This window comes from Xyrauchen texanus, chromosome 1 (assembly GCF_025860055.1).
Source record: "Xyrauchen texanus isolate HMW12.3.18 chromosome 1, RBS_HiC_50CHRs, whole genome shotgun sequence".
In the NCBI taxonomy this organism is placed as follows: domain Eukaryota; kingdom Metazoa; phylum Chordata; class Actinopteri; order Cypriniformes; family Catostomidae; genus Xyrauchen; species Xyrauchen texanus.
The window spans coordinates 35,974,645-36,118,823 of NC_068276.1; the positions used below are offsets into that span (position 1 = coordinate 35,974,645).

The window sequence follows — 144,179 nt, forward strand, 5'->3', positions numbered from 1 at the left end:
GCAGTGTCTTTGTCTAAGTTGCCATCATTGTCCATGAGGACAGTTACATATCTTGAGAAACATAACAGCCATCTGCCAATCACATTTCAACAGCTATTAGACAAGATTAACAAAGGATGGTCAGAACAAAACACAGTTGACATATTTGACTCTTGGCTTGAGAGATTTTTGTAAAATTTGGCTTATAACTCTTGAATGCTTTGGCCAAAAATCACAAACCTGGTCTCTTTAGATTCAGTGTGACATACAGAGTCAGTGCAAAATTTTTGGCATCGACCATTTTGAATTTTATCGTAAAATGCTGTATTTTATGAACACATTGGCATATCCTCACGAAACTTTGTATTTGTTTTTAGCACCATGCCAAAAAAGTGCCTGAGAAGTTTTGGTCCGGCGCCACAGTTTCAAAAAAGTAAATTACATAACTTTGTGAGATTTTTTCTTTTGATGGTGTTGGTCTGTTTTCACGAGACTGGTCTTGCTATGTTTGTGAGGACTTGCTAAGTGCAATGATACCATATTTGCAATGGTTTGCCTTGTGGCCTGTTGCCATTTTGCTTCTAGGCCGTTTATCCAATCGGAACGAAACCACCACCAGTAAAATAGCTCTAAGTGAGTTCTTGAGAAAATAAGAACATGGCAAAATTTTAATTGTAAGTGCCAAAAACAGGCCGACGAATAAAAAATAGCCTCCGATTTTACGTAAATGGATATAACTCATAAACGTTTGACACTTATATAAGGGCTCAATCACAGAAAAAGTTGGGGAGCTTAGCCACTTGGTGGCAATATAACAGGAAATAATGAAAGTGGTTCTAACTATGGAGCCATTGGTCTAAAGTATATATAAATCTGCAAACTGCAGTTGATTCTGAGAGATGCTGCCCATCCAGTCTTGCAAAGTTTTAGAGAATATGCCAGGAAAACTAGCCAAACCCAAGTTGGCTATACAATAGCAGACACTTGTAGCTGGAATCATAACAAAAGGCAGTCCAACAAATTCTCATTTAAATGACAAATCTAAATTACCTATTTTGAAAGAAAATTGAACTTTTTAAATGTGCGTTATGAAGCGCTGAGTCATAACAAATTAATAACAAAATCCATTAAACTCCATTTTGACAAATAATCATTACAAGAAAAAGGTTTGATCTCCTTCCTTTATTTTGCAGTACAATCTCTGAACGATCAGGTCAATTAAGTGAGAATAAATATAAAGCCACATGAATCAATAGGGAGTGTCTCCGTTTTACTAGGTGTAAATCATACACATCTTCCAAAATGAAAATAAATTAAATAATAAAGGAGATGTCTTTGTAATGAACAGTGCAATATATGGCGTGCTATTACACACTACCAGAAGAGTGCTAGTGAGAGCAGAATTCCCACCACAGAGTGACTAGCCACTGACACTGAGGCTGCATTACACAGGTCAGAGGTGCAGCAATTGAAAATGATATTGGAAATACCACGGAATTTTATGCCAATTTTCACAAGATCACAATCTGTGTACTTAATGCATTGCTTGCGTTTGACACCTGAAAGAGAAAAAGTTAATAGGAGTAAGTGAAAAGGTGTAATCTTGCAATTTTGTTAAATTCTTTTACAAAATACAGTTACAAAACAACATTTATGCTGTGTATGTAAGAAAGTTAAATTCACCTCCGGAGCCAGTGAGTGACAAGCAGGTATCTTCAGAGTCGCAAACCCTAGTTTTATCACAGGCTCCTGAGGCTTCACATGTGTAACACTGAAGTGCAGCGCCTAGAGCGAAAAAGAGAGAGGAGGATGGATTCACATACAGAATTCAATAAATACAGTACATACATAGAAAACAGAAGATAAAATGTCTTACTCTGCCACTTAATTTTCCTGATTCACTTTCATACAATCACCAAGAAAGCCTAAACATTAATATTGCCACTCAAAATGTACATTAATAGACTCTGATATTAGTCAGAGAAAAGAGAATGCTGCATCTCCCACACATCACATACTGCATCAGCCCTGCTCAATGAGTAGAGTGCACTTAGGACAAAACATTACTAAAAATAAGAGTAAGACATGTAAGTTTAACAGTTATAATGTTATAAATATAACATTAAATACATACCAAGCCCCAGAAGAGCCAGACCAAACACCAACACAACAAAAGTTTTCATGATGTATTTCATTCACTGAGAGAGAGAGAGAGAGAGAGAGAGAGAGAGAGAGAGAGAGAGAGACAAAGAGATTCACTAATAATGTGCTTGAAAGCAGGTTCATTTATTTTTCACATGAAACTGGTGAGCTCCTGTGTAACACGTGTTCAGAATACTCCAAACCTCCCATGTTAGTTAGTTTTTATTTTTGCCCTTTTAGTTACACGCAGCATTTCTAGTCTCAAATTTTAGCTTCTTCAAGAGTCTTCTTTTCCATAACATTGCATCTGGTAATATAGAGTTAGTTAATGCTTTAAAATGTATCTGTACCTAATGTTCAACTTAATTTGTGCAATCTGGCAACCATGCATGCGAGTGTGCGCCCTCTCTCCTTGAAAAAAAATGTCTACGGTTACACACGTAACCTCGGCTCCCTGACATGAGGGAATGAGACATTGCGGTGAAACGCTTTGGGGAATTCCTTCTCTGACAACCTAGTTGAAGCCCTTGTATCATAACGGCAATCTTATGACTGGCAATGGTGTTTGAGCCCCACACCTTTAGGCTTGCATTTGCCCTATATAAGCAGGCCCTCAATCACCATTTCTTCAGAATTTTCTGATTGAAGGACAACCTAACCCAAGGACCCGAGACCTGACCCGGGTTCAGATCCATGTTTTATACAGTCAGCCAGGTCCGGGTTGGGTCCCATTCTATTGCTGCGGGTCCCGGGTCTGTTTAATACCAGAGTCGATCCAAGAATTTCTGGCCGTGATCAGACAGTGCTGATGATGATGGCATTTCTCGGTTCTGCATGGGTACAGGTCCAAGCTTTCAAATAACAAATGGTCCGATCGGGTAGAACATTTCCGGGTCTCTTCTCGAAAATCTTTTGACTCATGCAGACCTCTTCTTTGAAGTAGAAGTGCGGCCAAGTTTTACAATGTCTCATTCTCTCCATTTTAGGGAACCGAGGTTACATGCGTAACCAGAGACGTTCCATATCGATTCAGTTCACTCAACATCGAGGTAAAACGCTTTGTGGAACCATTACGCCATACTACAAGACACCAAACCCTGAGAGATACACCAGGGTATAAACACTTGTAAAATAATATTTATATGAGGTCAGGGGCCTGCCAGGCGGTGACTTATTACAGTCATATTTCAAGTGTATAGAATAATTAATAACCCCACATGGTGACAACCAGAAGAGAAGTTAATCTTATACTGGGGATATATATGCGTCATATAATACACACAGTATACATCGTATCAATTTATCATACCCCCTGAGGTATAAACACCAGAAAATAACAGGAAGTCACAGGCCTACAGGATAGTGACTTATTAAAGACATATCTTCAAATGTATGAATTCATGAATAACCCAAAATGGTGAAAACCAGATGGAAGTTATTCTCAGCCTGGGAATCTACACCAATCAGCCACAACATTAAAACCACCTGCCTAATATTGTGTAGGTTCCCCTCATGCAGCCAAAACAGCTCTGATCCATCGAGGCTGGACACCACAAGACCTCTGAAGGTGTCCTTTGTTATCTGTCACCAAGACATTAGCCAAGTCAACACCATGAACTCTTTGTTATGTTCCTTAAAACTTTCCTGAACAATTTTTGCAGTGCGGCAGGGCAAATTATCCTTCTGAAAAGGTAATACCGTTGCCATAAAGAAGTCCACATGGCCTACAACAATCTTTAGGTAGGTTTTCCCATAGTTCAGCCTGCTGCTATCTCTTCCCCAGGAAAACGACACACATGCACCCAGCCGTCCATATGATCTAAAAGAAAACATGATTCATCAGACCAGGCCACCTTCTTCCAATGCTCCATGGTCCAGTTCTGATGCTCTGATGCCCATTATAGGTGCTTTCAGCGGTGGACAGGGGTCAGCGGCAACGCAGCGCATAAGCAGCAAGCTGCGATGCACTATGATCTGACACCTTTCTATCATGGCCAGCATTAAGTTTTTCAGAAATTTATGCTACAGTAGCTCCTCTTGGGATCAGACCAGAAGGGCTCCCCACACGAATCAATGAGCCTCGGGCGCCCATGACCATCTCGCCAGTTCACTGGATTTCCTTCATTGGACTTGGGCCACTTCTGGTAGGTACTTACCACTGCATACTGGGAACACCCCACAAGACCTGCCGTTTTGGAGATGCTCTGACCCAGTTGTCTAGCCATCACTATTAAGCCCTTGTCAAAGTCACTCAGATCCTTACGCTTTCATATACAGCAACATTCTGTGTAATGTCACAGTCCCAAAAAACTCCAGCAGGGAAAGGGAGAGAAATTAGAATGTTTCTGTATTTCATGAAGGCATCATGAACACTTCTCTCTTTTTTGAAAGAATCTTTGTGTATCATCCCGGCAAACTCTGGAGGGGAATGAGAAGCGTGTGAATGTGTGTTCTATTTTTTCATTTATGAACACAACACACAGAAACACATTTGTGTATCATCCCAGCAACATACGGTGGGGAATGAGCAGTTTATGAATGTGTGTGTGTCTCAATATTTGCGACTAGCTAATTTCTGATTTTTATAAAACACAGTTCATGTGAACACACACAGAAACAGCCTGCATAAAGCCTCCTGGCGAACACCAGCGGGGAGAGGAAGTGACCAGCGTGTAAATGCAACAAGCACTTTCTCTATTGTTTGAGAAGATTGTTTATTTGAAAATCACCACACAGAAACAACACACATGTAATCTCCCTGTGAACTCCGGCGAGGACGGGAAGTGCATGTAAATGCGTGCTTGTTGAGAATGTGCAGTGCCAGCCAGGGGTGGAGCTGGGAGTTTTTCAAAGGGGTATCCAGGCAGGGGCAAGCGATCAGTCTGTGGTGGCACAGAAATGTTCGAGCAGCATTTTTATATTGTCGGACTCTGGGTGGGGGGGGGGGTTGAGTGGAGGTGCAGCGACCTTGGTGTGCGCACATGTTAAGTTTGTACATTTGTACAGAGATGATTTCACCTCTAAAGAACTAAATTAAGCAAAAAAAAAAAATGACTAATTATGACTAACTTAATTACTAAACAGCAATTGCGAGTGGGGTTGCCAATGGGGTGGCCTGGGTCCATGGTGGCCAGCCACTGGTGCGAGCAGATACAACCACTGCTTTGTCTATTTTGTGAGAAAATCATCACACAGGAACAACACACATGCAATCTCCCAGCGAACTCTTGCGAGGAGGGGAAGTGAACAGCATGTAAACTCAACACAAAGGAACACACCTGTCTCCCATCCCGTCTTACCCGTCTCGACAGCGAGCGCATTTTTATTATAATTTTGTAAATTTTTTGTGTTAAAACCAAACACACAGAAACACATTTGTAGGCTATATCTTCCCGGCATACCTGGCGAGGATGAGCAGTATATGAATGTGGCATCTCGAAGCGAGCCCATTTATTTTTCTTGTGAGAAAAAAAATCTATATTTGACAGCACAGAAACTATTTGATGGCTCGGCTGTTTTTGGCGGAGCCGGAGAAGCGGGGCGGAGTTCTCCGCCAGGCACTGATCTGAAATAGAGCGATGAGTCAACAACATACTGAGTCACCGGTGACATTTTGGGACCCGAAGAGCAATCTTGAGGCATCCACTAAATTCCATCCACTTGAGTCGATGGCTAGTTTTGAACAGCAGTCCTCTGACTCTAAGGCCAATAGGCTACTTAATGAGGCGACACACAAGCCGGATCTCCGGGAAGAATGGCGCTGCCCTTTGAGACGCAGTCTATTCACGGTATCCAGGAGAAATATTTCCGGCACGACTGGAGGGGATCACTGTAAATTGAGCTCCTCAACCACCAGCGAGGGGACTCGAATCAGTTGTGATGGGTCGTTCGCGAACGTATCGGCTCTAAGACACGGCTCTTGTAGGTGAACGTTGGGAGCCGGCTCGCAAGAGCCGAATCTATTTATACAAATATTTTTGTTAAAATTAAGATATGAACAATCAAAAGATATAAATGAATAAAATGTACTTATGCAAAGAATCAAAGAAAAAAAATATAATATAGGCCTAAACGCTCAAGCGCACACACATTCGTTCTTACTGTCTGCTCAGACTAACAGCCTCACCTGTTGTTCCTGTCAATCAGACACGCAGTGTCAACCAATGAACCGAAGATGCGCGAGGGAGGGCGGAGCCAACTCACTCACAGACACAGACACAGTCACACAGCAGCCGGTGAGAGGAAGGTCAGCTATGAAAAGAACACCTGGAAAATGGAAAATGAGTCAGAAGCCGTGCACAGTAGCATTTGGATGCATTTTAATAATGTAGACGATGTTAGAACACAGCGTAGAATTTGCCAAAACAAAATCTAATAAAAAGATGGTTCTACGCACAACCTACACTGGCATATGCGAACTGTGCACCCTAATACTTTAATTAGAAGTGTTTTAACACGAAACATAGTCAAACTATCGCAAACTGGTTGACTTGAAAAAAAAAAAAAATACAAAACATATTTTTTTAAAGAGCCGTTTGGGAGCCAAAAGAGCTGGCTCTTTTTGGTGAGCTGAGCCGAAAATGCTCATCACTGAATAAGCTCTTATCTGTGGCATGCGCACGCTCCCCACCCTCACTGGGGGAGGGAGTGCGACATGGACCATTCTCATTATCAACATCAGACCCGCCGAATTCGACAACATCATGCTCATTCATAGAGGGCCGGAGGTCGTCACGTGCGTACTGCTAAGATGCTGCGGGGAAGATTGAGGGGCTTGCGCCTGCGCGAGATCCTCCTTGGGTTCTTCCATCTCTACCACCGTGCTTCCTCGTGTGGTCCCTATATATAGGGGAATTATATATAGCCTATATATAGCCTATAAACGCGATACCAGCGACAAGCCGGAGAAACTCTTTGCAGGAACACTAGAGGGGTCGGGTGAATCTTTCGCTGCAGGCGCTAAGAGACCTGATACATCTGCAGGGAATCCCGTCTGCTTGAATTTGTCCGTCGATGGCAAAGAGAGGGCTGTTCAGAAGAGATGATTGTCGTAGACGAGACGATGTCGGTCTTGATGGTAGAAAATTCTGAAGAAATTGTGATTGAGCGCCCGCTTATATAGGGCAAATGTGCGCATAAAGGGGCAGGGCTCAAACACCATTGCCAATCATAAGATTATACAAAGGCTTCAAGGTTGTGGGATAAGGAATACCTCGACGCGTTTCACCGCGATATTCTGCTCAACAAAATGTGTGAGCCCTTTATACACTGTATACACAAATTGTGCGTCATGCATTAGAATGAGTGCACTATCGTCTATCTTCAATGTTCTTGCATCTTTTAAGCCCAGAAATGTGATTTTGCAAATCAGTAGGCTATGTACTAATTTGAATGCTGTAATTTTCAGCGACACTAAGCAATAAACGATTGTACATTAAAAATATTTTCTTTACTTGATTTAGTATTTTAACATTCCACCTTTAAAAAAATATGTGTAGGCCTAATATGCTACGTCTCCACTTTATACAGAGCACCCCACTATTTTCAGAACAGCATCCTTTTGATCTGGAACGTGCCTGCGACCAGCGCAGCTCCCTAGAAAACACAGCAACATTAATAGTGGGAGATCATATGTGGGTCATTCCTATCATTCTGTGCCATTTGAGTACAAATGACATAATGTGGTATATTTTGTGTAAAAATTTACAAATGCTTGTTTCAAAATGCTCGTTTTACATAGTGAATCCCCCTCTATCATAGAACACAATAATATGTACCCAGGATTAATTAATAAAAAATAATTACTCTGATTTTAGTGCACTTAAGCTAAACTGCCATGTCCCCAAGTAAGCTTGCATAACTTCAGACACAAATATAAGTAATAAAAATCAAACAAATTCCAAATTTTTACAATATTGTTGTATATTTTACAACAAAAAAATGACTCTCAGGAAGTAGAATACTTTTTGGCGGTAAACTATCTACAAGAAGTAGTTGCTGGACACGCCCATATCCGGTCGCCAACGGTCGTTTATTGGCATGATTGTGGCATGATATTACTTTATTGGCATGATTGTGGCATGATATTACTTTATTGGCATGATTGTGTTTACATACAATATTGCCAAAGCATTAATACACAAAACAGATAATGACAAGACAAATAATAATAAAAATATTGTAACAAATAACAATAAAAACTATAATAACATTATACACTATACAATATAAAATAAAATAAGCATTTAACACAACATTATGAACATAAGAGAATAAGAGTACTGTGAATGAAGTACATTAAGGCAGTAATTGGTTTCGGAGGGTGTGCAGCTCAAAAATGAATTTAGCTGCAACTGATGCATGATTGTACTCCACCAGTAACACCAGCATCTGATCGGTTTCTGCTGAAAGTGTCTCTGTCTTGACCTCACCAGTGTCACAGTGAGCACAGACTCGTTCATGTTTGTCTGTGTCTCTGTTTTTCTATGGCCAGACTGTGATCACTGAGCCTGTATGTGGTGAGGATCCGTCTCTCACATACAGCCCCCCAATGGGGGCCCAGTTTGGAAAATGTTGTCCCCTATCCATAAATCCTGATGGCGGCCCTGGGTCCAGGTTTGCTGTAGTCCTTGTGCAGTAGCTGACAGCAACACCAGATCATCTGCATTGAGAAGAAATTTAACTTCAGAATGATTTAGAGTCAGACCGGGTGTTGCAGATTGTTCCAGTAGCACTGCTAACCCATTAATGTAAATGTTGAACAGAGTTGGACTCAAACTGCAGCCCTGTCTTACTCCTCGCCCTTGAGTGAAGTATTCTGTTCTTTTATTGCCAATTTTAACTGCGCACCTGTTGTCACAATACATAGATTTGATAATTACCCCCAATGCCGGATTGTAGAATTTTATAATATAGACCATCATGCCAAATAGAATCGAATGTTTTTTTTAAATCAACAAAGCATGCATAAATTTTGCCTTTGCTTTTTTGATGAACGTGCTGGTTGACTATCGTGTGTAGTGTGTGAATGTGGTGCGATGGTTTGGTAGGAATCCAATCTAACTCTTACTCAAGACATTGTGCTTTGTAAGGAAGGCCTGTATCCAGGCGTTCAGGATACAGCAGAAAGTCTTCCCTATAGATTGCTGCTCACACAAATGCCTCGGTAGTTATTGGGGCCAAATTGGTCTCCACTGTTATATAATGGGTGTATTAAACCCATAATCCAGGTGTCCAGTTTGCAGAACCAGATTGAAGAGTTTTAACAAGGCCTCCTGCATTACTGCAGGGCTGTGCTTCAGCATTTCTGTTCTAATGTTGTCTAAACCACATCCGTCCTGCAGTGACAGAAAAACGGAGGAAAGGCCTAACCGCCAGCCATTGGCGACATGCAGCGACAAAGTAGCTGGCAGTGTGAACGCTTTTTCACTTACATCATTTGTTAACGTTCCTGTGTCTCAGTGCATGCACGCGCAATCTGCAGCTCGCAACAGTTATGTCACATGATCTGAGCTAGAAGGTAACTGCCCGGTTACATAACATTTCGTAAGAGCCACATTAAACGTTTACAAACTGTTTACTGTGTTTATTTGGAGTCCCACAGAAACCATATAGGCCTGCTATACATACCACTAACCTAACCTTACACCTAATATAAACCTAAACCAAATTTATTAGCAGTGAATGAGATTCTCGCGTGACTACTGTTGACGGACGGTTACCTTAGGCTTGTTCGAGATGCCAAACGCCTCGCCTAGAAAGTAGACGAGAGTAGACGATTGCAGTCAGGGGAAGGAGTGAAATAAGTGCTGTCAAGTAGGACAGTTCTCACTTCTCATACTGGATGAGACACAAGATCACAAATATATATCCCGAGATTCACGTTTCATGCGCTGTTGCTGATAAAGTGGATATAATTTAATTTAGTTAAATTTTTAGTTTAATAAAGAGTTATTTTATATAGTTCAGAAATATTATAAATATCACACATCCCATTCCTAGATCGCATTGTCAGAGTGTTGGGAATATTCAAATATAATTTATACACATAAAACATGATATTAGAGATAAAATAAATAAATAAAAATCATACATTTTAGAAGAAAAAGAAACATCACGGTTGTTTAAGCCAATGATCATTAAGCTGTGTGTCAGCAAATAATTTCCCATCGTGCACAGCTCGGGAAAAAAACTGCGGCCGACTCGCTCTCAAACGGGAGTATTTTTGAAACTGAATTGAAACTAGTAATTGTGTATTTTGTGATGAGATTGAAACTACTGATCATTTATTTTTTCCATTGTGCGTGTAGAGTGGCTTTGCAAAGGTTTCTCTTCTTGAAGTCTTCTCACATAAGGACTTTGTCTTTGGACTTGTTATGAACAGCAACACAGACGATTTTCTGGTTAATAACATCCTTATTTTTGGGAAATTTTATGTACACAAATCTAAATATTTGAAGGTGAAACCCAGGTTTTCTGTAATTCACAATGCGTTTCTTTGTTATAAAGGCCCTTAAAATGATGAAAAGAAAAAATGCACAACAACTATTTGAATTAATAGAAGAATATGATTTAAAAAACAAACCCAGCTTTTTGGTTGTATTTTATTTATTTATTTTAGTTGATCTTTTCATGCAATGTTTTTTGCACCTGATTTCGTTGTTATATTGCAATGCTATACGATTGTTGCCATGCTGTTCATGATATTGTTCAATAAAAATAAAATAAAAAAAGATTTTCTCATACATTGCTGTCTCGTTTGGAAGGATGCATCCTCCAGAGGTCGCGTTTGTCTCTTTTTTTTTTTTTTTTTTTTTATGTATAAAAGGTTAACACTTGTATAAATGCAAGTGCATATACATAAAATGCATTGACAAAAGATGCAAAATAAGAAAAAGAAAGACAACAAAAAAAAAAAAAAAACGCGACAGCCTCGATGACGTGCGGCCGACAAATGTAACCTCCGGAGGATGCATCCTTCCAAACGAGACACAGCCCATGACATCACAGCAAGTCGGACAGATTTCTAACCGGCATGCACCTGTCGGTGATCTGTTCTGCGCAGAATTTGCTCGTCTCGAACGAGCATCTTGTCGAATGGTTTCAACTATTTAAATGGGGAACACCTTTACTAATATGCCAGAAAATAACAATGGCCTGCAAAAAATAATAAAGAATTATAACTGGAAATTACCACTGCTTGGGTTCAGATGGTGTCAGCTTTTAAAGAATGAAAGCACAACTTCCTTCTTGTTATAAACTGTCTTTTGTTTTTTGTTTTGTACAGGAAAAATATAGCTTCTGGGACTGGGATTATTATTTTTTTTATTTTCTTTTTGTGGTTTTAAATGACGTTGTGTGATATATTACAAGGCACATCCATGAGTTTATTGATAATTTACTCAGCTGACTATTCAGATTTTAAGTAGTAATAATTCCAGACATAGGCTGCTGTGGCATTTGTAACAATTGATTTTTTGCACTTTCCATGCAATACTACATATTTAGGATTGGGGGTAATAAAGGCCTTTGAAAACCTCATGTCTGTTAACAGCTAATCTTCAATAACTCATAATCCTTAAAACAAAATCATAATCAAAATCAACAACAGGAATAATAATCATTGAAATAACAGAATTCTCAAAATAAATGAGCATGAAACAGCACATTCCTTTTATTGATCACAATGGTTCAGTAACTTTTGCTGGTTATAGTGGTAACAAGAAGCTGATCAGTACACTGGAAAGACTGCCGTGTCTACATACTGCATTGCACGCAATGTTGTTTGCGATATTTACGTTTTAAAAAAGACAATCATAAACATGGCAGAGGAATAGCAGGTATAAAGGTCATTTTGAAATGTTCAGTGGTATGACACATCAACCCTTTAAACAACTAAACTCCAGAATTCTCAAAACCAAAATGAGCCCATGCAGTTTTTCCAATGTTCTGTGTAACACCAAGGATTAGCCTTGGGGAAAAAAATCAATATACATATTGAAAGCATTATTGTAACACAATTACAATCAGACAGTTTCCCCTTCCAGTGTTGTGCAAAAAATAATACAAATGTTTATAAGCCTTTTTAAGATTTTACATGTCAGTTGAGATTTAAGCTCTGAATGCTTCTTTGACCATTTACTCAAGTGAGAGAATATCTGCATTCTCAATAAATCACACCAGCATTATAAGGAACAAAGTAGAAGCACTTTGTTTGTGAGCTTTTAGAGAAATTAGAGCACACACTACCAGAAGAGTGCTAGTGAGAGCAGTATTCCCATCACAGAGTGACTGGCCACTGACACGGAGGCTGCATTACACAGGTCAGAGGTGCAGCAGGTGAACTTGAACTTGGAAAGTTTGGGAAATTTCTGGCTGACTGTGTTGAAATCACAATCTGAGTATTTTATACACTGCCTGTATGTGTTCCCACCTAAAAGAGAAGGTTGGAAGAGAGACTTGTTTGGGATGGGTCAATTAAACAATTTTTCATATAACAGAAAGCCACTTTTTTAAGTGTGAGTGAGCTGGGGCACCTCTCTCATAGACTGACACGCAGGCATCATCATAGTAGCAGTCTCGAATTTTAGAGCATGTGGCCGTGTAGTCATTACAACTGTAACATTTAATGGCAGAGCCTAGAGAGAGACAGAGACACAGAAAGAGAAATGTTCACCAGAACAATAATGCAAAGAGGGTCAAAAACAAAACTCCCGCACACAAAAAAGGGTCAGCGGCAATTAATAGAAATGAATACATACCAAGCCTCAGCAGAGCCAGACCAAACACCACACACACTCCAACAGAAGCTTTCATAATGACCTTAGTTTACCAGTCTAATCCTGACCAAGAGAGAGAGGAAACTTAGAGAGAGTACAACTGGTATTTGTCTGAAAATCACTGCCATGGTTCATCCAGAAAATGTCACGAGATGAACTTGGTCACAAACCCTCAAATTCAGAATGCATTAGATCATATGGAAGGCTATTGCCCCGACGTGATGCAGATTTATGGAGTTGGTGTCTCAGCCTCTTTATTTTAGGAAACTGCACAATTTTTATCACATTGCCATATATTGAAACAGATAATATGCAGCTGTTTATGATTAAGTGCTGATTGACAAATGTTTTTTTTTTTTCAAAGTAAATTTTTTACATGGAAGGTAAAAGGGGTTTAATGTTAAAGCCAATTTTTTACAGGTCTACATGTATTATATTACATTATGTTACATTTTTATATTATTAATTTAAATAATTTTCCTAAAATGTCAGCTGTGGGGTAAAGTGTGCCAGTTGCTCAGTTAATAGTGATAATAAGTTGTGCATCCAAAGGCAGAAAATAGTTGGTTGGTCTCATTGAAAAACAAATTTCTTCGAAGGTTCTAAGAGATCACTGGCAAAAAGAGGGAAGCAGCAACAGAACTATGTATTAAATAAGCCTCACCCTCCACACCCTCAAAATGTCTGGGCAACTGCTAGGGAGCAACATTTTATATTTCCCTCCATTGATGGTTTGAGTGTGAAATAATCTTTGTTCAGTCCAATAAAGGATTTTATTACTTCTAAAAAATAAAAAATACAAATAAATAATAATCTAATAATAATATTTGTATTATTATTATTATTATTATTATTATTAATAATAATAATATAATTATTAATTTCAGAAATTACGTCACAGCACATCTTGAAGCAACTTTGTAGCTTGGCCCAAAATCTGTAATTGCTGAAGTAAAACAATATAAGGAAAACTAACATACAGCAATCCCATATATATATATATATATATATATATATATATATATATATATATATATATATATATATATATATATATATATATATAAAGACATGTTTGCTGTTATTGAAATAAAATTATGGTATGAAAAGGAAATGTTTTCAGTTTATGTAAGAAACATTTTTATATATGAACAAAAGCACTTTTGTCTCTGCTTTGAATACGGATTTATTCCATACAACTTTGCTTGGTGCCATCACCACCCTCTCCAACAAAGAGTAACACAGCAAAGTTGATGGTGATTTTAAATGAGCTGCTCAACTGACACACACAAGTCTTGGGCAGTGATCATTTTAAAAAGCTAACAATCAATTCCACTGTTATTGACCCGAAAAAAAGAGTTTTGGCACACTGTATGGGGCAAGTTGTCAATACTGAACATGGTGATTACTATTAAATTTAACAAGCTCTTAACAAATCTGTATTTATGTATAATATTTTTAGTGAAATTATAAGAGTAAATACCAACACAACACAAAACTATTCAGGAATTAACATACAATATATATAGATATATAAATTAATATTAAAAAATAATTTGGATAAAATTCACTAAACAATTCCTTATTTCGGTTCAGCTTTCTAGGTTCAGTCTAAGTTTTGAGTAGGAGTTTGAGAAGATAAACTGCTGCTAAAGAAAACAAACATTCATGCAATTGGTCTTTTGACTCACTTGCTCCTGTTACAACTTGCCCCAATTTCCCCTTTATTAAACTATCAATTTAAATTAATTGTCCTTTTAGTGTTACATGTTTTTTTCATGTATTAATAAATATTTTCTGTAATAATTTGTATGGCATTATTTTCCTGTTATTCTTCTGTAGTCTTACCCTGATGTGAAGAAGGAAACCAACCGCATGGGCATCCACACCAGTCTGATAAACTGAAGAGCTCATTCAGGCCTCTCGCTCTCTCCTAAACACGCCCCCAATTCTCTTCAATAAATCTTTTGTGACCCTTTGATTGTGTTTCAAATAATTCAACAAAACGAAAATCCTATTTTTGTATTATTTCGTATGTGTTAATCTTATTATATGAAACTGAATAGAATCTCTTTCCCAATGTTTTTGCTTTGAGGATTCATACAAATGTGATTAATAATACATATCCCGATCACTGTGCCTACATGACTTTATGAGATTTAATGATTGATGGAAGTGAACTACTTAGATATCAGCAGACACTTTTCATTTACAGTAATTCACTGTAAAAATTATCTGCTTGAAATTGTCCCATTCAATATTATAATGGTAATAGCGCAAAATTGAGATTCCTATAACTCTCTAATTCCAATGTAATTTTCCTTTTGAGAATGAATGTGCAAACTTCTGTGCACAGGTGAGATTGTTTTCTAATTACATCTAGGTCATACATTGACAGCCGTGGGCTTAGTGCATGGGTCATTACTGGACATGGGGTCAGAAAAGAGTCCAGTCATGTGAACAAATGAAAACTGTGAGGTCGTCAATAAGGAAAAGAGTGAAAAGACCATTTACATGATCAAAATTACAGAGCCATTAAAGATATGCTGCTGGGAAAGAAAACTGAAATCTCTACCACTCTAATAAACAAGTATGAGAAGAAAGCAAAATAGCACATTTGGAGTTATTTCTTAGATGGACGTATGCCTTCTGCAGGGCTGTTAGTTTAGGCCAAAATGGGTTTTTAATTTTTTAATCATTACATTTGGATCCCTGTCATTCTTGAATGTGTGGCAACATCCATGGCCTGATGGATGTAGTTCTGATGTGGTCACTCAAGGGAATCAAGGAAAACGAACTATTTGTTTTGCGTATTTAATAAATAATTATAACTTACAGAAATTATGTATTGTTTCTTTTAGTATTGTTCAGAGGCTTTTTACTGCCCAGCACCTGTCAAATTGTCAACATTTATTTGACTTTTGTAACTATATTGACTAGAACTTTCATCTTGTCATATGGGATATTTGCAAATTTTTCATCAATGCACACAAACAGCTGATTGTTTTTATAAAAATGAAAATTAAAGAGAAGCGGATCAAGAGGAGATGTGGGCCAAAAACAAAGGCATTACAAAGAAACATCAGTCACACTACAAAAAGTCCTCTTCAACGTGTTTCTGTGACAACTGACACTATAAGGGTGGGTTAGGTTTGGGTCAGAATAATACAAATGACTCTTTGTTTTGTGTTGTGAGAACAATAAGTGTTTCAAATAGATGCATTTCAGAGAATTAGACATTAGCATTGTAGCTGCCTGTCAAAAATATTTTTGCATTATAAGCGTCACTTTGTATGTAGATAGTAGAAAACATCCTGCACTCAAAGGGAAAGTAAACAAAACGTGCAAAAATGAAATATGGTATTGATGATATACCATTACCTTTCTATTTACTTCAAATAAGAAACTCACATATACTAAATAAAAAACAGGAGTAATTAACCAAAAAGTATTTGATAGGGCTAAATATATTACAACACGTACTCAAAAACCCCCACTGCACTGCTTTATTTTACAAAGATGCTTACAATATAATTGCAGTCATTAACATAAAAATAAAACATGCCTTTAGGTGAGATTAGCTCACATTGACATTATTAGGAAGGGTAAATGGGGACAGAGCAAAAAAGAAGAGAAACTGTTTGAGATTTTCTCACGAGTACTTCTATTTTGAAGGATTGAGCCCATTACAACAAGGACATTTAGTCCTAATCCTTTACCTTTTACACCACCCCATTTGATTTTAAAGAAAAAAAGCAAGAAAATGAATGATAATGCCATAAACTTAAATTATCTAGCTATTTGCACCAGTCTGCATCAGCAGCCAGCAGAGACAACTACAGCAAGTAACTGATAAAAGTTTCATGATTGCTTAGGCAGATTAGTTGTAGCTGATGCTGATGGCTGGTTTAGCTCCATGTGCTTTTTACTCATCTTTGAATTTTTTGTACAGCTACCCCTGAAACCCTCTGTACAGACAACACAAGCACAAACAAATATACATAAACACATACGTGCTTCACAATACCTGAGGCCTTGTGGAGTATGCAATCTAAAATATCAATATTAATTTCTATATCATATATATATATATATATATATATATATATATATATATATATATATATATCGTATATACACACACACAGTGAGTATTCCCAATTCAGCAAGTGTGTGCGCTTGTTTCTAAAGGAAAATGGCATAACAGGAGCGTCATACTCTCTCTTCGTGCTCATGAGGGTTACTGTAATCGTGTGTTCTTCAGTAGGTGGTAGATTATTGTGTAACCCCGGCAAGTAAAACTGACGTCACATACTTTCATTCATTCGATAAACTATTTGGCTTCCACTCAATAACAAAACACACTTGCAGACTCAAACACACATACAATGATCTCACACATTCACAGGCACGCACGCACGCGACGCACACACACACACACACACACACACACACACACACACACACACACACACACACACACACACACGCCCCCTCACGAACTGGAGAGAAAGCTCAAGAGGTGACAAGCACAAAGGCACTCTACAATAAACAATGGATGCCTACAAGCTCTGTTTGTCCTCTTGCTCTCCTGTTTGTGTGAGTGTGTCTGTGTTTTAGTATCTGTTGGTGGGTGTACAAAAGTGTATCAGATGTGCCGAGGGCAGCGTCCTCCTTGGTCAGCCATGTTCATGCCATGCATTTCTCCATCCTCATAGTCATCGGTGTCTGATGAATTCTCATCATTATAAGGAGCAGACACCTCACTGACTGAGCCCTAAATAAGGGAGAAATATAGAATGAGGTATTTCAAATTAATGCAGACTACTGCCGACTTGTCTAAATGTACACACATTATCATACTGGATATAAAATCTCCCTGTGCTGTCAAAGCAGTTTTTTGGATAGAACAGAAATGCATTAATAATAGTGACTTACCGACCGCACCATAGATTCACGAAATGGTGGGCACACCATGTGGAATCGTGGGATTGAAACGTCAAACACTTCCTTTTTGTTCTTGAGCCGGTGGAATGTGTAGTGGCCTTCCATGTACTCGGAGGTGGTGGAAAACGTGGTGCAGCTGGCATATTCGTGAACTTTACCAGGTGTCATCACTGGAAACTCACCTGCACATATATGATACACAAAAAGCCCAGCATGAATGAATGCAGGACATTCTTAACAAATGTTACTAATACAAAATAATATTAGTAACAGTAATGAACATTATGTTAGAATTTACTCATCCAGGGCTTGACATTAACACCTGCCAACCAGCCAAATGCGGGTAGATATCAGCAGTGGTGTGTAACTCCAGCACCCTTACCCACTTTGGCAGGTGGCCGCAGCCAAAGCAAATTTAATTGTATTCATGTAGCGTTCAGAGCCTTATAAGCACTTAATATGCCTCTCATATTTTACATGCGTATCTGTGAATCTGTGAATGAATTGTGAATCGGGCTTCACTCGGAGATCACAAAATGTATGTGACCCATTTGAATGCAACAGAAAACATTTTAGTATAAAGCTCTATATGGAGGAATTTGAACCTCTCAAACTGCTAAACAGCCTTGACATAATAAACAGCACTAACAAGGTAAAGAGACAACAGCGTCCCATGCATAAATATTGAATACAAGATTTTTTCATCATCCAAACTAAAATGTTTTAAATAAAGTAACACTAACTGGTAACTGGTATAAATGCATAATAAAGCAATTAGGAAGAATCTATAAGAGTTCATTTTTATTAATAATAGTTCTTGTCAGTTAATAAATAACTGTCATCATTCACTCGCCTTTATCTTGAGCCCAACCCATAGGTCTTTCTTTCTTCCATGAATAGAATTTTTTGGAAAAAGGTGCAATGAAAATTAATAGTGACGGAGTTTAATCTCTGGCTAAACATCTCCGTTTGAACTCCATGGAATTACTAACTGTTAAAGTTGTAGTTAAAGGTTTCTAAATGAGTTTAGGCTATTAGTTTTTTAATGACAAATGTTATATATATTTTTTTATGTATTTATTTTAGAAAGACTATCTACATGAGCCTAACCACAATGAAGTGGAGCCATCCATGGTCTGACCTGTGGTTATGGCCTTATTATTACAAATGCCACAGTTTAAAAATGTTAGAACAATGGTAAACTTTCATGAAGGCAAGTACAATTTAGGGTTAAAGGGATTAAAATCTGGACTTCCATGGACAAATGGACAAAAAGTTTTCCTCCTGAGGCCTGTACCATGAAGCCGGTTTCGGTGGCTGGCCGGGTACATTTTTGTTTAGTTTGCCTCAACCCAAGGTTTTAGGTACCAAGAAAGTTGGTGCGCTTTTAGCAGTGCTCATCACTATGGCAATTTACGCTACACGGCTAACCTGCGCCATAGCATCAGGTAACCGATGCATAATTAATCAGCTGAGAATAAAATTACATCTCTGATTCAATCATGTCACTCCACCATGCCTATTAAAATGCACTTCGCAAATAAAATCTTAGAAATCCACAAAATCGACTCTTCATTATAAATTATTTATTTGAGAATCTAAATGTTGATCAGCAGATAGTGTGTTGTATTTTATTTAAAATTGAACTGCTTTTAATTTACCCTCTTTAGCAAAAAATTAAAATGTTCTGTATTCTGTTAATAAATACCCTGTAAATAATAAAAACAATAGTGAATTTGGAAGCTCATACTTTTTTGCTAGGCTTGAAAAGTTGTTCATTCCTTTATCAGTGAACATTTGGTGATCTTTTCAGACCTCTATCTGTCCAAAACTTGAATGTATTATCTAATCTATTTGGCATGAAATCAGGATCTTTAGGGTTATTTCTTGTAAATGAACTATATCTTTCTTAATTGAACTATTTTCTTTTTTTTCCTAACCAAATTCTAAAAGTACTGTTAATACAAATATAATCTATTGATTTAAATTTGTTAGTTGTTTGGGTAGGAACAGGGATATACAAATAGGTTCCCCCAATTGATAAATTACCATCTTCCTCCATTTCACTGGGCAGCTTTAAAATAATTAATTATATTTGGGAATTCTAGTCCTCAAAGCCTTTTTGACAACTTAAGAAGTTTAAGAATAATTTTGTGTTTCCTATTATCCCATGTATATTTAAAAAGTAGTTTATTCCATTTTCTGAAAAGAAAATAAACTTGTAGAATATAGAGAGCATTTATCTTTATAGTCTCTATTTGTTTTGTTCTCAATAGAAGCCTATATGTATTTGTAATAGTTTTGAATGATATATAAAGTTTTCAATTCAAATAAATATCAAAGCTTTTATATTTTACACAAATTTAAGCTTTTAAAATGAATAAGTGTAACAGACAGTGAATAAGCCTGTGTGTTCTTGCTGTGGGCCTATATGAATTCACGTGCGCATTGATATACCAGCTGTTATATATATATATAATATATATATATATATATATATATATATATATATATATATATATATATATATATATATATATACACACACACACACACATACATACACACACACAGATAGATAGATAGATAGATAGATAGATAGATTAAAAATTAGTTTGCAGCAGTCTTCTTTTCAGCTTTTCAGCAGCTTTTTCTTCTTGTTGTGTAAATATCATTAATTGCTTTATAATTTTACAGTTATCCTTGTAATGTGTAAATCATGTGTTTCAAGTCTTCATGATTTCATGCGGAACTCTTAAACAGTATAAATGCATTTTTCTTATATTTTTAAAACAATGTCTTGTGCACAGTTTAAATTAATTTAAATTCTTATTTTATCATCATAATATATAACGTAATCATTAGCTTTCAGCAGAGAGGTAAATCTCGCCGAGTCTCTCGCGAGAAGTGAATCGCGTTCTCTCACACGATTGGTTGTGCGCAGCAAACAGCAATCTTTCATGTGCATGAGCATTTAATTTAATCTTAAAGTCAGGATCGAAGCCTGAGTTGACAAAGAAAGATGATGAGCAGCATCATGGTACCAATTAAGCATGACTGGATTGGTTTGAATTTGTCAACCTGAAACCAATCCTGAAACCCTGAGTTTGTTCATCAACCTTCATGGTACAGGCCTCTGTTCTATCCTACTCCTAGATATTCTTAGAGATACTTTAAATCATCAGGCGTGTCCTGCTGAACTCATTCTTGTTAATAATATGTCCAAACAATTAAAATGTCCAAATAAATGCATGCAGTTTGTCTCCCGTTACTTTTATCACTTTCTGTGGGATGGGGGATTTTGGCTAGTGAAAATTCAGAGTGGCTAGTGACTTTGGAATACCACTAGCCAAAACATTAATGCCAAGCCCTGTCCTCATGTATTTCCAAACCCATATCTTGTACAGAACCCAAAAAGAGATTTTTTAATCTGGTAATTTTTTTAAAAAGCACCCAAAAGTATCATAAAAGTAGTTAATGTAACTTGTGCATCATATTTCAAGTCTTCAGATGGCATGCAATAGGTTTTAGAAAAAAACCAACATTTAAGAAGCTCATTCAAAGTGGCACCTGTGAGAACTTGCATTGTTTTTAATGCTAAACAAAAGATTTTTTCCTGAAAAATTACTTAATTTTGGTCTGTTTCTCACCAAAACCTATTATATGCCTTCTGATGATGCAGAAGTTGGACAGAATATTTTTATTATACTTTATGGTCCTTTTTAATCTTTAAAGTGAGTCACAATCAAATGCCACTGAAAAAAAATGGACCAGGATAATTATGAAAACAGCTCATATTCCACGTAGGTAAGAAAGTCAAATGGGGGTGAGTAAATTATGAATTTTAAAGTTTGGGTGAACAATTAATTTACAAAATAAAAAGGAGTTTCATGTTTTTCCATGCTTTGACATTGTCATGGAAATATAAAAATATATACATTATGTATAAGTATATCTATATCTACATCTACAGTATCTCACAAAAGTGAGTACACCCCTCACATTATTGTAAATATTTGATTATATCTTTTAATGTGACAACACTGTTATAAAAGCCGCTGTTATGTCATTTCTTCAGTGTAAATTTGCTGTCCCCTGCCAATAACACACTGCCATTAATGTCTAAACCGCTGGCAACAAAAGTACAACCCTAAGTGAAAATGTCCAAATTGGACCCAATTAGCCATTTCCCCTCCCTGGTGTCATGTGACTCATTAGTGTTACAAGGTCTCAGGTGTGAATGGGGAGCAGGTGTGTTAAATTTGGTGTCATCGCTCTCACACTCCCGCATACTGGTCACTGGAAGATCAACATGGCACCTCATGGCAAAGAACTCTCTGAGGATCTGAAGAAAATAATTGTTGATCTACATAAAGATGGCCTAAGCTAGAAGAAGATTGCCAAGACCCTGACACTGAGCTGCAGCATGGTGGCCAAGACCATACAGCGGTTTAACAGGACAGGTTCCACTCAGAACAGGCCTCGCCATGGTCGACCAAAGAAGTTGAGTGCACATGCTCAGCGTCATATCCAGAGGTTGTCTTTGGGAAATAGACGTAAGAGTGCTGCCAGCATTGCTGCAAAGGGGTGGGGGGGTCAGCCTGTCAGTATTCAGACCATACGCCGCACACTGCATCAAGCATGGTGGTGGGAGTGTCATGGTCTGGGGCTGCATGAGTGCTGCCGGCACTGGGGAGCTACAGTTCATTGAGGGAACCATGAATGCCAACATGTACTGTGGCATACTGAAGCAGAGCATGATCCCCTCCCTTCGGAGACTGGACCACAGGGCAGTATTCCAGCATGATAACGACCCCAAACACACCTCCAAGACAACCACTGCCTTGCTAAAGAAGCTGAGGGTGAAGGTGATAGACTGGCCAAGCATGTCTCCAGACCTAAACCCTATTGAGCATCTGTGGGGCATCCTCAAACGGAAGGTGGAGGAGCACAAGGTCTCTAACATCCACCAGCTCTGTGATGTTGTCATGGAAGAGGACTCCAGTGGCAACCTGTGAAGCTCTGGTGAACTCCATGCCCAAGAGGGTTAAAGCAGTGCTGGGAAATAATGGTGGCCACACAAAATATTGACACTTTGGGCCCAATTTGGACATTTTCACTTAGGGGTGTACTCCCTTTTGTTGCCAGCGGTTTAGACATTAATGGCAGTGTGTTGAGTTATTTTGAGGGGACAGCAAATTGACACTGTTGTAAGCAAGATGTACACTCACTATTTTACATTGTACCAAAGTGTAATTTCTTCAGTGTTGTCACATGGAAAGGTATAATCAAATATTTACAAAAATGTGAGGGGTGTACTCACTTTTGTGAGATACTGTGTGTGTATATATATATATATATATATATATATATATATATATATATATATATATATATATATATGCACACAGTTGAAGTCATACATTTTCATACACTTAGGTTGAAGACATCAAGGTTGAAGATTTCAAATTAGCAAAGTATAGTTTTGGCAAGTCATTTAGGATATCTACTTTGTGCATGACACAAGCACATTTTCCAACAATTGTTTACAGACAGACTGCTTCCCTTTTAATTGACTATATCAGAATTACATCGGGTCAGATGTTTATATACACCAAGTTAACTGTGCATTTAAGCAGCTTGGAAAATTCCAGACAATTATGTCAAGCCTTTAGACAATTAGCCACATAGCTTCTGATAGGAGGTGTACTGAACTGGAGGTGTACCTGTTGAAACATTTTAAGGCCTACCTCTTTGCTTGACATGGGAAAATCAAAAGAAATCAGCCAAGCCCTTGTGTACCTCCACAAGTCTTGTTCATCCTTGGGAGCAATTTCTAAATGCACATAGGCATCACATTAATTTGTACCAACAATAGTATGTAAGTATAAACACCATGGGACCATGCAGCCATCATACCGCTCAGGAAGAAGATGCATTCTGTCTCCTAGAGATGAAAGTAGTTTGGTGCGAAAAGTGCAAATAAATCCCAGAACAACAGCAAAGGACCTTGTGAAGATGCTGGAGGAAACTGGTAGACAAGTATCTATATTCACAGTAAAACAAGTCTTATATCGAAATAACCTGAAAGGCTGCTCAGCATGGAAGAAGCCACTGCTCCAAAACCACCATAAAAAAAAGCCAGACTACAGTTTGCAAGTGCATATGGGGACAAAGATCTTACATTTTGGAGAAATTTCCTCTGGTCTGATAAAACAAAATTTTACTTCTTGGCCATAATGACCACCGTTTATGTTTGGAGGAAAAAGGGTGAGGCTTGCAAGCCGAAGAACACCATCCCAACCATGATGCATGGTAGTGGCAGCATCATGTTGTGGGGGTGTTTGCTGCAGGAGGAACTGGTGCACAACACAAAATAGATGTCATCATGAGGAAGGAAATTAAAGCTTGGTCGCAAATGGGTCTTCCAAATAGACAGTGACACCAAAGTCCAGTTATTGGAGTGGCCCTGACCTCAATCTGATAGAAAATTTGTGGGCAGAAATTAAAAAGCATGTGCGAGCAACGAGGCCTACAAACCTGACTCAGTCACACCAGTTCTGTATGTAGGAATGAGCCAAAATTCCAGAAACTTATTGTGAGAAGCTTGTGGAAGGCTACCCAAATAGTTTGACCCAAGTTAAACATTTTAAAGGCAACGCTACCAAATACTAACAAAGTGTATGTAAACTACTGACCCACTGGGAATGTGATGAAAGAAATAAAAGCTGAAATAAATTATTCTCTCTACTATTATTCTGACATTTCACATTCTTAAAATAAAGTAGTGATCCTAACTGACCTATGACAGGAAAATGTTTTCTACGATTAAATGTCAGAAATTTTGAAAATCTGAGTTTAAATGTATTTGGCTAAGGTGTATGTAAACTTCTGACTTAAACTGTGTATATATATACAGTGGATCCGGAAAGTATTCACAGGGCTTCACTTTTTCCAAATTTTGTTATGTTACAGCCTTATTCCAAAATGGATTAAATTCGTTATTTTCCTCAAACTATACCCCATAATGACAAGGTGAAAGAAGTTTGTTTGAAATCTTTGCAAATGTATAAAAATAAAAAAAAGATTTTTTTTTTTTTTGCATAAGTATTCACAGTCTTTGCTCAATACTTTGTTGAAGCACCTTTGGCACCAATTACAGCCTCAAGTATTTTTATGTATGATGCACCTATTTTTGGGCAGTTTCTCCCATTCTACTTGGCAGGACCACTCAAGCTCCATCAGGTTGGATGGGGAGCATCCATTTTCAGATCTCTCCAGAGATGTACAATCGGGTTCAAGTCTGGGCTCTGGCTGGGACACTCAAGGACATTCACAGAGTTGTCCTGTAGCTGCTCCTTTGTTATCATGGCTGTGTGCTTGGGGTCATTGTCCTGTTGGAAGATGAACCTTCACCCCAGTCTGAGGTCCAGAGTGCTCTGGAGCAGGTTTTCATCAAGGATGTCTCTGTACATTGCTGCATTCATCTTTCTCTCGATCCTGACTAGTTTCCCAATTCCTGCCGCTGAAAAACATCCCCAAAGCATGATGCTGCCACCACCATGCTTCACTGTAGTGATGGTATTGGCCAGGTGATGAGCGGTGCCTGTTTTCCTCCAGACATGATGCTTGCCATTCAGGCCAATGAGTTCAATCTTTGTTTCTCATGGTCTGAAAGTCCTTCAGGTGCCTTTTGGCAAACTCCAGGTGGGCTGTCATGTGCCTTTTACAGAGGATTGGCTTCCGTCTGGCCCCTCTACCATACAGGCCTGATTGATGGAGTGCTGCAGAGATGGTTGTTCTTCTGGAAGGTTCTCCTCTCTCCACAGAGAAACGCTGGAGCTCTGTCAGAGTGACCATCGGGTTCTTGGTCATCTCCCTGTCTCAGGCCCTTCTACCCAGATCGCTCAGTTTGGCCGGGCGGCCAGCTCTAGGAAGAGTCCTGGTGGTTCCAAACTTCTTCCATTTATGGATGATGGAGGCCACTGTGCTCACTTGGACCTTCAATGCTGCAGACATTTTTCTGTACCCTTACCCAGATCTCTGCCTCGATACAATCCAGTCTCGGAGGTCTACAGACAATTCCTTGGACTTCATGGCTTGGTTTGTGCTCTGACATGCACTTTTAACTGTGGGAACTTATATAGACAGGTGTGTGCCTTTCCAAATCATGTCCAATCAACTGAATTTAAGTTGTAGAAACATCTCAAGGATGATCAGTGGAAACAGGATGCACCCGAGCTCAATTTTGAGTGTCATGGCAAAGGCTGAGAATACTTATGAACATGTGATTTTTTTTAACAAACTTCTTTCACCTTGTCATTATGGGGTATTGTTTGTAGAATTTTGAGGAAAATAATGAATTTAATAAATTTTGGAATAAGGCTGTAACATAACAAAATTTGGAAAAAGTGAAGCGCTGTGAATACTTTCCGGATGCACTGTATGTATGTACACACACAACAAGCAGCCACAACCACTCTGTACAATTGTGGTGAGAAGAATATCAGGTTGGTGCTGTTTTGGCAGCAAAAGGGTGACCTACACAATATTAGGCAGGTGGTTTTAATATTGTGGCTGATCGGAGTATATATGTATGTATTCTGTATGCATATATAAATACATATATGGCCAGAAAAACTCTGTCAGACTGTAGAGTGTCGTCATTTTGAAAATGTTCTAGATTTGTTAGTTTATTTACTGTAAATTAACAGGGATGGGTCTTACCCACAACGCCTGGGCCACGGACCTCCTCCACATTTCCATTTGCATTTGTGATCTTCCAGTACCGACTGTCTAGCTGGCATGCATTCTCTGGCAGGGCCGACTTTGCCATCTCAATCCTGATGCACAAGGCACAGGTCAGATGTAGTGAGTTAATCTCATTGTGTTAGGGATGTCCAAATTCCAATTCCAGAAATGGGTCCGATACTGTGCTCATCACTTGTTCTCGTAAAAATGCTCCAATATCAAAAACCAATACCATCTGACAAACGAATGTCATTGCATGAACAAATTAAAACCTCTATGTCCTAATGTGATTATTAAACCCCAAAGGCTGTGATTTAATAAAGTAAATATGAAGTCTTTGTGTGCTGCGCACTTCTATGTCAATGTGTGAAGTCACCTGCTTATACGCTGAAAAAACTACATGAGGAGCATCACACATGCTCTTGCATGTAGTAGATGACACAAAGCAGAACATTCACCTTGAAGCGTGCAGCAAATACAGACTACATATGTAATTAAATTGCAGCCTTATCAGTGAAAAGAATTTGTTAAAAAAAGTAAATAATTGAGAGAAAAAACATTTATTTCATAGGGCCCAACATGTTAACATGCAGTGATGCTTTGGTTCATGAATACACTTGCCCCTGAGTTACAGTTGCTGAAACCAATAAAGACTGCAGGTCAGGGGCCTGTACCATGAAGCCGGTTTCGGTGGCTAGAAAGTTAAGTATCAGTTTAGTTTGCGTCAACCCTGGGTTTTAGATACCATAAAGGTGGGCCTGGTGTTCATCATAGTAACTTACGCTACATGGCAAACCAGCTCTGTGGCAGGTTTTATTCTGGGTAACAGATCGCTAACGGATGCTGAACAAATCAGTAGTGATTAAAGTGATATTTCTGACAATGAAGCCACTCACCCGTGTCTCTTAAAGCGCACTTTACAGAAATAAATCTAAGAAATCCACAAAATCAACTCTTTATAATAAATTATTTAATTGAGATTCATCAGTCTTTAATTTAAATACACCATAATTGTTTTTCATTTACCTACTTAACATAAAAATTAAATATCTATGAAAATATAAACATAAATATAATGTTAGGCTTTCTATAAAAGAGCTAGTACAATGGATTAATAAAATGATTGCCAATAATTATCGAATAAAACTTTTTTTTTTTCTCCCCAATTGGAATACCCAATTCTCAGGAGGTCCTCCGCCACCCATATTGAGGTAAATCACTTTGCCACCATGAGGACTTAGAGGGCATTGAGAATTGGATATTCCAATTGGGAGAGAAAAGGGGAGAGGAAAAAATTAATAAATAAAAAAAGTTAATCGATAATTATTGGCAATCACTGAATCTCAGTTGCCTCCGTGTCTGAGAGTCAATCCATGCATTTTATCACGCTTGTGGAGCGTGTTACCACAGAGACAAAGCGCGTGTGGAGGCCCATGCTATTCTTTGCGGCATCCACACACAAATCACCACGCACCCCACCGAGAGCGAGAACCACACATTATATCGACACGAGGAGGTTACACCATGTGACTCTACCCTCCCTAGCAACAGAGCCAATTTGGTTGCTTAGGAGACCTGGCTGGAGTCACTCAGCACATCATGGATTCAAACTGTTGAGCTGTTTAAATATACTTAAATTCTTAAAATGTTCATAATGATCAGCCTTCAGATGAGAGGTAAATCTCTAGCGAGAAGTGAATCTGAATCGTTCTTTTCTCTCCATGTTTCAAGCGATTGGCTATTCACTGCAAACCTCAGTCATTCATGTGCACAAGCATGTGAACTAATTTTAAACTCAGGATCAAAGCCTGAGTTGATAAAGAAAGTTAATGAGCAGCATCATGGTACCAATTAAGCCTGATTGGATTGGTTTTGATTTGTCAATTCGAAACCAATCCTGCAACCCTAAGTATGTCAACTAGCTTCATGATACTGGCCCCAGCTCCCTTGGTTTTGCTTATAGTTTTTATTTTTACATAATTTATCTGTGAAATTTGTTTGCGATTTTTGTGACAGCTAAAAATTACTTTTTTGATGATGTCTTTTGAGTAGCAGTATGCGGTCCTCAAATCATCAGTCTCACAGTATTGTATTTATAAAAGTTCGACAATAAAACAAAAATAAACGAAAATAAAACAAACAAACAGTGTTTGTACTCTGTTTCCAAATAAACTGTCTTGGGACATCCCTGTCACATTGTATTGTCCTAAGAGTCTTAGCTCAGCTGCAATGTGTCATGGTTTCATTACAGCAAGTTGCATCTTGTTGTGTACATATCTGTACTTTTTAGCTAGTCAGCAGTATGAGAGTAGAAATAAAAGAGGTTTGCCATAAACACTGCAGAAAGCAAAGCATACATTAATCATTATTTGAAAAAAATTAATAAAATAAAAAATACAGGCAAAGCATTAATGTAATATTTTTGTAACGTTTTAGTAGAAAGATCCAGCAGCATCTGTGTGGCCTGCTTTTAAAAGGATTGCTAAAATAATAGTCATGCCAAGCTTTCTAATTCTAAGTTTCAGATTACAATAGCATGCGTGTGGATGTATGTAGTACCTGATTCTATAAGTGAAGAAAAAATGTGGTGGATGGACTGAACTGAGTTCTGGCAGGAAGGAGGTAGAGACGGATATGGTGATATCACCAGTGGTTGCTACACAACGCTTGTCATGAACATACCTGAAAGACCACAAAGAGGGTTAAAATGTTAAGTGGCACTTCGTTGGCATTTATAATATACTTTTGTGATGTCAGATGCTGACATAAGTTAGTAATTGTTAAATAAGAAGAAATGGTATATGGACAACCTGAAGATCTGGTCCCGAATTATGGGGTATTCTCCTGTAACGACGTTATCGACATAAGAAGTAAACCACTCAGTAAAGTTAGAGCCTGAGAGAACGAGAGTGAGAGAGAGGAGTTCAAATAATCTCAACTGGTTCTTAGAACTGAAATACATTTAATGCAGTCTTTTTGCTCTTGATTACCCATAATGAACATGTCAATAGCAGATGGATCTTGTGCCAGCTTATCCTGTGTAGAAAAAGCATAAAACAGAATGATCAAGAGGCGCTGTGATACAGAAGATGACAAAGCGACTCTCACTGGTAAAACTGCAGAAATGCAAGATAAATACCACTGTTTTGTCTAGCTCGCAAGCAGAATCACTATCTGATGTGGTGAACTGCTTCAGCTCTTATCAGTCAAAACACAGTTTGACCCAGTATGGGAAAAATTTTACAGTGTTAGTGTTAGTTTGTGTGGAGTCTATTCTTGAACATTTCCCATCATGCTCCTTGCTACTACATAACCTCTGGTTGCTTCCATAAATCATGATTAGCATCACCGTTTCAGTTTTCATAATTATTCATCCATAAACAAGCCCTGGATGAGTGTGTGTTTATGCATGATAGAGGGCTGTGGTTTGTGGTGATCTAACCGGGCACTGATAGAAGATCTCACTGCGTGATCGTCCCTCTGTGCTCTCCAGAGCCATGTACTGGCTCAGGCCGGTGTGGAAACAAAAAGTGAGGGGAAGACATTGTCGCATGCCTTTTCTCTGTTGAAATCCCCCTGATGCTGTCTCAATGTCCAACAGGTCCTCTGAGCGATAGTGATTGGACAAAGCCATGCTACCCATCAACCTGTGGGGGGAAAGAAAACCACATTCCCATGATATTTCGAAATCATCAGGGTTTTGTTACACTGTCAGCAATGCACACACTCCCAACAGAATCCTGAAAAATTGTCTGTACAGCTGTCGCAATTATGAAATTTGGCTGACGGTTAATTGTCAAACAAATAATTGAGATTATGAGGATTAATATTCTGTTTTAGGGCTATGATGATTAATTGTCTTGTTAAGGGCTTTCCCGATTAATTTTCATATAAACAACATTTTTTAAGGTGTGCTTTTTTCTGCATGTATTCTTCATACACCTTAAAAAGTCACTTTTACAAATTTATCTTCAAATATATAAATCAAATAATAAAATAGGAATAATTCAGGATTCAAAAACATAGGAATGATGTGAAAAATAATGTTTTAAATATCAAAATATTTCTAAATACTTAAAATATGTCTCTTTTTGGTCAAATTTAGTTTGTCAATTTTACATTTACTTTGTATAACTTTTTAAACAAGAAATATTCAATATAAAAATATAAAATGTATATATATTTGTATTATATTTATATTATTTGTTTATATTATGAAATGGTAAAAAAATTATTTCATACTCTTCACTTTCATACGTTATTTTAATGCTCTGTTTAAACCCACAAGCCCTTATTTGTCATGAAGCAAAACCTTTGAGGCTTTGTTCCATCATTTCATCACTCCACAGAAACAGTAAGCATGCGTCTTCTCCTATGTCACTACGTGTCATTAGCACAGTGTGTATGAACCAGGAACAATTGCATTACACAATCTTTTAAAGTGAAACCGGTGTTTATACTTGTTTCTTTATATTTTCACAGGAGATTGGCATGAGCCTCTGCTGACAGTGTGTGCATCAAAGCGCTTCACACGCTCTTCAGGACAGGAGCTGGTTGACCTCTGCGGTGTGCCTCAGTGACTCTCGGACTCAGAGTTCAACTGAATGACACCCAAACGCACCGTTAATGGCATTTATACAATATTATTGCTTAAAACTCCTTTATTTGGGCATTAAAATGTGATGGTTATATAATAAACGCGACAGGCCTAGTTGTCTGTATGCAAAGCGAAATTGGGGTAAACATCTAGGTGTGTTGATTACAATAAAAGAACACCCTTTCAGCCGTTTACGTGACCTTTCATTTTCAAAATAATTGGTGGCAGATCATGCATGAATATGGACTCAATGAGATCAGTGTTTGTGTTGAGAAGTTTGAATATTATGAAGTGCTTGGTGGCTTGCTAAATGGAGAGAGAAGTCTTACCCAGGGACCACTAGTTTTTGCCCATTGTGTATCCTATAGGAACAACGGTAGTCATTAGGAAGTTTCCAGCCAATCTGAGTCTCAATGGTGTCTAGCTCCTCCTCCTTTACTCCCTCTACATTGAGAAATGGTAACAAAACACTCAGTTTTATTTTAAAAGACAATCCACCAAAGCTACAAGTGGCCACTACTCATGTTATAAAAATAAACACCTCTGAACAACAATGTTCTTGCACTTTTCGATGACTCCACCCATAGGTTTTGAAAGCATGGATGAATGAGTGATCGTGTGGACAAACCTTTCAGTGAAGCTATCATTCGAGGACATTTCTGAATCAGGTAGTTCTTCAGGTCATCCCATGATTTCTTGAGAGATCTGTAGTGGACGATGTAACGGCCCAGATCAGCGTAATACTCCCGAAACAGCTCCTTCCAGGTCACGCCTCTCTTTGCTTTATCTGACCTAAAACAGACAGGCAACTGCCATTTCTCGTGACTACTAAAAAATAATCAGATCAACACCAAATGTTTACGGTGGCCAAGAAGTCCACAACACAACCAAATTAGCAAAGCAAATACCCCACAACACAACCGACAAGCAACCACACAACAGAAATACGCCACAATTAAATTAAACCGAACCACAGTACAGTGAAATTAAAGGAATATTCTGGTTAGTTAAGCTCAACTGACAGCATTTATGGTATAATCTTGATTACCACAAAATTCATTTGTACTTGCCCCTCCTTTTCTTTAAAAAAACACAAATCAAGGTTACAGAGAGGCACTTACAATGGAGGTAAACGAGGGCCAATTGTTTAACCTTAAAAGAATATTAATGAATCAGAACAAGTTAAGCTCAACTGAAAGCATGTGAGGCATAATAACCACAACAATAAATCAATAAATGAGTCTCTCCTTTTCATAAAAAAAAAGAAAGCACAAATCTGGGTTACAGTGAGGAACTTACAATGGAAATTAATGTGGGGGGTTTAAAGGCAGAAATTTAAAACTATTTTATACAAGCACTTAAATTATTCTGTAAAATTATTTTGTCATTTTTGAAGTCATTTTAGTGTTTTAGGGTTTGGTGACATATCGTCATGGAAACAATGTAAAATTAGCTCTAACACAGAAAACGTTAGCAAGTGATTTTAACTCACTAAAATCATGTTTACACACATATCGTTTACATCTTGAGACAATACTGTAACCCAGATTTGAGCTTTTTTTTAAGAAAATCAGGAGCAAGTCAAAATTATTTTTTGTGGTAATCAACATTATGCCACAGATGCTGTCAATTGAGCTTAACTTGTATCGAACCCAGAATATTTCTTTAAAACACTTGTTTTATACCATGAATTTAGTGTGATAAACTCACTTGCTAACCTTTTCTGTGTAAAGTTATTTCTGTGTACATTTTACAACTTTGTTGCCATGATGATGACATGATGACGTTGTTCCATGTCCGCAAACTTCACATTTCTGCATTTAAACCCTCCAAAAATGGGCCCAATTCAATTCCATTGTAGGTGCCTCACTGTAACCTCGATATTTGCTTTTTTAAAAGTAGAGATGAGTCAAAATTAATTTTTTTGGTAATCAACATTATGCCACAAATCCTTTCGATTGTGTCACGGTCCTGTCACTGTCAGGTTTTTGTCAGACAGTACCGTGGCATCATCGTCCCATGTCTGTCTTACGTTTCTTTGTCTGTCTTAGTGTGAGCGTGCAGTTTCGATTGTATTCCATGCCGTGTGCTCTTCAGCCCATCTTGTTTCATCAGCATGGTGTTTGGATCCTGACGTCCTGTCTGGTTTCGGTCTGTGTCGGGTTCGTTGAGGTTCGGTCACTTTGGTCTGAGGTTTCGGGTTTGTGTGTGGCCGAACTCTTGCACAGGTGTCCTGTCTTGTTTTTGATGCCTGTTGTGTTCATCGCATGGCGTTTGCCACGCTATATACGCTCAGGTTTTTTTTAGTGTGAGAATGCGTAGCATAGCTTTGTTTGCTGTTGCTATGCATTCTCTCGTCTTGTTTGTCGGTTGGTATGGGCATATATTACCTTATTGTCTTGGCGATGTGCGCTCATGCCATTTTGGTGTTTGTTGTCTTGTGAGAGCATGTGGCTTTGTTTTGTTTCTGTATTGCCGCATGTCTCTCTGTCTTACGCCATACCCCGCTTCCTTATTTGCCCATTATTAGTCACACCTGCCCTGTCTTTTTAGCCCGTTTGATTTCTCTCCCTATTTTAGTCTCTTCATGTTTGCTGTCCAGTGCCAGTTCATCTCGCTTTCAGTCATGTTTTCCAGTCAGTCCTGTGTGTTTGTTTGTTTATTCCAGTCAGTCTGTCTGTCGGTCGGTCAGTCATCCCTACCCGGTCTGGTCGGCCCCAGCCCTGGATTACCATTTTCCCCCTACAGGGTAGTTTTTGTTTGAATAAATTCCCTGTTTTTCAACTCTGCGCATGGGTCCTGAGCCTCTGTGATTCTCTGCATTCCTGACAGATTGAGCTTAACTTGTATTGAACCCAGAACATTCCTTTAAGCCAAAACACAGGTGAAATTAACAGTAAATAAATATTTTCTAAGCACTGTGTTTTAAGTCGTGTGGCAGTCTGACTATATTCATGAGAGATCACGAGGCTGCTGGGAAGATGCAGAGAGATGCTAGTCCCACTGCAAGTCACTACACAAGTTTCCGAATCAACTTATCCCATATTCGTGGGAGCAGGACACCTTATAAGAGCTGCCGGTAGCCTGGTATTCAAGAATAGCTGCAGCCTGCAGATACTGTGATGTCATTTTCTCATCATTGTCCTGATTCAAGTTATGTGCATTAAGAGTTCTGGTTGAAACCCAACCAGGTATTGGCCAGAGCACTTCAAATAAGCATTTTTATATTCAATTTTTTTTTTTTTTTTCGGATAATTTTGTTGTGTTTTATTAATTTTGCTGTGCTGTGGCTTAATTATATTGTGCTGTGTCTTATTTCCACTGTGGCTTAATTTTGATAAGAAGAGGCATACTTTTGTTGTGTTGTTTCTTACTGTTGTTTTGCTGTGGATTTTCTGTTGTGGCTTAATTTAATTAAGATGTGGCTCAGTTTCGTTGTGTTTTGGCTTACTTCCACTGTGTTGTGGTTTTTCAATTGTTTTGTGGCTTCATTATTGTTTTGTTTGTTCGTTGTGTTGTGGCTTAATTTTATTGTGCTTTGTGCTGTGCTTTTCACATTGTGCTGTGGCTTAATTTCGTTGTGTTTTCAGCTTTTATTTTCTTTATTTGATTTTGGTTGCATTGGTCACCATGCATTTTTATTACATTACAGTAAATACAAGAATGGAAGACACAGGATAGACTCATAAATGAATGCTTTTGAGGGCATAACGAGTAAACTTACTCCGTAAGGAGCCAGTGCTGCTGGCAAAACCTTTTCCATAGCGGGTTGTGTCCTGTCAGCTCATTGAGTCGACGACTTACAAAACTGCAGCTGAGAAATGAACAGACAAAATTATAAACATAAAAAACAATCATCCTGCCTTTTCGTGATCTAAACCATTGGTTTACAACTCTATTAATAATACTAGTAAAAGTTATAAATGTGCACCTAAAGTTTCGGTGTCTAATGGGACTTTACAGAAGCTTCAAGCTGGCCAAAGTCACGTGACTCTCGCCTCCCAAACAAAAACTTTCATCATAAAAGCATTATTCAACGTAAGAAACCAAAACCAAAACCACAAACAACAGCTGTCAGAGTGTGGTCGCAGCAGACATAAATCGTATTTGTTATCTGTTATCTATTTACTGCGGCTGCGATAGGCACTTCTTGCACCACTAATACTGTACATTCAGAAGTAGAGCACGTTTATCTTCAAGCATAACTTTATCTTTAATCTTCCAAAATTCATACATATGATTAATCATAGCGTTAAAAACAAACATTTTTGCCGCAGAAATCATATCTATCTGACTCGATCAACCACTTGCTTGAGAAATGTTCAAGCTACCCTGTTAGCACTGCCAGCTAACTGTGCAGCGGATATTATTTGCAAGCTCTTTAATGTCACACACATGTACGAAACTTGTTTTCTATTTTACGGACTGACGGAATAGCTCAAGCGAATATGTCTACCTGATCAGATCCCTGAAGTCCAGAAATGACAGCACCAGCAGTAAAGGATCCGACGGTAAATTGTTTAGGCTTAGCGTTATAGACGTTGCCATCTTGGTTCCGAATGCAGAGCTGAAGCCCCGCCCCTTCACTGCAATGACAAGAGGGCGTGCCCGCACGCTGCTCTGTTATCAAATAATGCGCACATGATGTGGAGGTCGCGACACTTGCGTGAAAGCCAACAAAGAGGTGGTTAGCTTAAATAAACATAGAATTGCTTGGGGATTATTCTAAACTTGTATAAAATAGTAAGGGCTGTTTAGACCGAATGCATTATTGTGCTAAAAAAGCTAATGTAATACCTTAATAATCTAAATATTAATATTTAATATTAAATGTTGCAAATTTATGTAGCTATTGAAAATCCCTGAAATTATCAAATTTATTTTGAGACAAAATTATTACTGGTTGTTTTCAGTTTTGTTCAAAGTAATAAAATAAATAAATGTCCAATAAGTGAAAGGAAAAAGGCCCCCATAAAACGCTTTTTTTTTTAAGTGGGGCGTATAGATTTGTAATAAAAAAATTCCAACTGGGCTCACATTGACTGATCCAATCACAATGGAGATTAATTTGTTCAAAGAATACTTGTGATGTCATGAAATGCCATACGTGATTGAAATAAACAGAAAATGGTAAATCATTTCTGATGTAGTTATTTTGAGTACGGTACAATGGGGCCAGTGATGGACTGGCCATCTGGTGCACTGGCACTTTTCCCGGTGGGTTGGTCTATCATTGGGCCGGTCAATCACATCACTCTTATTTATTAAGCGCTGCCATTTACTGCTGTGTATGGAAAACCTGATTAAACCCCATTAAACCGCTCACTTGAGCAGAGCGGGTCCAACACTCCCGCACAACTCATCCACTGGCCACAGTGCAAGAGCTGAGCAGGACCGGCCCTCCCTCACAACGCATCCACTGGCCGCCACACGAGAGCTGTGCGGGCCGGCCCTCCTGTGTAGCGCTGACTAACCTGCTCTCCTCTCGCTCCGTGCAGTCCCTTGGTAAACACATCGTGAGATATGAATACCTTAAAGGCTCTGTGCAAAGCTCTTTGAAACCTGATTAAACAGCCCTGACATTCTAAGCAGCAGTGACAAGGTAAACAGGAAAATGTATCTCATTAACAGTGGTAATTACATTCTTTTTAATCCACACATCACCATTCTTATCAGTGGCTGTTCTGGCATACTTGGTTCCCTAGGCGAGATCTGACATGGGACCTCCCTTAACATTCCCAACCAGATACAATTTTTTTCAAGAAAGACCCCATAGATCCTGTGTCATGGTGTACCTATACTGCTGATCATGGTTATCTTAGGTTTGTTCAGAATATAAGAATACATTATGACCATCCATAATCCTTGTTGCCTGTTGGGGACAACTAGGAGCACTTTTCTCCCATCGCGATCTTGTGGGTTATGTGCAGGGGTGGCTGATCAGAGAGCCACCACAGAGAGCGTTGCCACCTTAGGTGGCTGCCTATATCACTTATGCCAGGATCCGCTACTGATTCCTATTGCATTGGAGGTAGTAACTAACTGGTGAAACTACGGTGTTTTGGCAGAAATGTTATATACATTTGAAATATACATCACTTAAATTATAAATATATTAAATATTGTATATTAGGGGAATATGTTATTTTTAAGGCAAGTTTTTTTTAATAGTTGCTACATGAATGTTTCTTTTCATAATTCAAAATTCCATAGTTTATATGGTATTGTATGACAATAAGGAGCATGGTGTTACCTGTGATTGCCATGCTCTTACTAATACCATGTATTTAATGCAAGAACTGTGGTAAACGTTCATTAGGGCAAGTGCAAAGGATAATTTAACAAGAACCCACGTGAATTAAAGATGAGGCAATTTGTTTTTTCTCCTTAAATATGTTCAGTTCTAATGAAAAAGTTATTTCAATAATTAAGATCCTGATGAAATAGGATCTTAATTTAAGAAGTCCTACTGTCAATGCCTTACATAGATTACTGATTACAGATTTTTGTTGTTGTTAATCTCAGTTACATCTGCCTCCTAATCCAATTATGTAGTGTGAATATTGATAACTGCATTTGCAATTCAATAATAATATCATAATATTTTAACATCACATAATGATATCATAATAATACAACATCACTATATACAAGGTATATAGTGGGCTGCTTGGGCTGAATATTTCCAATATTTCAATTTTTTGTTCCAGTCCAGACCTGAACGGAGCTAAAGCCACCCCATTAAAGTGATGATATGTAGATACCAAATAATAATTTTGAGACCCCAAGATGCTTTTTTGAGGAACAAATTAATAGGATGCTTACTCAAAATGTGTTTTATTTGGCCTATAGTCCCTGCAACTGGAGGACTTTTTACCCCAAATACTGTCCTGCCACATATTGGACAGTTATTGAAGTTTCTTTATTATTTAATGACCTTAAATGATGCTGAAAATAATATATAAACATTTTGTCTAAAAAGAAATGTGTTAATTTCAGGGATTTTCATTAGCTGCATAAATTTGCAACATTTAACTATATAAAAATATATAAAAATGAGATAAAATTGCTTCAGAATCAGACTTTAGATGCAGACCTAATGGGTCAGGTAAATGTTGCTGTACACAGTGAGAATCAGGTGTTTAGGAAAGTGCTGTGGTTATTTTTTATAGCTATTTAGTGTTTTGGGAGAAAATAAAGCCAATGGAGCCTTTTACCCCATGGAGCCTTAAGCTCCATTGCACACTAAGCGTTATCTTCATTTGTTTCTTCAAAAAGCATCTTGTTGTCTCAAAATGTTTTACATTAGTTGACAAGATTTGCTCTCTAACCATTGCCCCTTATAGCTTCACGATGTCACTATAAACCCCTTGGGGGCTGTTTACAACTTTTACTTAAGTGGGGTAAAAGACCCCCTCGCCACAAAAAATGAATATAAAAAATAAATATTAAAACCTTCTGTTATTATTTCTTTTCATATATATTATGTTGCTCCATTTATTTCCAGTACAAAAAAAAGTCATATTTTTTTATCTTGATACATTTTGTGAAAAAAAAAAGAAAAACAAAAGCAATTGTGCCTTACAGTGTGCGTTTAGCCCCATTGTACCCTGAATATTACTAGCAAACTAACGAAATGAATCTGAGTGAAGAGACTACATGACAAGAAAATTGCTTTTGTATAGTTTTCTTGTTCTCACAAATGTATATAGTTTTCAACACTCCCACAAAATGCAGCTTAGAACAAACTCAATGGCTTTAAATAATATATAGCTTGTTGTATTATACAGGTGAATCTCGAAAAATTAGAATATCGTGCAAAAGTTCATTAATTTCAGTAATTCAACTTAAAAGGTGAAACTAATATATTATATAGACTCATTACAAGCAAAGTAAGATATTTCAAGCCTTTATTTGATATAATTTTGATGATTATGGCTTACAGCTTATGAAAACCCATGAAATCAATAAAAAAAAGGATTTTAAATACAGAAATGTCGGCCCTCTGAAAAGTATAATCATGCATATGTACTCAGTACTTGGTTTGGGCCCCTTTTGCATTAATTACTGCCTCAATGCGGCGTGGCATGGATGCTATCAGCCTGTGGCACTGCTGAGGTGTTATGGAAGACCAAGATGCTTCAATAGCGGCCTTCAGCTCTTCTGCATTGTTTGGTCTCATGTCTCTCATCTATCTCTTGGCAATGCCCCATAGATTCTCTATGGGGTTCAGGTCAGGCAAGTTTGCTGGTCAGGCGAGTCAGGCTTCAAGCACAGTAATACCATGGTCATTGAACCAGGTTTTGGTACTTTTGGCAGTGTGGGCAGGTGCCAAGTCCTGCTGGAAAATGAAGTCAGCATCTCCATAAAGCTTGTCTGCTGAAGGAAGCATGAAGTGCTCTAAAATGTCCCGGTAGACGGCTGCGTTGACTCTGAACTTAATAAAGCACAGTGGACCAACACCAGCTGATGACATGGCTCCCCAAACCAACACAGACTGTGGAAACTTTACACTGGACTTCAAGCATCTTGGATTGTGTGCCTCTCCATTCTTCCTCCAGACTCTGGGACCTTGGTTTCCAAATGAGATGCAAAATTTGCTCTCATCAGAAAAGAGGACTTTGGACCACTGAGCAACAGACCAGTTCTTTTTTTCTTTAGCCCAGGTAAGACGTTTGACATTTGAAGCCCATGTCCAGGACCCGTCTGTGTGTGGTGGCTCTTGATGCAGTAACTCCAGCCTCAGTCCACTCCTTGTGAAGCTCCCCACACATTTGAATGGCCTTTTCCTGACAATCCTCTCCAGGCTATGGTCATCCCTGCTGCTTGTGCACCTTTTTCTTCCACACTTTTCCCTTCCACTTAACTTTCTATTAATGTGCTTTGATACAGCACTTTGAGAACATCCAACTTCTTTTGCAATTACCTTTTGAGGCTTTCCCTCCTTGTGGAGGGTGTCAATGATGGTTTTCTGCACAACTGTCAGGTCAGCAGTCTTCCCCATGATTGTGAATTCAACTGAACCAGACTGAGAGACCATTTAAAGGCTCAGGAACCCTTTGCAGGTGTTTAGCTGATTAGAGTGTGACACTTTGAGCCTACAATACTGAAACTTTTCACAATAGTCTAATTTTCTGAGATTCTAAATTTGGGGTTTTCATAAGCTGTAAGCCATAATCATCAAAATTATATCAAATAAAGGCTTCAAACATCTTACTTTGCTTGTAATGAGTCTATATAATATATTAGTTTCACCTTTTAAGTTGAATTACTGAAATTAATGAACTTTTGCACTATATTCTAATTTTTCGAGTTTCACCTGTATAAAGACAACTTCAGAATTTCTAAGGCTGCAATTAATTGTATGCCTTTTTTATCACCACAAGATGGCATCACAGATCAATTTTTTCCTCTGGCGTTCCCAAGGTCAAAGCAATCAAATAGCCTACTGTTGTAGTTTCATAGTAAATTTCTTTTCACTTTTAGAAATTATAAGACAGTCCCATTTTTTCTTAATAGTTTGTACATTATGTACATCAGTACTCTTCAGCCTGTGGTACTGTTTCTCAGTTGGTAGGCTAATGCATTTTGAAGCTTAATATGAGGAAGGTCCTGCATCAGTCACAAAATGTGTAGAATACAACAAATATTTTTTTAATTATGATATGTAGCCTAAATGCTTCTATCTACATTTTTCAACATACCTGCACACAAGAGAGAAAAGAGCTAGATCCAAAACTATGCTCAGCTGCTTTGCAGACACCAATCCGTAACTATAATGTACATGTAATAATAAGCTAAATATAAATAAGTATAAAGTATAAGTATAAAATATAATAATCTAATCAGAATTCAGTTATTATTATCATATTTACCTAAACTCAATCCTACCTTTATTCTTATTTAGCTTTTTCCCCTTCATTCACACATTAAAAAAACTCTCTAGTTATACAAATGTTCACTGTGGGGAACAAAAAATAAAATGTGCACAAACCACTCCATGATCTTAATCAGTGATTATTAAAATAATCTTTATACTGTACTGTAAGCATTTAGATGTTCCGTTGAGCACAGCCAGTGTGTGTGAAGGTGAGTTTATTCATCTCTGATGTAAAAGCTGACGAACAATGACAGACTTAACCACTCCCCTTTAATTATCTCCCCTCTGTGTCTGTCCCTTTTGCTCTGTCTCTCTGGCTGAGTTGGCTTCAGACAGCACATCACACACACACATGCTCAAGTACACGCACCCCTCTTCCTCTCACTACTAGCTCTCCTCATCTCTCCTCCACTCATCTTCTCTCTCTTCCTCCTCTCTCACCATGGAAGCACATCAGTGAAGAGTGGATTTTTCCTCCTGTTTTTCCCCGTTATCTACTCTGCACTTCAGTCTGTGTGTTTGGTTGTCTGTTCCTGGCTGGGGATGCTTGTGTCTTTGACAGCGCTTTTGGGGGCAACACTTGGTACCGTGTCTGGAGTGCTGACACTGTGTGGTCTCTCCCTGCTTTGCAAGAGCTGTAAGAAGGGGAAACTTGAGAGCGGGGATGATACAGACCCAGAGAAAGCCAAACACAGCATTCTGCACACTCTCACACAGGTAAGATTCAAACTCTCTCTCTCCCTCTCTCTCTCTCTCTCTCTCTCTCTCTCTCTCACACACACACACACACACCCACACACACACACACATACACATGGACATTTGATTCGACATTTAAGGACAGTCACAGACAAGTACACTTGGACAAGCAAGAGCTGCACAAAAGCACAAATAAAAAACAATGAGAAGTGAACCAAGCATACACTAACTGAAATGTGCTCTGACTCACCTGAATGGAAGGATGGACGGATGCTTACATAACACAGGTTAGCTCACTGAGGCAAAATACATTTTACTATAATAAAACTGATGTGAAAAACTGAGAAATTTTAGGATATGTCTGAAAAGTCTTTGCTGGGTCATTATTTTGTTAGATGATTCCACATCCCTACATGGAGGGAATGTGTTTGGCATTAACAAATATGAAATTGTGTACTTATCTCTGTATATTTACTATATCAACAATAATGTACAGAGATAAGTACACTGCAAATCAAATTTGATTACAGCAGAGTGAACTAAAGTCACATATAGACAGAAGCATATGTAATCAAATTTGATTTGCAGTGTACTTATCTCTGTACATTATGTTGATATAGTAAATACACTGCTAATCAAATTGGTTGACTTTAATTCACTCCTCTGCTGTTTTATGTCTGGTATAGAGTAATTCGGATCAGAAAGAACAGGGAGCTGTGATCATATTGAAATGCATTATCAGAGGGTGCTGGTCAGGGACTTCTTATTCTAATACTGTCCCGTTTGAAATATTTTTATTGACATTCTCCAATTAATTGTTTCTATACTAGGAAAGATTGTGATGTTTTTTTAAAAATATGAGAGAGAGAGAGATGTCCCTTAGATACACATATGTGGAGAGAAACAGGGTAAGAGATGGACAACCCTGAAAGGGACACACACATATATATGTGTATGTATGAGGATTTTTAAAAAGTATATTTAAAAAAAACAGCCTCTTGTTCCACTTTATTTTCTTATTCTATCACAGTTCTGAATATTAATTTTGCTTTATGGTCATAAGAAATTTAACATCCCTGTTTAATGTTGGAAAGAACATTCATCCTAAGGTAACATTTCTGTCTCTCTGAAAGAAATATTGATATCAAACCTGCATATTAGAAGAGTGAGAATGAATTCACAGCTCTCAGATCAGTATTTCTCTTTCATAGAACTCTCTCTTGTCAAAAAACATTTTCCCTGTTCAGTATCGAGTAACAGGCAGTTTATGCCAAATGCAACCACATAACGGGTAAGACAGACAATTTTATTTTTTTATTTAATTTCATTTATTTATCAATTTTATTATTAGAATTGTCACCAGAGTGATTTTATAAGAGATAATTAGTTTAGGAATAATTTGTACTGACATTCATACACATACACGGATAGACACACTCAACATACACAAACAGACACACTTGTGTACATGCATACACACTGGTTTTGTGCCATGTCTTTGTGCATCTGCCAAGATTTCCCTGAACCAGTCCTGAGTCACGACTCACATAACTGTACACACACACACACACACACACACACACACACACACACACACACACACACACACACACACACACACACACATGTTGTGTTTCCATGTTTTATGGGGACTTTCCATAAACATAATGGTTTTTATACTGTACAAACTTTATATTCTATCCCCTAAACCTAACCCTACCCCTAAACCTAACCCTCATAGAAAACTTTCTGCATTTTTACATTTTCAAAAAACATAATTTAGTATGATTTATAAGCTGTTTTCCTCATGGGGACCGACAAAATGTCCCCACAAGGTCAAAAATTTCGGGTTTTACTATCCTTATGGGGACATTTGGTCCCCACAAAGTGATAAATACACGCTCACACATACACACACACACACACACACACACACACACACACACACACACACACACACACACACACACACACACACGTAGTGTTTCCAAGTTTTATGGGGACTTTCCATAGACATAATGGTTTTTATACAGTACAAACTTTATATTCTATCCCCTAAACCTAACCCTACCCCTAAACCTAACCCTCACAGAAAACTTTCTGCATTTTTACATTTTCAAAAAACATAATTTAGTATGATTTATAAGCTGTTTTCCTCATGGGCACTGACAAAATGTCCCCACAAGGTCAAAAATTTCGGGTTTTACTATCCTTATGGGGACATTTGGTCCCCACAAAGTGATAAATACACGCTCACACACACACACACACACACACACGCACACACACACGCACACACACACACACACACACACAAACACACACAAAACATGTTTTTATGTCATTGTGGGGACTCTCTATAGACTTCCATACATTTTATGGATTTTATAAAAATCAAACGATAATTTCTATCCCCTTACCATAACCCTACCCTTAAACCTAACCCTCAAAGAAACCTTTTTGCATTTTTACATTTAAAAAAAAACAAACATCTTTAGTGTGTTTAATAAGCCATTTCCGTCATGGGGACCGCTGGCTGGTCCCCACAGTTTTCTTGGGTAAACATGGTTACACACACACACACACACACACACACACTTGCTCCCTCTTATAATTTGAGAATATTTAAATGCAATTGTGCAATTGTGAAAATTGCGAAGCGCTTTTGGAACATCAACAAGTGTAATGAGACCATTCAGGCTGTCTGATCTTCTCAATATATTTTACAAGAACATCTGTCAGCCCTGTCTCAGTCTTTGCTCTATCCTTTATCTATTGTCTGTTGTTACTGTTGTCCACAAAACATTACAATAATCCCATACTGCTGATAGATATGTTGATATGTTGGTGTTGAATTCTCGAGGATTGTATGTTAACGTGTATGAAGTAAATTTATATAGTGTTAAGGCCAGTCTCATATCCGGTGTAAAGTAGGCAAGCACTGTCGTCTCATTGCACCAGTATTAATTATTCATGAAAATGTGAGTGGGGGAAGCAGAGAAGAAAATAAGAATATTGTCTCTTGCTATTTTCTCTGTGCACTCGATCGAGCATCGGCATTATATCTGCCCACCTGGGGAAATGGAATCGATTTTTTTCATTCATGCTCGTCTGATTTTTTTTATGTCAGACTCTACACATCAAACCCCCAATGAATCAGGTCCTCAAACAGCAAAAAAACCTTTGAGTAAAATACCCCTGTCTCAAGTCAATGACATTAAAATTGTTTATATGTTTGAAGAGGACTAAATATGAAATAATACATTCTGTTTGAAGAATGCAGCAAATCTTCTAATATTGATTGGCCTATTTAACCTCTGTGGATTTTAGTTGAAATTGAATGTTTTAGCTGTTTTTGGCTCGGTGAATAATTTGGTGCTTAATTAATTTAGTGTGATTTATTCATTCATACTGAGATGTTTTATTTATTTATTCATACTGAGAATCTATTACTATTCGCAGCCCTTCTGTCACACAGGATCGGTTAAATTTATCAGGGTCAATCTAGTTTTGTTTGACATATTCCATTATTGAGATCAAACCCGTTCATTGAGATATATTACCACATGAGGCATATTTTTTTATGTAAACATTTTTTTAGTGTACACTAAAATTAACTCTAAATTAACTGGTTTTAACAGTTTTTATTCAAGTAATTTTTATGGTTTAAATCCAGTAGAAATAGATCCTTGAGATAACAATTGCAGGTTACCATTTTTTTTACTCTCTCCTTCATGTACATGTTTTAGTTCAGTGTGGAGAAGTTGACAGAACCCATCCAGCCTCAAGCATCTTTGAAGTTCCCTAAAATCTACCGACCCAAACCTTCTGTCACTTCTCAAGAGGTGATAAACTACAAAGAACATGGACCTGCCAATGACACGTCTACTGCAGAGCTCGACACCTGTAACCAGGCAACGGGATGTGAGGATGTCTTCTCCCTCCCACAGCAAGGTAAGGAAATGAAATATCTAATGGACCTTTAGAATCATGATGGGGGAGGCTGGAATGTGTAGCCAGTTTCCCTGTTCAATCCAGTCCACTTCAGTCAGTGGGAAGAGGTCAGCTTAATTCAGTCAGTCTGAGATCTAGAATTTGTTTCAATAAATTTGAGAGTGGTGTTTATATATGGAGCTGACTTTAATTATTCACTCAAAAATACAAAGAATTCCAAACAATTGGTCATATTAGAGGGACAGTTCACCCATAATGGAAAATTCTGTAATAATTTACTCTATAATATAAGTATTAATAATCAAGGCTTCACTCATGAGACTAAACTTACATCTACTCACCCACCAGTAGACACATAAAGAAAGAGAGAGAAGTTGGTCTCTAAGGAATTCAACATCCACATGCAGTACAATCCATTCACAAGAATAACTGTCATGCTTTTCTGGTTTCAATAATACAAATGATTTTAATGAGAATGCTCCCTCCTGAAAATACTCTGCATGTATTGAGAATCAAACCAACACTCACACTCTTTTCCTTTGCATCTGCAGATGAGACACCCTGCACTTCTGAGCAATCCAGTCCAATGATGACAAGTACCCTATATCCCAAACTGCATTTCTCCATCAGCCTGCACAAAGAGAGTGGAGAGCTACACATCAGCATTATAGAGGGTAACACACATGCATTTACTGTCTTGCTCTGTTCTGTTTTCATAAAGATTGTGGGACACCAGTGGATCCAGTTTGCAGGTGAATCTGAAAAGTAACACAGCTACGGGTAAAAATGTATCATTTGCCAGCATACTATGTTTTATTGGATGCATTCAATAAACATCTAGATCCTGGATTGTTGTGTTAATGGTGTCATGTTGAAGTTATTCGGGTGTGTGAAGACTAACTGGCAACACAACCCTCAAACATTGTCTGCATTTCTGAAGAGCAGCACATTTTTACACTCCTTTTAGCTTCAAAGATGTTATCTCAGGCACGGATTTAGAAAGCAGAGGCCTCTGGGCACAAAATCTTGGGGCCCCCCCCTCCCAGAAATTTCCAGAAATATGCTCGTGGAGACAGAGACGTCTGATAGCTCACCCTTTTTGTTTTCTTTATTTTACAAAAGCACAAGGTTTTGTTGTTATTGTGAGTGTACACAAATAAAAGTAGACCCATTATAGTCTCTAATGATGTCTTACACTTTTCTGTATGCCCCAAAATGACGGAGAATTTTATGTTGTTTCCGCTGTAATGACGACGTAATGCCGGCGCGTCCGTTGACCCCAGAGGATTAATCAGCAGAAGGTTCTAAAAATATTAAAAACAACAAAGCGATACTTCTCTGCAGTGAACAGACGGAATAAGACGAAAGATATTGGCTACTTTTAAAATATTATGTGAAATATTATGTGAAAGTACCCTGAATGTTAGGAATTCCTTGTCTTGTTTCACTGTTGCCCTCTGTCTGCCATTTTTGTCACCTTGCATTCCATAGTTTTCAATTTTGTCCCTTGTTTAGCTCCACTGTCTCACTTGTCATTGTTTAGAACTACACTTCCCAGAATCCACCTGCCATCATCACTGCCATTTTGTTCATTGTTTTCACCTGTGTCTCATTCAGTCATCACTCACTGTGTATTTAAGCCCTGCTTTTTGTTCACTCCTGGTCGTTCGTTGAATGTTGTTGTTAGCCTGGTATGTGTTCCCTGCCCGTGTTTTCTAGTTTTATGTTTTATTTCCCCATTGAGGGTTTTTCCTTTGTTCCCGTGTTTTGTGTACCCGCCTTGTTTATTTTTTCTAATAAAGTTTAAACTGCTTTTGGATCCGCATCTCCTCGTCTGCTTCCCTGCCTCCATTCATAACACTGAACTAGAGAATGACTCCCACATATTATGCATTGATAAGCCTAGACTGCATATCTGGTCATAAAAATTAACAGTCAACATTAATACAACAACGTTACATGATTTAAAAAGCAACTTATCATACAGAAGGGTGGTGAAATACGGGTGCTGGACTCTAGCGAAATCAGAAAAAATATTGATTTAGTTGGGTCGGTGCACAGAGATTCGGAAGGCTTCAGCGCCAATCCGGGCATCTATAATAATCAGGGTTTTTAATAAGGGGAAAAAGTAATAGAACTACATTTTGAGGCTGTCCAACTGGTAATGTACGTTTACCTACCCGTCACCGCCGGGTCTCTGCCGCCTTCAGCAGGTGTCTGTCTTTCCAGCCGGGCTGTGGTTCTTTGTCTTGTCGTGCTGGTGCTGATGCTCAGGTTCATCTGAAATAGCAAGGCTGGATGTTGTGCTAAACTTCGCTAGCATCACCGCAGGCACCGCGCTAAATAAAGGCTCTTTATGGTTGGAATATTTCTCCTAATTAAATCCTCTCTGCTATCCTTCTCCCTTTTAGCTTTCCATTTTGTGGCTCCACTGCTCCACCGTTTTTTTATCCATGTTTGTTTTTTTCGATGTCCTCAATTCTCTTTTTTTCACACTGTCTTCTACCGCCGGTCTTGCCGCTATCAACAGTTTCTGCGGTAACCTGACTCATTGTCATCATCAGACACAGCCGACACAGCCAAAAAACTGATCATGATACTTTTTTGTGTCCAAATACATGATTGTTAACGCACATACACACAAACACACACTCATTATTTAATTTTATTTTAACTTGATTTTAAATAAATAATAAAAAAAAAGGCCACACAGTTAGTGGGGTCTTGGAGGCCCCCTACAGGTCGGAGGCCCCCGGGCACCGGCCCAATCGGCCCGGTGGTAAATCCGGCCTTGTGTTATCTCCAGTCTTACGTAAACCACACACACAAACAAAGACTAAGGCCACGTTCACTGATACGTTTCGGTTGAAAAGTCTGTTATCAGTTTCCTGAAGTCATCGTTTTCCAAAGTACTGTATGCACTACTAGAGAGTGTTTTCGTACAGCTCAAACACAGACTCAAATGACAGACACAATACAGCTACGTAATTAGTAATTTATTGTACTGTCCCATACTTTTTGCATACGTTTGCACGTAAACTTTATATAGGTATGTTATTTAGTCTGTGTAGTCTCATGTGGTTCTGTGTTTGTCCTATGTTGTTTTATGTAGCACCATGGTCCTGGAGGAACGTTGTCTCATTTCACTGTGTACTGTACTGTATATGGTTGAACGACAATAAAAACAACTTGACTTGACTTGACAATAGTTTTATGCTCAACTCCATTAAAGCTCTATGAAGAACATTTTTCAGTATCACCATATTTGAGTCGAGTGCTGCTCAGGTCATCAGCACAAGGTCTTTTTAACACCTCTTATCTTCTTATGGCTCAGTCAGGTGTGATAAGAGCAGTGGTGTCACTGTACAGCGGTGTTGCTCTATTGATGAGACAGGAACCGAGAGAGGTTTTGATATTCAAAAATCTCTGTGATTAAACCAATGTTTTCCTCAATAAAAGGCTCCTTCTTGCAGCTTAAAACCTCTTAATCAGAGAATTACCATTTCAATAGTCGCAGCCATTACTGATACGCATCATTATCGGTAATGAGAGCAAATCTGCTTTAAACTTAAACCTACTCATCCAAACTGTGAAGAGAGCGAGAGGATCAGTCATACTAGCTGCAATTTAGAACGGAATGAGAAATAAAAAAGAGAATAGGTGGCTTGATGCCTCTGTGGCTCGGAGGAGTTTCATACAGTCCAATTTGTCATCCTGCTCCACATTATAAATGAATCATCATCGTTCAAGTCTTCTCTCTTTTTTTTCTGCAGCGGAGAATATATCAATGGATGCAGGATGCGAGGGCTATATCTCAGGGTGTGTAAGTGTCTCTAAAGGGCAGAAGCACGCCCAGACAGCAGTGCACAAGCTGGCAGCAAGGGTGCAGTGGGGAGAGGAGCTGGTGTTTTCCCTGCCAGTGGAGGGCACAGAGGGCATTGATGGCCTGGATGGAGAGGTGGCCCTCTCTCTTCACTGCTGTGATCGATTCTTCCAGAATTCAACTCTGGGTATCATGCGCTTTAAGTTGGCTGATGTGAGCATGATGTTGGATGCTGACTGCTGGGTTGATTTACAGCCACCCAAAGAGGTGAGGAACATTACTCTGTACAAGCAGCATTAAAAAATCAGATGAGACTTACCACTTACCAACAAAAACTTTAACAAATGGCATCAAATGTTACAAATGAAATACAGCTGTATAGGCAGGTGAAAAATATAAATGACAGTTCAGGGGAAATGCAAACAATATAAACTGATTTCAGTTTACAGTAAGTGTACAGTACCTGCCCAGTCTGACTGATACACTATGAATGTGTGTCTGTGTGACCTTTAAACAATGTATGTGTCTACTGAGAGGTGGAAAAGTAAGCTAGTGTGAGTCATGCTGGAGTACTGTGTCAGAATCTCATATTTGGGTGCATGCACATGCCCGCCAGCACGCAAGCACGCACACACACACACACATGTTGGTGCAGCTATCCTTATGAGGACTCGCCATAGACATAATAATTTTGATACTGTACAAACTATAGATCCTATCCCCTAAACCTAACCCTCACAAACATTTTCTGCATTTTTACATTTTCAAAAAAATATCGTTTAGTATGTTTTTAAGTGATTTGAATTATGGGGACACTATAAATGTCCTCATAACCCACATGTATAGCATAATACCCTTGTAATTACCAGTTTGTAACCTAAACATTTACCCCAAATACCCCAAACTCAAGCTCCTACTAGTGTCTGATTTGTTGATGATGTCATAGACCTCCAGAGCAGGAGCTCTTTAACTGCACCATCACACCTCCCAGAGGAGATCCAGCTCCAGCCAGCACACACACACACACAGACGTGCCAGGAATTACTAAGTACCATTGGACTGCAGAGAGAAAAAGGAGACAGAGAGAGAGAGCGAGAGAGAGAGAGAGAGAGAGAGAGAGAGAGAGAGAGAGAGAGAGAGAGAGATGCTCTATTGAACAAGGGCCTAGAAGGGAGGGTTTTGCATGTGTGTGTGTGTGTGTGTGTGTGTGTGTGTGTGTGTGTGTGTGTGTGTGTGATGGGCCAGGCCTGTGATGAAAAGGATGACGTAGGTTGCACTGGGTTGTATAAACAAGCTCTTAATATTTTATTTGATCATACAGCAAGGTGCTCACACACTCCTTTTTCAATATTCACAAGGAACAAGAGCACAAAGAGCTCTTATTTAGCACATGATTCATGTTTGATTATCCAGGATAGGCCTATTGTTTATAAACACAAGACCTTGGTCTTTTTAATTATCTACTTCTACTTACAACCTAGTATTATAAAGAAATACCTTTCATAATGGGGGAATAAGAGGGAAACTGGGGGAATTTCAGTCACACATACACTTATGTATATGGGCAATAAATAGCATTTCAATTCCTACTGAGACTTTAACAGTATGCCTATTAATTTGCTAATATGACCCACTGACAAGAAAGGGTTTGATGAATCCTATTTAGTCAAAGCTGATTCAGAAGCACCACATTACATTTATTTTGGGAAAGAAAATGTCATGCTTATCTTAGGCAGATTATTTAGAGGGAGTGACTGAAGGCTGTGGTAGATAAGGTCAAGATGGTAATCACATACCATAATTAAGAGTTTGTTTAACCTCTGTGCAGTCCTGACAAATTGGCAATCTATTATCAGCAACTTTTGCCCTCAGAGGGGAGCTGGTCACATTTAGTCCATCTCTTGAATTACAAGAACATTTGCATGAAATTATTAACAGCACATTCACAAGCCAAGTTGATTAACCCCGCAAAAAAGAACTGTGTGAATGTACAAATTCTATCTATATTTATATATATGTGAACAGAGCGAGTTGATACATAATAACCATAATAAGATGCAAAATGATTTAAGTAGATACTAAGTATGATTTAAAATGATTAAACATTTTCAAGGCTGTTATTCCAAAAATTTGACATAAGAATCATTGTAAGATTTTGACCCAATGTTTCTTTGTCTTTTAAGACTTGCAATACTGATTGCTGTTGTTCCCACTCCTTTCTTAACAGGAAGTGTCATCATCATCTGGAGAGCTACTGTTGTCACTCAGTTATCTACCAGCGGCTAACAGACTTGGAGTGGTGGTGATGAAGGCTAGAGGACTTCAGTCCAACAAACTGAAAGACAATATAGGTACTATACAATTTACTATCAACATAAATGCACTCAACTCATTTTGAACATTAAAGCAATTCCAAAATCAACTATTACTGACATACAATAACATTTGTATTATCCAACAAGCAGATGTTCACAAATGATAGCATACTACAGTATTTCCTAAGAATTCTAAGATGGAAATGGATCAGAGATTCAGCAGCTAAATGTAATGCATTTAGCTATCAGTTGAAATACATAAATCTATTTAATGATAAAATAATGACAATGTTTTAGATGAAATCATCATGGAATACTGTGCCCTGCACGTTCTCTGATAGATCTATCTGTAAAGCTGACCCTGAAACACAAAAATGCCAAGCTGAAGAAGAAGCAAACGCGGCGGGTGAAGCACAAGATGAATCCGGTCTGGAACGAGATGATGATGTTGGAGCTGCCCAGTGAGCTACTGGCTAAATCCAGCATAGAGTTGGAGGTACTAAACCTTGCCAGCCACGGTACACTCCTCCCCTTGGGCCGCTGTATGCTAGGGCTCCACACCTCCGGCACTGGCCTGCAACACTGGAAACAGATGCTAGATAATCCACGCAAGCAAATCGCAATGTGGCATCCTCTATACACCTAAGAATATTCTCAAAAACACTGCCACATCCCATCCATGCAACACCCTTCATACAATGAATGGTTAGACATAAGGTTGGGTTTTTATAGTGCTCTATCCTGTGTAAAAATATGTAGTACTCAATTAAATAAATGTTTAAGTAGATTTTATGAGTAAACACAGTTGTTGTCACTTCGTAATATGTAATTAACTTATACAGGGGTTACGGTACAGCTGAAGGGAGGCAGTCACTACAGCACTAATATTATTACACAGTAGTTTAGATTATTTTAATGTAAGCAGTTCATCATTTACTCTTCCTATGATGTCGTTGATAGTGTGTGTTTAAAATACTAAATGCTATTTTTAAAGGTTGGAGTTGGAGCCATCCTCATCTCCCAGTACCCAACTGTTAAATGCAAAATATGATTGAACAGTGCTCTCGATCAATATGAGGCATCATCATGATTGATGGCTGTGTGAGGTAGCGATTATATTTTTAATGGCTCTGATATGATGGGTGGACCAGATCGGTGAAAGGTCAAAACATTGTATTCTGACAGGGTTATCAGAACTGTTGTCCCTCATAAGTCATCATAAATTAACAACAAATTTTAGGTGAAAACAATCTTTGTAGTTGAAGCCCTAATATGATCCACAGGCATTTTCAGAAATGTTTAGGACAGAATCAGAAAAGGCCCATTTCATTCATATATTGTTAAATCTGACATAATTTGTAGGTTAAGGTAAATATTGAACTGATTGTTACATCCAGCAGTATAGTGCAATTAATTGTATCAGAATATTTTGAATACAGAACCTGATGAACTCAAGTCAGCCTTACATGAGCAAGAACATTTTCAGAGAAAGTAGAACATTCATGCATAATTCATTAAGCTGAATTTGGCATGCCTCATGTTATCAGCTTAGTGGCAAATATAGCAAGAGGTCCCAATGAATACCTCTTTTTACAGTAATTAGTTCAGTTTACCTGCCATGTAGGGTTATAGAACTTAAATAGAGATCAGTGCAGAGCCTGTTGCCCCTCAGTCACAGCTGCTCATTAACATATGGAGTGATGGAGTCCAGCACACCACAAAATAAATATTGTTTACAGGGTCTTGAAAGGGCGGCTTTAATCATCTCAAGGTGCATGTATTTTTTCCCTAATGGAAATAATGCAGGTTCAATCCTAAAAGATTACCTGGTTCCTAAAGAGTGGAGGGTGACTTTCTCTAATAATATTGTACTTTTAAGTTTCTTTAGATTAAAAATGTCTGCTAAAAACAGTAGAGGCAAAGAGTTTTGCAATTTATCAGGCTACAGGTCCGTAGCTAAAAACTACATCAAATAAATCAATGATGACATTTTTAAATGTTGAATTTCATTAAACATATTTATCACAGGTATATAGACTTACATAAATGACAAGTTGATTCCTTAAACTTTCCACTTCCAAGCCAAATTGTAGCAAAATACAGCCCTAATTTATTTCACAAATGTATTTTGGATTTGTGTTTCAATAGGCAACACAATCTACAATGATTTTCAAGTGCACAATCGCATTAGTATTTAGATATGCCTAAAAATTGAAATCACACAATCATCATTAACATTAGGACAGTTTTTATCAAACACAAATAATTGATAAAAACTACAGCTATGCCACTGTATCTAAATGCCACTGTATGTATCAGATGTATTGTGATTCTTGGAAATGTATTGAGACATGGATTTAATGTGCTTTAACCCACACAGTAACTGAAGAAAATGACAAGTGCACTAAAACAAAACAGCAGCTGTAAGCAATTTTTTTCAGCTCAGTTGCTTTGGGTACTTGCTGTAAAATTATTTGTAGTGTGTGTTTTAGTGTTATCTGTTTGGTATGACCTGGTAACAATATAATCACAAGTCATATGATACATTGTTTAATAATAATAATAATAATTATTATTATTTTATCAGACACAAGTATTATATTGATTCTGATATCATTATCCTAAAGGCAGGATGATGCACTTACATACAGGGTTTTACATTCTGTGCAATGTTATAATTGCTGATTATTTAGTTTATTAGTAGATCAGAAATATTTTAAACATTTTGATAGCACATTCAAGCTTTATAGATGTTTTTAAAGTAGTTTACTTGAGTAGCAATAAAATAAAGCAGTGTCAATTATCCATGCTGCTTGACCTGTCTTCTAGAAAAATACATCAGATAGATAACATTATTCTTTCCTTCTGGTCTTTCAAACATGTTTTAATCTATTCAGTGTGACCTTTAATAAATGTATGTGCACATTTCTGCACCTGTTCATTTAGCAGAGAAGCATGACCTATGTTATAATCAGAAAAATCTGATCCATCTATATAGCTTTCAACAGTCTTAATTTCATATGGGTAGAAACTATAATTGAACCCACATGTGCTTCTTTTTGTGAAACCAATAGCCTTGTAATGGTGTGAAATAAACATTCCGTTCTTTAAATGTGTTGTTTCTGATGTGTGGTGTATCAGAGGTGTGATGTCAGCTATATGACTGATCTCTATTTATAGAATTGGTCAGATTTGTTATATGACTCACAGCTGAGCAAGGTCAGGAAGTGACACATATTCAGTCAGACAGCACCTCCCACAAGCAGCAACAAATGAGCTCATACTGATTTATATATCAGAGAGAGAAATAGAAAGAATGGAGAACAAAATGGATCTGGTGTGCAAACACAGGTGACAGTAGCACTTGATCAAGGCATATTAAAGCCATTGTTTACCTTGCCCTTTCCTTTCTGTTCTTCTCTTTCTCTCTATCTCCTTCTCTCTCTCTCTCTCATCTTGAAATAATTATGTGACCAAGTGTTGCATAACAGTTCTTATCAATGTATTATTTGGTGGTATGTGTGGGCATCGCAAGGCTCAGTATCTAGCCTTACTAGAGTGAAAACTGTATAAACATCATGGACAAGAATAGTCGACTGTCTGCTGCTAGGCAGCCTTGAAAACTGAACAGAATTCATTAATGATACACCAGCAGTAACTGCAATGCATCACTGATGAGCTTCTTACATAATCCCACTGATAAAAATAAATAAATAAAAACTCCCACCTGCTAGACATTGCCTTGCCAAAGCTAAATTTTGTTTTGATGGCTCTTCCTGGAGGAGCTGAGGGAATGAATGGATGAAGGAGACATTTAGTTGCACACACTACACATAACAAGTTTGTTCTCATTCATTAGTATGGTTATGAACAGTTATGAATTAGAGAGAGAGTGGTATGATGATGAATGAGGATAGAAAGATAGGACTTATTGTTCAGCTTTCCAACATTTTTCATAACATTCATTCCTTGAAAATAAAATAGGGTACATATACAACATTCATTATGCAGCACTGCCATTTAAATGAGCTGAGAAAGAGCGAAAAATCTCATTAGAGTTCTCAATAATTTTTGGCTGTAAAAACACATAATTACACCTCATTATTTTTTCACCCCACCATAGACGACACTAAACATTACCCTATTTCAGGTACCTTTACCTCCACATGGAAGCTTTCGACACCAAGATAAATTCTTTGTAAGTGTAAGCATACATGGCAATAAAGCTCATTCTGATTCTGATTCTTCCTCACTGCACACATACTGCACTGAAAATATAAAAACTTAAAAACATGCTTCATGCGTTATCTAAAATAAATTAACTAGTTTTTAGTCAAAAATATTATTTAAAGGGGGTCCTGGGTAGCTCAGCGTGTATTGACGCTGACTAACCTGGAGCCGTGAGTTTGAATCCAGGATTTTCTGAGTGACTCCAGCCAGGTCTCCTAAGCAACCAAAATGGCCCGGTTGCTAGGGAGGGTAGAGTCACATGGGGTAACCTCCTCGAGGTCGCGTTTAGTGGTTCTCGCTCTCAGTGGGGCACGTGGTAAGTTGTGCGTGGATCGCGGAGAGTAGCATGAGCCTCCACATGCTGGGAGTCTCCATGGTGTCATGCACAACGACCCACATGATATGATGTGCGGATTGACTGTCTCAGAAGTGTAGGTATAACTGAGACTTGTCCTCCACCACCCGGATTGATGTGAGTGTGACGACCCTGAATCTTCTCATGATTCGGTTGGAGCAGAGCAACCGAATCACGAGAACCGGTTCTCCCCATGCTAATTATCAATTAGTAGAAGTATAAAACTGTTGTGGGTTATTTGGGAAACGGGGCTCGCTGGGATAGTTTTATATCTTAGGAGTGGCTGGTCCCAGTAAGACCTCATTTATTTTTTTCCTTTTCTTACATTTCTTATATCGTGTAGCATAAAGACTTATAGTTATATTATTTGCTAACTCTTTGTGTTTTCCTTCATTATCCCTAGACTCGTGTTTACTATTTATTGGTTGTGGTGGTATTTGTTTAATTACAATAAAACCATTTTGAATTGTTTTGACTTGTTGTCTGATCCCTCTTTTATGTTACAGCTTGAAACGAGCTGGTCGTGCCAGTGAGCAACTGCGCCACCATGAAGACCTACTAAGTAGTAGGAATTGCGCATTCCAAATTGGGAGAAAAGGGGGGGGATACAATTTATTTTTTTATTTAATATCACAGAATCAACCTGAATACATAAATACCAACAAACCCACTTTTAAAGGTTAGATCAGGTAGAAATAGCACTTTAAGATATCAGTTGCAGGTTACCACTTTTTTGTGTGTAGCACAAAACGTTCTGATCCCCTCTATCACTCTTTTTACAGAACCAACATGTGAAATATAAATGCAGGGAAAAACTGCCCAAAAATTGTTCTGTCTGGTGTTGAACTGAGTGACACTGGCATTGGATCGTTGAGCACAATAAAACAAGATTATCATTCTCTCTTATCCCTCTCTCTCTCTCTCTCTCTCTCTCTCTCTCGCATACAAACACTCTAAAGTCAAAAGCATGAATACACAGAATCTCACTCAGTCTATCATCAATTAAACACTTGTAATAACAAAATGTGAACAAACTTCCAGAAAATACTCAACAAAATGTCAAGTGAAGCTTCATTAGTCATTACTAACTAATTCACTGTCAACAGCTGTACAGTGATGAAGATGCCGTGCTTGTGACAATTGATGGATTTTATCTGCTCGAGCTCCCATCTAATGAATTCACATACAGGAGGATGAGGCAGCTGAACCAACTCTCCCACAAGCATGCATGGACACAATCTTGATCAACATGATTACAGTGCCAGCCAATGAATAATGATATCAGATTAACACAATCACACACAGGTTTCCTCCTAATGGACAGAAAGAGGATGTGTTCTCTATTCAAGTCGTCATAAAACCTGTGAACTGACTGAAGGTTGCTACGTTTCACAAAACATCATGTAGCAACTGTGTCGTGTGTGGTGGTGTGTGCAATCTGCCCTGTTTCTCCCCTCTCAGCCGCTCTGGGGTCAGACAAATCCATGTTGCCACGGTGATATGAGAAGGCTGAGTGATTGGAATCTTTTCTGCATTCAAAACAAGTGCTGGTTTGGAAGCTCTGCTTCAAACAACATCATGGTTTGAAATCATTATTATGTACTGTCTTCTTACCCTCACCAATTGGCTCATTACTAGCAATCCAAGTCCAAGATGTGGAAGTCCTTATCTTTAACATAACCAATTTGATAAATACAAGTGTGGTTGATCAATACTGCTCGAAAAGAGAGATCAATGACTGGAACAAGGTGAGATAAGAGGATAAGGGAAAAGTATCAGAGAAAAAGTAAGAGAAAAGAAAAAAGAGATTAGCAGATTGATCTTTAGGAAAACAAGATGATGAACAAGCTGAGTTTCAGTGCAGAGACAAACACTTAGAAAGTGATGAGAGAAAAAGCATTAAATGCTTGAGATCCCTGTGGATACATCCTCTAAGACAATGAGCTGTTCTACTTTGATGACCACACAATTTGTGTATTTTAATTAATTACTTAATTAATCATTCCCCCTTTCCTCCCCATATTGGAATGCCCAAATTCCAAATGCGCTCTAAGTCCTCATGACTCAGTAGTGGCAGAGGACGAATCTCAGTTGCCCCCACATCTGAGACTGTCAATCCGCGCATCTTATCACGTGGCTTGTTGAGCGCGTGACCGCAGAGACATTATGATGACCACGAGGAGGTTACCCCACGTGACTCTACCCTCCCTAGCAACTGGGCCAATTCGGTTGCTTAGGAGACCTGGCTGGAGTCACTCAGCACACCCTGGATTCCAAATCACGACTCCAGGGGTGATAGTCAGCCAAGTCTGTACTATTTAAAAAAAAACTAAATGTTTTTTCAAAACTGAAGTATGTAATTTTTGTGCCACTACTGAACAGAATTGCAGAAATAATGACATTTTGAAACAGATTTTCCAAACTCTCCACAGTCTGCCATTATTTGGACAAGCATAGACACACCACTGGTTGAGATAATGTTGCATTGGGCTGGTTGAAAGCACCACAGAGACACAGAATGTTTACAGTTTTCAGGGAAATTAACCTACAAATGGCTCATATTGTCTCTGCCTATTAAGCTGGGGGAAAGAATTTTCACATCGCAAAAAATAACATTCAAGCTGGGGAGCTGGCTAGGACTGCACTTTTATCAAGAGATCTAACACAGGCATTTTTTTCTTGTCAAATCATTTCATAATCAGTCTTACTGTTATGTAACATCCCCTGGGCATAGAAAACAAAATACAATCCTAAGCCTTAGCTGAGCTCCTCGTCTCTTTTCATTGCAATTTCTCTCCTCCTCTTTGGAAAGTGATGAGGTTCCTATGAGATTCCTGTAGCTCATATAGTACAGCACTGTCTTATATAACAGGGAATACACACACTTAAAGAAATATTCCGGGTTCAATACAAGTTAAGCTCAATCAGCAGCATTTGTGGCATAATGTTGATTACCACAAAAAATGTATTTGACTCGTCCCTCCTTTTCTTTAAAAAAAAGCACACATCTATGTTATATTGAGGCACTTACAATGGAAGTGAATGGGGGCCTATCCGTGAATGTTAAATTTAAAATACTCACTGTTTCAAAAGTATAGCCACAAGACATAAACAATTTGTCTTAACATGATTTTTGTGTGATAAAATTAATTACTACCCTTTTCTGTGTAAAATTATATCCAGTTTTACAACTTTGTTCCCACTGCTTTAACAGATGAATTAAGTGCCTGTATAAAATTATAAGATTTCTCATAACATTTCTTAAACTTTGGCCACATTCACTTCCATTGTAAGTGCCTCACTGTAACCCAGATTTTTACCTTTTTCTTTTACCTTTTTTTTTTTCTTTTTTTTCTAGTAATGAACATTATTCTACAAATCCTGTTGTGATTGAGTTTAATTCTTATTGAATCTGAAATATTCCTTTACAAGAAATGCCTAGGTTACTATTGTAACCTCCGTTCCCTGATGGAGGGAACGAGACGTTGTGTCGAAGAAGCGACACTAGGGGTCTCTCTTGAGACCCTCACGCATCTCTGAACTTGAGAAAAGGCCAATGAAAAATTGGCAGACAGAATTTGCATGTCACACCCCTGGACATACGGGTATAAAGGGAGGGAAATGCATCTGTCCATTCAGGATTTTGCCTGAGGAGCCGAAAATGTGGTTTGGCCGTAACAGTGTCTTGGTTCAGCAACGTGACCGGGAGGACACAACGTCTTGTTCCCTCCATCAGGGAACGGAGGTTACAATAGTAACCTAGACGTTCCTTGTCTGTCACTCACTTCGACGTTGTGATGAAGAAGCGACACTAGGGTCCAATTTTAAACACACCATGCGCTGAACCGTGTACGTGCGCTGCTGACGCAGGTGCGGGCAGGCAGTTGCGTGCCAAAGCGACAGGCCGTGTCAGACTGCACGTACCCTTCCCCAACGCCCCAATGCCACACCTGCCCAGGCTGGGGGAGGTAAAGAGTGGTGAAATGCATCACATGGGATTTGAAATTGCATGTGGAATGGAGAGAGTGCGTTATGGAATTATGAGTAACCTTGATACATTTTACAATATATGGCAACCATTTCTGGATCATCTTACACAGTTTAATACTGACTCTGATCTGCCCTCTACTGAATTTTTGCTTGTGCTCCCTTACTGAAACTGCATATGCCCTGGTTGCTCTTATTTTTTTAATTTATCCCTTTTTATTATTATTGTAATTTTTTTAATTTATTTTATTTTATTTTATTTTTATTATTATTTCTTTTAATTATTTTATTTTCTATTTCATTTTAATATTATCGTTATTAATGGTGGATGATATTAATAATTATTCATATTGTTGTTTCTGCTGATATTATCATTCATTGAGTTGTATACATCTTCAAAATGTATTTTGTTTTCTTTCACTCTTTTGTAAAATGTAAAATTCTAATAAAAATCTAATAAAAAAAAAAAAAAAAAGAAATTTCATGTGGAAAATGGCACGGTGGTAGATCCTACCTTATTGGGAGGGAGGAGTTGCTACAAACACGGCGACCCAAGGGAGACGGTGGTCCGCTCGCAAGGGGACCGTACTGCGGAAAATACACACAGGGGGACAAGTCCACATGGGGGCCCGACCTGTGGAGCACCTATTACAGTACAGAGTAGTTTGAGTACTCGTAGTGGGTCTGGTCAGGGAATTCCTCCGCTGAATTCGCGGACCAGAGGGCTAGGGAGGAGTCATCCATGGAGCCGAGTTAGTGGGATCTCTTGGGATAAGATCGCACATGATCACCTCAGTGGAGGGGAAAGGTGCTAGGTGCAAGCGGTACACCCTGTCAGTTTTTACACATTACCGAGTTCTACCGGTTCGGACCTGAGAAAACACGGGACGAGACCGACTCAGCCCTGAGATTGTAAAATCTCTTAAAGGTATTGGGTGTTGCCCAGCCCGCTGCTCTGCATATGTCTGCTAGGGAGGTGCCATGGGCCAGTGCCCATGAGGATGCCACACTTCTTGTCGATTGTGCTCGAACCCATAAAGGGGCGGGCACGGCCTGGGTGTGATAGGCCAATGCTATGGCATCAACAACCCAGTGGGAAAGCCTCTGTTTGGAGACAGCGTTCCCTTTCCGCTGTCCACCAAAGCAGACAAAAGAGCTGCTCAGTTTGCCAATTTCTCATTGGCCTTTTCTCAAGTTCAGTGAGAAAGACCCATAGTGACACAACGTCGAAGTGAGTGACAGAAAGACCCATAGTGACACAACGTCGAAGTGAGCGACAGACGGGGAACTGTAAAGTTCTCTGGGTAAAAATTCCTGGCAAAGAGACTTTCAAAGATATACTGGTATATTGTGCATAAGTATAAAGGAATGACAATTGGAACATGTGGAATTTAGGGATTAAGTGCTGATTGTCAGTTTGACAAGTAGGTGTGGGAGTTTCTAGGATTTAGCATTTGTACTGATTCTAGCAACACACAAAATGCCATGCAAACGCTGTCACAACCGATGGCATGAAAACATAAAATTAAAGCTCTCTCATCCGGAACACTAAAGGGGTTTTAAAAGGAGATATCTCTCTAGCCCCATCTTGTGGTCATTTCACAAAATTGGTGCCTTTTGTGTACCTCATTATCCGTTTTGACGTGTTATTTTAGGAGAAAAATATAGCAAAAATCCAGAAACTTTATTTTATTTGTAAGAGTATTTGTTTCATCATCTTTCATCACGAGGATGCCTTTGGGTATGAGTAAATATGCTCGTTTTCAATTTGATAAAGATAACGCTTATCTTATACAATTGTTAGCCTAATATTAATGGGGAAGTTTCACATTCTTAAAATGAAATGGTCTGGCTCCAAACTCCAAACTTTTTTTGTTTGTTTGTTTTTTGTAATTTTTAGTACAAATGTAAAAAAAAAAAAAAGAAAAAGGCTGTAATATTGTAAGTACTCTATGACACTGTTACATAAATGGCACCCTTTTCTTCTGTGCATTGTTTTTATTTGATTGTGCTCTGGCACCTGTATGTTGTTTTCTATTTCTTTCTTATTTTATTTATTTACATTTGAAAGAACATTTCTGTTTGTACTCATTTTTCTTGTTTACAGCAATAAAAAGTACAAATCTCTCTTTTAATCCCTTTATCTGATATCTGGTTGGTTTGCCAGTAGGGGACGTTCTAAAATTGTCATCCCTGTTAGTCACCATTATTCTGAACAGAAAACAACTGATACTAAAAAAGTAGTTATTAGTAGAAATAGAAACATTAAATTAACTTTCTAATAAATATATTGTATCATGAACTTGAGCATCTAGTAATGGCTAACTGTAAAACTGTCAACACTGTAACTTGTTTGAAAGCATAGTTATATCACAACATATATGAAACATTTAAAATTTAGCTTGAGATGGCACAGTGCAATTTTTTAATTCTTAAAAATTATTTAAAAATCACCTATTTGAAATGGAAAGAGCATAGAGTTCATGGAATAAACGTTGTATAGACTTCTGGAAACCTATCATCACTGATCAAATTAGAATAATCTAATGTGTCTAAAACAAAACGTATGATTTCTTTAGACATATCTAAATGCAAGATATATGTCAATTAATAATAAATCCAGATTGTGTCTCGTCTATTATCAAATCAAGGACATTTTTAATTCTCTTATAAAATGTGGGGGCCAAAATTTTATAATCATTGTTTAACAAACTTATTGGGCACCAATTGTCAATAAAGAGCAAATCTTTATTCTGTTTAGGGATGACAGATACTATTCTTTGATACATACTAGGAGAATGTTCATTATTTTTAATACTATAACAAAAACCTTTAACAAAAAGGGGGCAAGAATGTCTGAAATTGTTTGTAAAATTCTGCAGCAATGCTATCATTACCAGGTGATTTATTACATTTAAGGTACTTTATAGCATCGGCTACTTCTAAGTTTATAATTTGGTCACAGCACTCTTGTTCTAAGACACTAATTTAGCTTACATTTTGTATAGATTTCAAGAACGTAGCAGCGGCATTAGCACTATAGCTAGACTTATAAAGGTTAGCATAAACGTTATAACAAAAGTGACAAAAACCTTGATAATCATCAGTAACAAGACCATTTATAATGAATTGATGGATTGCATTTTGTTTACCCCACTGTCTCAGGTGGACAGACTTTCTGTTTTGCTTTTATTCAGTATTTTTTTTTCCTCCATTTTTTGGACAGGCAGCTGTTAAATGAAAAAATGTTTCTTAGAGGAACATTCACATAGTAACAACCACCTGACTTCAGGTTGATGCATCTTTGGCTGGAGAACAATAATTTTCTCAGAGTTTTTGATATATAATCAAGACTGTCGAGTGGCCCATACACCATGGAAATAAAGCCTTGAGTTGGTTGAGTGTTTTTCTCCTGCTTATGTTTTGAACGTTTTAATAAATAAGAAATTAACATAGTTAACACTGTTAGTAGCGTTACATTCTACTTTGCTAATGAAAATGAGAAACACCCAATATGAAGTCGACCCAAAAGATCAGGCTGTAAAGCAGGGGGTGAGCCAGGGTAGAGTGACTGCAGCAGATTGGAGGAGGGACATATGTTCAAACTTCTGAGAACTTCACAGTCGTGTCGCACCCAAAAGATGTGCTTTTGGACTCTGGAGCATTCCACCATGGCACAATTGTTTTGGAAAAAAAGGAGTGGCGAATGGGGTTGAACAAACTGAGCTCAGTGAGACTGTAGAAATAGAGACAGATATGTAACACTATTGTTTCAATTTCAAATAAAACAAAAGCTTGTCTGTCCCCATTATTTCTCACACCAGAGGAAAAAGAAACAACACAAGACTCAAAGAGTGATTTAACACTTTTGTAAATTACATTTATCAGCTCTGAATGAAAGGCTTGCTGTTCTATTATTTTTTGAATGGTTTGCCACAAATATCAGTAAATATTGACTGTGAACAACTAACCTTGTTTCATCATTGTTTATACAGACATTGTACAAGTGCATCTGCAAATGTCGGGAATTGAGCTCATTTAAATTAATAAAGAACTTCCATGATCTATAAAATTCCATATTTTTTGGTGAGATTGAAATGATCACGTCATTCAAAAACTGTTTGCGTGAATTACTATGTGTGTTCTTTTGAAGTACATAAATTCATAACAGATGGCAGTTAGAGCAAGGTTAAACAAAAGATATCCAGAGCCCTAACTCAGCTACATACTATAGATAAGACCTTTATTTTATGATGAGTACCCTTTGCTTCATAGACAGGACTATTGTTTATTGGTAAACAAGCAATGCTTGAATATATTAAAATAAATGTATTTTTTGCAACTGTTTATAGATTTCAGCAAATGTTTGGCTTTCGAGATATGAAGCTGTAGTGTTATCACCTTGTTTTCATTAGATATATCTGTGATTCATAATCTTCAGACAGTAAGAAATGTTCCACGGTGATATAGAAGAGATCTGATTCAGAATACAGAGTCATTGTTGAGTGAAATCAAAAAGTGTTCAGACACATTGTTCTCTTTGAACTCTGGTTGTTCAATATTAACCTGGCGACTGCAGCTGTGGGCTTTCTGCCTGAGTGGAGGATTTAATCAATGAGATGCTCCATTTTTTTTTACAATCATAGACTCAGTCGTCCTCAAAAATGGGAGTAAAACTAACACCTCTCCTCCTCTCTCTACTTCTTGGACAAGTGATCCAGCTGACATTGTGTTATGACGGTAAGATATTTTATTAAATTGATCTAATATAGAAATTCATTGAGATTTTGAAACTTTAGATTTCTCATCTTTTTGGCTATTGACACATTCATTTATTATCAATACGTATAGTTTATGAATCCATGTTGAATATGATAAGCACTGGCTTTTTATGCTTTAGTGTTCATTGGAAATAAGGAAGCCTCTCAGATCATTCGTGCAAAGAGGGCTAACACACCTTTTGAGGAGTTAAAACCAGGGAATCTGGAGAGAGAGTGTGTGGAAGAGATTTGTGACCATGAAGAAGCTCGAGAGGTGTTTGAGAGAGATGATAAAATGGTGAGCAGTACAATCTGAGTTGTGGACACAGTTGCCCAGCAGAATGTATGTAGAAATGTTTCAAATCTTTATGAGTGGATTATGGTTTTGGATAGTATGTCTTTGGAATATTGCATACATTTGAAATGTTTTATATCTATGCAGAAAAAAGGTTTATCTATTAAAAATGATTTCTTTCTTCCATTTCCACACAGGAAATATTTTGGAAGAGATATTTAGGTAAGAATTTACTTCACTTTACAAGTAAATGGTGACAATATTTTGTGTAAACAATTCCTGTTAAACTAGGGTCAAAGTGCATTTTCACTTTCTTTACTTGATACATTTTTAATTGAAGTCTTTTGTGAGTGGATTAGTATGTGTATGGTCATGTTCAAAAATGTATTAAAATTCTGTCCTCAGTTACTCAACATCTTGTTCCAAATATTACCATTTGATACAGAATGACACTTTATAATTGGGTAAACTATCCCTTTAAGTTCATTATAAAATTCATTAAATTTTTCCACGTTTCAACAGATTGTAGAGGCACAACATTACCCAGAACAGCAGATACAATCCTACATTTGAGAAGATGTGTAAAAACAGATGGTAAGAGTGATATCAATTCAATAACAGTGTTATTTTTATGTTTGACTGCACCTCAAGCAAGGTCCTATAAATTTTCTAAAATACATAATATGTCAGTTAAAAGTAAATGGGTACTTCTCGTAACACAAAGACATTCATGGTAATATGGAGTGACTGGTTATGCACAATTTTTTGTTCTGTAAAATAACCCCATTATTTATTGGATATGTGATTGACAGTTGACTGCTACTTCCGTATTGGTGAAAATTACAGAGGAAATGTGTCTGTTACCAAATCTGGAATGACATGTCAGTACTGGAGAAGTAACTTCCCCCACATGATCCAGTATGTCCCCATGCACACAAGAGACCACAAATTAACAGTATACAACAGTGCTATCTCTCACTATTGGCTAATGACAAGACCATTTAAGATGTTAATTGATTGTTGAACACAATTTTTAAATTAATGGTGGCTTTACTTTCATTAGTTTACTGTTGTATGCCACAGATCTTCTGTCTTATGACCAACTCCTTTCCTACCTTTAGTGAATTTAATGTCACAAAGCTGCAGCTACCAGAGAACCATTGCAGAAACCCAGATAAGAGCAGCGGTGGCCCTTGGTGTTTTACGAGAGACCCTACAGTCAGGAGGGAGTTCTGCAGAGTGCTGAAATGCGGTAAAGAAAAACAATAAAGGAATAGTTCATGAAAATACTCTCATCATTTACGCACCCTCAAGCCATCCCAGAAGTGTATGACCTTCTGTCTTCTGCTGAACACAGACAAAGATTTATAGAAAAATATCTCAGCTCCGTTGGTCCATTCAATGCAAGGGAATAGTGGCCAGAAATTCTGAAGCTCCAAAAAGCACATCAAGGCAGCATAAAAGTAATCCATACGCATCCAGTGGTTAAATCCATGTTTTCATAAAAAATCGTATATAAATATAAGAGATTTTAGCACTGCAGTGTTTAAGCATCATAAGCATTTTCCCACAAATACAACAACGCATATCTATCATACTGTGAACTGCTGAGCATGGTAAAAAAGGCTTCAACAGATCTTCATTCACGAGTCATTTGCACGAATGAGTTTTCCAGTATATTCAGTGCATTCACACCCACATTCGAATACTATTGGCTCGTGCTATAGTCAGTCTTTACAGGCACGAAAAGCAGTTGAGTTCATTGGCTTCAAAAGGGAGAGATGTCGGTGAACGAGAAACATGAGTCAATGTATGGAGGTGATCGAGAACAATTCGTTCATTTAAAATATTTGTTCAAAAAAACATATGCATTCACGAATGAAACATCGCTGGAAGAGAGTGCTAAGAAGGGCTAGTGAAGTTGAACATTTGTAGTAAAAAAGGACTTGATCCTTTTCTCACCCACAACTATCATTTCACTTCTGAAGACATCGTATGGCACTTCAAAGTTTTTGGAACTTCAAAGTTCTGGTCACCATACAATTGCATTGAATGGACAAAGAGAGCTGAGATATTTGTTTCTAAAAATCTTTCTTTCTGTTCAGCTGAAGAAAGAAACTAATTTAACTTTAAACATTAAAGCATACTTCATATACCTTTCATCTAATTTTTGCATCTAGTATTTATGACAGACCACCAGTCCTGATCATCACAGTATATTCTCCTCAGGTGAGACTCTTGTCCCCCCACCGCGATCTCCTACGTTGAATCATGAAGAGCGTTATGTTAAGAGTAACTGTCTATTTGGAAACGGGGAGACCTATACAGGGACTCTGTCACTGACTCTCGGAGGTCATACCTGCCTGCAGTGGAGCACAGCAGAAGTGCAAGCCTTGGCTAAGGGGAAAGAGTTTCTGGCCCAAGTTCAGCTGGTAAAGAACCACTGTAGAAATCCAGATGGAGATATGGAGGGACCTTGGTGCTATGTAAAGGAAGCAGGTGGAAACATTACGATTGATTACTGTGACTTAGATTTGTGTGGTGAGTGAACAGTACTTGCACAAAATTGTTATGACCACTGTGTACTAGTGTTAGTCAGTTGGTTTGGATATCAAGAGCAGTTAAAATCTTGCTTTGATTTAATACAATTTGCAGTAGTTAACCTTTAAACAGTTATGATTAAACAACAAAAAAAACATTTTCAAATATTGCCATAAATTTTACAAGTGCATTAGACATAAGCACAAGATCAATCTTTCTTTGTCCTTCACTCTCAGATGCCCCTCTAGACAAGTATATAGAGGATGAGGATGGTAGAGAGAGAACAACTCTTGGCAAAAAGAAAGCTTTCTTTAACCCCCGCAGCTTTGGCAATGGAGAGCTACGTAAGAGACTGGTTGATCCAACACCCACACCTTCTATTGCTTTGTGAATGTTATCACTGAAAGAGGTTTGATCCTTTGTATAATCAACTGATAGCAAAGTGGATGACTTTGTCCTTTGCCAGAGTGTGGAGAGCGACCCTTGTTCGAGAAGATCAGCAAAGAAGACAAGAATGAGATGGAGCTACTGATGTCATACACTGGAGGCAGAATAGTTGGAGGAGAGGACGCTGAAGTAGGCAGTGCTCCATGGTAAATATAACCAGCAGAATTTCAAGTAGATTTCTCTCTTGTCAGTGACTGTTTTTGAATGTTCAGACTGCCGACAGATAATGCTGTGGGTTGTATGTTTTGTTTGATGTAATTTGCAGGCAGGTGATGCTGTATAATCGTAGTCCTCAAGAGCTGCTGTGTGGAGCCAGCCTGATCAGTGATGAATGGATTTTGACTGCAGCACACTGCATTCTCTATCCACCTTGGAAGAAGAACTTTACAGCCAGTGATATTCTCGTTCGTCTTGGAAAACACTCTCGTACCAAGTGAGACTTCAAAAGTCCTTAAAGACCCATAAAATGCTCAGTGCACACTGCATGCACACGTGTTTCCTTAAATATCAGTAATGCTAAGCCAAAGAGCACGTACTATTCTAAGGCAGATCTAAATGCAAATGAGAGGAGCGGAGAAGCTGTGAAGAATATGTCTAATTTGGAAACTCTCTAACAAACACATTTCAGTTTACTGAAGGTTAGGCTGTTGTAAAAACCTTTCCTGTTTTCTGATTCAGGTATGAGAGGGGCACTGAGAAGATTGTGGCCATTGATGAGATAATTATCCACCCTAAATATAACTGGAAGAAAAACCTGAACAGAGACATTGCTCTTCTGCACTTGAAGAAGGCTGTAGCCTTTACTAAAGAGATCCACCCTATCTGTATCCCCACCAAGAATATTGCAAAGAAGTAAGGAAATGCAATAATTTAATGTCTCATAAATGTAAACCTAGTTTATTCACACCATGAAGATGCCAAGCTCTTGAAGAGTTTATGTGAGGTATTTGTGTAACATTATTAATTTACAACATATACAGTATGTTTTAGACATGTAGGCCAGTGGTACAAATTATTGGCCCCCTTCCTGAAATATCAAGGCAACTACAGTATATATTTTCATGCATAAAGAAAATTGTGTGATATTCACAAATATATTGTACTATGTACATTTCATAACAGTTTTCTAAAAAAATGATTAGCGTGTGATTGACAGATGCTCTTTCTTTTTCTATCTAAAGTTTGATGTTTGCAGGCTACAAGGGCCGTGTGTCTGGCTGGGGGAACCTCAGGGAATCATGGACCTCAAACCCAACAAAACTTCCAGAAGTGCTGCAACAGATTCACTTGCCTATTGTGGATCAGAAGACCTGCCGGGATTCCACCTCTGTCACCATCACCGACAATATGTTCTGTGCTGGTAAAATCACATCACGTTCTTTATGATCTTAAGGCCCAAGTCAGTTCAGGTGTTTAGAACTTGGGTGAAGCTTTGGCCATTTTCTGTTTCATAGGTTACAAGCCAGAGGAAACAAAAAGAGGTGATGCTTGTGAGGGAGACAGCGGAGGGCCTTTTGTGATGAAGGTATGTAAAACACAAAAAACTCTTTGTTTTTTTCTCTCTCCCATATATAGTTTACTCACATATTCTAAGCATATAACCTGTGAACATTTGTTGTTGTATTTGCACCCAAATTGATACACCCTGTCCTTTTGATGTCTACCTATGCCCACAGAGCCCTACAGACAAACGCTGGTATCAGACTGGCATTGTGTCATGGGGTGAGGGGTGTGACCATGATGGCAAATATGGATTCTATACACACCTCTTCCGTATACATCGCTGGATGAGAAAAGTTATAGATAAAACAGGCTCTGAAGATGAAGAGTGATCAACCAATCTTTAACAAAAGACCTTTGCCAAATGAGAACAAAATACTTGTAAATGCAAATGGATGAATAAACATAATGTACTTTGAGGGTACTTTCAGATACTTTGTATGTTGATACCAGTGTGAGAGCATGGAGTTTTTTTCTGTCCTGAATGATTGAGTCAGAGAATCGAAAGGCCTCTTCTTTTATAAAGAAACTGATGTACTTCTGTCTTTGAGATCAGTGAAATTAAATATCAAGTTATTTTGACATATAGAAGTAAATAAATAACATTGAAGAGTAAATGACAGATCACATAGAGCTCAAAGGGTTTGGAGGTATGATGACAACACAGACCAAAGATACAGGTTTTTATTTTATTTATTTATTTATTTTTACAGCTGATAGAAACCATTGTTTTTCAGACAGAATAACTAGAATACAAGACAAAGAAAACAACAAAACCTGTCAAGAAAATGTCCTGATCATATTCAACCCCAAATCTATACAAAAACTTATAAAATTATATTTTGCATAAAGAAAATAAAGGCCCACATTTAGGACTATTAAGATAATTTATTAATTTTGCATAGTGACATTATCAGGACACTTAAGCACATTTTACACTCCAATTCTGACTACCATAATGTGCCCGGACAGTTTGCTTTTACAATTCCCATTGTTTCAATGATAACTCTCAACTCTGTAACACATTGCTTTACTGTATTACAGTAAAAAAAAATCAGTTAGAAAAGCCACCTTCGTAGAACAGTCTGAAGGTCTGTGCTGAGTTTGGTGGATGTAACTTGAAAGCACTGGGGCAAGTTACAGTTAGATATTATGGTATTGGTTTAATCACTATAACAATTTTAATGGCCCTAAAAAAATAGGCAGCATTTTCAATATGTGAAATATAATTTTATATAATTATATTTAATTTTGATTTTGTAGCAAATCAGGACCAGAATATTTTCTTGACAGGTTTGGTGAAAATCACCTTGAATGAAAAAGCCGAAAAATGAAATTGTGGTGAGTGCTAATTCCATGCAGTCTCTGGTTTAAAAGGATAGTTCACCCAAACATGAAAATTCTCTCATCATTTACTCACCCTCATGACATCCCATGTATGACTTTCTTTCTTTTGCTGAACACAAACAAAATTTTTAGAAGAATATATCAGCTCTGTAGGTCAGCACAATGCAAGTGAATGGTGACTTTCAGATTTCTGGTCAGTGACCAGAAATCTGAAAGTCCAAATATCACATAAAGGTATCATAAAATAAATCCACAACACTCCAGTGGCTTAATCAATGTCTTCTGAATCGATCCAATCAGTATGAGGTGAGAACCGACTCCTTTTTCCCTATAAATCTTGACATCAGTCTCGTGATTTCAAGATTGATTACTCTTCCTATAGCGCCATCTACCACACTGCACGTGCATCAAGCACTAAGAAATGTAATGAGTAATATTTTGGTGTTTTGGAGTAATATTTCTCAACCAAAACCGATTGGAATGCTTCAGAAGACATTGATTAAACCACTGGAGTCGTATGGATTACTTTTAGGATGCTTGTGGTATTTGGACCTTCAGAGTTCTGGCCACCATTTACCTACAATGTGTGAACCTACAGAACCTACAGAACACTTTTCTTATAAAATCTTAATTCGTGTTCTGCAGAAGAAAGAAAGTCATACACATCTGGTATGGCATGAGGGTGAGTAGACAGTATGATGAGAGAATTTTCATTTTTGTGTGAACTATTCCTTTAATAGAACAAGAGACGCGCAGTCGTTTAGGGGCGTGGTCACGCGTCCAACCCTGCCGCTTCTGAAAACACGAACCTCAAACCGGAAGCAGCGCATTAAATTGGCAAGATCGACAGAATTGTGAAGACATCAACAGGGAGCGCTGAACAATAGGTAAAAACGTTTCCTTTTTTGGCTTCATAAAAACCAGCTGGGTTCTGCGCAACGATTTTTCTCACCCACACAAGCATCCGTCATGCGGTAGGGAAATGTTCCAGTTGAAACATATATGCAGCTAGTTAGCTTAGCAGGCTGTCGACTGAACACAGCTAACCTTCTGTGCTGCATCTTTAACGCTATCTATCACTGAGACTTAACAATGATGCGTCTTAAATCACATTTATTTTATTACAAATGTGCATGGCTACTCTGCTCGCCTATTGCTTGGTAAACACAAGTGTTTCAATAAGTACAGATGTCGCGTTGCCTTAGAAACGTAGTGGAATCTGAAACAGTCTGCCCAGATCCGAGGCAAACAGCGGCGAGTGTATTAGACTTTTTAGAACAAGAAGCGATGAAAAAGAAACACTAAATACCTTTCATATTTTATGGCAGGTGTTTTGTGGAACTCTGTATGTGGGGAACGGGTAACATTCTCCGCTTGTCAGAATGCGTTCCCCCATGCGCAAACATGAGCCTAACCCTTCCCTACCTAACCTACACTACACTGCCCTACCTAACCTACACTACACTGCCCTACCTAACCTATCCTAACCTACAATACCCTGCCTACCATAACCCCATACCCTATCAGGGCTAGGGGGACATATATTCAGATGGGCAACACAATTAGATACAACACTGGCACTGTTAAAATCTGAAGGTTTGTGCAGGGTACACTGTGAATGACTGTTTGTTTGTGTGTTGGCATGACCAGTTATGTGTCTGACAGAAGACTTGCACTGACATGTCACAGATAGCTGATTCTGACATAGTTTGTGTTTTATTTCCCGTAGTAATTTTTCATGGCATAGTAAATCTTGCCTCTACCTTGTGTGTTTTTCATTATAAACGCAGGAGGAGCAACAGCTCCATATTTATCACGCTAGTAGTGTTGCTGGAAGCAATCATTTGAGAAGAGGGGAGATCATTTGTTGTGTTTTCTCTCCTCTGAATCCATGTGCAGATGGCGACACTGCAGAGAGATTACTGGAATCACATGAGTGTTGCTGAGCTCTAGACACCACACAATCTGCTATCTGAACCGTGCTGGAGGACCCTACTTGAAACCAAATGAACAGAACAAATCTTCCAGTTATCTTTATTATAATTTGTTAATTTTACTAGTATTATTCATACATTTTTATCCAAAGTGACTTCCAAAAGAAATATGCAGCAACACTTTTGATTCACCCTCAGGTGACATTAACATTAGATGTGCAAACTTGCTTAGAAAAGCTAGAGCTATAACCGAATCAGAGATATAACTGAGAATGTGAAGCATTGTTTTTGTTGATGATTTTGTAGAATGGGTAATGAATTAGAAGGGACTATAGAGCAAAACGAAACCATATTTGGAATGGTGCTGTTTAGTCAGAACTAAATGCTGAGTATGAATATGTGTTGGCACCAAACACAGTCTTTCTAGCTACTTTAAGCTGATGATGTGTCATTTTTCAATGTAAAAATACATTCACACAAAGACAACTATTAAGTGAACCTTTTGTAGGTGGATTTACGCAAAAAGTGTAAACACTGTTTTTGCAGTTCCGTTTGGCACAGAAATTACACACTTCAGCTTTAAGAGTGAGTAGAGGTTATCTAGAGTCTGCATGATTTCGATGACGTTGTTCAGTGCTTGTGGCAAGGCTGAAAACAAAGATAAGGTTGCACCTTGTTCTTTAATCAGAGTGATTTGCAGATTCATAACCTGGGGTTTCGTCACATGGAAGATAATTTTGTTCTCACTGTTATTGCACATAAGGGATATGTGGTTGTCGAAGCAGAATGAAGGTTGCTTCTGGAGATGTTGGTAAGTGTTAGGCTGGCTCTGCTAGGATTGAGGATAAACGTAGAACTCACAAAGGGTAAAACTGAGCTGTCTTGTCAGTATACGGCTGGCTGGCCACATTAACTTCCTGGATGCAATGCGGGGCACTGTCACAGCAGATAACTGTCTGAACCCGACTGATGCCTGCACTTGAAGCCTTCAGGCTAAATGCACAGAATTTTGAAGATGTCACATTTACAAATGCACATGATTAAAAAATTAAAGAGCATCATGGTCGTGTTATTTATTTTAAGAGCATGCAACTTGACCCTTCAGATGCAACATTTATATTGTTGCTAAAAAGATAATGTGATCTTAATTAGATCCTGAGATTCTTACTGGTTGTTGTTACTGACAAAATATCCTTAAGACAGGTTAACATAAATTTTGTGTGATAACATGGCTTACTAATCTTACCCGTCTTAAGTAATATCCAGTACCAGATTCCATGGTTTCCAAGTTTTAGCCTAGTATTGAACATAACATTACACAGATAATGTAAGTGTGTGATTCTATCACAATAAAATCATGTTAACATGTATAATGTTTACCTCTTATGGCTATACTTTTGAAACGGTGTTTTTTTGAACATTTATGGACTGGCCCCATTCACTTCCATCGTAATTTCCTTTTTGACATTTTTGTTTTTTAATAAAAGGAGGGATGGGAAATTATTTTTGGTGGAAATCAAAGTTACAAATGCTGTTAATTGAGCTTAACTTGTTTTGAACCTGGAACATTTCTTTAAGTGATGGTGGTAGTCTGCTTTATAAGAAGGACAGAGATTCTGCTCATTTAGTGGGCACATGGAAGTACAGTTAGTGATGTCTTATTCAGAAGTGAACAGTTGTTGTAAGCAGGTGGTGTTATTTTTTTCTAATTGATCTGATTTACTTTTATAACGGAATCATCAATTGATGTCACTGAATTCTGAACTGAATATAATGTCATTACATGTGAAAATTCCAGCTTGTTTTGCAGAAAAGCACAAATGCAAGCTTTTTTTTTTTTTTTCTCAACTGCACTTAAACTTTTTTCTGTTATAAATAAAACCTATTCTGAATATTGTATACATTTTTATAGCCATAGCAAAAAGCTCTTGATTGAGGCTTAACTGACAACACTTTAAACAAATTCATTGATTGCAAATCTGTGTTACAAAACAAACTCGGGCAAACTGCTTATTATTTGTCATTTGAGAGAAGTTAGCCAGTCACTTTATATGGAAACTGACACATCCTTAAAAAAAAGTTCATGTGTCGTTTGTATTTTACCATGCCTTTCTGTGTCTGACAGTTGTTTGTGTTCATTGTGGTGTCTTAGAGGACCATCATGTCCTCTGATCTACTGGTGGACCTGCACGATGATCTTGGAGGGGACGACTCTCCTAGCGCTGCTCTGGACCAGCTCAAACTGGTACAGGACAAACAGTGGCCACCTGATGACCCTTTTAGCCTGAGCAAATCTGGTAAGTGTGTGTGTGTGTGTGTGTTATACAGGATTTTTAATTTTTAATTTAGTTGCATTTTACAGAATTGTGCTCATCATTCGCAGAAAAATGTTTGAGCTGTGCTCACAAAAGGAAGTATTTCCCAAGAGCTGTAACATAATCACAAATACCAATCATATGCTGTTTATACTTAGAAGCAAGTGAGGCTGAAAGTTTCCAGATGAGATAATTGTCATGGTCTATTTAAGAACAGAAAGGCATAAACATGCACACTTACAACACAGGCATACATACACCACAAGACACTGAAACACAATTACAGAGAATGACTTTGACTGTATGTGCGTGTATAAAATCCTAATTAATTGATTCATCATCTGAACAAGCCATTGAAGCTGACATCGACGTTTCTTCTATTCCTCTCCCAACACTATATAGCGAGTGTGTTTGGTGATACATTACATAGGAGTGGGCGATATAAGCAACAATCTATACCACAATATTCTTTGTTATTTAATTTTTGGTTGATATTAAAACAATATATATCTTCATCACACAGACATTTTTTTGGAAAAGTGATTCATAAACGTCTGCAAATAAATTATGAAATTTCACTTTGATTTAAAATAATGTCCAGTAAAAATATATCTATACATATTTTTTGGTGTGTGTGATTATTAAACCAGAAAAAAGGATTTGGTTTAATTAAAATCATATACAGTTGAAGTCAGGAGTTTGCATACACTTGAGTTGATTTCACTAAAATCAACTCAAGTTGATTTTAACCACTCCATAGATTTCATATTAGCAAACTATAGTTTTGGCAAGTCATTTAGGACATCTACTGTGTACATGACGAGTAATTTTTCCAAAAATTGTTTACAGAAAGATTGTTTTACTTTTAATGGACTTTATCACAATTTCAGTGGGTCAGAATTTTACATACGCAAAGTTAATGTGCCTTTAAGCAGCTTGGAAAATGATGTCTAGCCTTTAGGCAATTAGCCAATTAGCTTCTGATAGGCTAATTGGAGTCAGTTGGAGGTATACCTGTGGATGTATTTTAACGCCTACCTTCAAACTCAGTGCCTCTTTGCTTGAAATCATGGGAAAATCAAAATAAATCAGATTAGACCTTGTGGACCTCCACAAGTCTGGTTCATCCTTGGGAGCAATTTTCAAAAGCCTGAAGGTACCACATTCATCTGTATAAACAATAGATGCATTCTGTCTCCTAGAGATGAACGTAGTTTGTTGTAAAAAGAGCAAATCAATCCCAGAACAACAGCAAAAGACCTTGTGAAGATGCTGGAGGAAACAGATAGACAAGTATCTATATCCACAGTAAAACAAGTCCTAAATCGCCATGACTGCTTAGCAAGGTTAACTGCTCCAAAATTGCCATTAAAAAAAGCCATCATTATGTTTGGAGGAAAAAGGGTGAGGCTTGCAAGCTGAAGAACACCATCCCAACCATGAACCATGGGGGTGGCAGCATCATGTTGCACAGGTGCCTTACTGCAGGAGGGACTGGTGCACTTCACAAAATAGATGGCATTATGAGGAAGGAGAATTATGTGAACATATTGAAGCAACATCACAAGACATCAGCCAGGAAGTTAAAACACGGTTGCAAATGTCTTCCAAATGGACTATGACCCCAAGCATACCTCCAAAGTTGTGGCAAAATGGCTTGAGGACAACAAATTCAAGGGATTGGAGTGGCCATCACAAAGCCTTGACCTCAGTCTGATAGAAAATGTGTGGGCAGAACTGAAAAAGCGTGAGCGTGTGAGGCGGCTTACTAACCTGACGCAGTTACACCAGTTCTGTCTGGAGGAATGGGCCAAAATTCCAGCAACTTATTGTGAGAAGCTTGGGGAAGGCTACCCAAAATGTTTGACCCAAGTTAAACAATTTAAAGTCAATGCTACCAAATACTAACAAAGTGTACCGGTATATAAACTACTGACCCACTGGGAATGTGATGAAAGAAATACAAGCTGAAATAAATCATTCTCTCTTTTATTATTCAGACATTTCATTTTCTTAATGTGAAGTAGTGATACTAACTAACCTAAGACAGGAAATGCTTTCTTTGATTAAATGTCAGAAATTGTGAAAAACTCAGTTTAAATGTATTTGGCTAAGGTGTATGTAAATTCTGACTTCAACTGTATTGTCTGCATGCGTTGCATGCGTGTCTTACACACACACACACACACACACACACACATGCTTTGTTTTCAGTGTATGAACGGATTCACACATTCATTCAAAATCGCACCGCACATGCAGACTATTTATTTTTATCATTTAATAGCATCCTTTTGCGGTTTAATAATAAGACATATCACACAGTTAGGAAAGCCACTGTAAATTTTACAACTTCATACTATATTTAAATGCACAGTTGATAATGGTGTTTTTTTTAAAGGTAAAGTTCACCCAAACATTAAAATTCTCTCATCATTTACTCATGACTTTCTTATTTCTGCAGTACACAACTGAATATTTTTAGAAGAATATCTCAACTCCGTAGGTCCACACAATGCAAGTGAATTGTGGCCAGACCTTTGAAAGTCCAAAAAGGAGATAAAGTCAGCATAAAGGTAATCCATAAGACTCCAGTTGTTTAATTAATGTCTTCTGAAGCAATCCAGTTGATTTTGGGTGAGAACAGATCAAAATATTACTAATATAATTTTTTTATTTTATTCTCTTCCCACTGTACATTTTGCCATGGCAGTCAAGGCCCGGTCATGATTTCAAGCCTGATTACACATCCGAGTGCTTGACGCATGCACAGAGAGCTAGATATCACTATAAGAAGTGCAGTCGAGCTTGAAATCATAATATCCAAGGAGACTGCTGTCAAGATGAAAAAGGAGTTACAGTTTGGTCTGTTCTCATTCCAAGCCAACTGTATCACTTCAGAAGACATCGATTTATCCACTGGAGTTAGATGGAATATGTTTATGCTAACTTGATCTGCTTTTTGAAGCTTCAAAATTCTAGCGATCATTCACTTGCATTGAATGGACCTACAGAGCTGAGATATGCTTCTAAAAAAAGTCAAACAAATCTTAGATGACATGAGGGTGATTAAATGATGAGAATTTTCATTTGTGGGTGAGCTATCCCTTTAAATTTAAATGGGTAATTTGCTAAGTGTGATGTAATCACATCTTGTTTGCAGCAGAACAGGCCAAGGTAGGAAAGTTGACAGTGTCAGCAACAGTATATAATGGGAGCGGGGCTTAGTGGAGGGTCAGTGATGGGGCTTTCGTTCAACGGGCTCTTCCTCAATTTCTTTCTGAATGTAAAGTAATTCACCACCATGCAGTAGAATTTTACATAACTATGGTAGAAACTAAATTTGAAATTTCATACTGGTTGACAGTTCTTCTGGCATATATTTTTGACCGGTAAATCTATGGATATGTGTACATGTGTATTATATAATCCATCACATTGTATCATACCTGACTTTAATATATCAGACTTTACAGACTGATGCCCTTCTAAGCTTTGCTTTTGATTTATATGACCCATTCAGACATACTGTATTGCTTTTTGCATTCAAATACGATTTTGACATCCTTTCAAGATTCCTCAAAACTACAAAATAATACAATAATTTTGTATTCGTTCTTGCAGCTTCAGACATTAAAAGTCTTGGTGGCACCTCACACCTGCCATGGGACGACCCCTTCTATGACATTGCAAGACATCAGATCGTGGAGGTTGCAGGTGAAACATTGTTAAACGCATAAGAATCACCTGCTAGCATTTATTCTAAATTTAAAGTCAAACTCTCTCTCTCTCTCTTTGCTGTCTCTTGCTTGCTTTCATTATAGGTGATGATAACTATGGTCGGAAGGTCATTGTTTTTAACGCTTGTCGCATGCCCCCACAACATCAACTGGATCACTATAAACTACTCATGTAGGCATTATAGTTTTTACTTGTTTACCTATGGTTTAGATAAAGATCTGATCCTGACACAGCAAATTAAGCTGGTCCTAACACAGCAAATCAGCTATTTGACTTTTTCTTGGTTCCACTTTGCCTTTTTCCTAAATGTACATGGTTGACATTGGTTACTATTTGTCCAGGGTGTCATACATAGATGAGATGAACATGAGATAATGCAGCCCTCTACATAGCGAGTAAATCACCTGCATATGCGGGTAAATTTCGGACTAGGCGACCAAAAAACGTCTGTTATTAGCTACTGGCAAGTAAATACTAACATTTCACTCGCCAGTGAAAGAGTTGTGTAGTGTCGAAACACTGAGGCCCTTTTACGCTATAAAAAGCAGTTGATTTAGAAGCTGGATTTAGCCTGGTCTTTCCCTGCATGATGTCTCATGAGCGCACGGTGAAAAGCACTTGTGTCTTATTCAGCTGATTTCCGAGCATCTCAGGGAACTGCACCGTAGACATAACAAGAGCAGCTCTCTTGAACTTCTCAAGTGCCCGCCATCTTGAAGCTTGCTCCAAACTCCTGCAAAAATATAAACAACGTGTAAACTTATTAATTTTGTCAACGCAAAGCGCTCCAGTTTCACTTAACGGCCATGTAAAGGCAAATGTCTGTGGTCATTGTGGGTTTATTCACGCAGTGTTCATAACACGCAGTGAGACAGAGGAGATGCCCTCTGAGATGATACAACAGAATCTCAAAGTCTTCCTTCACGAGAAATTAGGGCTTGTGAGTTAATCAGAGAGCCTTAAATTAATGTGTTAAAGTAAAGAATTTTAGCCAAAAATATTTTACAATTGGATAATATAATAGCTATACAGGTTAGCTGGGTTACAAAAGAAAAAGTCTAATGATCAAAAGTAAATCGGATAAATAAGAGATATATTTTAGTTATTTAGACATATTTTGATAATTAAAATAATATTTTAATTATTTTAAATTGTATGCTTTTATATTTCATACATTTTGAAGCCTGACAAGGAAATCACACCCTTATTTATTATATGACCCAAGCTAAATTTGTATATATGACTTTGTTGTGTGCATGAAGCACACAAAGTGTGTTTGTATGGTAATTAATCGTCATATTCGTGAAACACCTAAAACAGACAATTAATCATCATAGCCCTAATGCAGGTAATTCATCGTCATAATCTCAATTATTTATTTGACAATTAATTGTCAGCAAAATTTCACTATCGTGACCCCTAATTAATTTTTGTTCAAATATGTGCCGTTTAAGATTAGGTTAAAATGCCAAAAATGTTATGTAAATTTTATTATCCTGATTAAAATATTATTGGAAACAAGTGACAATTTTTGTCATAATTGTGATGCCCTAGTATAGGTCTAAATAGAAAAAAATACAAAAACGTGATTAAGGGGAATGAATGTGTTCAAGAATGCATTTCACGGACCCTGGAATACATAAATGACATCAAATGTTTTTGTGGTTGAAAGTTGGTCCACACATATAAAAATTATTTATTTCTGCTCTACTTATACGAGGTTGTCTGATGTGAACTCTGTGTTCCTGTTCAGATTTGTTGTTTTGTTTTTTAACTAGTCTGATGATAGAGTAAAGAGCACTCATTCGTGTTAATCCATTGATAATTGTGTTCAGGTATTTGAAGCAGACTCTTGATAAGTATGTGGAGAGTGATTACACACTCATCTACTTCCATCATGGTCTGACCAGTGAAAACAAGCCCTCTCTCAGCTGGCTTCGAGATGCCTACCGGGAGTTTGACAGGAAGTGAGTTATGCTGTTGTTAGTGAGGACCATTTATTTTATACATCAGTTGACCATAACAAATCTCATTAAGCTTCAGTATTGCTTTGTTTGTTGAAGGTATAAGAAAAATATCAAGGCGCTCTACATAGTCCATCCCACAATGTTTATCAGAACCATCCTTATTCTCTTCAAACCCATTATCAGGTAAATCGCTCACTGTACTGGACCCTGTAGCTTATCTTACATACTCAAAACTTATCCTGCGATCTGTACTCTGATGCATATTGTACTGAAGACCCTGTACTGGTCACTCTTATGTGCTTATATTCTGTTGACAGCTTTAAGTTTGGCCGTAAAATAAATTACATAAATTACTTGAGTGAGCTGGAGGAGATTGTGAAGTGTGATCAGCTGGTGATTCCCAACAGAGTCAGAGAGTAAGAAATTAACTATACAAATATATAAATTAAAATGTGTGTGTGTCTGTATGTGATCAAATAACATGGCCCTGTCTTAGGCCAGAAAAATGTATTATGTGATGCATTCAAGTGGCTCTTTCTGCAGGTATGATGATAAGATCTGTCTGTCTCTGAAGCCATCTGTTGTCCCTGGACCAATCTCTCCTCCGCGGAGTCCTCCCCTCCCTTTCCAGCAGTTTGGAGTCCCGCTGTCAGCGTAAATTTCTTTAAACCATTTCCACACATCTCACACAGTTATAGTTACTGTCTAAAAGCATGGAGTACCTTCATTCCCAGGTTAGGCCAGAAAGTTTTGTTAACCATGACCAAAAGGACCATAATTATCTGAATTAAATAGATGAAATGCTTTTTTTTTATATATATATATATATATATATATATATATATATATATATATATATATATATATATTTTATAGTCAACTTTAAGAGGTCCATATTTTATGAAGGATCTTTGGTTACTGATATGTGGGCCTAGCAAATATTTTTTTTTTTTCCTGTTGTTTTTGTGTGTATCAGATTGAGACATGGGGCTGCAGATTCAGAGGGAATTCCTCTAGTGATGCGTGACACCATTGGATTCCTGCAGGAGCATGGTGGGCCTCTTATGAAATTTTAGCTGAACGTAACTTTTGTTACGTTTAGCTAGAATTACATTAAAAGATATAATGAAATACATTTATAATATTGTAGTTGAAAAGATCTGGTTAGCTCATTCCTGTTTTTCAGAGTTTTAATTTGTTCTCCTCTTCTCAGGTCTACAGACAGAGGGGATATTCAGGCGCTCTGCCAATGTTTCTATGGTTAAGGATATAAAGCTGAAATATAACTCTGGTATGTGGATGTGCATGTCACATACCCTTACACATTCCCTTGATCATAAGAATGATCTGTTTCAGTCCTTCAAGTGCTGTGTGTGCATGTGTGTGTGTGCGTGCGTGCGTGCATGTGTGTGTGTGTGTGCGTAGGTGAGTCAGTTAATTTCCCTCAGATGGAAGATATCCACTTGGCAGCTGTGATCTTGAAGACGTTCCTCAGAGAACTTCCAGAGCCGCTGCTCACCTACCAGCTCTACAATGACATTGTCAATTTCCACAGTGAGAACACACGCATCCCATTCCTCTAAATACCAGCAATTCCAGAAAGCATGCACACATGTACCTTTATACTTCCTATAAACAATGAGAATACACCCACAGTAAGAATACACTAACACACAGGTTGCATTTTGTGTGCATTGTGTTATCAGATGTAGACAGTGAGACTCAGGCAGAAACCATTCGGAACATGTTGCTGTCACTTCCTGAGGAGAATTATGCATCACTGCGCTTCCTCATACGGTTCCTTGTTCAGGTAATACTAATCTGAGTAATCCTCCAATCTCATTAAGTAACATTGCTAGTTATTTCATGGAATGCTTAACTTTTATTGGTTAATCGTGACATTGAGTGCTCAATTATGTAAGGGATAACTGATGGGTGGGTTTGCCTTAAACAATTTTAATGCACAACATGGAGTCGAAGAACCACCTGATGCATGAATTCAAATCGTTTAACGCACACATAGCCGTGGATTGTCCCGCTTATAACATCATCACTTGCAGCATTAATTGGTTACAGATGGCATTCATTTGATGTAGTGTGATATCACATTTATTTGAATGAATAAAAAAGCTGTACGAATAATTGGAAAAATGGACATGAGACCACACACTCTGTGAATTTAAATGCACAATCCAGAAATAAGACAAGCCACAGAATATAGAAGAGTTGGCACTCCTACGAATATGCAATATTGAATTTTATTTTTGTTTTATTTATTTTATATTTGTCATTTTCACATTGAGGAAAAACTGGTGTTGCTACTGTGACCTTTGTAAAAGTTTTATTTACTGTACATGATGAAGGGAAAACCATCCAAAACATTCTGAAACCTGCAGACTTTCACCTTTGAGACATCGCTATGGTATTCATTAAAGAGATAGTTCAACCGAAAATGAAAATTCTCATCATTTACTCGCCCTCGTGTCATACCACATGTGTATGACTTTCTATCTTTTTTAGAAGAAATATTATGTCAGCCCTGTAGGTCCATTCAATGCATGTGAATGTGGCCAGACCTTTGAAACTTCAAAAAGGAGATAAATTCAGAATAAACATAATCCATGAAACTCCTATGGTTAAATCCATGTCTTCTGAAGTGATACAGTTGGTTTTGGGTGAGAACAGACCAAAACATGTAACTTCTTTTTCACTGTACATCTTGACAGCGGTCTCCTTGGATATCATGATCTCATGCTTGATACACTTCATTTAGCGCCATCAAGTGCTCTGCGCATGCGTCAACAACTAGGAAGTGTAATCAAGCTTGAAATCATTATCGTGCCTAGAGACTGCAATGGCAAGATGCACAGTGAAAAATGTATATGTTATAAGAGTTATATGTTGGTCTGTTCTCATCCAAAACTGGATCGCTTCAGAAGACATTGATTAAACTACTGGAGTTGTGTGGATTACCTTTATGCTGTCTTTATCTCTTTTTTGGAGCTTCAAAAGCCTGGCCACCATTCACTTGCATTGTGTGGCCCGACAGCTGAGATATTCTTCAAAAAATATTTGTTTGTGTTCTGCTGAAGAAAGTAAGTCTGGGGTAGCATGAGGGTGAGTAAATACTGACAGAATTACTATTTTGGGGTGAACTATACCTTTTAAGGATGTGCGATTGATTGAATTAAGAATAAAACCATGATATGACCTTGCTTAATTACTAAACCGGAAAAGGCTACTTTTTATAAAACAGTCTCCAATCAGAGTTTCATTCAGAGATACATGATCTAGCGCTGGCCTCTAGCGGGTGTAAGTGGCACATGCTAAGCAACGGGGCAATATTAATTGATGTTTATCATATTACATTTTAAACCATCTTGCCAGACAGTGAAAGATGCCTTTTAATATATCCCAGTTTCTTCTCTCCACCTCCATGCAAAACATGGCTGAACATCAAGCCATACTTTCCTTACAAGCCTTGTTGTTTAACGGGCAACAACAGGTGCATTTCTAATTATCTCCTGGTCGAACTCGGTAATACGAGGCTGATGAACACTGGTGTCTCTTTTCCTGTAGCACTTTACTTTTCATTTAAAGACTATTACATGACTTAATGATGCTGTGTTTTGTGATGTGTCGGTTAATCCCAGCTCTGAGACTCATCAGGCTTGATATACTATAATCACGTCCAGAGTAGTTTGAATAGAGACATAAAATCTTGCAATGTCTCGTTACGGAGGGTGTATTAATATAGAAGGGATATTAAAACTGACTGGAACTACCTATGCATTAAATTATTTTAACGCGCTCATTCCAGACAATCATAATGGTATTAGAATAGACCATGGTATAATTTAAATAATCGAGGTTGAATTCAATGTTTCTGGAGACTCTGTGGTCTCTTTCTTCCCACATAATTTTGTAATGGAAATCAGTAAAAACAAATTTCGTTGTTAAATAGCTGTGTAATAATAAGCGTTATAATGTACAGTCAGCTGGTTATTGCAAAATAACTAATACAATTATTTATACAAGCCCCCTCCACTCTGCGTGGGGGTCCTGATCCCCCTGTTGGGACCGTATTGGTCTGGACTGTACATTTACCATTACTTACCCTTATGGATGATTTATAATTATAAATAGGGTTCTTACATTTTCCCTTCAGAATTTTGGCACTTTGGTCTTTGATATTTATTCATATTGATGTGCAGGTGTCTGCTGAGAGTGAAGTCAATAAGATGACCAATGCTAACCTGGCTGTTGTGTTTGGGCCCAACTTGCTCTGGGGGCAAGATGCTGCCATGACACTTAGCGCAATCGGACCAATCAACAACTTCACCCGCATCCTGCTTGACCTACATCAGGAGGTCTTTACCCAGTGAGCAGTAGCAGAACATTGATTACACTCCCGTGATTGACCCTCCCCATTCCATAAATTAATTCCTCTGTTGCTGTGTCCCATCCATGGTGTCTTTCTCAGTGTTGCCAAATGCATGAGTACATCAACTGGGTGACGCTATGCAGGAAGAATAAGACGGTTGTTTGAAGTGCTTATTTGGTTGAAGTGGACAGACCTTCTGTTTCACAGCTTTCACAAAGATTTAGGCTGTGATCAAATTATGACAATCAGTTTCTTTTCTATCCTGCCGAAATCATGTAGCTACTGTCAGTCATTATGGTACTGGACAGACAATAATTTTATCAGGTCTGTTAGCAGAGACCTAAATCAATGAAACAACAATGAATACAGTTTGCTGTTTTTATGTTCATTTTTGGGGCTTGCATTGTGGTAGATATTCAGCTGTCGGGCCAGTGTGAATTAATTTCAGTTGGTCTTTTAAGGGGTAAAATTTTGAGCAATGTAATTTCAAATGCACATGTCTTCTTATTTGTAAGCCATAGCAAGCACAAGCTATGGATCAGTATAAAGCACTACTACTTGAAACACTTATTTTAAACAATTATTTAAGAGGACACGGTTTATGTCCTCTTACATGAAGTACATGATGGTATGTATGGTCTTAAAGAGCTTTCAATCATTATTCATTTATATTATCATATCCTGTTTAATATTATTATTATTATTATTATTACTATAATTTTATCGCTATTTCTCATCACCTCCACAGCATATCTTTTTTTGTCTCAGTGGTTCCAGGAATAGGGCAAATGCTGTATGGCAAGCATAGTGTCACCGCAAATGTTCTTATGTCTCTCAGATGTTTCTGAAGCCTAATGCTTGCAGTGATCATGAGAAGCAATCTGCCATTTATTCTTCTTCAGTCATACCTTTAAGCATTTCAAATCTTGAAATGCTTCCTTGTTAATGCAGTATATATACAAATATCTGCCAACAATCCCCCTTACTCTTTGTATGTATTAAATGTATGTTTTGAGTGTGTGTGTTCTGTTTAGTAATGCTGTTGTACAATTCTACCCCACACTTATTTATTTGGCCAAATATTATATGGTTACAATGTTTATGTGATGCATTTTATTTGTGGAAAAAAAAGATGTACTGTCTGTCAGGGACAGTGCCATTGTACGTGGGGTTATTTGAAACAAAAGCCCAAATCAGATATAATTTTGTCCTCTTAGTAAATTTGCTGGCGTTTTATCTATGAGAAAATGTATTATAGTGTTGAATGAGTTATTACTGGTATCTGTGTATATAAAACAATTACACTGACATTTCTATTTCATCACAGGGCTCTGTATTTGGAGTATCTATCAAACTTTAATTTCTTGATAGATGGAAATTAAATTAATTTTGCTTAAAGGATGGTTGTTTCATTGGTCTGAAGTCCAAAAGGACCATAATCAGGTACATGGGTACAAATTATTTAGCACTAATGATTTAAGTGTCATATGCCTTGTTTATTGAATTGTAACTGTTTACTGTGTCATGTAAACATCCTATCCATGTCAATACATCTGAGCATTGACATGTGGATCAGTGGCTTAAATAGTTTTAGCAAAGTTCCCTCAATCCCACGTGTCTGTGTGCCTTACTGGAGTGAATTGGCGATGATATTTACTATTTAAGTCCCCTTCTCTGGTTGGATCTGTAAACTTTGTGCCATTTAGTTGTATCTGTATCCAAATGCCTACCTGATCACCTGTACTGTAGAAACGTATTTCTCGTGGAACTTTGCATAATTCTTTTGTGAAGGTTCTATTCTTCCATTTTGGCTGTTAAAATGTATTCTTTTACTTTTAAAATCTTTACTTTTGTACATCATGTGGTGTATTCAGAGTAATAAATTGTTAGAGGTTGTGAAATGCGTTTCCTATTGTGTTTATGTTTGTGCTTTATAATACTCTCAAGGATGGCGAGCAAATAAAACACTGAACAGTTTTTGTTGGGTAGACCGCAATATTTTTTATTTTTTATTTAGTTCCCATCAAAACAGATTATTAATGCAGAATTATTTGTGCTTTTAAATTATTTTATTTGTGGTTTTGAGCTTGAAAAGTCACTTTGGCTTGTTGTTTTGATAAAATGGAAGTATTAAAAATGTAAGATTATTTATGAAAATAATTTTTGAGGTATATATGATTCACTGCAACTTAGGTTCCTTACACTATACAGTCCCCAGAAGGACTTTGGTCATTATTTAGTGTGGGTGTGTAAAAGGTTGTGTTGTAAATAAGTAACAGGTAAAGCTCTTGTTATGTACAGTATGTGCATGTGTGTGTATTTGACAAAGCAGGGATTTGGGCAGTGGTTATTCATGTGCTCGTCTGTGGGGTAAGAGGCACTGTATTATGGTGTTTATGCATTGTTCCTGTATAGAGAAATTAATTTGGGTTCGCAAGCTGAAGCTCAGTTTCAGGGCAGTAGAGCTCACCAGTGGATACAAAGCCTTGCTGACCTGTGAGGAACACACATTTCTTGAATTCATTAGCATATTGCCAGAAGCACTTTTGAAATATTCCAGTCCAGTACATGTTATACCTGCTTCAGGTCAGTGAAGGCCACCCTGAGATTCAAACTATTACTGTAAAATGTCAGTGTTCAACTGCTCAAGTCCAGCAGAACCCCAGTGACTGTATTTCTTTTGTAAAAAGGCTCTGTAATTATGACTCCTCCCATTATGCCTGATGAAGCCTTTATATGATAGACCCCAACTCTGACTGTCCATGCCTTTAAAATCAAGAAACAAGACTACCATAATAACAAAATGATTGCACTTTCTTGCATGATGCTATGGTAGGATATAATTGTACTCAAGGACTTTTGATTTGAAAAGTATTAAATCATCAAAGTATCTCCCTAGCAACATGTGGGAGGGACATCTCCATAATTGTACTCACCTATAAGGTAGATTAACATTTTGTCCCCTGTGTGCAGCAGTATATTTTGGGTACCAGCCCCTGCCATTATAGAGTTTCTGATGGAGGCTCGAGGAACTCAATCTCCCAATAATGCTCACCATGAGTAAAACCTTAACAAAGAAGTTTGCATCATTGTCTTCTAATAAATGGCTTATTCTACAAACAAGAAATGTTGGCACAACACATGACAGTTAACCTCTCATGTACCCCAAAACACTATTAGAGCATACTAGTTAAACAGCTATTTTAACCAGTAAAACATATAATTCACTGTTCACATGTTATGACTGGGTGATCTATTTTACTCAGTTCATGGAGAAATGTAGTAGCATTTGCTTTGTTCTGCTCTCACCTTTGGGCCCTATGACGCCTGCAGTGCCCTAACTGTCCAGGAGAGGCCGGTGTGAAATTAGACGGCCTGTCAGCATGGGGACACTCTACAACAGAAAGATTTAAATGACAAAAAATAAATGCTTTCCAACGAGCCGCCGCCACGAAGAACTTATAGTTTGCTGCTATTTGAATATTTGTAGGTTAGGACATTAACCCGACATGTCGACAGTTGTCTATCTATATCTTGCTTTTGTGAGTGTGGAGCCCAAGCAGTTGGGTGAGCACACTCTGAAGAAGGCATACATGATTTACCAAATGTACTTGAATTACGTAATCCAAAGTGGAATGAAAAATGAACATAAAACTTATTTTTTGTTTTTTCTTCAGGCGCTTGAAATCCCACCGTTGTTCGCTTTCTAAGCAGGGTCAACAGTACAGCCTGTACAACTGTACAGGTTTACAAAATGTTTTTCAGTTGGGCAAACAGATGGACGATGGAAATATATTGCACAACTTCAAAACAACCCTGCCTGACAGCCCAGATTTTTTTTAATCCTAATATGGAGGAGGGCGTTTGCATTCCGACCGCAGTACAAATCATATGAATTGGAATGAGGCATATGCTGACATTGCTTGGTAACCTAGTCACGTACCCTAATTAATTTTCACAAGAAACGCCTTCTCCATAGCAGGGGCGGATTTAGTGATTTGGGGGCCCTAGGCAAAGAACAGGAATCAGACCCTCTTCAACGACACACATTTAGATCGATTCCTTTTTTATTATTATTATAAAAAAAATTATGAAATAGTATGGAGAAAATGTTCCTATGCCCTGATAGATATCACGGACTATGATTACATGGAAACCAGAAAGCGGCTTATTGCAAGAAAGTGGGTTATTGCAGGAAAACAGCATTCCCGTTTACACGCACTGTACAGGCGGTGTACATTACTCCCATATACAAAAGGCTAAACCTAGCTGCCCGGCTCTACCATCCATATACTCCTCTATAATATAAATATTCAAAGAGAAAAAATAAATCTAGTCCTGTCTGAAATGAACCAGTTTATTACACAACATCTACATGCCATATTAACAAACTGAGGGGGAAAAGAAGACACTTAAAACAATTAAAGAAGGTTCAGCTCCTATAGGAATTGCCAACCTAAAGGTTTTAATGTAGAATCGTTAAAAAAAACATGAAGAGCATTTCTCACCCATTAAAGACCCAACACATTGTGATCATAAACAGTCTCAAATGAAAGAAAGATTACAAATTATGATACAATGTATTTTCTTTTGGCATGTACAAGAGGCAGTTAAGCAATCACAGACTCACAATTCCCTATTGTCAATGTTCACTATTGTATCATTGATGTGTAAGCCTATAAAAACTGGACATCTTGTAAAGCTTTTGCAAGTTTTTCCTCCCATCAATGTTGCAAAGTATTATGTGACTTCAGTGTGCTGGATGTGTTGATTCGTTGACAACATTTTGTATAACTAAAAATTATACATTCATTACAGTGAGCTTTACTAACAAAGTTCTGTTATCTTAATAAATACAAGCGTGGGCTTTTCATGTTGCTCGGTCCCTTAACACACAACTTTACCTGTTCGGCTTTTTCCCCAAATAATGGTTCACTTCAGAGCTCATTTCACAAGGTAAAACTGACATGTAAAACATGGTTAATGAAAACATTGAATGAAGGATGCTTTCCGGGAGGAAACGGGAAGGATGCCATCTTTTCTCTGAACTATTGTAGAGTGTCCACAAATGCGTCAAACTCATCCATTTTCTTTTCATAAATGGCCAGTTTCTCTGGAAGAGAGTCCTGCAAAAAACATTTCACTGCATGTTATAATAGGGCATCTCACTATACCAAACTTATCATGAACACATGTTTTGATACAACATCATACTGCACTGTTACCATATTTTATTGGACCAAACAGATTTGCTTTGTAATATTTCTATTAAAGGAAACTTTTTCAGAGTTCATTTTTTGTCATAAGGTGTGGACCTAAATCATATAGCGATACAACATTTTGAAAATAAATATTCATAATGATTTAGTCACACCATAGTATACAGATTATTTGCAATAAATTAATAACTCATTCAATTATCCACAAAATTAACTTTTATTTTAATTAAGATTTTATTACCAACCCTGGTTTAGTGATAAAAAAACAAAACAATCGGTCAACACCAAAACACATACAGCCCAGATTACAATTGCATGGCTGTGTAAGAAATGTGTGCGTGTAAGAGATTGCTAGATTAATAAGTATTAATAGAAAAATGTTAATATTACACAGTGCTTAACACTCATATGTCTCAACTTTTTGGAACATGTTGCAATCATGTAATTTGCAGTGAGTGTATATTTGAAGAAGAAAATAAACAATATTCACAAGCTAAAACATCAAATAATGTGTTGTTGTAGTGCTTTCATTATAGCACAGGGTGAATATAATTTACAAATCATCTTTGTTTTTATTAGCATTTTCATCCAAATAGGGGTTGTAATCATGCCTATACTACAATAATACTCTGCTGAGTGTATGCAATACACTGATGCTAATGTTTGTACGTGTACTTCTCACTTAAACATCCCTATCTGGACTAGAAAATGTTGAGTATGTGGTGTGAGGTGAATGTGTGCTTTTTTTTTTTTTCCTCACCAAGTCCTCAGCCATAGATTGAGAGCTGACTTCAATGGACAGGCTCGCAAGTTGAGGAGGGTTTTGAAACTCTTTATAGAAAGTGCCCAGGTCCATTGGCAGAAGGTCATCCTTGGAGAAGGCTGGCTTCTATTCAGTACAAACAAACACAGTACTGGTCATAAAAACATATACTGTACTTTTTGAAATTTGATATTTCTAAAGATGTAACAGACAATATTGCTTGTTTACAAAGCTGGTTTTACAGCCTATTTCTCATGTCATTGCTGCCCACACTAAACAACATGGGTTTCTGTCGTTTTTGCTCCATTATTGATTTTTAGCTCAAGACTAGCACTCTGATCAACACACCAGAAAAATTCTGCCCTGTCTTGCAAAAACAGACTTAAAAATAACATGATCAAGCTGGTCCCTTTGGGGACGTTTGAGGCTACACCAATACGTTAAAGACTCGTATATGACTTCTATTTGGTGTGGGATATTGCATCACTCACCATACAGTTTTTATAAGCTAATATGAGCTAAGACTACTAGTTTTATTAAACATCATCTGTCAGCTTTCTCTCTCGAGACTTCATTTTTGATGAATAGTTGACTTGTCTAGATGCTCTGTCAAAGGCCTTGATGAAATCCCTTTTGTTGTATATTCTTGCTTGTATACAGGATCAAAAAAATGCCTAGCAGTACTTCTCTCGGTGATAATACTTCCAGGTCTCCATTCATTTATTGTTTAGCTGGTTTTCAAAATATAGTTAACACCATGTGTAGGGGGAAGCCACATCTTCCACACTGTTTTGTGTTGGTGCACTTACAAAGTCAATCATGACAAAGTCGTCATGTTGTTGTCCTCCACTGTAGCTCGAGCTATCCGAGTGCAGGCTGCCTTGCAGGGGGGACAAGGGAGCTGGTGATGGCGGAGGGTGCACCTGCGAACAGAGATAAACACTGTGAAAAGAAGTACACCTTTACTGCACAATAAAGCATGAAGAGACTGCAATTGCACACAAAGAACATATAATGTCTAAGTGAGTTAGCTTAATCTGGAATATAATCTGGAGTTATAATTGTGCTTTTGCTTTTATTACCATTGGGTCGTGCTCCTCCATGTCATAGGCTCTTGGAGCAAACGCAGCAAAAGGGAGATCCAGACTGGCCGTTGTCACCTGAGTTACACACAACCATATCAGAATTCCTTTAAATCACCATGTGAACATGAAAGTGAGCTTTTTTTTATGAGTGAATGTGTGTACAGAAACATGTATGCATTTATCAGAATCACTTTTCTAAACTTTTAAAAAGTAAAGTCATTAGTAAACTTTTATTTTGAAGCTTAGTAGTTTGTTAACATACACTGCTATTACATTTTATCCAGCATATAGAGTTTGTGTCACAGACATTACAAAGTGTGAATGACTTTGCAACTAAAAACTACACATGCTAGACCAACAATATTTCCCCAAATGTTGTCACAGCCAGCCTAACAGAGTAGTCTGAACAAACTATTTAATTATAACGTTTCTATTACATGTTATAGCCAGTGATTATAGTTGATAAAGTTATAAATAAGGATATTTTTCTTACAAAAATGTATCACTTCACTTCAGAAGGCCTTTATTAACGCCCTGAAGCCGTATGGATGACTTTTTTGATGGATGGTTGCACTTTTTTGGGCTTCAAAATCTAAGGTACCATTCACTCTCATTATAAAGCTTGGAAGAGTCAGGATATTTTTTTTTTTATATAACTCTGACTATGTTTGGCTGAAAGAAGAAAGTCATATACAACTAGGAAGGCTTAAGGGTGAGTACATTGTGGTATCATTAAAATTTTTGGGTGAACTAACCCTTTAATTTTTCTATATCAAAAATTATTATTAAGAGTTACCCACTTATCTGTGAGTGTATTCTGACCTGAGTGGTGGCTTTGTTGACGAAAGCTCCGACTTTTCTGGTGAATGTTGTCTCTACAGCATCTGAGGGTGACACACTTTTCACATCACTAACACACACACACACACACACACAACACACACAACACACGGAATCAAAGATTGCTATATTGACAAATTTAATTATAGTTTACATCTCTTCACACTCTTACCTGCTGCGGGACACGGGCGGAGCCTGTTGCGGGGACTCACCGGAGGGGCATGATTGGATACGACCATGCTCAGCAGCAGTGCCGTGATTAGGTTGAGCCGGCACCTGTGGGACTCCACCCTCTTTACCTGGCATGACCATCTGATTAGGAAAAGACACACACACGCATGACCAACCTCAGCCAGGGCAGAACTACACCCAAACTCACACACACAATCCTGTAGACAGGTGCAAGTATTTTCTAAGCAGCTGATCTACACCAGAGGGGATCAAAGGCATAATCTGAGTTATGATAATGAGGGTGGGGGTTCTACATGTGTGAATACATGTGCAGTACCTGGTGAGGATGTGCAGCAGCAGTATAAGCTGTAGGATGGCACAAATCCACAGTGCCTAGAGCAGGAGTCTGATATGACAGACGAGAGCTGTACAGCTGAGAAAAAGAGAGAGAATCATACTACATAATCATGTCACAATAGGATCATATGGACTGAGGCCTCTTCAAATCCAGTCCTGTATAAACTTCACTGCAGAGCAAAAAGGACAAGAGGAGGTATCTCGGCAAACACACATGTTTCAAAGAAAATGGCAAGCAGGTGAGCTCAAGGAGAAGGCAGAAGAGATTAAAAGATCTCTGTAAAGGCCTGGGCGAATACTGTATAACCCTCTTAATAAAATGGTTATAAGAGGTTATGAAAGATAAGCAGTGGAGAAGAGGTTACTGGGACAGGCCACACACACTCAGTAAACATTCTACCAGCTGCATGCACGCACACACACGCACACACACACACACACACACACACAACTCTCATACAAACTGGACTCACTTGCTGTGAGATGCCAAGCCCCATGAGGGGAACCTTCAGCGTGCCCATCAGAGCCGGCTTAGCTGTCTTAAAGTGTGCCTGACTTACAGTGCACACACACTACATGCACACAAAAAAAAGAGAAAGAGAAAGAAAGGACGAAAAACAATGGCGACAACAGAAATTAAAGCACTACCACAGGAAGAGATAATGAGGAGAGAGAGAGAGAGAATCTGGTGGTATGGTAACATCATGGGTAGTACTGATTGAATTGTGGTCTTAAATGAGGGGCTCTGCACCCTGCAATACTACACAACAGCATAATTTGGCACCTTAAATAATGAATTTCACCTACACACCAGACTAAGCAAACACGATGAAGAAAAAACACAGAAAAATAGGAAGGATTTTAATATGTCATGACTGGAGAAATAAACAAGCCAGAATATAATATAAACAATAAGAGCTGTTCATCAAGGAACTTCCAAAAGAGTCTTAGGATGACACAGATAATTCATTATGAGAGGTTAACAGTTCATCTCATAATCAAAGGTCTCACTGCACATGTGCCGAGGCTTCACCATTACAAGGAAACTGGTGGAGGGTTACATTTGATGGGACAACGTGGTAGGTGCTGGCAAGGGGTATTACCTGTGATGGTGGGGAGGTGGAAAAGGATGTAGTGCACACCTCCTGAGAGTCGTCTATTCCTGCATATGGCCCTCCCTCATCCTCTCCTGGTGCTCTGAGAGAAAAATAATGGGAAACAAGCTGGTACAAGGCCAGAGCTTAAGGAATCACAACACAATTAAGAGAGTTGTCAGTCTGAATCCCTGTATTATAAGTATGTAGAATTTAAGCAGTTACTAGTGGACTGTTGGTATTAAAGGGATAGTCATCATTTACACACTCATGTTTGTCTCAAAGGGATAGTCATCATTTACACACTCATGTTTGTCTCAAAGGGATAGTCATCATTTACACACTCATGTTTGTCTCAGTCACCTTTTATTTTCATTATATTGAAGGAAAAAACACTATAAATGTAAATGAAGCTAACATTATGCATGACATCTCCTTTTGTGTTCCATGGAAGAAAGAAACCCATACAGGTTTGGAACAACAGGAAGGTGAGCAAACAACAGAATTGTAATTTTTGGGTGAACTATCATTTTAAGAGTTTAATTCCAACTCATCACGTGCTTGAAGTTAAATAAAACACATTTAAACCTGAGGCTCTATATATATATATATATATTACTAGTTCCAAATATACTAAATATACTAATAATATAATATCCTCTATTTGTAATACTCAGTGATATTTCTCTACTGTGACTTTACTTCTTGTTTAATAAAATGCACCTGTAGCTGCAGGGATGCATGTGTGCCATATTAGTGAAGGGACGCTCCACAAAATGATCAATGATGATCCCCATGATGGGGCCTGTCCTCTCAAACTGCCTGTGAGAAAACATAGAGACATAATATCTAACATATCACACCACCACAAAACTACAATAACTTGAATACCCTGTCTTTTAAATGTAAAGCATACAGGAAGCTGTAATGCATACCTTGAAGACATGAGGGCCAGATTAGTGCGGTAAGCACAGGACAGAGTGATGGTGCCAATGGGTGTACCCACAATACCCACTCGCACTGTCTGGAACCCTGCAATGAGAGAGAAAGAGAGAATATAAACACAAACACAGCTCTGCTGAGGATATTTTCTTACTTCTTTTGTTGATTTTACTCAGTGAAAATAGTATTACCTTCCCCAAGACCTGTCAGCTGGACATCCCCAAAATAGATCCTACAAAAGAGAAATTAATAAGCTAGTTGTTTATTGAAATAATGTATTAAGTATTATGTGGCTTTGTGAAGTATAGAAGTGCATTGGGAGTAACTGTGAGAGTGTGTTGTCTACAGGTGAGTAAGAACTCAGCAGATGTATGATGTACCTGTACAGTATGACATAATCATGTCCTTGTTTGCGTGAAAGCTTGTAAGCAGGTGTCACCCTGGTGATGGCTAGTAAAGACTTGAGCAGCAGAGACAGCCGATTATAAACTGTGTAGGACACTTTAATGTCCTTATCACACCTGGAAAAATATAATTTACTGTTAGCACTAATAAAGATTTGATACAGTAAATGTTAACTTAATAATGAATATATCTCTAAACAGAGACAGCACGAATGCTTTGGTCTGTCTGTGTACCGGAAACAAGTGTGCTTACTTTTCATTCATTTCCAAACACCATGTTTCCAGCTCCATGGAGTCGCCCTGCATGGGTAAACAACCATAAAACCCAAGAAAGTACCTCTTTACTAAGCAAGGCCTTTTAAGTATTTTTTTTTTTCATTAACATTCTAGTATTATATGAACTGTGAACTGAAAGAAGTACTAAACCTCTGAGGTTTTGAGTGAGATCTCCACACACATGGACCGCCCGAGGCCAGGAAGCTGTCCAGCAAGAGCTTTTTTTGCCTCATGAGTCACCTCGGGGATGTCTTTTATTGCCAGATTAAACTAAGAGAGAACAATAAATGCATGCACGCGCACACACACACACACATCTGATATTTGCTATGACATAAAGGAGAACAAGGCCCTTGTCTGACTCCTTGACATGTCTTACCCAGTCTGAACCTGTTGGTGATGAAGATGAGCATGTGCTGATCTTTTCTCCAAGTCGAGCTTGAACTATCACTTGCACTGCCTGAAAGACACACACATAAACAGAGGGACATAATCACCCTGTTGACAGGGATACCAGCTTTTCAGGAATGCAACACTAAAACATGTGCATAGTTATTGACTGATTAATGAAGATTAACCTTCAATGCAAAGAATTTGATGAATTTGTCCAAGTCTTTCTTGTCCTGTGAGCTCAGATCACTATCCATTGTCGCACGTGCCTGAGACATATAAAAACAAAGAAAATTTCCTCAGCAATGGGAAGCTGAAAAACCGGTCAAGAAGTAATGATAAATGCAACCGGCCGGATCATAGAGATTAATATCTTGTGTACTGTCATTCTGTCGCATCTCTATGACAGCGTGCCTCTGCGCATTTAACGAAATGGAAAACAACTACAAAGCACTGTTCAAAAACACATTCATAACAATCTGGGTCAATTTAAAGCCGCCAGCTTGTTTGATTCAGATTTTTAAACAGTGGACCTGATATTTGTTACTGTATCTAATATCTCAATTTGTTTACCGTCATCAGTATGCCTAGGGATGTCGCTGCTTGTGTTCATCTTACTTACTTGCTTACTTACTGTTCATCACAGAGTCGAGATTCAGCTTGTAACACTTCAAATCTGATGTTAACCGTGCTATACAGCAATGGCTGATTGTGGGAAACGATAAAATACTAAATAATCCTGTATTTTCAAAGAATCACATCACATATTCAAAATGCCACACGCTGACAAGCGCCCCATTTTTGTTTATTTTGCTTGTTTGGCTAGGTCAGGAATGACGTTTTCGCTTGCCGATTCAACAACGCCACTTTCGTTATATTGTGAATTATGGTTTAAATGTACTTAATAGCTTTAAGTAAGTACATTATAATTTAGATATATTTATATTTGTTATATGAAGTTTCAATTTATTTGTACTGCTTCATTCAATGCCAAATCATCCCATTAAAATGTTGAAAGTGCAGCTCTTGAACAAGAAATATGACATTACGTCACTTTTCAATACAACGTACACACACAAACAACCGCAAAAAGCACAATTTTTTTGAACAACAAGGACCAGTTGAGCATTGTCTTTGAACTGGTGGAGAAATGCTCTTCTGCGTCTGGTTTAAGGCTTAATCGATCCAAGTGTGAGCTGTTGCCACTTCATTGTTGTAGTGACTCTGCTATTGATAACATTCCAGTTAAACAGAATGTAAAATATTTAGGTATACATGTATGTAAAAATATTATAGTTAGACAGAACTTAAATTTTTCGAATAGGATACAGAAAACCAAATCGATATTCAATTGCTGGCTACAAAGAGACTTGTCCGTTTTAGGTAGAGTATTACTCTCCAAGGCAGAAGGCCTTTCTCGGTTTGTTTACCCTTCCTTGTCTCTTTTTGTAAAGGACTCAATTGCTAATCAAGTCAACAAGACTTTTTTAGATTTCATTTGGAAGAACAAGTCTCATAGACTTAAAAAGAATGTTGTCTCTAACCCTAAAGAAAAGGGAGGTCTAGAGATTTTGGATTTTATAGATGTGGTCAACACATTCAAAATTAATTGGTTAAAAAGGTGCATTCGAAATCCTGATTCTATTTTTTTCTTTATTCCAAACTTTATTTTTAATAAACTGGGTGGGCTCTCGTTTCTTCTAAAGTGTAATTTTCTACCAAATAAATTACCTATCAAATTGTCCAACTTCCACCAACAGTCCCTCTTGGCCTGGAAATTATCCTTCAATCACAACTTCTCACCACACAAATCTCTCCTTTGGAACAACAGCGACATTCTTATTAGGAATAAATCAGTATTCTTCCCTAAGTGGTTCGATAGAGGAATTAATCACGTACTCTGCTTATTTGATGATTCTGGCACCATGCTCTCTTATGAACAGTTTATGGTTGCTCATGATTTCCCAATACCTTTTAAAGATTTTAAATCTATCACTGATGCCATCCCTATCGGAATCAGACAATTAATTAAAAGTCATCTGAGCTATGGAAACAAAGATATCAGACAGCTTTCACTTATGTTGGATGGTGTAGAACTGTCTGATAAAAAATGTAATAATAAGCATATTCAGCCGACATTTGCAAAAGAGTAACTCCATTGCTCCAAGGGGATGTTTTATTGGAATTCCCTAATAAGTGAAATAAATTGGAAAAAACATGGTTGATTCCTCACAAATACTGTATCTCTAATAAAGCTAAAGAGGTCCACTTTAAACTTTTACATAACGTTTACCCTACAAATTGGTTTGTTGCTAAGTTTCTAGATATTGACACATGCTGTAGCTTTTGTAAACAGGACACTGAAACCATTCCTCATTTATTTTTTAATTGTCCAGTTACCAAAAGGTTTTGGGAAGATTTGGGTACTCACTTTCTCCAATCTCAAAATATAACTCACTCATTCTCCCTGAAAGATATTATCTGTTACTTTTGTTTCCCACAAGATGGCACCCTGGAGTTTGTATTAAACTTTATAATCTTATATGCTAAGTTCTTTATACACAAGCAGAAATTTAATAAGTCTTCCTTATGTTTTAAACATTATATTTTGGAACTTAATATGCTTCTTAAATCACACAAGCTTGTAAAGAACAAGAAGAATGGAAAACTTTTGTGTCAATATTATGACCTATTCCCCAATTCCTCTTAATATTCTTATTTTTCCACCTTTATTTAGTATGTTTTTATTTTATTTTTTTTTTATTTTTTTTTATTTTCTTTTCTCTTCTTTTGTGTATGTTGTTCTTTGTCTCTGGTATGGTATGACTGTATAAATATTTGATTGTATATTGATGGTTTTACACGTTTGTACCCTATGTTGCCTTCAATAAAAATAATAATAATAAAAAAAAAAGCTGTATAATTACCAGAACCAAAATGTAATTTCTTTAAATAAAGTTTTATCTTTTAAGTGACATGGCTTCATTTTGCCATAGACAAGCAGCAATAAAGTGAGAAAACACAAATTAAAAAAAAAAAAACAACCGCAAAAACTGATTACTATAAGGGCAATTTGTTTTTTTGTTTTTTTTAGAAATGGTTGCAATGTGGGAAAATGTACTTAAGAAATCTTTTTGATTCAACATATAAAATATACTCTAATGAGTTTTTTATGTCTAAGTAAAATTTTCCTTTAAAATATAAAGATTTTCTAGCAGTGATAAAAACTATTCCTTCTGGGCTAATTAATCTAATAGCCACCTGGCCTATAATAAAGTAGAAAATAAAGACTGTAATTTTCTTGTAAAAGGCATATATATATATATATATATATATATATATATATATATATATATATATATATATATATATATATATATATATATATATATATATATATATATATATATATATATTCTATATCTATTTGACCAAAGATGCTCTAACAAAGATATTAGACAAGTCATGATAAAAGAAAGTTATTCCAAGGGGGAAGTTTTATTGGAATTCTATCATAAGTAAAATTAACTGGAGAAAGGTCTGGCTGTTGTCCTACAAATGTTGCATTTCAATTAGAAATGCATTTAAAGATCTTACACAAAATATATCCCACTAACAGTTTATTTCTTAGTTTATGAATATTGGAAAAGGATGCTCTTTTAGTAAAAAAAACACAACAATAATTTTTGGAGACTTTATGTAATTTGTTTACTGATTGTCAAATTGTACAGACATTTTGGAAATAATTTTCTTCTGCTTTGTGAAAACGAATTAAAAAATAATATTGACTGTTACTTCAAACATGAAGACAAATGTATAGACACATTTTTAAACTTTATAATTTTGAATGGCAAATCTTTTATTCATAAATGCCGAATGTCCAAATCTTCTCCAGCATATAAGGACTTTTGTAACAAACAAGTCTTTTTCATGCAGTCACTTAAGGTTATAAATAATGCAAATAATACATATACTGTAGAGTACTATGAATCTGTATTTGGCATCAAATCACCTTTTTTTTTTTTTTTACCCTATCTTTGGAGTTACTAAACTTTTGTGTCTGTTATTGTAATGGTGTTGGTTATATTCTATAAATAAATAAACAGAAATAATAATGTCTATATTTCCTCAATCATTGACTAGTTAGGGGGCCCACAGAAATGCAAAAAGATATTCATATTAATGTTATTCATGTTTTAAATGCATTTTACGTTATACTATTTTAGAAACAGTATGTAACCCATCAAAATGATTGAAAGTCAATAACTGTAACTTGATAACAAGAATTAGAAATGTAATGTGCTACAATACTTTTAGTTCTTAAAAAGTAATTATATAAGCAATTAATTACATTGTAATTAGATTAGACCCAACTGAGAGCTGCAGGCAATAGTGATTTTTTTCATGACTCCAGCAGGGACCTCTTGTTTTGACATTTGATCTTTCATATGTTCTGACTGTCTGGTGGATCACACTCCTGTTTATCAATACCATACCATCACTCTGGACTATACTGTTGAATTGGGCTCCGTTGTTGTTTGTAGTAAGTATATTGAATTTTTAGTTTTATTGTTTGGTTTGCTTGTCTTGTTTACGTGTACTTTTTTGTTAGAGCGTTGGCTGAAAGCGCTATATAAAGTAACCGTGTTATTATTATTGTCATTATTAGTGGTAGTAACTCAGTCAATTGCATGACAAAATGACATGTGCTTTCAACATGGTAGTGCCCATGAGGGGGCGACCTGCTCCATGTAAAATTAAAGAGAGAGTTCACCCCAAAAATTAAATTTCAAGCATCATTTCCTCACACTCATGCAATCCCAGATGTGTATGACTTTCTTTCATCTGTAGAACACAAATGAAGATTTTTTAGAAGAATTTCTCAGCTCTTTTGGTCCTCACAATGCAAGTAAATGGTGGCCAGAACTCTGAAGGTCCAAAAATGACATAAAGGCAGCAAGTAATCCATATTGACTCTTGTGGTTAAATCCATGAATTCAGAAATTATATGACAAGTGTGTGTAAGATAGATCTTTTTTTTTTTATCATCAATCTCCAGTAGGTGGCTGAATGTGAAAGTCACTTCCACACCAGAATGTGGAAATGAAAGTGTAGATTTGCAATAAAAAGGACTTAAATATTGATCTGTTTCTCACCCACACATATCATATAGCTTCAGAAGACATAGATTTAACCACTGGAGTTGTACAGAGTACTTTTATGCTGCCTTTATGTGCTTTTTGGAGCTACAAACTTTAGTACCCATTCATTTGCATTGTGAGGACCTACAGAGCTGAAATATTGTGTTCAACAGAAGCAAGAAAGTCATACACATCTGAAATAGCATGAGGGTGAGTAAATGATGAAATCATTTTCATTTTGTGAACTATCTCTTTAAAGAGTTTTAAATGAACAGTCTTACAGTCTTCATGTAATGTATATCATTAAGTGTATATCATTTTCTTTGGTATTAACTATTTTTATTGATTCCATGCAGCAAATGACATAGACATAACAGAAAATGCAACATCAAACCACATGATATCATTACTTTTTCCCCACGAACATTAAAGGGTTTGACTTTAAGACCAAGCCTATACAATCTAGAGGGGGTCCAATAAAATCTATGTAAAATCTTGAATTGCATAAGACGCACCCTTGCATCTCTAGATGTAGTCTTGACAATTTTTAGAATCCCAGCCCACACTCCCTCCTCCAATACCAAGTTTACCCCCAGATTCTGAATTAGCAGGAAGTAATACACTGCTGCCTCATGACCTTTTCCAAAAGCTGTAATCACCACTCCCAGAGTATCTGCCAATTTAGGGGAAAAGTGTATATCATTTTCTACGTATTTCTAAAAAATTTAATTAATGTCTTTATGTGTTAAACTTTTTTAAAATGCATAAAGTAGGCCTACTGACAAGTAGAAGTAGAAGATTTATCCGTGCAAAAATACAGAGCTTTTCATTTTAGCCCGGGTTAATTAATGGATTTGTTGGCGGTAAGATCGAGTAGACTGTCTGTGCTGCTCCGGAGGCTCGGCTGTCAAAGACGATAAATCAGCCGGTTGTTTAATGAGACTCGCAGTTGAGTGCTGTGATGAATGTGCGGAATAAGAAGAGACACCGCGGTGAACAATGATGTCCTGTCCTCAGTGTGTGTGTGCGAGCGCGCTTTTTATAATGCCATTTCTAAATAAAGGCAGACAGACGGAGAGCGCATGGACTGCATGGACACTGTAACTGCTCTCCTCAAGGCTCTCTTGACATGAAAGTAAGTATTACAGGGGGACTTATGTTGACTTTATGCCGCATTCATCTTGAGCGCGAAGGAAATGCACGCACACTTTTACTTTAATCTGTGGGAAAGAACCTGTTACACAACTGTAGTTTCATTTATTTGACATCTGACTACGTTGAACGATGTTAATATTATTAGTAAGATGTATCCACATGTCTTCTTTACTTTATCTCTACAGTGATTATGACAGAGTCCGTACGGAAGATGACGAGGGCGAAGCTGACCACGCTGCACATATTGGATATTACTTTTGTTTATTACTTTGGTAAAAACAATAACACTATGCAAGTTTGTAATTATTACATGTAGTTCATTAGTATTACTCAGTAATTACCTATGTAAATACACAGTAATATGAAAGTTTGACCAAAACTCTCAATGGTCCAAAACTCAACATGTAGTCTTCATTTTCTTTAATCAAAATATGTCAAGCAAAATCTGCTTTGCTTCAGGGTCCTGATCAACATAAACATTTTCTGGTTGATTACCACAAACATTTTTTTCAATTTGTCTGCACTTTTCTTTTAAAAAGTGTGTGTGTTGGGGGTGTTTGGGTGATGCTTATAATTTTATAAAAACACTAATATTAATTCTTCTGTTAAAACTGGCAAATATTTTGTAAAATTGCCTATAACTTTACACAGAAATGGTTAGTAAGTGATTTTATCACACACAATCATGTTAACACATGTTGTTTACTTCTTGTGGCTATACTTAAAAAAAAAAAAAGTGAGTATTTAAACATTTAGGGTTTGGCCCATTTAAATCCATGGTAAGTGCCTCATTGTAGCCCCTTTTTTGTCAAAATTAATTTGTATGGTTATCAATATTATGCCACAAATGCTGTACCTACTGATGCTCTATTGACTCAAATATCTCCTCTATCATTGTAAAGCTGACAACAATGCAGAATGTAGCAGTGTTTTAACACTATTATTCCTCTCTTTAAGTTATGTGCTCTTATCTGCACCGTATGACATGCCATATACAGGTGAAACTCTAAAAATTAGAATATCGTGCAAAAGTTCATTAATTTCAGTAATTCAACTTAAAAGGTGAAACTAATATATTATATAGACTCATTACAAGCAAAGTAAGATATTTCAAGCCTTTATTTGATATAATTTTGATGATTATGGCTTACAGCTTATGAAAACCACAAATTTAACTGAAATTAATGAACTTTTGCACGATATTCAAATTTTTCGAGGTTCACCTGTATTGTTTGTGTGTCTCTTAGAGGTTACCTACAGGTGTCAGAAAATGGTGGACAAAGAGCCAATTGAGCTGGAGATTTTAGACACTGTTAATAAGGTACAGCATGCCAGAGATTAGATCTGACGGCATCTTACTGTTGTATTCTGTCTCTTACCTATTAAGGGGCTGCTGTGCATCTGCTGCTGTTCAACAGGCATATATATCCACCATTACAAAGAAAGACAGTAAGATGATCTTGCCCTGTCAAATGGCTGATGAGACAAAGGACTCATTCCATTCCTTTCATGTCTGTTGTGCTGAATTTTAGGCTAGTCGATGGGCTTTAGCAGCCCGCCAGCCATTGATCATATTACACAGAGAGAGGCGCTTGTTAATTCACAGGCTGAAGCATTATCTGTGTGAGTATATTAGAGAAGCAGGTGGGTTTGGGGGGATTACAGTCACATCCTATATGCTCCAGGGTGGAACTTGCTGTCAGAATCACATCTGCAAGATGTTCTAGATGTTCATTACCTCCATCCAGCTTCTCACACTTTCACTCACCTCATCATATTCAAAAAATGATGAGCTATTCAAATGTGTGGATCTGAGCTCTCTCTCTCTGTGTGTGTGTGTGTGTGTGTGTGTAGGAGTGTGTAGGACCTGCTTCCTCTCTGGAAAGCTCCATTAAATGGGGTGATGGATTTCTAATTATGTATTCCGTCATGGATCGTAGCAGTTTTGAAGCTGTGTCGCGCCTTAAGAGACTGATTGACCACGTTAAACAGACACTCGGTAAGACTGATCTTCAATCAGGTTGTATAATCACTGCAGATGTATATTGAAGGACAAATAAAACACTTTGGTAAAACTTTTCTGGTATCAGTGCCATGTTGGCCCTCTGAGGAAGTTATGTTTATGTGAATGAACCCTCCAACTAACAAATAACTGTGTTATCCATCAGTGAGACTCAGCCTGCCTTAATAGGTCTCAGTTCAGAGGTTTCCCCTCAGACGTGAATGCTATGATTTTCTTAATATAGTACACTGCAGTCTGTGAGTTTGTAAATGTGAGATAAAAAGATACATTGAAAGCAATGTAAAAGAGTGTGAAAGTCCATCACAACGCTGCAGTCTTTTATAATGCCATCCATCTCCATGTGCTGCTATTTTGATGGTAGCCTGTACTTTTTCAGTACTACAGCTTTCAGTACATCATTTGTTGTGCGTGTGTGTGTGTGTGTGTGGATCAGCATCAGAAATTTTGGGGGGCCTTTGGGCAGGAATGCCACCAAGAATGGGCCCAAAATTCAAATTGTGAGAGTGTCTAATGCCCTTCTAATGAATACTTTTTATTTTTATTTGTAACTTTGCTTTTAATATCCTATTATAGTTATATCCTAGTTATACATGGCATAAAATATGAATTGATGTTGATTTATTTCTTAGGTAATAAATTCTTAAATAAGTTGTTAATAAATAAATGAGACAGAGTTTATGTTTTCAGTGGTTATAAAAACAATATTCCCCCATAAAGCAGTGGCGGGCCGTGCATTTTAAAATAGATATGATGCATTAATATAGATTGACTGATTGGTTTGACTTAATATCTTTAATATTAAGATCTTAAATAAAATTTTTACTTAACTGTTAATAAAGAGTATGCTTGTTATGATTTCTATTGTGATATTTTTGTGTTTATTTTGAGGCAAAGTGGCTTATTTCGAGCTTGGTTTTCCAGACCAGATTGCTTCTCTTGTGAGATCTGGCAACGCTGCAATTGGTATTTCACCGGCCTTAGCACAGAGTACTGTCATTTTTAAAAGAATGTTGTTAATCATTCTTTTATTTTGTTCTATCCGGTAACCATCTGGAAAGGAGGCTGCGGAACTTTTCAACCAGAACGAAAAAATTTAGTTTTTGCTTAGAAAGAACCATAATGAAAAACATAATGTTTTTAGTCCCTGGCTATAATAGTACAAAAAGCACTTAATTTAATTGAAGTCAAAATCAGCTCTCCTTTCCTGTTTATTAAATTAAGCGATCACACAGTCATGCAGAACGTCTCGGCTTTATAAATCCATTAGGATCTCTTTCTCAATGGCGATAACTGCAGTGAGTGATGACAGCCATCTCTGTCTTGATCTCGTCTCTCACGCTCTTCGCTTTCGAATTATTTACATTACTTAATGCGTGATTGCGTCACTCAAGGCCAGCCAGAGTTCAACTTCTTCAGGATTATGGCAAAATGTACTATTTGGCTTTCCTGACTATTCAAAAGAAGATGAACAGTTTTTTATTTAGTTAATATTATCATTATTATGGCGAAATTCATAAAAACCCAACTTTATGGTTTTGTTAAGTGAAATCAAGATGTACATTGACAATATTAGAGACTCTTTCAATAAGAAAGCATTACAAACTATGAGTGCTTGCGAGCTTTACAAGATATTTATTTACATTTTCTAAAAGGCAGTTTTATGTATTGTTTTCTGTCATTCCTGGACTTTTCTTTTCGGTTGTTTACTTATTTTTTATTATTGTTTCCTTTTCTATATATTTCTATTGTAAAATTAATATGCTTTTGTATAATAATTATTGTTATATTTACACAATTGTAAATAGTACTGTTTACTAAAAATAAATAAAAGTTGCACAATGAAAAAAAAAAGAAAGGAGAAAAAAAAGGTGTGACTTCATATTGCGCTGCACAGTCCGAACTTAATAAATATTGATTTATTAGGCATATTAGGTCAGTAGAGGAGGCTTAGCTGGCCCTGACAATTTGCCCCTGCCATAAAGGTAAAAAAGCAATAACAAAAATCAAATCCAGAGGGCAAATATTGCCCCATAATATAAAAGTTAATTTCTGACACTTGTGTGGATGGTTCAGCTTTGCCTACATTGTGGGGATCAGCTCTCCCCATGAGGGAAATTACTTCATAAACATTCTAAATAAAATAAAATTAAAGTCTTAATGAAAACGTGAGGGTTAAAGTGATAGTTCATCCAAAAAGGAAAATTCTCACATCATTTACTCTCCCTCATGCCATTCCAGAAGTGTATGACTTTCTTCTCCAGAACACAAACACAATTTTTTAGGAGAAAATTTCAGCTCTGTAGGTCCACACAATGTAAGTGAATGGTGACCAAAATTTTGAAGACCCAAAATAAACATAAAGGCAGCATAAAAGTAATCCGGAATACTCCAGCGGTTAAATCCATGTCTTCAGAATCGATATGATGATTTTGAGACACAGATCAATATTTAAGTCCTTTTTACAACAAATTCTCCTGCCCAGTGGCGAAATGCATGAAGAATGTGAATCACCAAAAATAAAAGAAGAAAGTGAAAGTTGAGATTGGTAGTAAAAATTATTTAAACATTGCTGTTTCTCAACCACATCATATCACCTTGAAATATATGGATTTTGCAACTGGAGTTGTGTGGATTACTATTAGGTTGCCTTTATGTGGTGTTGGAGCTTCAAAAGTTTAGTACCCATTCACTTGAATTATGAGGACCTACAGAGCTGAAATTTTCTTCTAAAAGTCATAGTTTGTGTTCAGGAGAAGAAAGAAAGTCATACACAACTGGGAAGGTATGAAGGTGAGTAAACGATGGGAGGATTTTCTTTTTTTTTCTTTAAGTAGGTGTAGAGTTAGGGGATATCATTAGCTCATTATAAAAAAGTAAACGTGTGTGTGTGTGTGATTTCCAGGTATTCCAACAGTCATTGTAGCCAATAAATGCGACATGGAGTATGGACGAGTGGTGAGGACAGATGAGGGACAGGCTTTAGCCTCAGATCTAAGGTCTGTACACACCGCTATCACTGATGACTACACAGCTATAAGTGACAATACGAAGCACGGTATATGTTTACAGTCTAAAACCAAAATGATTAATATCAGAGCAGGTGTTATTATTACTCTTAACCTAATTTTACAATAAGAACATGGATACGGATGAAACATTGGTAACAACCCCATTGCTATTACTATGGTTTAAACGCCATTGTTTGCACGTTGAAAATCTTGATGTGTGCATTAGTGTAGTTTCCCTGGTGGTACAGGTGCAGTGTCTTTGAGCTGTCTGTAGCAGAGGACACTTCTGCAGTGGAGACTGCAATCGGGCAGCTGGTGCGTGAAGTGCGTCTGGAGTTTCAGCACCACTTGCTGGCTATGGACAAGAGATCACGAATGCTCCAGAAGAGACATTCACTCAAAAACAGACTCACAAGGAGTAAAACCATGCAGTGGTGACCAGAAGGACTAAATGCAATTAGCAGATCTGACCTCTGTGTTCACTACAGTAGTGCTCACATCTATCATGACAATCAGAGAGGATCCAACAAGTGGATCCAGTGTCTTCTGGATTTCCAAATCAGTATGTGTGCATGTTTGTTTATGGCAGACAGTATAAAGTAGCAAAATATAGCAGTGTGTTTTTAAAGATGCAGTGTGTAATTTCTGCACCACTAATTACTAAAAGGAATTGCAAAAATAATGACAAACAATCCATTGCATTGTTCATAAAACAGGTAGTTTCTAATATTGTAACCCACTTATGTATGTTTGAGTATTCATGTAGGGCTATGCTAACTCGCCAGTGCTGGGGTAATTCTGTTGGCTTGTTATGTTAATGTAATGCCTAAAATGGCAAATTATGTGCATCATGGCAGAAGATCTGTGTATTATGATGTTTCAATGCTCATTTAATCTAGTTTCACTCTCCATGAGCGTGAAATATCAAGGGGGAGTAGAACAAGTTGTCTTTTGACATTCAGCAGTTTGAACATGTAAATGAGATTAAATCCACTCTGTAATTAGAATCAAATGTTTTTCAAAATAGTATAATAGGTTACATTACAATCTATAGTGTAACGCCTATAATTGTTATAAGCATTTTTGTTTTTGTGCATGTATTTTTGAAATGTATAGTAGTGTGACAATGTATCCAATCACTTTGTTCAAACCATGTCCTGGGAGAAAAGTAGAAATGAAACCCTGAAATGAAACAATGTAATTTACAATTTTATTTAGCAAAAATGGTAAAAATAAATAAATACAAATTGATCAAATGCTCCAGCAGTTTCCAACCGCCTCAACAGAAAGAAATTCATGAAGTTATATATTCAAATAACTTACACATGGATTCTATGAGAAAAGGCAAACAGACATCAGGCAACACACAAGATCAACAAATAAAACATACAAAGTGTAAAAAAAAGAAAAAAAAAAAAAAAAAAAAAAAAATGAACAAACAAAGGAGCAATACACATCCTTTTCAAAAACTATTATGAAAGATCTAGACACTTTTATACAACAAATGAAAGTAAAATGTGTTTTTAATTTATCGTTTAGGACTCAATTTAGGATTAAGCACTGATAATTATGTTGCAATATTCTATCCTTGATTTGACTTGAGGGTTTTATCAACCTGAATGAGGTAACGGCATGAGGTGTAAGACTGAATCTTCTTAAGCATTATCATGCTTATCTAAACAACATGAACAAAAGCCTGAGCTCTCAGTAAACACTATAACATCTGAGGAAATCAGATTTCACACACTTCACAATATCCAATTCTCATGTGTAAGTAACATGAATGTGGAGACAGTAGATCTCATCAGAGAACATCTGCCACTGAACCACTCTCAGTCCTATTAGCCACATCTGGCCTTAGGATTCTTGGCCCTAGGAGAATGGGAGATGACATTTACAAATGTCACATCTTATGAGCATTGATGTCAGGGATCTTTCTTTTTAATGCACTAAAAAAGCAGATTTCCACTAAACCACTGAACAGAATGTAGTTTGAGAAATATTTCTCTAGATGTCGCTTTGGAATTTTCGCAAGTGTAAAGAATGTGTGAACATTTAAGTGATTCTTCTGAAATATTGTTTCCTCTTGAACTCTGATGCAACGTAAACTGAGGGGCAGATGCCCCTCTAAACAGACTGGGATAGAATAATTTAACTAAAAATAAAGTCTTCTTTTATAAATTTAGTAAAAAGTTGAATGAATATACCAGCAAATCATGTTGCGTTTTGTTATAAGAGGTAAGCACTTAAGAGTTCTTATGTGTTTATAGGCAGTGCAAGCACTGTCCTCACATCCACAACCAGAATGATCTGATGATAAAGTAGGTTCGATTTCCTAAAAGGGAAAAAACTCACTCGTTGTGCTAACAACTGATTCTAAGACACTGACAAGTCAGAACACTAAATGAAACAGCCTAACTTATTCTATAGACCTTAAGGCAACCAATACACAGAGGCTACTGCAGGCCAGAACTGCACGTTCAGCATTGAAAACATGTACACACTCACAAACCTGAAATGAAGATATAAACACTGTTGATAATTCTGTCTTCTATCAACAGCAATGCATCCCCTGTGTTTGACACCACTGGTTTCTGGATTATTTCTTCTGCTTTCTTAAACGCTATGGAAGTGTCATCTTGGCACATGATTCAGTGTTCTACCTACCACTGCTGTATCTGAGGTGGCCATTTATGTTAGAACTGGTCTGGTCTGTTGAGTTTGTGCTTGTTCACGTGTATGACACATGGTCTGAAATATACAGTGGTGAGAGAGCATCAGCTCTGATATGGTAATGCAAAATATAAAAAAATTATGTGACAACAGCAGCCCCTTAGTATTGGAGACAATGCTAAAGTTGTGGTGCAAGGCATAGACCTTATGCCTGCTGTTTTGTGCTTTAGGACAGGTTTATAGAAAGTGTTACCACCTAGTAAGATGACACCGTGAAATGATACAGAACAGAAGCCCTTAAATTGGCCCATAAGCATAACTTTACTGGCACACTGGTTTTATGGGATTTTTTTGACGGCATCTGCGTATGTCTAAAAAGATTCAGAGTTTTAGAGAATCAAAGTTCTCGGACAAGGCATGACACCCCTGCTACACTCTGGTATTAAAAAATCCTCTGGATGTGGATATGGAATTCCATGGAGCGGGAGTGACGTGAGATCAGTAAGTCTCAAATCATCATCCCTTCTGTAAAAAATATCCGTGACTGAGACGGAACTGCACTCCCATTAAATCACATCTGTTCAGTAGATAAGGCATGGTTAGAATTGACCTCACAGACACTTCAGGACTGACACTACAAATACTATCCTACTACTCTTAAATATCTATTTAATGTTTAGAGTAACAATAAAATAACAGTTCCCAGTGGAATTAATTATTTGGCAGAACAAAACTAATGAATATTTTGTAAGAAAAAAACTATAAATAATGTTGTGTGTAAAAATACCAAAACATATTTACAGAAATGTTTCAGCTTTTAAAAACACCAAGAAATAGACAAATGGTAATGACAGTAGTTAAATCTCCAGCGGGACGCCTGGAAGACCTGTATTTCTGTTAGCATGTGATAACCTGTGTGGTGCTCCCTGTTACACTCTGGAGCCCTAGAATTACACACAATAACACAAAACTAGACAAAACAACTGCACCTCGGCTGCATTTCACTGACAAAATGAACACTCAATTCCTCATAACTTAGATCAGAGCTACAGGACCTGATAGGAAGCTGCACTACTCAACAACCAGAGGGCTGCAGGAACAAGACCTGCACCCAATCCATCAGAAGCTTTCCCACTCAGAGGTGCTATGGCAACTGTATCAGGCACACAATGGTGTGATATCTTTAGATTTTATTACTCTTTTCTTTTATTTTCTATATCATTATTCTTTGAAGAAATATTTTCAGTGTGCACATATTAGCATACACATTGCTGGTACTTTAGGAACCTCCTTCCTGCATGTAGTAAATGGCACTATGGACTTTCTTTCCCTCATAGATACAAGATATGAAACAAAAACACAAAACAACAATACTGTTAACTGGCACACTCTGGGCACCAACTGTGGTGGGGTAGTCCATGCTATTTTACCCCTTCAGTCACTCCCGTAAGGGGTACGATTGGGCCGAGGAGGGGCTGTGGGATGATGCTGAGGTCACTGTTGTTGTTTTTATGTTTCTTTACATTTCCCTCCCCTGCGGACACTTTTCCATTGGTACTGAGAACGCCCTGGTTGCTGATGTTATTGCTCAAGGCTGTGCTGTTTGTACTGGATTCACTCCTGATTCTGGACATGCTTTTTATTTGTGTGCTCTCTTCAGTGCCCTCACTGCTATTGTTGCTCTTTGTGTTTGTAGAATCGTTCTTAATTGTGTTATTATTTGTGGCGATTTGGTTGAAGGTTTCGCTTATGTTTGAAAGAGTGCTGATTATCACCATAGTTTCAGAGGAGCCTGATGTGCTATTTGTGTTATTGTTTGTGTCTGTAGTGACTGCACTGGAGCTGCTGGGTTTTGAAGCTCCATTGTGGGACACATCTCCATTAGCCGTGCCTACAGGAGAGATGAGCTCCTGGTAAGGGAGGGGGGACAACTGGATCCCTTTGATCAGACACATCAACCCTCTAATTTTCTCCAGTGAAGACTCCATCTCTCTATGCTGGGACATCACGCTGTTTTTGCTGTCCATACATGTCTGTGCAAGGAGAATACACAGTGCTGACTCATTCATCTGAAATCTTATCAGTATATAGTTACAGAATTCAGGTCTTTGGAGGTATAACATAATAAATTAACTCAAGCAGTTATTTGTGTCACAGTAATATTTGTAATTTCAGATTTGATAGAATGGATCATTGTGCTTGTGCTGAGAATGGATTAACATTATCCGATAAAGAGAAGAACAAGACTGCATGACTCCCTGCACTATCAACAGAATACGAACTGAACAGTTTTCTCACCGTTATGGTGTTGCTGAGCTGTCCAACTTTGTGCTCCAGTGTCTCTCTCTCCTGCCGCAGCTCTGTGCTCCATCTTTTCAGACGATCTTTCTCACCCTCTTTAGCTACAGGGAAATTAGTGTATGTGTATATCTCAACAGTATAGGACATGTAAAGGATGAGAGATGTATAAGGGCATTCAATAAGAGGCTCAATCATAGTGCATTACACTTTGTGTTTTGACTTTTTGTTTTGTTTTAATGTAGACCATCACTCACATCTAAAGATTTGTTTCTGCTGGGTACATACAATCATTGGATATGAGTCTCATATCTCCTTTATGTGCCAATGCAGGTGCGTTGTTAAAGGTAAGAACCCTGTGTTATGAAACTACTCACCTGCTTTATAAGAGATGTAAGAATGGACAATAGCAAGTGTCCCTGGCCACTCAATAGCATCTTCTTTTGGCAGAATCTAAAGAAAACATGTGTACTGTATGGTACTGAAATACACTTCTATTCACAGTCTGCACACTTCTATTCATAGTGATACACACACATACATGAACACTCAAAATCAATGCACAGATATTAAACCAAATCAAGTGGAGAAAATGAGGCGAACGAAATTGACAAATTCTCGAGCAGTCTTGATGTAGATTGCTGGTTTTCTTTGTATTTGCCCTCTTATGGGGAGTTATGTTTTTGCTAATATCTATTAGGTTTAGCTAAGTGAAGCTAATCTTCAACCACATCCACAATAATCCATTTTGTTTAAGAACACATTGATTTTGCTATGTTTCCGCCTCCCATTCACACTGAAATGCTGTTTCCTCCACTAAAAACTTTCGAAGAGACTCCCAAAACAACGATTCAGGTAACTGAAAATGGAGGCTTCAAATTTAAAAGGATTAGTGTGGACTTGGCCTTGGGTCCATGGGCATTTAACTGGTTGAGCCAAATTCACAAGTCCTTAGGGACAGAAGTGAAGGGTGGGTCCAGGCAGTCTAGCTCATACACATGTGAGCAAGTATAAAAAATGAGAAGCTGCCCACTGCATCTGCATCCACCAATCACAACACCAGCAGCTCAATACTGATTAACCAATGAAAAAGCTTCCAATGCAAATTGGTCAAATAAAAAAAAGGAAGAAAAAATATATATAAAGACTGTAAAGAAGCTAAAGAATTAAAGTTAGCTCTATGAAGATTTCTTGCTTAGTAAGATCATTGACAAAAGTGAAACATGATACAGCATGCACAAAACAATGAAATGAATGAGAGTTAAAAGCAATGAATTTCTAATGATAAATGCTCCTCAGTTCCCTGAGACTCATAATTCACCTCCACTAGATGGCACCAGTAAGCATGGTGAACATTAGTAGGGGGAAGCCTAAATAATATCTCAGGAACTGTAATGGACTGACTATATCAGCTACTTACATCCCCTGCAGAGCTGGGGCTGGCTGAGGGTGAATGTGATGGAAGGGTGAGTGAGAGGGCAGGGGAGAATGGGCTGCCCGCAGTGGGCCGCTGTAGGTCGGGGGAGGCAGAATGATGGCTGCTGGTGGTTGGGGGGAGGGGCCCCCGCTCCACAATACTGCAGTTTTTAGAAGGGCAACCTGGGTGAGATGAAACAAAAGGACAAAACAAAACAGAAAAGAAAGAGGAAGACAAAACATTGGTGTAACATACCTCTGACAAGCTGTCCTCATTGGCTAGGATAGCAGGAAGGAGGCGGGTGGTGTGAGGGTGGTTGGGAGGGAGAGAGCAGCGTTAGATCACAAAGGAAGCATTGCATGCTGGGTAACCACACATTCTGCAAAAGCTGGCCTAAGATCAGCTGATAAAGGCAGAAGGCATTATATTTGGGCAGATGGGGATAAGAAATGGCAATAACAAAGATAAAGTAAATGTGCAGTGTCTTAAATCAACATACTGTATATTGCACATTTGTTTGTGTACTGGGCATTAACAACAAAAGTATAGATGTCTGTCATCAGCAAGTATCTTTTGTAGTAATGTTATGTTCCAAAAGCTAATCTAAAGCAATTTACTCAACAATGTTTTTCTTAGTTTAGAGAAAATCTTATTAATTTTTACATGTAAATGTCTAAGAAAATATAACATTATATTAATAAATTAAGGGCTCCAAAAAAAAAAAAAACAGTTTCTGTAGCCCTTCAAACATATTAAATGAACATGGCCATACACAACTGGCCAATGAGACTTTCTGATCAGCTTACAAACAAATTTATAATTGCTTTTTCATGTAAGAGGCAGGAGCTTTTTAACAGCATTTTAGCACTACTAATTCTGGCCTCAATCACATTATTACTATCATACTACACTTTCTCACAGGGATGTTTGCTTCAAACAAATACGTTTGCACTTTATGTCATCAGTTATTCCAACATTTAAAAGGTGAAGTGTGTAACTTTTTTTTATGACAAAATATGTAATATCCAAGTTTATTGTTCATTGAGAACTATATGTAAGCCATTCATGGGTTTACCTGCCCAAAACGTTTAAACAATGAGCCTACCAGAAACCTTTAAAACTTTGATGTTTATATTTTGAGTGGCCCGCTCGGCTCCACCCATCTCTTTCTAGCTCAACCTATAGCGTGAGTTTGGGGCGTGGCTACTCGTAGTAAACTGTTCAGCCGGGAGAAAATGAATGTCCATGACAGACGTGTTACAGAGGAAATGAAACTTAGCTTTGCCAAAATTTGAAGACTTGCTAAAAGACACAAGAGACAGAGAACGGAGAAAACCCAGAGTGAATGCTTACAAGGTGGAGGAATTTAAAGGGATTTTTTGGGGTTCGATTCTTGCCGTGTTGCTTCTTAACAGGTAAGCTACACTCTGGTGTTGTCACACAAGTTAGCTCATTGCTGTTGAGCTTCAGATAAATTCTTAAGATACTCGGAATGGAATATGTATCTTTGCTCACTAGTTACCAAGATCTATCCAACCACTTGTGCTAGATCCCCTGAACACCCAACTGCTGTTCAATCAGGCGATGTTATCAGACGAGCCGATTCCTCTGCAAAGCTTTCTGTTCGGTGTGTTTATTTATAGTGGTCTTGTTTATTATGACGTTAAACCTTTATCACCTTTTATTTAGTACGGCCTATTTGTTCATAGGGAATCCGAGAGTGCGAAAGGGCATGATGAGTCTGTGGGGTGTTGGCAAATGATGTTTAAATACATACTTAATTTTTGTAATTTTGTTTAGTGCCACTAGTAGAGCAGAAATTACACACTTCACCTTTAACTGAATATGCTACAGTGGCAGCTGTTCCAGGCAAGCTGATGCATCCTCTGTGGGCAAAATTGGCCATACCAGTTATAATCTGGGTTGTTACAAAAAGTGGCAATCTTTGGTCAATTGCAATGTTCATTCAATTTGAATGAGTTTTTCATTCAAATTATTTAAATTTGAAACAGACAGAGGTGATCTGTCCAATACAAGAACCATTAGCTCACTTATGACGCAGTATTGTAGCACCTTTAATATGTGCAAAACTAGCCTAATTATGGATTTATATAGTAGACAGAGAACATTTTCTGACTACTTTACTAATGTATACACTTTTACAGCAGCCTGAAGACTTTATCCCACTTAACACACTGCAGGGTCATTTCTTCCTGTCTCACACACACACACACACACACACACACACACACACACACACACACACACACACACACACACACACACACACACACACACACACACACACACTTTACAGCCACTCCACAGCAGAGTGCCTGTGAGCGCATTACATAATCAAACAGTCATTACTGCAGAATGTGCTTGTGTGAGATAAAGAGAGACTAACTGATATGATTGTAGCAGAGTGGATCAGTTCAGGTTGAGAGATGTAAAAAAGCTGTAGATGATACTGGGTATAAAGCACAACACAATGACTACTGTTTAAAAAAAAAACAATTTAAAGAAAAAAAGCTACATTTCAGACATAAATATCAGTATTTCTGAAAGTTCATTATAGAAACAGTAGAAAAATGTGTGATACCTGTGCTTGGAAATTTGCATGTAATATAATTAATATAGGCACAGAGAAACGTGTGATTGGCTGAACTCACCTATCTTCCTGCTAGACTGGTTAATGGAACTCAGATATGACACAGAGCTCTTCTTCCGCTGAAATATATACAGGCACAATTGATTTAATCAAATATGTCCAATCTGCGAGCTGTTTGTATTAAACTGTTCTTGTTTGGTGTGTACATGTTTGTTACCTCTGGTTCGAACATGGCTCCACTATATAATGGATTTGCTGTCGTTCTTCTCTTACGCTCCTGACGCCGGCTCTGAATCTCTATACAAACAAAGCAGGAAACCTCAATACACATGCATGTACACGCAGACACACACACACACACATACATACAGACACATTTAATTCTACTGACCTTCCAAATAGTCACGTGTGACCAGTCCCAGCGACAACATGAAGGACAGTTTCTATAGAAACAATGTATGGTATTTTCTTGGTAATCATCATAAACATCATCACCATTACGCTCATTAAAATTTTTTATGTTTACATACAATAAATGCATTAGTTACCAGTGGGCTCTCCTGATGTTTGGAGGAAGGTGTGTGTGTGTTGGTGGTGGCAGGTGAGGATGGTGTATCTATGAACAGTGGAGGTGAAGTGTGTGTAGGTGTGTCTGGAGAGATGAGCAATGAAGTCTTTGGCTCTGTCCCATATTCCACAACAGGTGTCTGAAACTAAACAAAGGACATGTTAATATATACTGATGAATGTTTTTACCTAACTCCAAAAGCAAATTTCCCTCACCGAGTTGTCAGAGCTTCGGCTGCTGTGAGGTAACTGCTGAACGTGTGTCTGGGCAGATGGCTGTGTTTGTGTAGAGGGAGAGATCAGGGTGCCTGCACGGTTAGAGCTGTTGGAGCAGGGCAGGCCATTGAGGATACGCATCTGCTGGACATGAACAGAGGAAGGGTGGGCAGTGCTCAGTAACACTGGTGACTGCAGGGTCTGTACTGACACCTGACCAGGAGCTGGGCATAGAGAGACTGGAGGTTGGGGCCTGACCTGCTCACACAAAAACAGAGTGACAACAACAAAATTATTTATGGAATGATCTGAAAAGCCAAAAGGATGATTTGGTTTGTAATTTGCAATTATTTGTCTCGACACAGTGGTGGCTATGCAGCCAATTTGTGGGCGTGTCAGTGCATATCATCTTACTGTTATTCAAATTTACTGCAATAATCAGGTCAGGTGGAGTATTACACATCGGTTGTAATGTTCATGTGACAAACCCGTTAATATGGGCTTAAAGTCAATGGCACACACTTTGAAAGACTACAACACTTGACCCAGCGCGAAACGTAAAAGGCAAGTAAAAAAACAAAGCATATCCTTGGCTTAAGGTCAGAAAATACCCAACTCAGGGATCTACCACACCACGTACATGTTTTTTCTGTCTGGCAATATTTGGATTTCTGTGATGCACTGAAAATTGTTCTTGCAAATTCTGCTGAGTTAGTACATCGCAAGTTGACGTACATAACCAAGGAAACAATTTCTATCTGGCTAACAAATACGAGGTAATGTTTTGCACCATAAGTCCATTTGTCCAGCAAAAGTGCATTTTATAGAGTTAAATGTTAAATGTATAATCTATTATTGCACATTAAAAGAATTGCATATTAAAATAATGGCATTAAATATTATTGTGTATTTTTCAAGGAAAACATAACATTTAATATTAAATATATAAATATATTTTCTGACACATAACAAAAATGAGCTAAAAATAAAAAAAACTGATATTTTTTTTGTGGTGGGACCACTGAAAATGGTGGCAGGGCAATACAAACCAGAAAACAAACAAACAAAAAAATGTCTACCAAAAAATTGGCCTTATTCTTATTGCTGACCCTACAGTATCTAGACTCCACTACTACACAAGTGCGTTCCCTATACAACTATTCCACAATACCACTGTTTTGCTGACCTTTTTTATATTACCAGCTCTGCTCCAATGTAAATGAAAGTTGTCTTCTTATTGTGTTTATTTTTCTGCGGCACCTCATCTTTCTCTCTCATCATTCAATTCTGCAAGCTCACAACTCAACTAAAATATAAAATTGTTTTGCTGTGGATATTTCAGCAGAAGCACAGCAGCACTGCCACATAATCAGCCTTCAACAAAACTATATCAGCATCTACCACTATCCTAAAGCTTCTCAGAGAACCTTTAATGAGGCTGCTGTGAATCTTCCAAGAGCCTAAACATGTATATTGCTGCATTTTTATTAGCGTACTGTATATGAACACACACACACACACAGCACACCACATGAAATACAACAGCACAGAACATTGTTAGAGAAGTCAGGGTTAGGTATCAGTTTAGGGTGAAGAGCAAGAGCCAAAGCAGGGAATTTAAATGTCACCACTGTACAAGCAAACAAAAAATTAAAACCAAAGCAAAAACAGGCAGAGCAAGAAGCAAAACCATTGCACAGAAAAGTCACATCTGCGGTTTTTAAAAACACATAGATAGACAGACAATAACGCTCAGCAGTGAGGGCTTTTCACTAGTCCAGCCAGGCATTAGGGTGTGAAGTGTTTCCATGGAAACAAACCTGCGGTAGAGTGACCGGCCGAGTTGTCTGTCTGGTGGGTGGGACAAACTGAGGAACTTTGATTGGTTGGGTGGCAGCTTGAACCTGTGACAAGACCGCCCATTTATTGCACAAAGACACCCACCCTTCCAACATACATCCTACAACAAATAATTACTGTAACACATTTGTCCATACATACTGAGCCAAAAGTAGAGGCAGATAAAGTGTACATTTAGTCATTTAAAATAGCAGATGTATTTAAAGGGACTTAAAATTAGGAACATCACAAGCCATTTGTCAAACAAGAGTCAACAGTATCTGCAGATTCACACTGCCAATTTCAATAACACTAAGCTAGTAAAAGTAGTGGAGAGTAAGCTCCAAGAGTAAGCTAGAGTGGTACAGAAGCTTGAGCAGAAGAAGTGCAAAATAGTAGACAGGCTAAGATGGTAACAGTGATTTTGCTCAAAATCCAAAGAACCAACCTTGAACTCTTGGGATCTAAATGATTCCTATCATAAATCCAAGAGACTAATACTGCCTCCAACCACAATGCAGTTTGAAAAACAACACGGAGATGAGAAAAAGAAACTCACATTTTTGTATAACAAGAAATTCAAAACAGCTTTGAGAAACTTACAACAAAAGTGCTATTGGGTATGACTCGCACAGGCTCTGCTCCTTGATTGGTCGGTTGGACGACAGTTTGGAAGTTTACTGGTGAGTTTTGAGGATCTGAGTTAGGAGGGCTCCCCAGGAGAGTGTTGCCAAGGGTTGTAACCACGGTGATAGTGGGTGCTGGTGTCATGATGATAGGTGAGGTTGGTGTGGCAGCTCTCAGCACCAGAGGTAGAGTCTTTGAAGCAATGACAGGGGCCACAGAGTTCTACAGTCGCATAAACACGTACACAATTTTAAACACTTTAAATTTAAAATCGTTAGTAATTCGCCCTCAATGAATTAAAAGTAATATTTTACTGTCGTTCCAAACCCATATGACTTTCTTTATTCTGTGTAACACAAAAGGGGAAATTCTGAGGAACAGTCACAGTCCCTCTTTTCAATATAAATGGCAGTGGATGGTGATTTCAAGCTTCAAAAAGAAGGCAAAAGTATAATTTATTCCCTAAACAATGCAAGCTCTTTCTTGAATACCGATTTATTCAGGGTATGTTTCCAGTTGTTTTTCACCAAAATCTATTGTTAGCTTTCAGGAATACGAAAAAGTCATGGAATACGATGCACAAGTCGCAAGGGCTATTTTTATGGTACTTTCGCATTTTAAGCTTGAAAGTGGAATCACTCTCCACTTCCATTGTATAGATATGAGGGACCTGGACGGTTCTTCAGAATTTCTCCTTTTTGTCTTCTGCAAAAGTCATATGGGTTTGAAACGACTTGGAGGTGACTAAATGAAGACTACTCCTTTAAAGGAATAGTTCACCCAAAATTTTTAATTCTCTCATCATTTCCTCACCCTTACGTTGTCTCAAACTCATATGACATTTTTTCTTCAGTGGAAGACAAGCGAAGATAATTTAAGAGAGATATGATGTCTGTTTGTCCATTCAATGCAAGTGAATGGTGACTAAATTTCCAAACTCCAAAGAGAACAAAAAGGCAGCATAAAGACTTTGGTGGTTTAATCCATGTCTTAAGAGACATGATAACAGACCAAAATATTCCTTATTTACTGTACATCTTGCATTGGAGTCTTTAGGCATGATCATGACTTCAATCTTGATTACATTGCCTAGTGTTTGACACATGCGCAGAGTGCTAGATGGTACAATTGGAAGTATAATAGAGCTTGAAATCATGATTGCGCATAGAGACTGTCAAGATATTTTGTGAGAAAGGAGTTATATTTTTGTATGTTCTCACCCAAAATCCACTGGATCGCTTAAGACAGAGAAGTGGTTTAATTTAGAAAGAAAGTCATACCAGTTTGAGAAGACATTTTTAGAACTCATTTTTATAAGTTAGGTCAAGCTAAACCTTAAACTTATGCTCTGTTTTATTATGTTCAGCAAAGGCTTTGTCTTAAGAGAGGTCTTTGTTTCCCACAGAGTCTAGTATACTTCAGGCAGTCATTTAAGTATTGCGTCCTGTGAGTGTTGTATGATAGAGTAGGTACCTGTGGAGTGGTTAGGCTGGCAGCAGGCAGAGGCGTCTTTGTGATGAGCAGGGTAGACGTTTGCCCGTCAGCTTGAAGCGTCTGCAGCTTCATATCTTCCTGTTTTACCAGAAGATCTCTTCTTAACTGCTCCACCACCTTTTTCTGAGGGAGAAAGAACAAGAAAAATTGTTTTGTCTTCTGTCACTTGTACCTGCAATGAAGTCTCTCTCACTCAGCTCTCTCTTTCTGCCTAATGTTGATAAGAGACTTTGTGTTATTGGATTTTGGTCCATTTGCACTGACAGCAAGTGGGAACATGGAGTCCCTACAGCTGAACGTCACTCACTTTGTCTTTCTGTCTCTGCTCTGCATTCAAAAACATCTTGTAAGTGTATTATAAAACAGAGTTTTAGCTTAATAAAAACCTTTAGCAGTAATATTTAGCATTAGCACAATTTATGACAATGAACTATGTGTCCGGTTTAAAGGAATTGCGGCATGTTTGCTATTTGAAATCATGCGGAACATCAGTAATTAAGGAAAGATGACTGCCTTACACTCATCCGCATCTGCATAAGCTTTCATCTGTAATGCATAAATGCTGTCTAATGTCCAAAACAGTGTCCAGATCATTAAGACGTTTTCCTTGGACAAATTGTGAGTCTGATTGTGTGCTTTTGTTTACACATTTAAAGCTGATGTGTGTAATTTTTTCAAAGTTAAAATATTTTTCCTGTCCCAGCTTAATGTGCAGGGACGACTAAAAGTAACAACAAGCCAACAATAAGCCATCTGTAGATTGATTTCTATTAAGAGTCTACACTCTGGCTTTGTGGCACTTTCAAAACATTGCTCCACTTGTTTGAGAACTTGTCAGATTCTAATTCAACAAGAGTTTGAGGCATGACTACTTGTAATATGATGTTTAGTGGGAAAATGACTAGTTTGTCAATTGTGTCATTTAATTTTGCAATTCCATTTAGTGCTGCTACAGGGGTGGAGCCAAGAGTTTTTCACAAGGGTCTGTGGTGGCACAGAAATGTTTGGGCAGTACATATTAAGTCTTGTGCTCAAAAATGGCAATTGCGTGTGGGGTGGCCCCTAGCTCCGCCACTGTGCTGCTAGTGGTGCAGAAATTACATACTTCACCATTACCGGTTCGTATGTTTAATTTTAATTATAGTTTGCATAATTAATTATAATAGTATTAAAAATCTTTTTATATTATTATTATACAAGTGTTCCCCACGTAATGAGCACTAGATAATTTGCATTTAAAGAACACATTGAACACTAAATCTGCATTTATGAGCTCAAAACACATTTACAAGAAGCATTTTCAAAATAGGCACAATTACATCTGTGGAAGCTTCTCTACAAGAAACAATCATCAAACATTATGATGAATGGGACTGAAAAGAAAGATTTTAAGCAAATGCACACGAATGGGAAATAAACATTCCGGCTGATAATAAATCACTTGAGTAATGAATAAAACACACGTAATAGGTGAATTTCCAGGAACAAATCATGCAACTCTTGAGCACCCTATGAGTTGTCTTGAGCTTTATTCTAAGCATGCAAACAGGAAATTCAATTTAGAAAACAGAATGAGCTTCTAAATGTTTGACATGATCGTTCTCCTCATCCTCTCTCAATGCAATTCATTAAAAGCCATTCACTTTTTGTGTAACAGTCTGGCATCTAAAACTTACCATGCACACACATGATACACATGAGCACATCTACAAAGCAACATTCTTTGAGAGAGAATGGTTCCATAACAACAGAAGACAGGAGAAAGATGGAGATATCAAAAGTATCAGAGGCAGAACAAGAGTAGCAGCCCAGACTGTAGGAGTGCCTGTCTTTAAAAAATGTTTATCCTAAAATCTAATTCACAGGCTAGAGATATGCAATACAGCCTGTTTGCATTTAGCCAAGTATGTGTTGATTCTGTAAGCAGTGACGAGTGACAGTTCCATTAATGAATACAGTATGAACACAACTCCCCTCAGCTCAGTCCTCTCACTGATTACAGCTTTCACAGGCTCCCTCCACCATCTGTTAAAGACACACTCCTAAATCGGAGAGAATTCCACTGGACATTGTGCTGCTCAGCACATTCCGAATGTGTGAGTAAGTGAGTGAGTGAGTGAGTGAGTGAGTGAGTGAGTGAGAAAGAGAGCACACTTTATTAAATAGTGCTGTTGGCTGGTACACTTCTGAATGTGGAGACTTTGAGACACTGTCCTTCTATCTTTCACTGTCCTTATGTTACTTATTCCTATTTCTCAGCAAAAAGACAGATGATCTCTTAGGTGTGAGTTGATGGCAGCTGCTCTGAAGCTTTGAAATTCTAATTAAAATTCCTCTCCACTGCCTGCTGTCTACAACACATCTTTTCTCTATCTCCACAGCACTTCAAGTTCTGTACAGTAACCTCTAATGAAGGACAGAACATTGTTACACTACATAAGCATCCCCACATTAATCATCAATTATATAAAATGTCAAAGAAAAGGGGAGAGATCAGATTTGTGTGCGTGTTAAATACAGTGTTGGCAAAAACTTAGTTTGGCAACACAAATCCACACACAAATCACACAATGGAACTACACAAAAGATATTCAGCACAATACACAACACAAAACAATGCCTGGAAAGACTTTCACAATCCAACAAGATGGCCTTATTTTCTCATGGAAGTATATATTTTTGCTAATAATTTTTGTCACTGCTAAATGAAAACTTGATTGAACTTATCAACACACATACACTCCATGAGAACACTGACACTGCAGCAGGTGTTCTCTCAGAGAGCATCTCTCACCTGCCGCTCACTAAGCGTTGTGATCTTGGCCTGCAGGTCACGGAGCTGCAGCTTCAGATCAGCATTCTGTACAAAAACACACACACTCCTCCCTGATACACTATTCCAGCGGCCACAGATCAGAGAATATGAGAGCGTATCTATCAAACTGTACGGAGGAAATGTTCAGTGAGGGACACAAACCTGTGGATCCTGCTTCATCTGGGTGATGAGTTTCTGCAGAAAGAGAGAGAGAAAAGTTTTAGGACTCCAAGAATACAGTGGGAAGCATTTATTGACTGTAAACACTGTGACCTCTGGAGGATGTTGAGAGTACTGCAGCTGCACCAATGACACTACAGGATAGTGCAAACGTTTTGGGGTTACCTGATGGATCTGGATTTCCACTTTGAGTGCTTCCTGTAAATTCTGCAGTTCCATCATCGATCCCTGCTTCCCAAAACCCAACACAGCTGCCTGAAACATAACAGGAAGCGAGAGGACATTTTTTCCCTCATTGAGATTTGGAAGACTGGTTTGTAAAACTCTAATGTCATAAATACAGGTAAAAAAAGTGCTTAGGATCTCACAATGTGTATGACCATGCCACGATGGATCTGTTAGTGTGGGTGCTTGAGTGTGTGTAAATCTGCTCAGTGTGAGTGGAATATATCTCTGTGTACTGATTCAATCAGAACTACTCGCATCAAATCCAGCCTGAACAACACGGATTAAACTAAACATCATTCTTTCTCGATATTTGCACATACACACAGTCGCAATCTTGTTCACTCTTCCTCTGTCATTCTTCTTTGAGGGGAAATGATGCTGATGTATGCATTAACTGTTTCATACTCTGCCAGCCATGAGATGCCTCTAAATGTCTGTTCTAAAGAAGATAAGCTTTTAATAACCGAGCTACAGTGAATAATAATTGCACTGTATTGTCCAGGAAAACACTTAAATGTATTAACTTGCAAGTGTAGCGCAATAAAAGCTGACCATCACAGATGTCACAATGTGTGCACCCCCTTAATAACAATGGTTTATTCTATACCTTCCCAACGTCTGCCGTCTTGAACACCATCCAAATGGCAGAGTGGGGGGTGGAGCTGGAATAGACAAGAGAGGATGGTAATGAGCATACATCTTCTCATGCACATTTACACACAATAATGCCCTGGAGAAAAGTGACAAATCTAAATCAATCAATTAGAAAACATGATAATAGCAACATTTTAAGTGGAGGTAGCATTGTGGTTATAGATTTGGGATGCACACATGTTGTAGGTTTCCAAATAGACATGACCCAAGAATAGAGCGCATCAGTCTCATTCCGGAAGTAAAAATTCTATAAATGTTTTGCCATAGAGAAGTTGATTTTTAATTACTTCTAAACCTTTAAAGACTTTTCAGTTGTTAGTTGATGGTATCTGGTTCTGCTGTAACCACCAGTCCATGATAGTTCAACCACCAATCACAGAATTGCGGAAAAAAAACCACAACAAAAGATCCCTTCATCGGACACCCACTTCGATGACACACTGATCAATGCAATCGAATCACCTTAAAATATCAAACTACTGATATATTTGTATTTGTCTGAAATTTTGCAATAAACTTGTAACTATTACTTTATTAAAACATACTGATGCAGTAATTATAATCAACAACTTTAAATTAGTACTTTTCTTTTTACACATAATTTTTATTTCATCATTCGCAGTGCTTGGGATTAGGGCTGCACCAAAGATTTTTTTTTTTTTTAAAGATTTTTAGATTTTAAGTACGAACTTTTTCAAGTCGAGTCAAAGGAAAATGCAATCTACATTTAGCAATCCAACAACAAAATAAATTAAAATGTAAAATTCAAGTCACTTTCAGGGGTAATACCAAAACATTGTGCAACCTTGAGTTTAGCAGACTGACATGAAATAATTCTGCAGTAAAATTAGTGCAATTTGAGTAACACTTAACTAAAACTTGTGCATTCTTGATCAACTCTCAGTAATACACACAGCCAATTTAGCACATACACACAATCTCTCCCCCTCCTTCTTTCCCTCCACATTTCACCTCTCCTCCTCTCTCCCTCCCCCTCATCATACAGTAAAATTAGAGCAATTCAAGCAACAGTTAACTTATTTCTATCAGGAATAACTAAAACTATTGCAATCTGAATTAAATCTCAGTGGGGCAAGGAATGTAGTTGAAATGATATACAGACTGTAACAGTCACACACTTTACGCCATTTTCTCACTCATACAAGGCCGTTAAAGTAAACAGAAAATATAAAACGGCCAAATATCAAACTTAGATGATGCACGGTGTATAGTTACGTTAGCCGCTGTGCAAAAATTACTTTTAACATGGGGGGCGATGAGGAAACATTTAGAAAATATATTTTAAGTGATTACTTCTAACAGAAACACGTGTTGTAATACTAATATATGTCATGCTTGGGTGGGGACAAAAAGTAAACAGGACTAACGGTGCAGCCGTCTTGACAAGCGCTACGGGATGCTTTCGCTTCAAATGTTCATTCATGCCGGTTGTAGGGCTGTGATAAGCCATATTCAATTTGCCTAGTTTACACAGCACAACATTTTTGGGTCTCTGGCTAAAATACTCCCACGCTTTAGATGACCATGTGTGAGTTTTTTTTATCTGCAGCTTGTTCTTCGGGAAATCCATGCTTAAACCGGGTGCTGCCATTTTAATTATTCCATTGTGACGCAATGACGCATGTTATGCAAATCGAAATATTTATGTAATCGATGACAACGATTACGTCGATGAATTGTCTCAACCCTACTTGGGATTGTTTTTTATTTCTTAATGAAAGACGGTAAGTACACAGTCTTGTACTTTTGTGTTTTTATTAGATTTTCAAATAGTTTTTGGCTTCAAATCAAAGTTTGTGGGCAAATTCCAACAGCATTTTTGCATCCTTGATGGGAACTGCAGGAAGGGGATGCCACTCGAAGGGTCATTCAAACGAAAGTAAGAAAATGAATCTTTTCACGAAGGGCCCTTCCAAAAGACTCTTTGAAAAAGGAACATTCATACAGTAATGACATGCTCTCTTCAGAGTACCCACTTCAAGTGCTCTGCCCTTCGGAGTGAATAGGACATAGGAATGCTCACTTTTTATTGGAAATTGCCCTGTAATGTTTTGATTAAATAACAAAGTAGCTAACGGCATTTTCTGGAACAGGACAGAATATCTCACCATTTACAGGGATGGTCTCAGAGTTGCATATTCGATGCCTGTGTAAATTCACGTAATTCCTAAATGTCTGACTCTGTTTTGTTTGAGCTATCTGTTATTTCCTGTTCTTAGTACTTGTGTCTCACAGAATCAGTCTCTGTCTCTCCCACAGATCATCACTCGCTTCTCATCAGAATGAATGGAGACTACCAGATGGGCACTCAAGAGGTTTTCACTCATCTTCAGAGTGGCATTCTCTAGCTGCAACAGTTACTGATGTATCTGGCTCAGGACAAATGCAGAATCACGTGGCCTCTATATTAGAAAAGACATTTGGGTTGTGAAACGTTTCAGCTCACTTTGGATTCAATTCAGCAATTTTGCCCAATTATTAAGTAAAAAATATTATTTAAAGTTTAATAGATTTGTAGATTTTAGATTCATGTAAAATAGGCTAAGAATGAAGGCACTAAAAGTGTTCATAAATAGTAGGCCAGCAAAAGCGAGGAATTCTCACATTTTATACATTTCTATTCAGGGACAAGTGAAAACACACACATACACACCTTAGCTCAGTACATGTTGAAACATGTGAGTAATTTAGAACAAAGGGAGTCACGGAATGCATAACAGTGTTAATTTTTTTAAATACAAAATATTAGTAACTGTATTCCACTTCTGTAACAATTTAAATAATTGGTAATCAGAATACAGTTACACTCAAAAAGTATTTTACTGAAGCGATTAATTTTATTGTCATTTGTTTAATTTAATATTTAGTCTATTCAGTTGAAAAACATTTATCCATATGAATGATGCAATCCAAGGGGGTCTGAACAGCGGCAAAACACTTTCTTTTGTGCAGAACTCCACAGAAAACTCAGCAGATTTGTGACATCTATCATTCATAAAAGTTTTCCCATCCCTTGCATGATTGTTTATGAAATGTTGATTATGCTTTTAGCTACCAATAAGAGTGTATTTCCCTCAGATACTTTTAATACATTTTGCTATGTTTAAATCATGGGAAAACAGGTGCAGTGCATGGTTGTGATTCCTCTTAAAGGAATAGCCTAGTTCACCCAAAACGTCATGCATTCATCATTTACTCACCCTCATGTCATTTCAAACCCATATTTCTTTAGTTCTTCAGTGGAACGCAAAAGGAGATGTTAGGCAGAATGTTAGTCTCAGTACCATTCACTTTCATCGCATATTTTTTCATACCATGGAAGTGAAGGTAACCGAGGCTTTTTGTTCAAGTGAAGAAAGTCTGATGGGTTGGGAACAACATGAGGTTGAGCAGATGATGACAGAATTTTCGTTATAGGGTGAACTATTCTTTTAGGTTTTTAATCACCCTTCAGTTAATTTAAATGGTTCTGCAGCATGGCAAATAAAAAAAATAAAACCTGCATGCATAACAATTTGCCAAATTGTTAAAATAATGTTAGATGGAATAAAGCATGTCACCCCACAGGACATGCCAACTTCTCAGAAGCATTTCAATTCAACCACCCTATTTTTGACCAAGACATTACATGTGGCATTATCAGGAGGACTTTCAAATATCAGGATCCTTAGCATTACATAGTTTAATATAGAATAATCATCTATAAACCATGTGCAAATTCACTCACACACTGAAAAGACTCACTGTATTACATGCGTTTACATGAGCAGGAGATAACACTTTAAAAACCGGCACACCTTGACTTCTGAGACTTCAGTCTGATATCCATGAAAGCTGCACAATTGATTACAATTAAACTGAAATCATGGTATGATGTAAATGATTGCGCTCCGTTTCTCAATTGTGATCGGTTTGATTAATGCGGTTGTGCGCTCGCTTGCTCATAAGAGTTTAACAGAGACTCAATTGTGTTAAGAACAAACAGTTTTGCAAAATAAACAGCTGATTTGAATTCATAACATGATCACATCATAAAATGTAGAAAATAGCAGTAAAATGTAAGAAAAGCACTTGGTCAACGCACCTAATGCAGCAACCACTCCACATTAAATTGTACGCTTATTAAGATCTTCTTTTAATTATTTATGAAGTGCTCTCTTGCACTGGACAACTTGGGTGGTGATTTTTTCCTGCTTCAACCTGTCTCCGTTGTTTTTCAGGAGATTCATAATGCAACACATTTTTCACTGGGCTGTGAAGTGACATCACTGACGGGGGTTCTCCGTGCTTACCACAAATATCCAACTAATCGATAATGAAATTCATTGTCATTTATTTCTATTATCAATTTTATTGATTAGTTGTTGCAGCCCTAATATCTATATAGTAAAACAATTGGTTGATAGATTGATATATGGATGATAAATAACCATATTGCAATACCTATATTTGGCAATTTTGCATGATGCCACATTTTATTCTAATATTTTGTTGACCAATATTATTATTATTCTTTCATCAAGAAACTCAGGATCTTCTCAAAGCAATGCAACAAAGAAAATAATACATAAGTATAAAATACCCAATGAAAATAACACTTCTTGCAGAAATTAAATATCAAATTAAAATAAATACATTTAGCAAAAAATAAAAAGAATATGACTGAATAGATATTAATGAATGCAAAGTGCATCTTTTGACTCTCATAATATTCTTTTGCGTGCTTCATTTTGAGTGGTAAAAGAGATTGCTTGTATTACCAAGCGAGATTATCGATGGATGACAGTTTGCAGATTAGATTTTTCCGCTCTGTGTCGCACCTGTTTAAACAACAAGCTCATTTTAATTTTCTTGACGTTTCTATTGATCTTATCAGCAATAATTCATCAAATAATGATCAAATCATGGAGAAGTACAGATGTGTGGTATTGTCAAGCGCACTTTTGGCATGTTAAAGAGATGATCCAGATGTCTGGATCACAGTGACACTGCTCAGTGTCCCAGATCATGTGGTCAACTGCATCTTCTGCAGTATATTTCTCAGAATCGTCCCGCAAGATCAGAATCAAACATTTATTCCCAAGCTCACAAGCACTAAATTCCTCCTGGACTATTAACATAACATAATATAAATGAATGAATATATAGTAGAAACATTAGAAACAAATGTAGCGTTTGAGTGGTGGAGGGATCACAGAAGCGTTTTTCACAGGAGTGAGGCAAACGGCCGCTTATATGTCCTTGTGTTATGACAATATTAGATGAACATGTTCCTTCCAAACATTTGTTCATAACTCTATTAATTATGGTCCTTGTCATGTCTCCATCACCCGATAAATCAGAGCATCTATCTATAAGTCAACACTTCAAAACAATGCAGTACAATCCAATAATATGTTGAAGAACTAAAATCCCATTTTTAATCACTGTTTAAAAGAAAACTTCAATGATAAGCATTTACTTTATGAGGAAATTCATCAAACACTCAATGATAATGTGTATGTATAGTATGTATAATATGTATATTTATAATACAATGCTCTGAAATACTCTATATTGGTCAATGGTGCCATCTAGCGGTCTGATATTTCTCTGTAACAACCACACATCCACATAACAGACCACTCATACGGGTATTGCAAGCCATCTTTCTTCTCGTATCACTGTACTATCTCTACAAGTAAGCTAATAAAACAATTCCTATTTACTTATTTGGCAAATCAGTGTTTCCCATTAATTACCTAGACTGTGGCGGCCTGCAAAGTCTCATTTGTCCCCTCACAGTTTCATAATTAACCGAAAATATTTGTACACTTCTCATAACATAAAATCTCTCTAATGTTGTGTTTTGCGCCGCTAATGAAGTAGACTGATGCCGTTAATGTACAGGACAAGTATAAACACTTGACATATAATAGTTATCATGTAAATATTGTATGTTATGCCATGTTTTTGTTGAGAAAAACAGGCATATCCACGTGCTCAGTAAACTATACTAATTTATACACACCAGTTTATATGATGGAATGTCCCTTACCTCAGCTAGCATAGTCTTTCTCGGATGCTATGTTTGTTGTTTACAGAAGCGTTGCAGGTATTACGTTGCTACGGGGATACTTTCTGACAAGCTGCACATATATGAGAGTAAAGTGTGCACCGCTTATCCAGTACATTTAAACAGGAACCCAGCTTTCTCACAGTAAGCCACATTCTCACAATAACCCTCTTTTCTGGTGTCCGTACTGACAGAACCATTTGCTCAACAAATGTGATCAACTTGTGTCCACACTCAACAGCGCCACCCAGGGCATTCTGTTATAACTATGAGTTTAAATTTGTGTGTTCAGGATGATCTCACTGTATATATGGCCAGCAAAGCAAAATTTGACTTAATGAAATAACATGAAAACGTAGATCTTTTTCCATAGAACTATGAGCACCCTCTGCTGTAAATAATGGCAATGGAGGCTTTTCTTTATTTGAATACCATACGTAACATTAAATAATTATCATATATAACATTATTATGATATACCCAGTGCAGTTTACAATTCTGGCACAGAAAAATTAGTTGACGGCATAGATATACTATTAGGTTGGGCATCGTTCAAAATTTTTGAAAAATATAAACATACACTTTGACATGTTACTTGAGCATGTAACTTAGATGTCCTTTTTTCACTCTGGACAAGTAACTTTTTTACTTGGACAAGTGAATTACCAATTGCCCTGGCTCAAATGTATGCTCTAGTCGATTTTGTGTTTTGACCATTTGTGAACTGCGTTAAACTCCATCTCGTTTTTATGCTTCGTGAGTGTGACTTTTTGCCATGCCATCACCATTCATATCTATACAACCAATATGTTTATGATTAAATTACAACTAGAGCACAAAATTGTTTACAAGAGCACAAAGTAATTTTGATCTCAAAGTGCACCAGATTGATGCATTTTACTTTAAAATGTAAAAAATTCTCTCACGGTGGAGAATTTCCACCCACATTCTTATCACCCACCACAGTCTTACAAAATCCTGTGGGAAACACTTAAAATAGTCTTGTAAATAGTAGGGATGCACCGATCAGACACCTGGATCGGTATCGGCTCTGAAACTGAAGCTTTTTAACGGATCGGGTATCAGTCTGACGAGACCCGATCCAAATCCGATACTGTGTGTTAGTCATGTTCGTTACTGTCAAGCCCAAAAAATTACATAAAAGAACCATTAAAACACCATTAAAGCAGTTCATGTGACTCGTGCATTTTATTTAAGCCACTTGAAGATGTGCGATAGCTCTGTGAATCACAAAAGGCTGTGTTTAACAAGTAAATATATAGTAAGCGTGTTAGTGAATGGTGCAGCTCTGTTGACACAAACTCACGCACAGGCTGGTGATGCACTCAAGGCTATGTTTAGCCTTCACAGCGGTGCGCAATATTTGAGCGATACTCAAGAACAGCATCTCAGATGTAGATGCTCAATATTTCGGTTCACTTATAATATGCATTTAGAACGGCACCGGAGGTGCATTTTACCAGAATATGAATAAGAAGCGAATTAAACTACTGTGAACTTGCCTACAAACAGACACATACAGGACTTCCTGGGGAGTTTAAATAAAAGTGTGAGGGTTTAAAAAATGCATGATTTAAATATATTACTGTTGAATTTAAAATTAAAAGTCAATAATAATAATATTCATTAATATTAATATTATCATAATTAGTATTTGTTTACAATTTATAACAATATTTAAGTTGAATGGGTTCCAAAAAATAACTGTGAATGAAAATTGGACTGATGTCTTACAACTAAACTGAACAAAAAAGAGATCTGAATCCTTTAAAGTCCAGATGGAACTTTTTGGAAAAAAAAGACTGGAATTACTGTTAATTTTGCTGCTACGTTATCCAGTGGACTAGTTAATAATAAAGTGTTTTTAATAAGCTATACATTTATATTTAAACAATGTGAAGTTAGAGGTTTGTGATCTTTACATATTAAAGAGTACTCCCAATTATTTCCACACAATAAGGTAAAGATATTCTAAACTGATTATGGGAAAAAAAAACAACACTGTCTTGATTGGTTTCGGATGATACTGAGATTTCAGACATCGGAATCGGAAGAGAAAAAGTGGTATCGGTGCATCCCTAGTAAACGGATGAAAAATGAACAGTCAGGTGGTCATTACTTACAAAATAAAACACCAACAGAAGTCCGACGAAACCAAAGGTGGATTTCAGCTTCTCAGCAATCTTTTATGTCCATTTATTGATTTGGTTAGTAGGAGTGTAATAAGCAGATGAATGTACAGTCAGATGGTTGTTATCGTTTCATGTCGGGGTCCTGATCATCCTGTGTTGCTGTGACGTGCACAGAAGGGGGGAGCAGGGGCGCATTCACAAATCTAAAGGGGCCCTTCTGGTTGAACAGAAAAAAAGTTCAAATTTGAATAATTAAATGAAAATATAAATATAATTAAATAAAACTAAATTAAAATCTCGTAATAATCTCACAATAAATAAGGTTTCTTTGTAAATCGCGGGGTATTAAAGAAAATAAAGCATAGGTGACATTTACAGCGTGCTACAGCAGATCAAGGGCGGATTTTAACCGCACGTGATCCTCCCTATGCCCTGTATTCACCCTGAAGGGAACACAGAATAACTGTATAAATGAACCCTTTATTGGAACGAGCTTTCAAGTGGCGTCCCCTCCTGCAGCAGTGCCCTTTGAGGGAGCAAAAAGTTGTTTTGAATTCACCCCGGAGTATCAAAGTAGCGTCACGGAGCATCTGCTGTTTTTTTTGTTCTGCGTGCGTTTCGTGAAGTTACAAGTAAAACGTGACAAAAAAGAAAAGCTTTTTTTTTTCTCCAGGCCATTACTTTATATTGTGAGTGAAATAACGTGTTGTTTTCTATTCACGAACTTTCCGATCGGCACAATGATTTGACTGTATGTTTGAAAGTTTGTGTAGAGTAAATAAATCATATTTTATAAGTTATGGAAACAGAGCACTTCTAATTTGTCAGCAAATTAAAAAGCACCTGGTATATAGTTGGTATATACAGGTTATATTGCCTATATGCATTGTAAAGTCTTTAAAATGACACCAATTTTGTGTTATTGAGGCAAGTATTTATTAATTATTTGATGCTTTCTTTTTCAGCACAGAACAGCAGAATGCTAAAACATGTTTATGTATTATTAAGCAACTCAAGAGCAAGCATACAATAATTTCCTCATTTATTTTCTACAATAAATAATATGTAGCCTACATTTCAACATGTTCACATACTTTGAACAAATTTTTGATGCTACAATAATTTAATAAATATATTCTAATCGAGAAATTACACTGATTGCATTGCTTTTGTTTATTTATGAAATATATATTTGGAATTTTGGCTGTGTACTCACACATGTATGCAGACACATTGATGAGACACACCAATGCAGAACTATAAATGCAAACCAACACAGGTCAGATCAAATGTCCACTTTATGTGTTGTAAGTTCATCAACAGATTAATACTCGATTGCTATAATTTCCATCATCACATGGCACACCTGTAGTGTAGGCAGATTTATTAATTATAATGTGAGCGGTCAGGAGCAAAACTGGAGGAGCAAAAAGTGTTTTTTGTTTAAACTAGTAGACTAATCAATTTCAGAGAAATAGTATGGTATTACCATTTTTGGACATGTGAGATTCAAAACCATGTTGACGAGGTCAGAATGGAAGCAGCAGAGATCAAATGATAGTGAGGGTGCAGAGATGAGAGAAGTGAAAATATTAGAGCCCTTTAACAAAAAAGGCACTGTGCAGATACCAGGGTAATACCACGGTACTGAATGATTATATTCACATTTCATGATACTGTCATGGTACTTCAAGTTTCTTCAGAAAATACCACGGATTGACTATGACACATGTCAAAAACATGGGATTATCACAGACCATGTCTAAGAAAAAAAAGAGTGTAAAATATGGTACTTTTATTTTTAGGATTACAGAATAGGCTATTATTTGTCAAAAAGGAAATAATGGAATAAATGATGTTTATAATACAATAAAAATGCTTAAATAGTCAAAAAACAAAGAATAAGTTACGTATAAATAAGTGCTACTCTTTAAAAAAATTACAAAATAAAACAATCAGTACCCTTTTTTATCCTTTTGCCCCAATCCCTCCTGAGGTCTGTGCCAGCCACTGCTGTCTTAGTTTATTTTGCGATAACAACCGGCTGACTGCACATTATCCCTCACACACACACACACACACACACACACACACACACACACACACACACACACACAAGTAGCTTTATTGCTGTTTTGCATGTATTTCATGTTGAAATTCCGTGTATTTGGAGTTACACATCACAGCTAATTGGTGACCCATCACAGAAAAATGTAGAGAAGGAAAGAGGAGAAAACTCAAACAAAAAATGGCTGTACAGTTAAGATGTTCTTCTTGATAATGCAAGAACACATACACATGCATAAAACCTAAAAAAATAAATAAAAATAAAAAAAGAGCAGAAAACATAACTGGTTAACAACCACGATTATTCGGTAACTTTGCACCGACCGATGTCATGCTCAAACTCTAAAAAACAGGGTGTGATTTTGATGAGGCACAACTCTAGATCAATATCCAACATACAATCCATAAATAGTACTTGAACAAAAAAAAGACAACCATCCGACATCGACGATGTAGTAAAACACAGGGCGGGTGAGAAAGAAGCTCTTGAAGGCCCGGTAGTTAAAGCGGACCGAGCGTCATATGAAAGCTTCAGAAAGGTCATCATCATCATCATTCCAGCGCATCCACACCGGAAACAGCACCATCACTTTATATCCTCACACAATTGCACATCAAACTCACACTGCACAGGGCCTACAACTTTCCTTAGCGTCATAAGAGAATATATTTGAATCTCGCGTTTGTGTTGATATGGTGCATGTCGAGGCGTGGTGCCGAAGACACGAACGGAGAAAAATCTTCACGATCACGCGTCTTGCCGCCCTAGCGGTTCTTCTCAACAATAGTAGCTCAACGCAGAGAGATGCTCGAGTTGAAGACATCAGCAGTCATTATAGACACTTTATTCGATTTATCGCTCGAGATTTCTTCCTTTCACTTATGAATGTCAGTGTAAGCGTAAAGTTAATTTATAATGGCATCCCAGTACTGGTGTGAAAACTACGGCACGCGCTGGAGTCAAACGTTCATCCATATATATTAGGATTAGTAAGTGTCGTTTGTGAGGTGTTTTGGTGTCAATCGAGGTATAATTGTGTAACGGCTATAAGTTATATCGTTTCCTTCACTGCAGCTGCTCTCTCTCTCTCTCTCTCTCTCTCTCTCTCTCTCTCTCTCTCTCTCTCTCCTGCAACTCCTAGAATAAAGAGAATTGAACAAAACCCCCTACGATGCCTCTGCGCTTTCACATCCACTCAAATAACTGCCGTCTATATCACATACAGAAAGCTGAGAGACTTTAAACGCACTGTGGACAAAAGTTACCACGATGAAGATAAAAAAACCGAAGTGCACTTACCCTTGTAGTCAAACCCCGATCTTCATACACTTACACTCACCAATTATTTAAATATATATTTACAAACAGCCGGGCATTTCGCCACCACAATCCTATCCCGCGGATGAAATTGTTCGCTATAGCGCCCTAAAGTTTGGTGCAGTGTATCAGAAGGAATCTTCGCTTTGTTCGGTTGGTTTTTGACCAAAATGTATAAAAAAGACAGAAACTGACATACAAAACAAGAACTCTCCTTCCATCCCATTCACCCCCAGTTTGCGTGCTCGGCATATCAATGCGCGCAGACGAGAGATAATGGGACAGCAAAACCGTGCTGTGTATAACACTCAAATTAACTCATCCAACATAACAGATTATTCGTCACGTTGGAAATCAGTTTGATATTACTGCAAACCGCGGAGAAACAACTACGGCCGGATGAGAAACAACACTTGGAAGAAGCGGACTAGTTTATGTAACGGTGCGGCGAATTTATTTCACTTGCCTTAGGAACGGTTGTAGTACGCCCCCACTGCCTTGGGAAAAGCCCCGGATGTAAACTCGGAGAAACTCGCGTAGAGTGAAGTTACTCTGTGCACCCTGCGCGGGGCAGATATGTCATAAGCACGACAGAGAGGTGATATGCGGAATTCAATTATTGTTTATGTTTTGTTCATGATAATTTCGACAAACCTGCTTTATCCTCATATAAAACATTAGGAACTGCAGCATAATTGACATATTTACATATTTACTGACGTAAGACATTCCAGTTCACAATGGGATAAACAAAGGGGTAGTGCTGGAGTGTTGGAATATTATTATTATATATATATATATATATATATATATATATATATATATATATATATATATATATATATATATATATATATATATATATATATTTTTTTTTTAACAAAACATATCCTGTGGTGGACTGTACCACATATCTTTTCAAAAATCATGCATATTTTAACGTCTTTCATCTCCCTTCGCTTTGTTGCTGTAATTATTTATTTTGTGCTCAAAAATGTACATGTTTGTTTTTAACTTTATTAATTAATGAATTAATTTAATTGGTTAGTTAGTTTGTTTTTAAGTTAGCTCAATAAAATTAATAGTTCAGCCAAAAAATGAAAATTCTCTCATAATTTATGCATCCCAGACTTGACTTTCTTTCTTCTGCAGAATACAAATGAAGATTTTTAGAAGAATATCTCAGCTCTGTAGGTACTTACAATGTAAGTGAATGGTGACCAAAACTTTGTAGGTCCAAAAAGCATAAAGGCAGCATAAAAGTAATCCATAAAACTCCAGTGGTTTAATCCATAGGTGCGTCCTAAACTATTCTACACAATTATGAGGTGTAAGTAGTGTGAATAGTATGTTAACACTGAAAATGCAACAAAAAGAAGTATGAATACTTAGATGATGCACTTTATCAACTGTCAAAACAGAGTGTGGAATGTTGGACACTTCATGCACTCATACATAGCGGAGAGGAAGTTTTACCTGACTGCATTGCTGGTCTGACAAAACATTTGTAAATAATGGAGATTGTAGCAACTAGTGAAACTACAGTGAAGACAAGAGAAGTGGAATACTTTACCATCACCTGTGAATATGGACGATATTTGAGATACATGTGTATTACTGATGGCTTACACTTCACTTTGATGTTCATATACAACATGTCTGTGTGCATAGTGTATATTATAAGTGCATATTAGTGCATCATTTGGTACACAGCTATTGTGAAGCCATCCGATTGGATTTGGGTGACCAAAATATAATGTAACTTCTTTTTCAGTGTACATTGCAGTCTCTAGGCATGATCATGAGTTCAAGCTCGATTACACTTCCTAGTGTTTGATGCATTTGCACAACGCTAGATGGCGCTAGGAAGTGTAATCGAGCTTGAAATCATGATCAGCAAGGAGACAGGCTAATATCAAAATTTTTATATTTTATAGAATTATATTTTGCTTTGTTCTCACCCAAAACCAGTTGGATCGCTTCAGAAGACATGATTAAACCACTGGATTCATATTAATTTCTTTAATGCTGCCTTTATGTGCTTTTTGTAGCAGCAAAGTTTTGGTCACTGTTTCCTTGCATTGGACCAACAGTGCTGAGATATTCTTCTAAAAATCTTTGTTTGTATTACAGTAGAACAAAAAGTCACATAGATCCAGGATGGCATGAGAGTAAGTAAATAATGAGGTAATTTTTATTTTAGGGTGAACTGGTAAGCAGTTTCTGGTGGTAGCTCCTCATGTAGTATTTTGAAGTCAGTAATGTTAGATGAACGGTAGGGGGAGACAGGGTGCTGTATTTGTGAGCAAATGATTCAACGCTTTCAGCACCGTTTTCTTTTCCAGACCTTTACCTCCTAAACTGGTCCATGCTCTCAGTCATCAGCACCACTGAGTCATCGCAGTACGCTTTTAATTATCACTCTGCAAAAAGAACTCAAACCTCAACATTTTAACATCCATTTCTTCAATGCATCCAAAAGAGCCGAGCAGAAGACTGACGTCATTGTCAGATCTCTTCAAACAACATGCAGAGGCATTTGAAGGTAATATATCAGTATCGACAGAAGACGTTTTACCGAAAGATCTTTCTGGTGGATGGATTGTAAACAAATAGAGTGGTTCAAGGCTGTCAAGCATATAAACAATGTCAAACAAGGTTTTAATGTTCTAATGAATGTAATTGTATCAGTGCTTTCCATGTGCATCGTTTTCATGTGATTAATTACAGAGCTCTAATGCTCCACTGTCCCTTTTCCTAGTACTCCTATTTTGAAGACAGGATGAGTTTAGGCTGACTATGTAATATAGATTTTATGTAATCCCCTAATTCCTGGAGTGAGGTCAGTTAAAGTAGTTGTTTTCCATTCTCGGATTTACATACACATGTCTGACCAGACTGAAACTGTGAAAGCGACATCTCTGATTCATAACATTTACATTACTTTGCAGAGAAATTCTTACTGGCAAATTGGAGTATAAGCTGCTCACGGTACACAGTGCTTGCTAAATTAGGCCTTCAGTTCACCACCATACCATTCATTGCAGAGCAGAGCATGAGGGACAACCATCAAGATGCCGTGAATCTGATTCTCTACTTTTCTAATTCCATCTGACACTGTGGGGGATAGTTGGCACTCAATGACTCATTCCCATCAGTTCTTATGTCATTGGACCTCACTGAGCTGTTCCCTCTCTGGCTGTTTGTGATTGGTTGTTGCATCTGTGATCTTTATGAAAGACTTAGATAAAGTAGAGCACTGAATGTATGCACTACACAGCCAAGGTGAATATTCTAGGTTCAATACAAGTTAAAGGAATAGTTCACCCCAAAATTAAAATTCTCTCATCATTTACTCACCCTCATGCCATCCCAGATGTGTTTGACTTTCTGTCTTCTGCTGAACACAAACAAAGATATTTAGAAGAATATATCAGCTCTGTAGGTCAATACAATGCAAGTGAATTGTGTCCAGGACTTTAGAGATCCAAAATGGTCATAAAGGCAGCATAAAAGTAATCCATACAACTACAATGGTTTAATCCATGTGTACAGAATTTATATGATAGGTGTGGGTGAAAACAAAATAAATATTTAAGTCCTTTTTTACTGTAAATTCTCCTTCATGCCCATGAGGTGGCGATATGTCCGAAGAATGCAAATCGCAGATTTTTTTTAATTTAAAGCATTATTTTTTTTTTTTACTTAAATATTGATCTGTTTCTCATCCACATCAACAGCATTTATGGCATAATATTGATTACCAAAATTTTATTTAGAACTCCTTTTCTTTAAAATAAATCAATAAAAAAGCACAAATGAAAGTCAAAATAATTTTTTTTGTTAATCAATATTATGCCACAAATGCTGTCGATTGAGCTTAAATTGTGTTGAACCCTGAATATTATTTAAGGAGCTATTTCTGACTTATCTAGACCATTTGGGGAGATAAAAAGACATCCAGTTCTCAGGGAGAGGAGAGAGACAGACAGATCAGAGTCTTCGTGTCTGTCCCCTGAAAGAGAGAGAGAGAGAGTCTTGTGTTGTGTGAAGTGTGATGCTGAAAAACCGTCTTGAGTTTTGAGTAAAGCTGTACAGCTGATTGCTGGTTATTTGTGAATAAAACAGACTCACGTGAACTGTGGAAACTGGTTCCCACTTTCTCCTTTATCTGCCCAACCCGAACATTTGTTACACTGGTGCTGAAACCACGGATAAGGAGGAAGGTACACTGCTATGGAGTTGTTTTCGCCACTGGTTTTGGTCCCTCGCCAGCATCCATCAGGCGCAACACCAGGCCCTCCTGTATCTGCAGGTGCTCCTTCGAGGCCAAGAGGAGGAATGACCAGCCCTTAGGGGTATTCCCGCTCGGGATTTCCCTCTGGAGCAGACGTGAGAGGAGGCTCTTAAGCACACGTTTGACCAAGTGAACGTAGTTGATGCCTTCAGCTGCACATTGCACTCACATGTCCGTGTTTCTAAATTACAAACGATTGTATCGTGTGATGCAGGATGCTCTGACAAAAGAAGATACAACACAGTTGTTAGTACCAAGGAGCCGTCAGAAAATGTTGTTCCTGATGGCTCATTATCCGATGGCAGGTCACTTGGGACAGGGGAAACATAAGCCATCTCATGGCCCGTTTCTATTGGCCGGGAATTCTTAGGGATGTTAGACGGTGGTGTGGGACATGCCGCGAATGTTAGCTGGTGAATCTGCTGGCCACTCCAAAAGTGCCTTTGAGCCCTCTTCCGTTGATCGAGGTTCCCGTTGACAGAGTTGGAATGGACCTCGTTGGGCCATTAGAATGGTCAGCACATGGGCATCGTTTGCGTTGGTTCTAGTAGACTACACAACGGAATACCCGGAAGCAGTGCCTTTTCGCAACAGATCAGCACGTAGTGTTGCGGAGGCACTCTTCAAAATAATCTCCTGAGTGGGAATTCCGAAAGCAATCCTCACTGACCAGGGCACTAGATTCATGTCACGTACACTACACGAGTTTCTCACTTCTTTTCAACACTGGATTTGTCAAAGGGATATTGGCAGATCCCCTTAATGGTGATGTCCTATGAGAAAACAGGCTTCTCCACACCGTTTGGATTACACCAATTTGTGACCCTTCCATTCGGTTTGTTTGAGGCCCCGGCTATGTTTCAGTGTCTTATGGACTGAGTCCTCAGACCACACGCTGCGTATGCCACTGCTTATTTGGATGATATCATCATTTACAGTAATGATTTGCAAAGGCATATGCAGCATCTGAGGGTGGTTCTGAGGTCACTGTGACGAGCAGGGCTCACAGCAAACCCGAAGAAGTGTGGAATTGGACGGGTTTAAGTACGGTATCTGGGGTTCCACTTGGGCCATGGGCAGGTGCGATAAATTGATAATACTGCAGCAATCGAGACCTGCCAGAGATCAAATTCCAAAAAGGTGGTGAGACAATTTTTGGGACTGGCCGACTACTATTGAAGGTTTGTGCCTAATATTTCCGATGTCACCAGCCCACTGACTGATCTCACTAAAAAGGGTGCCCCAGACCTGGTCCAATGGATGGAGTCGCGTCAACAAGCTTTCACGCAGGTAAAAGCTGCACTTTGTGGTGTGCTGCTTTTGCATTCCCCTGATTTCTCTCTCCCTTTTGTTTTACAGATGGACACATCGGACAGGGGGCTGGGTGCTGTTCTGTTCCAAGAGGTGGAGGAGTGCCCAGTGCTGTACATTAGATGAAAACTCTCTATGAGAGAGATGAAGTACAGCACCAAAGAGAAGGAATGTTTGGCCATCAAGTGGGTGGTCCTCTCCGGTACTATTTGTTGGGACGAGCATTCACCATCTGTTTGGACCATGCCCCGCTCCAATAGCTCCACAGCATGAAGGATGCCAACGCCCGGATCACCCGTTGGTATCTGGCACTCCAGCCATTTAAGTTTGAGGTGTTCCACAGACCTGGAGAACAGATGGGTTCACCGGACTTCCTCTCCAGAAAAGGGGGGGAGTGGGCAATCTGGACAATTCCCTTGGACTGAGTTGGGTGGTGGGAGTATTTGGAGGTGAGGCGCCTGTCTAGGGAGAGAGAAAGCAGGAAGGACATCCACCTGAGATGAATTGTGACTAATTACCATGTTAACAGTGAGAGAAAGGGGGAGATAAAAAGACGTCCAGTTCACAGAGAGATGCGAGAGACAGACAGACCAGAGTCTGTCCTCTGAGAAAGAGAGAGCCTTGTGTTGTGTGAAGCTGAAAAGCCATCTTGTGTTTTGAGTTAACCTGTACAGCAATTGCTGTTTATTTGTGAATAAAACAGACTCACGTGAACTGTGGAAACTGGTTCCTGCTTCCTCCTTTATCTGCCCAAGCTGAACCTTTGTTACATCTTTTTAAAGAGAAAATGTGTTATTTAACA

At 37.7% G+C, this 144,179-nt stretch overlaps 9 protein-coding genes across 21 annotated transcripts; 4 read left to right on the forward strand and 5 right to left on the reverse strand.

Moving 5' to 3' along the window:
• Nucleotides 1-1,100: 1,100 nt before the first annotated feature.
• On the reverse strand, nt 1,101-7,434 carry LOC127650792 (CD59 glycoprotein-like). 4 transcript variants are annotated; one of them, XM_052136462.1, is made up of 5 exons: nt 7,090-7,434; nt 6,248-6,387; nt 2,114-2,177; nt 1,663-1,764; nt 1,104-1,538 (listed from the first exon to the last, which is right to left on the reverse strand). In XM_052136462.1, the coding sequence occupies exons 3-5, from the start codon at nt 2,172-2,174 to the stop codon at nt 1,354-1,356; spliced, it is 348 nt and encodes a 115-aa protein (XP_051992422.1). In that variant the 5' UTR covers nt 2,175-2,177; nt 6,248-6,387; nt 7,090-7,434; the 3' UTR covers nt 1,104-1,353. The 4 variants fall into 4 exon arrangements, with proteins under 4 accessions (XP_051992635.1, XP_051992422.1, XP_051992557.1 ...); XM_052136597.1 differs by having other exon boundaries at nt 7,013-7,434; XM_052136521.1 differs by having other exon boundaries at nt 6,865-7,434.
• Nucleotides 7,435-11,752: 4,318 nt separating this feature from the next.
• On the reverse strand, nt 11,753-14,791 carry LOC127651043 (CD59 glycoprotein-like). The gene is made up of 4 exons (XM_052136784.1): nt 14,748-14,791; nt 12,882-12,962; nt 12,657-12,758; nt 11,753-12,553 (listed from the first exon to the last, which is right to left on the reverse strand). Exons 2-4 carry the CDS (start codon nt 12,934-12,936, stop codon nt 12,366-12,368), a joined length of 345 nt encoding a protein of 114 aa, XP_051992744.1. The 5' UTR covers nt 12,937-12,962; nt 14,748-14,791; the 3' UTR covers nt 11,753-12,365.
• A 914-nt stretch (nt 14,792-15,705) lies between these two features.
• LOC127650364 (F-box only protein 3-like) lies at nt 15,706-35,768 on the reverse strand. Its single transcript, XM_052135772.1, has 11 exons — nt 35,651-35,768; nt 34,919-35,008; nt 31,823-31,986; nt 31,524-31,638; nt 30,040-30,244; nt 29,588-29,633; nt 29,408-29,492; nt 29,157-29,279; nt 26,574-26,689; nt 17,838-18,028; nt 15,706-17,676 (listed from the first exon to the last, which is right to left on the reverse strand). The coding sequence occupies exons 1-11, from the start codon at nt 35,740-35,742 to the stop codon at nt 17,548-17,550; spliced, it is 1,356 nt and encodes a 451-aa protein (XP_051991732.1). The 5' UTR covers nt 35,743-35,768; the 3' UTR covers nt 15,706-17,547.
• Nucleotides 35,769-41,401: 5,633 nt separating this feature from the next.
• Nucleotides 41,402-54,963, forward strand: LOC127650504 (synaptotagmin-13-like). The gene is made up of 6 exons (XM_052135992.1): nt 41,402-41,791; nt 45,523-45,727; nt 46,279-46,401; nt 49,501-49,817; nt 51,778-51,901; nt 52,207-54,963. The coding sequence occupies exons 1-6, from the start codon at nt 41,618-41,620 to the stop codon at nt 52,509-52,511; spliced, it is 1,248 nt and encodes a 415-aa protein (XP_051991952.1). The 5' UTR covers nt 41,402-41,617; the 3' UTR covers nt 52,512-54,963.
• Nucleotides 54,964-65,090: 10,127 nt separating this feature from the next.
• Nucleotides 65,091-70,379, forward strand: LOC127650307 (prothrombin-like). The gene is made up of 14 exons (XM_052135638.1): nt 65,091-65,177; nt 65,338-65,495; nt 65,690-65,714; nt 66,015-66,086; nt 66,305-66,410; nt 66,614-66,744; nt 67,722-68,033; nt 68,270-68,377; nt 68,500-68,626; nt 68,746-68,913; nt 69,159-69,332; nt 69,662-69,840; nt 69,935-70,005; nt 70,157-70,379. The coding sequence occupies exons 1-14, from the start codon at nt 65,102-65,104 to the stop codon at nt 70,310-70,312; spliced, it is 1,863 nt and encodes a 620-aa protein (XP_051991598.1). The 5' UTR covers nt 65,091-65,101; the 3' UTR covers nt 70,313-70,379.
• Nucleotides 70,380-72,182: 1,803 nt separating this feature from the next.
• LOC127649000 (rho GTPase-activating protein 1-like) lies at nt 72,183-87,691 on the forward strand. Its single transcript, XM_052133883.1, has 14 exons — nt 72,183-72,214; nt 73,227-74,072; nt 75,414-75,558; nt 79,201-79,293; nt 79,401-79,488; nt 81,153-81,284; nt 81,381-81,467; nt 81,602-81,700; nt 81,828-81,938; nt 82,261-82,337; nt 82,498-82,575; nt 82,710-82,838; nt 82,991-83,094; nt 85,499-87,691. The coding sequence occupies exons 2-14, from the start codon at nt 74,067-74,069 to the stop codon at nt 85,667-85,669; spliced, it is 1,320 nt and encodes a 439-aa protein (XP_051989843.1). The 5' UTR covers nt 72,183-72,214; nt 73,227-74,066; the 3' UTR covers nt 85,670-87,691.
• Nucleotides 87,692-89,988: 2,297 nt separating this feature from the next.
• On the reverse strand, nt 89,989-98,026 carry LOC127644499 (autophagy-related protein 13). Of its 3 annotated transcripts, none has more exons than XM_052127688.1 (18): nt 97,844-98,026; nt 97,398-97,478; nt 97,199-97,279; nt 96,970-97,089; nt 96,797-96,843; nt 96,520-96,660; nt 96,331-96,371; nt 96,133-96,229; nt 95,921-96,019; nt 95,207-95,300; nt 94,577-94,675; nt 94,084-94,179; nt 93,748-93,887; nt 93,558-93,645; nt 92,733-92,810; nt 92,460-92,573; nt 91,648-91,776; nt 89,989-90,794 (listed from the first exon to the last, which is right to left on the reverse strand). In XM_052127688.1, the coding sequence occupies exons 2-18, from the start codon at nt 97,464-97,466 to the stop codon at nt 90,717-90,719; spliced, it is 1,611 nt and encodes a 536-aa protein (XP_051983648.1). In that variant the 5' UTR covers nt 97,467-97,478; nt 97,844-98,026; the 3' UTR covers nt 89,989-90,716. The 3 variants fall into 3 exon arrangements, with proteins under 3 accessions (XP_051983648.1, XP_051983639.1, XP_051983657.1); XM_052127679.1 differs by having other exon boundaries at nt 89,990-90,794; nt 97,832-98,026; XM_052127697.1 differs by lacking the exon at nt 94,577-94,675 and having other exon boundaries at nt 89,991-90,794; nt 97,832-98,026.
• A 5,403-nt stretch (nt 98,027-103,429) lies between these two features.
• LOC127651514 (ras-related and estrogen-regulated growth inhibitor-like) lies at nt 103,430-109,715 on the forward strand. 2 transcript variants are annotated; one of them, XM_052137383.1, is made up of 6 exons: nt 103,430-103,485; nt 103,691-103,777; nt 104,753-104,826; nt 105,360-105,504; nt 108,431-108,524; nt 108,785-109,715. In XM_052137383.1, coding segments are annotated over exons 1-6 (591 nt in total). In that variant the 5' UTR covers nt 103,430-103,484; the 3' UTR covers nt 108,975-109,715. The 2 variants fall into 2 exon arrangements, with proteins under 2 accessions (XP_051993343.1, XP_051993353.1); XM_052137393.1 differs by having other exon boundaries at nt 108,763-108,872.
• Nucleotides 109,716-109,769: 54 nt separating this feature from the next.
• Nucleotides 109,770-137,989, reverse strand: LOC127646560 (PHD finger protein 21A-like). Of its 7 annotated transcripts, none has more exons than XM_052130336.1 (17): nt 137,752-137,989; nt 126,109-126,163; nt 125,439-125,528; nt 125,256-125,288; nt 125,073-125,138; nt 122,258-122,401; nt 120,761-121,006; nt 120,139-120,222; nt 118,319-118,576; nt 118,084-118,248; nt 117,927-117,978; nt 117,753-117,832; nt 117,597-117,654; nt 114,928-115,106; nt 113,885-113,960; nt 113,508-113,611; nt 109,770-113,242 (listed from the first exon to the last, which is right to left on the reverse strand). In XM_052130336.1, the coding sequence occupies exons 2-17, from the start codon at nt 126,136-126,138 to the stop codon at nt 112,631-112,633; spliced, it is 2,277 nt and encodes a 758-aa protein (XP_051986296.1). In that variant the 5' UTR covers nt 126,139-126,163; nt 137,752-137,989; the 3' UTR covers nt 109,770-112,630. The 7 variants fall into 7 exon arrangements, with proteins under 7 accessions (XP_051986296.1, XP_051986308.1, XP_051986278.1 ...); XM_052130348.1 differs by lacking the exon at nt 114,928-115,106 and adding an exon at nt 115,180-115,202; XM_052130318.1 differs by having other exon boundaries at nt 114,928-115,202.
• Nucleotides 137,990-144,179: the final 6,190 nt, after the last annotated feature.

Excerpts from the sequence above, each read along its gene's own strand:
- LOC127650792 (XM_052136675.1), bottom strand. The coding sequence starts at position 2,174 with ATGAAATACATCATGAAAACTTTTGTTGTGTTGGTGTTTGGTCTGGCT. Across the intron at positions 1,765-2,113 it reads TCTGGCTCTTCTGGGGCTTG|GCGCTGCACTTCAGTGTTAC; the intron begins GTATGTATTTAA and ends TTTTCGCTCTAG. Across the intron at positions 1,539-1,662 it reads GTCACTCACTGGCTCCGGAG|GTGTCAAACGCAAGCAATGC; the intron begins GTGAATTTAACT and ends TTTCTCTTTCAG.
- LOC127651043 (XM_052136784.1), bottom strand. The coding sequence starts at position 12,936 with ATGAAAGCTTCTGTTGGAGTGTGTGTGGTGTTTGGTCTGGCTCTGCTG. Across the intron at positions 12,759-12,881 it reads TCTGGCTCTGCTGAGGCTTG|GCTCTGCCATTAAATGTTAC; the intron begins GTATGTATTCAT and ends GTCTCTCTCTAG. Across the intron at positions 12,554-12,656 it reads CGTGTCAGTCTATGAGAGAG|GTGGGAACACATACAGGCAG; the intron begins GTGCCCCAGCTC and ends CTTCTCTTTTAG.
- LOC127650364 (XM_052135772.1), bottom strand. The coding sequence starts at position 35,742 with ATGGCAACGTCTATAACGCTAAGCCTAAACAATTTACCGTCGGATCCT. Across the intron at positions 29,634-30,039 it reads AGATCTTCTATCAGTGCCCG|GATAAGCTGGCACAAGATCC; the intron begins GTTAGATCACCA and ends TTTTCTACACAG. Across the intron at positions 29,280-29,407 it reads ATTCGGGACCAGATCTTCAG|GTATGTTCATGACAAGCGTT; the intron begins GTTGTCCATATA and ends GTGGTCTTTCAG.
- LOC127650504 (XM_052135992.1), top strand. The coding sequence starts at position 41,618 with ATGCTTGTGTCTTTGACAGCGCTTTTGGGGGCAACACTTGGTACCGTG. Across the intron at positions 41,792-45,522 it reads TTCTGCACACTCTCACACAG|TTCAGTGTGGAGAAGTTGAC; the intron begins GTAAGATTCAAA and ends TACATGTTTTAG. Across the intron at positions 49,818-51,777 it reads ATTTACAGCCACCCAAAGAG|GAAGTGTCATCATCATCTGG; the intron begins GTGAGGAACATT and ends CTTTCTTAACAG.
- LOC127650307 (XM_052135638.1), top strand. The coding sequence starts at position 65,102 with ATGGGAGTAAAACTAACACCTCTCCTCCTCTCTCTACTTCTTGGACAA. Across the intron at positions 66,087-66,304 it reads AAGATGTGTAAAAACAGATG|TTGACTGCTACTTCCGTATT; the intron begins GTAAGAGTGATA and ends TGTGATTGACAG. Across the intron at positions 68,627-68,745 it reads GAAGTAGGCAGTGCTCCATG|GCAGGTGATGCTGTATAATC; the intron begins GTAAATATAACC and ends TGTAATTTGCAG.
- LOC127649000 (XM_052133883.1), top strand. Across the intron at positions 81,468-81,601 it reads CTCTTCAAACCCATTATCAG|CTTTAAGTTTGGCCGTAAAA; the intron begins GTAAATCGCTCA and ends TTCTGTTGACAG. Across the intron at positions 83,095-85,498 it reads TCATACGGTTCCTTGTTCAG|GTGTCTGCTGAGAGTGAAGT; the intron begins GTAATACTAATC and ends ATTGATGTGCAG.
- LOC127644499 (XM_052127688.1), bottom strand. The coding sequence starts at position 97,466 with ATGGATAGTGATCTGAGCTCACAGGACAAGAAAGACTTGGACAAATTC. Across the intron at positions 96,020-96,132 it reads CTGGCCCTCATGTCTTCAAG|GCAGTTTGAGAGGACAGGCC; the intron begins GTATGCATTACA and ends GTTTTCTCACAG. Across the intron at positions 94,180-94,576 it reads GGCTTGGCATCTCACAGCAA|CTGTACAGCTCTCGTCTGTC; the intron begins GTGAGTCCAGTT and ends TCTTTTTCTCAG.
- LOC127651514 (XM_052137383.1), top strand. Across the intron at positions 105,505-108,430 it reads CCACGTTAAACAGACACTCG|GTATTCCAACAGTCATTGTA; the intron begins GTAAGACTGATC and ends TGTGATTTCCAG. Across the intron at positions 108,525-108,784 it reads GCTTTAGCCTCAGATCTAAG|GTGCAGTGTCTTTGAGCTGT; the intron begins GTCTGTACACAC and ends CTGGTGGTACAG.
- LOC127646560 (XM_052130318.1), bottom strand. The coding sequence starts at position 126,138 with ATGGTGTTCAAGACGGCAGACGTTGGGAAG. Across the intron at positions 122,402-125,072 it reads CAACGCTTAGTGAGCGGCAG|AAAAAGGTGGTGGAGCAGTT; the intron begins GTGAGAGATGCT and ends TTTCTCCCTCAG. Across the intron at positions 117,979-118,083 it reads AACATCAGGAGAGCCCACTG|AAACTGTCCTTCATGTTGTC; the intron begins GTAACTAATGCA and ends TTGTTTCTATAG.